Source organism: Macaca fascicularis, chromosome 17, assembly GCF_037993035.2.
Source record: "Macaca fascicularis isolate 582-1 chromosome 17, T2T-MFA8v1.1".
NCBI lineage: Eukaryota > Metazoa > Chordata > Mammalia > Primates > Cercopithecidae > Macaca > Macaca fascicularis.
Genome location: NC_088391.1, coordinates 104,095,949 through 104,217,844, shown reverse-complemented (window position 1 = coordinate 104,217,844; position 121,896 = coordinate 104,095,949). Strand labels below are relative to the sequence as shown.

The 121,896-nt window shown below is 54.8% G+C and overlaps 2 protein-coding genes and 2 long non-coding RNA genes across 11 annotated transcripts; 2 read left to right on the top strand and 2 right to left on the bottom strand.

The window, feature by feature from the left end:
• Nucleotides 1-4,481: 4,481 nt before the first annotated feature.
• LOC135968047 (uncharacterized) lies at nucleotides 4,482-10,406 on the top strand. Its single transcript, XR_010582476.1, has 3 exons — nucleotides 4,482-4,551; nucleotides 6,996-7,140; nucleotides 9,151-10,406. It is a non-coding gene; the product is annotated as an uncharacterized lncRNA (long non-coding RNA).
• Nucleotides 10,407-23,024: 12,618 nt separating this feature from the next.
• GAS6 (growth arrest specific 6) lies at nucleotides 23,025-66,362 on the top strand. 3 transcript variants are annotated; one of them, XR_012426638.1, is made up of 15 exons: nucleotides 23,025-23,283; nucleotides 23,375-23,541; nucleotides 39,732-39,756; nucleotides 41,526-41,588; nucleotides 49,119-49,241; nucleotides 50,153-50,275; nucleotides 52,244-52,366; nucleotides 53,206-53,327; nucleotides 54,491-54,609; nucleotides 54,731-56,261; nucleotides 57,037-57,201; nucleotides 58,380-58,548; nucleotides 63,382-63,557; nucleotides 64,744-64,972; nucleotides 65,896-66,362. XR_012426638.1 is itself a non-coding variant. In XM_005586325.4 (15 exons), the coding sequence occupies exons 1-15, from the start codon at nucleotides 23,181-23,183 to the stop codon at nucleotides 66,048-66,050; spliced, it is 2,052 nt and encodes a 683-aa protein (XP_005586382.3). In that variant the 5' UTR covers nucleotides 23,025-23,180; the 3' UTR covers nucleotides 66,051-66,362. The 3 variants fall into 3 exon arrangements, 2 of the variants coding, with proteins under 2 accessions (XP_005586382.3, XP_073877654.1); XM_005586325.4 differs by having other exon boundaries at nucleotides 54,731-54,920; XM_074021553.1 differs by lacking the exons at nucleotides 39,732-39,756; nucleotides 41,526-41,588 and having other exon boundaries at nucleotides 54,731-54,920.
• LOC123569872 (uncharacterized) lies at nucleotides 54,109-65,855 on the bottom strand. The gene is made up of 3 exons (XR_006693752.3): nucleotides 65,599-65,855; nucleotides 56,675-57,403; nucleotides 54,109-56,336 (listed from the first exon to the last, which is right to left on the bottom strand). It is a non-coding gene; the product is annotated as an uncharacterized lncRNA (long non-coding RNA).
• A 9,923-nt stretch (nucleotides 66,363-76,285) lies between the features above and the next one.
• Nucleotides 76,286-118,531, bottom strand: TMEM255B (transmembrane protein 255B). 6 transcript variants are annotated; one of them, XR_012426636.1, is made up of 9 exons: nucleotides 118,462-118,531; nucleotides 113,626-113,768; nucleotides 110,414-110,476; nucleotides 95,035-95,128; nucleotides 88,235-88,315; nucleotides 85,536-85,621; nucleotides 84,343-84,502; nucleotides 81,310-81,453; nucleotides 76,286-76,761 (listed from the first exon to the last, which is right to left on the bottom strand). XR_012426636.1 is itself a non-coding variant. In XM_005586323.4 (9 exons), the coding sequence occupies exons 1-9, from the start codon at nucleotides 118,505-118,507 to the stop codon at nucleotides 76,594-76,596; spliced, it is 981 nt and encodes a 326-aa protein (XP_005586380.3). In that variant the 5' UTR covers nucleotides 118,508-118,531; the 3' UTR covers nucleotides 76,286-76,593. The 6 variants fall into 6 exon arrangements, 3 of the variants coding, with proteins under 3 accessions (XP_005586380.3, XP_065389599.1, XP_073877653.1); XM_005586323.4 differs by having other exon boundaries at nucleotides 95,039-95,128; XR_010582698.1 differs by lacking the exon at nucleotides 76,286-76,761 and adding an exon at nucleotides 81,595-81,826 and having other exon boundaries at nucleotides 81,315-81,453; nucleotides 95,039-95,128.
• Between the last annotated feature and the right edge of the window lie 3,365 nt (nucleotides 118,532-121,896).

Genomic DNA, 121,896 nt, shown 5'->3' with positions numbered 1-121,896 from the left:
AGCGGCTGCGATGCTAGAATGGCGGACACAGCCATTACATATCCATCCAACACACAGAGTAGGTGTAGTGCAGACCATGGAGTTTGGGTGACAGTAATGTCTCAGTGTAGCTTCACCTATTATAACAAGTGGGTCACACTCATGGAAGCTGTCATTTGTTTATTATTATTGTTTTAGAGACAGGGTCTCACTCTGTCACCCAGGCTGGAGTGCAGTGGTGTGATCTCAGCTCACTGCAGCCTCGACCTCCCGGGCTCAAGCAATCGGCCTCCCAAGTAGCTGGGAGTACAGGCACGCACCACGCCAGCTAATTTGTGGGGGTTTTTTGTTGTTTGTTTGTTTGTTTGTTTTTATAGAGATAGGGTCTTACTTTGTTGCCCAGGCTGGTCTCAAACTCCTGGCCTCCAGTCATCCTCCCACCTCGGCCTCCCAGTGTTGGGATTATAGGTGTAAGCCACCAAGCCCAGCCTGCAAGCTCTTAGGGAAAACTGTGGGGGTGAGGAGAGAACACATGGGGACTCTGTGCTTTCTACTCAATTTTTCTGTTACCAACCTAAAGGAAGAAACTGAGGCAAAACTAATGTAATTTATTTGTGCTGAGCTGAGGATGGCTTTCCCTGACATATGCCCAGCTTGCCTTGGGGAGTGCCCCCTGGGCCCTTCGTTGCAAGCAGGTTTTCAAAGGCAAAAAGGGGGTTCAGGGACTGGCCTGACACCAAGTTGTTCATCAGGAATTCTTTTTTTTTTTTTGAGACGGAGTCTTGCTCTGTCGCCCAAGCTGGAGTGCAGTGGCGCGATCCTGGCTCACTGCAAGCTCCGCCTCCTGGGTTCACGCCATTCTCCTGCCCCAGCCTCCCGAGTAGCTGGGACTACAGGCACCCGCCACTGCGCCCGGCTCATTTTTTGTATTTTTAGTAGAGACGGGGTTTCACCGTGGTCTCGATCTCCTGACCTTGTGATCCGCCCGCCTCGGCCTCCCAAAGTGCTGGGATTACAGGCGTGAGCCACCGCGCCCGGCCAGGAATTCTTACCAGGAGCAAGTGTGTTAGTGACAGGATGGTTGCCAGGCCTGCCTCTCCCCTCATGATGGTCATCGTCCTCGAAATACAAGGAGGCAGCAGGACCACCCAGGGTCCAGGTTCAGTCTTTGGAGATGCAGTCCAAGGGTCTATCTGCAGAGCCTCCATTCATGCAGACCAACATGGAACAGGACTCACGGGGGCACACATATCCGCCTTCCCATCAACCAGATTCATGTGTATTCCCGTCCGGCTCTGAGTCACACCCAGTCTAGCGCTTTCCCTGGAGGAACACCTACCATCCTCACAGCAGGGACCTCCAAGGATGGCCCAAGCATTGGTTTCCTAGTGATACTGCTTGTTCCTGCTCGGAAACTCCTTTTCCATGGTGGTGAGATATTGAACTTGACTCATGGAATAGAAGCTCCCCGGGATGCCACCACTGTTTGAAATAGCAGATCCTCGAATTACCTTTGTTATGCTTCTAATGCCAGGGTCCAAAGAAGCCCTCTGTTGCCACCAGATGCATTTTGAACCCAGTTCATTCAGAAACCATGGTTGGTGGTCATCATCTACTTGTGTTCTGAGAAACCACAAAGTTAAACTGCAGCTCTTCAGTTATGGTCTTTTCATATTATTTGAGAATGTGAAACTTATGCTGTGTGTCCCTGCTTTTATGTCATGAACACAGCCTGCTCTGTATGGTGCCTAACTCTCCTGTGACCCCTGGGCTTTCCTCATGTTTAACGTTCTGGTTTTCTCCTTCCTTGAGGTCCCTGTGGCCTCTTCAAGGTCCTGTCTTCCTCCCATCTATTCTTTGTGTTTCTGTACAGACTGATGCATTTATTTTGCCTTTCCTAACTAAGTATTCCTCACTCTGTCTTTGATGGAGGGGAGAAGGGAGGGCAAAGAAGTTAAATTTACTTCAGGGCATCAAAATGAATGTCTACTTAATAACTTTGTAAAATGTAAAGTGATATATATATAATTATAAAGTAGTGTTAATTTTACCTAATAATTACAGTTAAAAAATATATCATTGGTTTACAGAAGTAACACTGCCTAGTGATGAGCTGTATATTGTTGAGCTGTGGGCATGGGTTATGGGGTCCAGCATACAGCATTGTGGGGTTCATTTGCATCTGTTCCAAGAGATGAACCCACAGCTCAAGGGGGAGTGGGAAGTGGCTGCGGTCTCTCTCTTTTTTTTTTTTTTTTTTGAGATGGAGTCTTGCTCTGTTGCCCAGTCTGGAGTACAGTGGCATGATCTCGGCTCACTGCAACCTCCGCCTCCTGGGTTCAAGCAGTTCTCCTCCCTCAGCCTCCCGAGTAGCTGGGACTACAGGCACCTGCCACCATGCCCGGCTAATTTTTGTATTTTTAGTAGAGACGGGGTTTCACCATATTGGTCAGGCTGGTCTTGAACTCCTGACCTTGTGATCTGCCCACCTTGGCCTCCCAAAGTGCTGGGATTACAGGCATGAGCCACTGCATGTAGCCAGCGGTCTCGTTTTAATGTCTCCCAGGGCCTGATATTTTTAAAGGGCTCAAATTCCTCTGATAAGAAAAACTTATATTGAAGCAAAGACTGCTTCTGAGTAAGAACAACAGAAGCAACCGCAGTGCCTGGAATATTGGGGTTCTAAAAAGTGACTTCTTACATGAACTTTTAGGTTTTATTATTTTATTATCTATGGTTGGTAGCATTTAGTGACTGATCTGAACGTGCTTTGAAACATACACTATGGCACAAAAACAGAATTCCAATTACAATAAATGATGGGAAGAGAATGTGTGGCCTGGGAAGACTTGCACCTTGTCTGCCTTGGGGTTATGTCCTCAACTCTAACCCCTGTGGCATATATTTGTGTAACTCGCACGCTTGGGAGAGCACACCTGCCTAATGTCCACACCCCACCTTCCTGGAACCTGTGGATTGCTTGCTTACACCGTACCAGGGACTCTGCATAGGGAACTCGGTGATGAATCTTGAGATGGGAGATGCTCCTGATGACCTGGTGGTGCCCAGGTAACCTGCAGGGTCCTCCTAAGGATGGAAGGGCTTGAGGCAGAGACTGAACACTGCTGTGCTGGGCTGTGAGGATGGGGTAAGGGGCAGGAACCAAGGGAGGCAGAGATGGACCTCCCAGTGCCTCCCGACGGAGCCTAGCGGCAACGCTGTCATTTCAGAACCGTAAAACAACAGATTTGTGTTGTTTTAAGTCAATAATAACAACAACAACAAAGTCAGGCTAATTCTTTCTTTCATTCAATAAATATTGAATGTGGACCATGTGCCCACGATGCTGGGAGTGAGGAAATGGCTGTGGAGGACATGGCCGGACACCTGCACTTGGGCAATGCAGCTCACAGCTGCACCGAGACTCACAGAGCCTCCTGCAGAAGCAGCAGAGGCCTTCACCCTCAGGGGCCAGGGGCCAGGGGGTGGTGGGTGGAGAGAGCAGCAGGCGCTGGCCGGGCCCTGGGATGGCCAGGTAGCAGGGAGCATGCAGACCCTCCCTAAGAAACCCAGCACCCCGCTGTCCTCCTGGCTGCTGGCACCCCCAGGTGCTGCCCCCACTGCCCACCATCGGGCACCCTACTGGTCACTAGGCCTCCTCAGCGCATGAAGGTTCTGTGAAGAGGGGTCGCGTGCCCCTCAGCCAGCATTCCCCGGGTTTGGGACCCCGGACCTTCCAGAGGAATCACCCTCCTATGCCAGAGCCCGGCCTCCAGGGAGACGCTGGCGTGAATCTACCCCTGGCCTGCCTGGGAGGGGATAGGGCTCTGAGCCTGGTCTGGGCTGTCCGCCTGGGCATAAGCATCACAGCCACTGCCAGGGGAGGGCGAACCTGGCCAGAGGCCCCACCATGTGCTGTGGAGCCAGCCCCTCCACAGCCCGGTCCATGTGGGACAGGCCTGGTGTTCCCTGGCCACTTTCGGTCGCTCACACCGCCGGGTGCTGGAGCCTGGCCAGGAGGGGGTCAGGGGACAACCGCATGCGTCCCAGTTCTCCCGAGGGCAAGGCGGGGCGCTGTCCAGGAAGAAACCCTGTGGAGGGAGGGGAGCGCACCTCAACGTTTCTTCCTTCCACTCTTGCAGGAAAATTTGGGGAAAATGTTAAGGCAGAAAGAGTGACCCTGTTCCTTTTTTTGGTAACTCCATTCACTCCACTTCAACCATAAGAATCCCAACCAGGAAACTTACCAAGCATCACAAACCACCTGGAAAAGCAACACCACACAGCCTACATGCGGGGCCGCTGAGGAGACATATACCCGGCCACTGAGGGGACGCACGCGGGGGCGCTAAGGGATGTGAGGTTGCTGAGGGATGCACGCGGGGCCGCTGAGGGGTGTGGGGGCTCTGAGGGGGTGCACACGGGGGCGCTGAGGGGACGCATGCGGGGATGCTGAGGGACGTGGGGGGCGCTGAGGGACGTGGGGGCGCTGAGGGACGTGGGGGGCGCTGAGGGACGTGGGGGGCGCTGAGGGGACGCACGGGGGGCGCTGAGAGACGTGGGAGTGCTGAGGTAAGGCAGGCGGGGGACGCTGAGGGGACTCATGCGGGGGACGCTGAGGGGACTCATGCGGGGGGCGCTGAGGGACGTGGGGGCGCTGAGGGACGTGGGGGCGCTGAGGGACGTGGGGGGCGCTGAGGGACGTGGGGGCGCTGAGGGACGTGGGGGGCGCTGAGGGACGTGGGGGGCGCTGAGGGGACCCACGGGGGGGCGCTGAGAGACGGAGTGCTGAGGTAACGCAGGCGGGGGGCGCTGAGGGGACGCACGGGGGGGCGCTGAGAGACGTGGGAGTGCTGAGGTGACGCTGAGGGGACGCACGGGGGGGGCGCTGAGAGACGGAGTGCTGAGGTAACGCAGGCGGGGGGCGCTGAGGGGACGCACGGGGGGGCGCTGAGAGACGTGAGAGTGCTGAGGTAAGGCAGGCGGGGGACGCTGAGGGGACTCATGCGGGGGGCACTGAGGGACGTGGGGGCGCTGAGGGACGTGGGGACGCTGAGGTAGCGCACGCGGGCCACAATCGGCCAAGGATGAGACCATTAGAACATCTGCAGTGGGTTGAAACGCCTCAAATACAGTAAGATCCAGGAGTTATAACGATACAAAAAATAGCAACAATGACCTAAGTCACCTTTGGACATGCTAAAAACCAACTGTACCTCAGGATGACCAAATAGTTGATGAGGAAAAATCCCTCTTCAGAAAACTATTACAGCTCACAGGTGAAGAAAGGAGACACAAAATCGAAGCATCTTCCCTCCGAAGCCCCACAATGGAATCACGGGTGCCAGGAGATGGCCAGGCACATGGCTGAGCTGGCACCTTAGGGGGAGGGTACCAGGGCCATGGGGTCCCTGGTTGCTTGCCTCAGATGCGGCCAGCAAGGGAGGCACGACATGGGGCTGTTGAGTGAATGTGTGAGAGGCTGCGGGTCCCCATGGTCCAGCCACTAGCGGCCTCGCAGCATCATAGGAGTCTGAGGTCTGTGCGGGCAGAGAGCGAGCTCCGGTGTTGTGTTCCCGCCAAAACTGGCCGCGAATCGCAGATAATGACGCCGGGACCGGCGCCTGTGCAGGAGAGACAGGGGTGTGGGGAGGATGCCGGCAGCCCAGAGCAGAGTCCAGACCTGGGGACACCGCGGGACAAAAGACAAGTCACAAGAGGAAGAAGTGGAGCGAGCCAAGAAATTTTTCCTGGTTGGGAAAAAAACAGAGTCTTAAAAATTCTGTGAGATGCCAGGGAGTCCTGGGCACTGATATCTGGCAGCATTAAGGAGTCACCATGGATTATTTTAGGCATAAATATGGAACTGGGGTTGGGTAGGGTGTTTGGTTCTTATCTTTGAGAATACTTTCTGAAGTGTTTATGGATAAAATAATATGATGTCTGGAACTGGTTTAAAATAGCCCAATGAGGAAGCGGGTGGGGTGCTCGCCTTGGCAGGAACATGGGGCCATTGTGCTGGTCTCTCCCCGCGTTGTGTTGGAACTCTTTATAAACAGCACTAGCGAGAGACGGCAGCCTGCCCTGTGCCTGCCCTGAGGTCACCCTCACTGAATTTGGCTCCCTCCAGCTCAGCTCTCACAGGGTCCCAAGTGGCTTCAGCCAGTGTCCTGTGCAGACTTCTTCCTAAAGGAACACTGAGTCCTCACGGTGGGATTTCCTGCGGTGATTCTTTGGTCTCAGAGGCCCGAGGGACACACATGTTTGAAAATCTTCTCCATTTCCATCTGTATGATTTTTGCCTTCATTCTCTTCTCCTATTAAATGGAGGCCATCAGCATGCTTAGACACGCCTGCCAGCTTTAAGAGTTTAGGGCTAAACAAATGAAGCACACAGTGCACTTCAAAGACTTTGAGAGGAAGGCCCAGTGTACACAGAGGTCCCAGGAACCCTGAGCTTCCCCAGGATGCCCATCCTGAGCCTTCGGGGGGCATCTAACCCACTCAAACCCCAAACACTCGTCCCTCCCCCATCACAAGGAAAGACAGGCATGGTACCCCACCCATCAGCGGTGTTGCTGAATCTGGCAGCCACTGTGTTTGTCAGACCTGCCTGCCTTGTTCAGCAGGGAAACCACTTGCTATGATGAATGGAGCTGCATGCGAAACTTAGATAAGCAGGCGGGTCGAAAACACCTCCCTTGCCAGCATTCCAGTTTTCTTGCTTGGCCCAAGAACCTGGTTTCACTTTGGAAAGGTGGAAGGAGTGTGGGGCGACCTTGTTGCCATTTTCAGGCATGGCTGGGCTCTCACACAGTCACTCTTAGAACAGGCATGTCCCTGCCTGGAGGCCAGTTCCTCTTGGGTTGTGGGAACCAAGCCCAAAAATGTCAAACAAGTGGCAAAACCTTTTGGGTAATTTTCCTCTACCTCAAAAAACACCCGGCTGCTTCTTCTCCCCAGATGTTAAAGGTCCTTTTATTAGCATTGTCCTATTGTGTTTTTTCATCTCTCAGACACAGACACAGGAAGCATCAACTCTGAGGCTTTGGCCAGGATGTGAGCCCGACTTTCGCAGCCCCAACTGGCAGGCTGACCTCATGTGAACTCCCTGGCGGTGGCATCCTGGAGACACCCACATGGCTGAGCTGGCACCATAGGGTAAGGGTACCAGGGCCATGGGGACCCTGGTTGCTTGCCTCAGATGCGGCCAGCAAGGGAGGCATAACATGGGGCTGCTGAGTGAATGTGTGAGAGGCTGCGGGTCCCCACGGTCCAGCCACCAGCAGCCTCGCAGCATCATAGGAGTCTGAGGTCCAAGACACCGGACTCACATCTCAATCCTGCCCTGTGCTGCTCAGGGCCAAGTCTAAGCTGCTGTGAAAAAGAGGCCCCCACATGCAGCGGCTGCCACAGAACACGGTCATCTGCTTTTCATGCACACTGTAGACCTGGTCATTCCGGCCAGAGCCCCAGGTTTTGTTGCTCTTCCAGGGCACATTCTGGGCCGTGTGCTGGAGGCTGGGCTGTGGGCTCCTCTGAGGAGGTAGAGGGATGCGCACCAGGGCCCGTGTATTGAGGCTCGGCCCCCGTCCCATCACCTCTACTCTGGTGAGGCCACTTCCTGCAAAGGCAGCTGTCTGCTCCTGCCTGGAGCTGCCCCCGGACCACACAGCATCCAGGAGATGAATGCACTTCCAGCCTCGCCACCCTGGGGAGATGTACAGCTGAGGTGGCAACTTCGGAGCAAGCAGGGTGGAGATGCTTCCCTCGAGGTCTCTCCCAGCCCTGCTGCCCTGTCACTCAAGGTATGGGTTGGTTGTGTTCCCCAAAAATACATGTTAAAGTCTGAGTCCCCCACACCTCAGAATATGACATCATTTGGAAATAAGGTCATTGCAGATCTAATTACCATAGTGCCCCCTTATCCTGGGGAAAATGTTTCAAGACCCTGGTGGATGTCTGAAACCTCAGATAGTACCTAACCTTACATACACTGTGTTTTTTTCCCATGTGTACAAACTTATGATAAAGTTTAATTTATAAATGAGGCACAATAAGAGATTAATAACAATGATAAAATAGAACAATTATAACAATATACTGTAATACAAGTTATGTGAATGTGGTCTCTCACTCTCAACATATCTTATTATACTGTACTTTCCCTTCTTGTGATGATGTAAAGTGCTGTAAAATGCCACATGGTGAGATAAAGGGAGGGGAGAGATGCAGGCATTGTGATGTAGATGGAAAATTCCAGAAATAGACAATTGTTTGGTGTTCAGTTGTATGCTGTTCCAAGCCATCCCATCCAAGCCTGGGTTGCCATTGGCCACTTGGCAGCCAACCCAGTGACCAAATGGGCTGTGGTGTCACAGTGCTTGTGTTCAGGTCACCTTTCTTTTACTTAATAATGCCCCCAAAGCACAGGTGTAGCCATGTAATATTTGTGAAGCGTGGTTGACTATGAGTGACTAAAACCCAGAAAAGTGAGACTGAAGACAACAAGGACCACTGTAGTTAGGATTAAGTCATGACTGTGTCCTTATAAGAAGAGGGGTGACACAGGAGCCCATGTGGTGGTGGAGACAGAGATGGAAGCTGTGAATCCACAAACCCGGGAGTACCCGGAGCTTTGGAGGCTGGGGAGGCAGGAAGGACCCTCCCAGCTGTTGGGGGAGCACAGCCCTGCTGGCACCTTGATTTTGGACTTCAGGCCTCCAGAGCTTAGAGAAGATACATTTCCGTGGTTTTGAGCTCCCTGGTTTGTGGTACTTTTCCAACTGCCCCAGGACACTGCTGCGCCAATGCCTTTGACCTTCAAGGTCGCATTCTGGCTGATGGAGCTGACAGGCGTCCCGGCTCCACTGCCCTTGGGCTCCCGCTCTGACTGGCCTGTGCTGAAAAGTTAAAAATAGCTCTGCATATATTGAAATAGTTATGTCAATTCTAAAGGCTCACACAGCTGCTATAAGTGTCTTGGATACTCTTCAAAATAATATTTATAGGCCTCTCCAAGCTCTGTCGAACTAGCTTTTTATCATTAATTAAAGCCAAGCTCATCTGTTTGTTTACAAGTTGGACTTGGCACACTTCAGCACTTAACAGGAGATGAAAACTGCAGTTTGTTCAATTTCCTTTTAATAATTTTGTTTACATTTTTGCCAGCACTCATAATCTGGGTTCAGTTTCTGCCAGCACTGATTTGGTTTATTCCACATGGCTTGGGCCACTGCGGGACTCCATTTGTTCCAGGGCCACCTTCCTGTTACCTTTTACTGTTTCCTGAGTCAGCAAGAAAGACAGATCCGCCTGAAGACTCCAGCACTCTCCTCAGCTGCAGCCCCCACAGAGCTCCGCGAAGTCCTTTCCCCCACAGGATGGATCTGAGGCACCCACCATTAGAAAAAAGGAGTGGAGAAATGATATGCAGGAAGAAGGTCCATCCTGATTCACCAATCGCATGGATGCACTTTCCTACCAGGCTAGGAGGGAGGAAAGTGGAGCCCCACCCTGACTGCTAAGCTGTTTGCTTTGGTGTCACGAAAAACAGTTCAGCTTCCCAAATTAGAGAGGAAAAGGTTTTCAGGGGGTCCCTTATTTCTATTATGTAAGCTTTAAATAACAAAGTAGACCTCTGGGGCCAATGTGGGTGTGTGATGACGGTTTTGTGGGATTCTCCCCATAGGCCCATCAGACGGCCTCACTTTCTGGGTCTCAGTGGGCCCAGGTGTGACACAGCTCCTCCAGAAATGATGACAGCCCTGGCGACCAAGGACTCTCTGTGCCACTGGGTTTGTGCTCAGAAGTATATTCAATGATTTCCCCAGAAAATTCCAAGTCACCTCCTAATACTGTTTGTGAAAACTAAATGAACTGTCGTGGTCTTCTTCAGGGACAGTTTGCTAGGAAGGCTGGTTATTGGCATAATTTTCCAAATCAATGAACTAAGTTATAAAACTTTCTCCAAGGCCCTGATGGCTGTTACAGAGACAGAAAAGTGAATGGTCAGAAAGAAGTGTGAAAATTCACCCAGTATTGGCAGGCCAAGGCAGGTGCATCACAAGGTCAGGAGATCGAGACCATCCTGGCTAACACAGTGAAACCCCGTCTCTACTAAAAAAATACAAAAAATTAGCCGGGCGTGTTGGCAGGCGCCTGTAGTTCCAGCTACTCAGGAGGCTGAGGCAGGAGAATGGCGTGAAACCTGGGAGGCAGAGCTTGCAGTGAGCCGAGATTGCGCCACTGCACTCCAGCCTGGGCGACGGAGCAAGACTCCATCTCAAAAAAAAAAAAAATCCACCCAGTAGACACAGCAGCCCTAACCGCCTCTGCAATTAGGCCTTTCTCAGTCCAAGACAAACAACCAAACGGCACACAGGCCTTCATCCTTGGCTGTGACGGATACTCGTCCGTGTGGAGGGCCAGGCCTGTTTCTCCCATCACTAATGGAAGCCTCTCTGAGTTTCTATAAAAGTCTCCCCCTCAGAAGGGGCTCTCTGGAGATTTTAAATTATGTTGGTTAGGATAGTAATACATGCTTTTGCTTAAAAATCAATAGGTGCAGAAATAAAAGCATAAAGTACAAAGTGGGTTTCCCCTCCTTGGCCAGAGGGAATGCTGTCAGCAGGTCAGCCCTGACACCACCGCTCACTGCTTGAGGAGCCTGTGTCTTTCCTTATGTACGGGGATCATGCAACGGCCACCCCTCCACACGAGAGTGGGGGCACCGACTAAGGCCAGAGCCAGGCACCGGAAAGGCGCAGTGGCCCCTCTACCTTACAATGGTGTCACTAGGACCCACGTGCATTTGGGGCCCCACATCAAAGCTCCCCAGGCACTCCCCTTGAAACGACTTTGCTTATAGCTCACCTCCAGGAAGGGCCCTTCCCTAGAGAACAGTAGGACACGCTGTCCCTCAGGCTCTGGGAAAGCAGCCATTATCCTGGAAACCAGGACTCCTAGGACATTCTGTGCCTCCCCCATGTGGGCCATCTTGATCCCCACATAGACTCCAGACTCAGGTGCTCTTCCAGGCTGGGCATCCCTCCACCAGGTGGTCCTGGTTCAGTCCCTCTGTTCTCTGCTCTTGGTCTTGTCTGATGAGCTCATGCCAGTTCACCACTGCCTCCTGGGAGGAGGACGGTGAGGTGGGCAGCCCTCCTGAGCCCCTTCCTCCTTGCAGAGCACTTCCCTGGGCCTGATGCAGCGGGAGGAGCTGAGCAGTCCCCTATCCAGCCCAAAACAGGACACCTCAGGGCTCGTAATCCTCAGAGTCCCCACCCACATGCTACCCACACAAGGCCAATGCCTGAGTGTGAAACACAGAATACCTCCTCTGTCGCCACCTGACTTCACCGACACCACAGCGACACCTACACCACAGCGATGCCCACGCCGCAGTGACGCCCACGCCACAGCAACACCCATGCCTCAGTGACACCCACGCCACAGCAACACCCACACCTCTTTTCTTCTGCAGCCCTGGAGTCACTCCCAGGCCAGGGCACCAGGCTGAGGACTGGCCTCAGAGCATCATCAGAAGCTGCAGAGGCAGGACAGTGCTGTTTCCTCAATAGCTTCATGGAAAGATCCAGCCAAGCCATCTGGGGCTGAGCTTTGCTGCGTCTTCCTGATCCTGGCCAGTGTATGGGCTTCCTGTCCTTGAAAGCAACACCTCACTTCCTGACGTCCCAAGAGTCGAACTTCTAGGTGTCGGGAACCCGGCGCCTCAGGCTCTGGGCACTCTGGGTTTCAGGTGGAGCTGGCTGGTTTCCCACCCCAAGAAGAGGGCACAGGGTTGCTTGGGTGTTGCTGTGGCCCCAGCTCCCAGTGTCCTGCTGGAGGAGCCTCGGCCGGGTTCCCCTGATGTGGTCCTGGCAGCGGCAGCAGTGCCAGCCACATGGCCACCTCCCATCTCTATGAAAGGGAGGCTTCACTGGACCAGAATTTTGCCAGACCTTCCAGCTGCTTCCGACCAACCGGCAGGTCCCCCAGCATGATGCACATTTGCTGTTCTGGGTGACAACGCCCAATCCCACGACCGGGTCAGACAGGAGGGGCCATGCTCCTCTGGAGAGTGAGCTAAGACCATGTTATGGACACAGAGAAGTAGAAAATGTGATGCAACAACTAATTATGTTGCTCAAATAGATGTGGAAATCCCGCGTTGTGGTGCCTCTTGGGGCAGGCGGCTCTGTTACCCTCACTCAGCCACCCACAGGTGATGCTGGCATGGGCCCAGTGTGGCCCTCGCCTCCCCCTGAGCCTGGCAACCCCAGGCTGCCTCCTGGAACGGGGCTGGAGCTACGTCTCCCTTGGGGATCAGGCGGCTGTTGGCCTCAGACGACAACTGCTTGGGCCCAGCCCCACTGTGAGGGTGGCAAGTGGAGCTGGAATTCCGACCCAGGTGACTGACGCCACAGTCCAGAGCCCATGCCTCATCTCCGTGGCCTGTGCTACTCCATTCTCATCTAAAGTGGGGAGTGAGAAAAATGCCCCACTCACCTACTGCCCCCCAGAAAACCCCCTCTACCAGGAACCACTCACCTACCCCCTCCCAGAAAACCCCCTCTGCAAGGCTTCCTGGGTAAAGCAGTACCTCAGGTTCCCACATGATCTGGTGCTGGTGCTGCCCCAGGAAAGAACTTCTTTACCAAAAACTACCAGACAGAACCTTACCCCCACCCCCTCCCACCCATCACCATCAACACACACACTCTCGACCTCCTTGCTCTCAACAGGCAAGGCTGTGAGTGGGAAGGGGCTGTGTGATGGGAAAGGGGAAACCTCCAGGCCAATGCACTCAGTCCACCTAGAGGGCCCATCACACACCTGCAAGGCCCGTCACATATCTGGAGGGCCCATCACACACCTGGAGGGCCCCTCACACACCTGGAGGGCCCCTCACACCTGCAGGGCCTGTCACACACCTGGAGGGCCTGTCACACACCTGGAGGGCCCATCACATACCTGGAGGGCCCGTTATACACCTGGAGGGCCCCTCATACCTGCAGGGCCTGTCACACAACTGGAGGGCCCGTCACACCTGGAGGGTCCGTCATAAAACTGGAGGGCCCGTCACACACCTGCAAGGTCTGTCACACCTGGAGGAGCCATCAGATGCCTGGAGATGAGCCAATGACTGCCTGCTCATGGCCTGGAGAGAGCTCTGACGTCACTCAGAGGAGAAGCCGGGCAGAGCCCAATGACCCCTCAAGTTGGGGAAGAGCCAGGTGACCAGGAGGCTGTGGCAGCAGAGCACAGGGAGGGGCATGAGAGAAGAGAGAGCCTCACGGAAAAAGGACTTTGGAGATTTGCAGAAGATCCTCTCCAGTTTCCAGCTAAATCACCACACCCTTGAGAAGAAATGACCCAAGGCCAGAGAAAGAACCACCTGGGCCGGGCGTGGTGGCTCATGCCTGTAATCCGAGCATTTTGGGAGGCTGAGGTGGGTGGATTGCCTGAGCTTAGGAGTTCGAGACCAGCCTGGGCAACATAGTGAGACCCCATCTCTACTAAAATACAAAAAGCCGGGCATGGCGGCGTGTGCCTGTAATCCCAGCTACTCGGGAGGCTGAGGCAGAAGAATTGCTAGAACCGGGAGGTGGAGGTTGCAGTCAGTCAAGATCGGGCCACTGCACTCCAGCCTGGGCTACAGAGCAAAACTCTGTCTCTAAAAAAAAAAAAAAAAGGACCACCTGAAAGGAGTAGAGGGACCAATCCCACAGCTCTCACAGGTCCGAATAGTTCTCGTTTCCATCCATCAGCGTGGAAAATCTCATTATCCACAGGACATTAGGGTGAGTGCTCACAAAGGCTTTGCCTGGAGTAGGAGCTTTTGCCTTGACTACCTGCGGCTCTGGTTTTGCCCTAACAATGCCTAAAAGGAAGCCTTTAGAGATAAAAAAAATATATTGTCTGAGATGAAGGATATACTGGATAGAATTAACAGCAGATATGATATTGACTAGATTAGGGAACTTGAAGGCATAGTAATAGAAGCTAACTAAAATCAAACCCACACAGAGGGGAAAAAGACTAAACAATGAAAACGGAATAGCCTTAGTGAGCTCTGGGAAAACTGGAAAACTCCAAGCAGCCATCTGTATGTGTACCTGGAGTCCCCTAAATCAGGAGAGCATCTTGGGGACAGAAAACAATATTTGAGGAAACAATACCCCCCAAATTTTCCAAATATAAAAATTAGAAACCCACAAATCTGAGAATCTCAATGAACCCCAAGCACAAGAAACATGAGAGAAACTACAGGGCACAATGTAATAAAGTTTCTTGAAATTAGTGATAAAGAGAAAATCTTAAAAGCAGCCGGAGGAAAAAGACATTATGTACAGATGAACAAAGAAGAGAATGATTGCAGATTTCCTGTTGGAGACAATATACACTAAAATACAGGAGGGCAATGTCTTTAAAATTAAAAGGCACAGGGGAAACTGTCAGTCTAGAATTCTATTTCCAGTAAAAAAGATCCTTCAAGAAAAATAATAACTTTTAAAGACATACAAAAACTGAAAGAATGTGTCACCAACACATATATGCTCAAGAACATTTTAAAGTTTTTTGTTGAGGCAGACAAAAAAAAAAAAAATGATACCAGACTGAGTCTGTATCTACTCAAAGAAATAGCAGTGCTGGAAATGATAAAGATATGAGTAAATATATTTTTTCTCATTATTTAAATATTTTTAAAAGCATTGTTTAAGGCAAAAAATAGCACTCTGTATTGTAAGGTTTATAACACATATAGAAGTAAAATGCAAGAAAACAACAACATAAAGAGAGGAGAGAAAGAGAAACAGACTGCGGCAAGTGAACAGATGACTCTAATAAGTTAAAGCTATATAATAAACATCACAAAGTAACACCAAAATAACACAACAAGCAGTTACAGTGAATAAGCCAACAAGGGAGAAAATTCTATCATAAAAAATTTGGTTAATCCAAAAGAAGGCAAAAAATAAAATAAAATAAAGTAAAGGAAAGGACACAACAAATGGGAGTAATAGAAAACAAATAACAAGGTAGTAGGTTGAGATCAAATCATTTTAATAATTATATTGAATGAAAATGATCTAATACCCTGATTAAAAAGCAAATATCAGATTGGATTATAAAAAGGAAGACTCAGTTACATGCTACCTACAAGAAACCTACCTTAAACATGAAGACAAAAATAGGATAAAGGAAAAATAATTAAAAAAATTATATATATATACACACATATATATATAATGCAAACAGTAATCAAAAGAAAGCTGGCATGGTTATTTTAACAATCAGACAAATAGATTTTACAGCAAAGAATATTATATCTCATTATGATAAAGGGATCAATTACTTGGGAGTACATAATTTTAAATATTTATGCACCAAATAAAAAAGTTTCAAAATACATGAAGCAAAACTTGAATAGTAAGGAGAAATAGACAAATTCAAATTCTAGTTGGAGATTTCAGCACTCCATTCTTAATAACTGATAGAATAAGAAGGCAGAAAATGAGCAAGGATATAGTGGACTTGAACAAGACTATCATCCAACTTGACCTGGTTGACATTTATAGAGCATTCCATCCAATAGGAGCTGAATAAATATTCTTTTTTAAAGCACACAGAACGTTTACCAAGATGTACCATCTTCTGACCACAAAACAAGTTTCAGTAAATTAAAAAGAATTCAAGTCATATACAATATGTTCTCTTTCCACAATAAAGCCAAATTATACATTGATAACCACAAAGATATCTAGAAACTTCCCAAATTGTTGGAAACTAAATAACATAGTTCTAAATAACCCATGGGTGAATGAAGATATCAAAAGGAAAATTATAAAGTATTCTGAACTGAATGGAAATGACTCACGTAAGTGTGGGATTTAAAATGTGTAGGATACAGCTAAAGCACGGCTGTAAGGAAAATTTCTAGCATAAACATCTGTATTAGAAAAGAAGTAAGATCTCAAATAAATGACCTCAGCTTTCTACTTAAGAAACTGAATAAAGAAGAGCAAATGAAACACACTTTATTTCATTTTTCTTCTGTGGGCAGAAGAAAGAACATTATAAAAATTGATTATATAATGAGAAAATAGAAAATGACAAATAATAGAGAAAATAGAGAAAAATCAACAAACCCAAAAGCTAGTTACTTGAGATCAATAAACTTGTTGAATCTCCAGCCAGAATGACCATGACAAAAAAAAAAAAAAGACAAATTGTCACTATCAAGAGAGGTGTCATTAATACAGATCTACAGAGATTCAAAGAGTATTGAGGGGCCAGCCACGGTGGCTCACGTCTGTAATCCCAACACTTTGGGAGGCCAAGACGGGTGAATCACTTGAAGTCAGGAGTTTGACACCAGCCTGGTTAACATGGTGAAATCTTGTCTCTACTAAAAATATAAAAATTAGCCAGCTGTAGTGGCACACACCTGTAGATCCAGCTACTTGGGAGGCTGAGGTGGGAGAATTGCTTGAAGCTGGGAGGCAGAGATTGCAGTGAGCCAAGATCACTCCACTGAACTCCAGCCTGGGTGACAGAGCGAGACTCTGTCTCAAACAACAACAACAGCAAAGAGTGTAGAGAAACTATTCGGAGCAGCTTTATGTCAGCACAGTAAACAACTTAGATACAATGGGAAAACTTTCCGAAAAAAAACAAACTACTAAAGCCAGTAAAAAAGAAACGGACTATTAAAGTACATATAGAAACGGAGTCTTACTCTGTCGCCCAGGCTGGAGTGCAGTGGCACAATCTCGGCTCACTGCAACCTCCACCTCTGGGCTTCAAGTAATTCTCCTGCCTCAACCTCCCAAGCAGCTGGGATTACAGGTGCCTGCCACCATGCCTGGCTAATTTTTTTGTATTTTTAGTAGAGACGGGGTTTCACCATGTTGATCAGGCTGGTTTCAAACTCCTGGCCTCAAGTGATTCACCCACCTTGGCCTCCCAAAGTGCTAGGATTACAGGCGTGAGCCACCATACCTAGCCTTAAAGAATATATATTAAAGAAATAAAATTTAGGCCGGACGCAGTGGCTCAAGCCTGTAATCCCAGCACTTTGGGAGGCCGAGGCGGGTGGATCACGAGGTCAGGAGATCGAGACTATCCTGGCTAACATGGTGAAACCCCGTCTCTACTAAAAATACAAAAAACTAGCCGGGCGTGGTGGCGGGCGCCTGTAGTCTCAGCTCCTTGGGAGGCTGAGGCGGGAGAATGGCGTGAACCCGGGAGGCGGAGCTTGCAGTGAGCCGAGATCACGCCACTGCACTCCAGCCTGGGAGACACAGCGAGACTCCGTCTCAAAAAAAAAAAAAAAAAAAAAAAAGAAATAAAATTTATAGGTAAAAACCTCCCCACAAAGAAAACTATAGGTCCTGATGGCATCATTGTGATTTTTGCCAATCATCTAAGGAAGAAATAAGACCAATTCTACACAAACACTTCTATAAAATTAAAGAGGAAGAAACACTTAACAATTCTATGAGGCCAACATTTCTTAGATATCAAACCAGACCAAGAAAGAAAACAACAGATCAGTACTCTCATAAACATCGATGCAAATATTCTTAACACATTTTTGCAAGTTGAATTCATCAATAATTTAAAGGTATGATATATCATGACCAAGTGGGGTTAGGGTTATTTCAGGGACACAAGATTGATTTAGCATTCAAAAATCAATCAAGATAATTCACATATTAATGAATGAAAAAAAAAACCCATATGATCATCTCAATAGAATAGATGCAGAAGAAAATTTTGATAATATTTAATACACATTCCTAATTTTTAAAACATAATTTACAGGAAGCTAGACATAGAAGAGAACTTCCTCAACCTGATAAAGAGAATCTATGAAAAGCCTACAGCTAACATTATATTTAATGGTGAAAGACTGGATTATTTTCACATAAGATCCCGAACAATACAAGGGTATACACCGTCTCCATTTCTAGTCAACATTGCATGGGAGGTTATTAGGCAGTACAATCAGACAGAAAAGAAATTAAATAGCACCCAGATTTGAAAGGAGGAAGTAAAAGTTAGGTGATACAAGATAAATGCACAAAAATCAAATGTTTAAACAATTAGAGATTGAAATGAAAAACAATACCAAAGGCCAGGTGTAGTGGCTCACACTTGCAATCTCAGCAGTTTGGGAAGCCGACGGGGGTGGACTGCTTGAGGTCAGGAATTCAAGACCAGCCTGAGCAACATGGCGAAAGCCCATCTCTACAAAAAATACAAAAAATTAGCCAGGCATGGTGGTGCATGTCTGTAGTCTCAGCTACGTGGCAGGATCACTTGAGTCTGGGAGGCAAATCCCAGCTACGTGGCAGGATCACTTGAGTCTGAGAGGCAGAGGTTGCAGTGGACTGAGATTGTGTCACTGCACTGCAGCCTCAGAGACAGAGTGAGATCTTGTCTCAATAAATAAATAAATAATGCCATTTACAATAGGACAAAGAAAGTGAAATATTTAGAAACAAATCTGATAACATATATATCAGGCCTGTACATTGAATACTATGAAACACTGCGGAGAGAATTTAAGAAGACTTAAATAAATGAAAGATACACTGTGTTCACAGATCGGAAGTCTCAATATTGCCAAACTGTTCTTTCTCTAAAAATTGACCTATAGATTTAATGCAATCTCAATTAAAATCTTAGCAGGCTTTTTGTAGAGAATGACCAGCTGCTTCTAATATTCATTTGTAGATGCAAAGAGAACAGAACAAACAAACAACTGCAAACTTTGAGAAAGAAGAACGTTTGAATCTTTACACTACCTGAGTATTTACATTACCTGACTTCAATTCTTGTTATGAATCTACTGTAGTCAAGACAGTGTGGTATTAACTTTAAAAAGAGACAAATAAATAAATGGGACAGAACAGAGAGTCTATAAATAGATTCACACACATATTATCAGTTGGTTATTGGCAAAGATGCAAAGGCAAGTCAGTGGGGAAAGAATAGTCTTTTTAATAAATAGTGCTGGGATGATTGCATTTCGCTAGGCACATACATACAGATACACACTTTGATTCATACCTCAGCATTTATAAAAGCTCATTCAAAATGGATCACCATCCTAAATGTAAAACTGAAATCTACAGAACTTCGGTAATAAAATCTTTGTGACCTTGAGTTAGGCAAATGTGACACCAAAAGCAGAATCCATTAAAGAAAATAAGCTGCACTTCAAAATTAAGAATTCTGATCTTTGAAAGACACTTTAATTTCTTTTTATCTTGGAGACAGGGTGTCACTCTATTGCACAGGCCAGCCTTAAACTCCTGGGCTCAAGAAATCCTCCTGCCTCAGCCTCTCAAGTAGCCGAAGCTACAGGCACCCACTACCATGCCTGGCTAAAGACACATTTAATAGAATGAAAAGACAAGCCACAGACTGGAAATAAATATTTGCAAACCACACATCTGATAATGGACTTGCTTCTAAAATAGCTATAGAACTCTTAAAACTCAACAAACAGCTCAACAATTGGAAAACCAAACATTCCAAGTGTATGAGTCAATTTCATGCTGCTGATAAAGACACACCTGAGACTGGGCAGTTTACAAAGGAAAGAGGTTTAATTGGGACGTACAGTTCCATGTGGCTGGGGAAGCCTCACAATCACGGCAGAAGGTAAGGAGGAGCAAGTCACATCTTAAATGGATGGCAGAAAGCAAAGACAGAGAGCTTGTGCAGGGGAAGTCCTCTTTTTAAAACCATCAGATCTTGTAAGACTTATTCACTATCATGACAACAGCATGGGAAAGACTTACCCCCATGATTCAATTACCTCCCACCAGGTCCCTCCCATAACACATGGGAATTCAAGATGAGATTTGGGTGGGGACACAGTCAAACCATATCACCAAGTAAAGGAAAAGTAATAAAGTAAAACTGAAACAGACGTTTCACCAGAGAAGATACCTGGACGGCAATAAGCACAATAAAATTTGTTCGACATCACTAGTTATTTGAAAAATGCAAATTTAAACTACAATGAGATACCATTATATACATATTAGAGTGAATAAAAATTTTTAAAGTGACCACAGAAGGCATGGGTGGGGATGTGGAGCAACTGGGACCCTCATGCATTGATGGTGAAAATGTAAAACGGTATAACCACTTTGAAAAACAGTTTAAAAAGTTAAACAGATACCTACCGTGTGATCCAGACACTCTGTTCCTAGATATTTCCCCAAGAGAAATGGAAGCACGTGAGCACACAATGTCCACACAGTGGACACACACACGAATGCCTACGGCAGTTTTATTTGTAATAGTAAAAATTTAGAAGCAAGTAAAATGTCCCTCAACGGGTGAATGATAAACAAATAGTGTTATATCCATACAGTGGAATACTACTGAGCAATAAAAAGAATGCACCTGCAACAAGATAGATGATTCTGAAAATAAATATGTTAAGTGAAAAAAAAAGACAAAAAGTGTGTATATAGTATAATTCTTTTTATATAAAAGTCTAGAAAATGCAAACAAATCTATCGTGATAGAAAGCTGGTCAGTGGTTTTGCACAGGGACTGGGATGTGGGGTAGGGTGGGGACGTTTAGGAGGGAGGAATTACCAAAGGGCATGAGAACACTTTTTTGGGTGATGGATATGTTCCCTAACTTGATTGTGATGATGGCTTCACAGGTGTACACAGCTTTCCACCTCATGGCCACAGACTGGTTAATCATTCATACAAAACATCCATTGCCCTGGGTCCAACCTCCTCCTGCCCCCTGTGGAGATGAACTGTCTACTTCACCGATGCTATTTCAGGTTGTATAATATAGTGCCTGACAACTCTCTCCGTTTTTGGAACACATCCAAATTGTTTCTTACTCATTTTCCATTTCTGCCTTAGAACGAATTTCCTGCCCTGGTAACTAGGTGAAGGATTTTGGAGTTATCTGGGGTAATGGAGACATCCTTCATTGCACCCCACATGTGCTTTCTGTATTCCCCAGTTATAGAAACCAAAATGAGCAGTTGTATGTGAATGCATTTTATCAAACCAAGTCTCTACATGATAGGAGGCAGTGTCATTACTAAGGTAGTAACTCAGTAGAAAGAATTGAGAATATGAGGAATGAGAGTAGGGTCCAGACTAAAAGGAGGCCAGGGGTCCTGAACTGCCCCATCCAACTGAGGTCATTCTGATACCTACTGACCTGAAGCAGCCGGCCCACACCGAGGGGCAGAGTGTTCCAGATGAACAGGCAGAGGCTAGAGATGCTCATTCCCAAAGGGATCAAATAATTCTGAGAATTGCAAGAACTCCATAAACTCTCTTCCCCAAAACTACAAAAATGTGCAGAAAATAATTACGAACAATTTTTAGGAGCTTACACTCTTTGAAGTGTATCCATGGGCTGCTGGAACCCTTGGGAAATAATGGCTAGAAGTGCCTCAGACACTGCCTGGCACCCAGCCGGTGCTCAATGAATATCTGTCTGATGAAGTGATTAGGAGCCTTGTAAATACTGATTCAAGCATGTATCACCCCATCCAATTTTTGAAACCAGCGCTTCTCAAGAACAAGCAGGAAAATTAAATATTGTTTTGAAGTAGCCGTGGTGGTTTCGGGGCAGAAGCCCAGGGGCACTCCTTACTCCACCTGCTCCAGTAACTAGACATGGGAGTGCCTGGCCGCTCTGGTTCAGACACAGGTGCAGATAGATGATTTCTCTATCCCATTTTAATTCTCTTTGAAGATCATTCCCACGGACATTCGTTTGCCATTTGCCTAAATTAACATATTCATGCTCGGCCGGGCGCGGTGGCTCACGCCTGTAATCCCGGCACTTTGGGAGGCTGAGGCGGGAGGATCATGAGGTCAGGAGATTGAGACCATCCTGGCTAACACGGTGAAACCCCGTCTCTACTAAAAATACAAAAAATTAGCCAGGCGTGGTGGCGGGCGCCTGTGGTCCCAGCTACTCAGGAGGCTGAGGCAGGAGAATGGCGTGAACCCGGGAGGCGGAGCTTGCAGTGAGCCGAGATAGCGCCACTGCACTCCAGCGTGGGCGACAGAGCAAGACTCCGTCTCAAAACAAAACAAAACAAAACAAAACTAAAAACATATTCATGCTCATAACCCCACTTTCAAACCAGTGACCTCAAAGATTTCTACCAGCAATCCCATTCCATTCTTCCAAGTACAGAAAGCAAAGAGAAACTGTGACCTGGGAATCTCAGCCTTGAGCCTGCTGAGCAGAATGGCCATCCATTTGGGGTGGAGTGCTGACTCATTGCCCCTTTTCATTGCATTTTGGGGTGTGGGGATTTCCAGAGCAAGATTCTCCAGAGAGGAGTATCCAAGCTCCCTCCTCCCCGCAGCAGGGGGATGCTGGGCTAACTGCCTGCTTCGGGTCCCCCGTGAGTGGTCTGCTGTGTTTTGATTCTGTTCGTTTGTGTGTGTTTTGCCTATGACTTTGCGAAATATTCCAAGACAAGAGCCAGAAAGTCTTGGTCTCTGAAGACAAGCACAATGTTGCTTTCAGCTTAAATATCTACTGGGAAACCTCAAGATTTTGAATGTCATCATTACAAAAAACAGAGATTACAAAAGGAAACCGTCGCATTTCACTCGCTGGCCCCCAGTGGGATTGGATCTGACCTCAGTGCATCTTTAAAATCTTTGGTAGGTTTTAAGTCTTGACAAAATGTGCTTAAGCATGAAGATTCCAAAAAGGATGCAGTAGATTCGGGGGGAATGGGGGTTGGAAAGAGGCTTAAATCTTCACATGACACCTGGAATATGGTCAAAATGTACCTGCTCAAGTTGAACCAGGTATTGCCTCCTCCTTTTACCCCATCGCTAGTGAAGACAAGCACTACCTGGGGAGACGCTCCTTTTCCGAGACACTAGAGTCCCGCCGCGTCCCGGATGCTGCGCTTTCCCCGCGCCCGGATCCTCCCGGGAACCCGCGCCCCGCCCGCGCCTGGTCCCGCCCCCGCCGCCTCCCCGCGCGCAGCCGCCCGAACCCGCCCAGACCGAGCGCCCGAGGTGCCGCAGCCGCAGCCGCTGCCGCCGCCGCGATGTGACCTTCAGGGCCGCCAGGACGGGATGACCGGAGCCTCCGCCCCGCGGCGCCCGCGGCTCGCCTCGGCCTCCCGGGCGCTCTGACCGCGCGTCCCCGGCCCGCCATGGCCCCTTCGCCCTCGCCCGGGCCCGCCGCCCCGCGCGCCGCGCCGCTGCCCCTGCCGCTGCGGCTGCTGCTGCTGCTGCTGGCCTCGGAGTGCGCGCTCGGTGAGTCCCGCGGGCCCGAGACCCCGTCCCCGGGCGGCGGGAGGAGGCTCCGGGCGCGGCTTGACGCGTCCTCCTCTCTCCCTCCGGGCAGCCGCGTTGTTGCCGGCGCGCGAGGCCACGCAGTTCCTGCGGCCCAGGCAGCGCCGCGCCTTCCAGGTCTTCGAGGAGGCCAAGCAGGGCCACCTGGAGAGGGAGTGCGTGGAGGAGCTGTGCAGCCGCGAGGAGGCGCGGGAGGTGTTCGAGAACGACCCCGAGACGGTGAGCGGCCGGCGGGCGGGATGCGGGGGAACCCCGGGCCCCCGCGCGCCTGCGACCCCTCCCGAGGGGCAGCGCTGCCGCCGCCCCCCAGCTCCGCCCGGCGAGGCCTGGCCTCAGGGTCCCAGGAGCCCCGGCCCGCCCCGCGTCCCCCGCGCCCATCCCCCGGCGACCCCAGAATCCCCGCGCAGGCTGGTGGGACGCCGCGGGGCTGTCCGGGAAACGCTCGCTGTCAGACGCCTCCCCGCGGGGAAGCCGGGAGTCCGTTTCCAAAGTGCGAAAGAAACACAATGGTTAAAACCCCGACCGCTTCCCCGCGGCCCTCCCTCTGCTGGGCTGGAGGTGAGGGACCCCCGGGCCGCGCCTCGCCCTCCTGAGAGGGGTGGAGAGCGGTCCCCTCCCGAAAGAGGAATTGAAAGGGCCGAGGGCGGGAACTGCTTGCGGCAGCAGGTCCAAAAATATGATTCCAGGAATCGAGCGGGGCCGCTTGCGGGAGGGGAGGGCGGCTCCGCGGCCCCTTTCTGCCAGGTGCTCTCCCAAAGGCAGCGGGTGCGTTCAGGAGCCCGGCGGTGCTGGCCCCGGCACCTCGGTTAGGAATGTCTTTGGAGGAGGCGGGGAACCTGGGGCCGCCCCCGCAGGAGCCGCCGTGTGAGTATGGCCTGGCCACTCTATCCTGCGGGCTCGGGGAGCAGGTGACTTTAGAAAGTCCGAGAAGGTGTGGATTCCCATTGACGTCCCTCCCGCCCTGAAGTCTGGGTGATTTCACAGTCAGTTCTACTGGAATGTTCCTTTTAAGGAATTCTCCTGGGGTGGAATGAATGTCACCTGAGATGAAAGAGTGGTTCTGGATAACCCATGGAGGCCTGTTTCCGCTTACATTTCTAGTGGTTGACTTGAGCCCTCTTAGATCTATCTGGTTTTCTGAAAGCTCTGAGGCTGTCAGATGGCCACTGTGCACCTGTGGGCATAGCTCATCCCTGCAGAGATGAGGCACCTGGGGCTGTTCTCAGGCGGCTACTCTCAGCACTCACAGCCCCACAGGCCCGTGCCCTCATTCAGTGCAGCCTAGCTGGTCGCTCTCCCAGGCCTCTCTGTTTTCCGGTTTCTTTAATGATGAATCCTGGCCTGTGCCGCTGGCCGAAGCAGCGTGGGCCTGTGTGCCCTGGTGGCTCGGATTCGCCGCCCAGCCGTGGGCTTGGTCGTGTGGCTGGTGCAGTGCCCTCCAACAGCGTCCTCACCCTCAACATTCTGCGTGCACAGGGACTGCGGCATGGGGCGTGCTGGTGATGGGAGTTGAGGGCAGCAGGATTCACCCCCAACCCACGGTGCCCGCTCTGCGCAGCACTGCAAGGCCCCGCTGCAGCCCCTCCTGGCTGTCCTCCTGGACAGGCAGGGCCCATGTCAATCAGACTGAAGGAGGCCTGGAGGTACTGTGTTGTTCTTCCCAAGTCAGTCCCCTACCTGGTTTTCCAATTTTAATTTAATAACTTCATTTACAAAGGTGTGAAATGAAGACAAGAAAATGAAAACAGCACTCAGGATCCCAACACTTTAATACAACTGCGGTTGGGTCAGATGGTTTCTGTGCTCTCATGTCCGTCCCCCTCACCCTTCTGCATATGGCTGAGTGGCTTTGATGCTGGGGAGGCCTCCTTCCCGTCCTTTCACAGCCTGGCCCCAGCAGCCTCTGCCGGCTTCCTTTCAGCGTCATCTCGTTTCCAGAGTTCTGCCCTCCTTCCCAGCCCCCATGCCAAATGATAACAACCCGCTTTCCCTCTGGTTTTTGGAGCTGGCCATTAGCTTGCTGTCTGTTTCTGTTTCGGGTTCCTGCAGGCAGGCGGATGCTGGGGAGAGCCTGGTTGGGGCAGGGGCAGGGTCCAGAGGCTGGCTGAGTCCCAGCCGGCTCTAGCACACCAGGCCCACCCCTCCTGGAACCCTAGTCTCCACTGCATCCTCTGCCACACCCTTGGGAGACCCCAGGCCCGAGGGAACCGTCCAAGCACAACTTCCTGCGAATGCATGAAAATCATCCATGAACTTCTCCCTGTCAAAGGCCAGGGGCTCCTTGTCTGAAATGTCGCTTGCTTTACATTTTGTGTGGTGAGGCTGATTGAGGACAAGGGCTGTGGCCTGAGCTCACGTGTTGACCAGGATCTGGCCGTGGTGACTGTCAGAGCATCCTCGGGCCCCTGGCCTCCCCAGGCCCGGGTCCTGATGTGTGGTCCTCCACGAGTGGTTGTGGGGAAGGTGGTCCCAGCCCCCTGCCATTTTAGGATGTGGGAAGTGCCTGGCCGCGGTTAGTTAACATGCACCTACCCAGCCCTGCCTGTTTTCCCTGGGCAGCCTCCTATGAGGGAGGGAAGGGACAGCTGGAGCCAGCTCCCCAGTGTGCTCACCTTCATGTCCACCCACTAAACTGCTAACCTGCTCAGGCTTCTTCCTGGTTGCGCCTTCTTCCCGGGAGCGCCTGCTCTGCAACCCTTCCAGCAGGCAGATACTAAGCACAGCACCCCTCCCAGGCTCCAAGGTCACTTGTGTGCTAACCCCTGTGCCCACCTGCCCACCTGCTAACCTGCCTGCAGCGTGTCCCACTGCCTCAAGCTGGGGCTGCTTCCTGGTTGCGTACTTCTTCCCGGAAGCGCCCGCTCTACAGACCCCCACCTTTCAGCAGCCGGATCCTTAGCCCAGCACCCCTCCCATGCTCTGGCCCTCACCACACACCTGTGGTTTAAAGCCCTGTTCTGCTGGAAGGGACACTCCTCCCACCTCCCTAGCCCTCTCTGCTGGAGCCGTGCTCCTCCCTCGACATTCCTCCAGGCTGGGCTGCCCCCACGGGCCTCCACCGCCCAGACCTTCTCCTTATCTTGTTTTCCTTTTTATATTGTTATTCTCCCTCCCTGGCCTTGCCTCTCCCTGCTGGGTTCCTTGCCCGAGTTTCTAATTCAGAGAGGACTGGGTAACTCCCCACTGTGTCTCTGCTAAAGCTTCCCAGGCCCAGTGCCTTTTTACTAAATCCTTGAAGGCCATCAGGTTCCAGGGCCTGCTAAGATCTCTGTAATCACCCCTCGATTCCAGAAAGGATCCAAGACTAGAGACTTATCCCAGTCCAGCCCTAACGCCCAGGTCCTCCGGTGCCTGCTTGGGAGCCTGTTTGTGCACTTTGATCCCCGGCTTGTGTGCAGGAACATCATCCAGGCTGTGGTTCCTGATCCCATCACCTGGCTTTATTTGAGATACAAAGCACGATATTCACCGAGGGCTGGTGGCCTTCCCTGAGGGTCGGCCTGGGTTAGCCCACCTGCACCTGCACCTGCACCTGCACGACATGTGGCCAGGCCTGTGCTCCGAGGCCAGGTTTCCCTTCCCCCTTGTCTTTCTTTGTCTCCCTCTGTGTTTCTCTCTCTTCTCCCCACTGCTGGTGGTGAGGAATTCTCTGCAAGGGATGTCGGTGTATCCGTTTTGAAACTTGCTGGCTCATCCTCAATTGCATGTGCCCTCCAAGCACCTTTTCCCTGACCTTGTGGATTCTTTGGGAACAGCTAGGGAAGGAGGACCCTGTATGGAAATGAAAACCCGTCGGAGTCCCCACCTGGGGACAGCCACTTGGCTGGGACACAGGCCCAGATGTTGGGATGGCCTAACGGGAGGTTCCAGTTGGAGGGGAGGGCTGTACAATGTGGGGGCGCCTGGTGGGGAAGATGATGGCCAGACTGAGACCTCCCCTGCCCTGCTTTGACAGAGGCTGCAGCACACTGCCACACACATCCCACAGATACATGTGCACATGCACACATTCACACATGGACACCTGCACAGATAGGTGCTGACTCATGGATATAGGTGTGAACGGACACACACACCCCTACCCAGACACATGTACACACGTACGTATGTTCCCATAGACATATATGCACTTACACATAGGCACACACATACTAATAGACATACGCATACATGCACACATTCACATAGACATACGCACACACAGTCACACACACTGATAGGCACACACATACTACCAGACGTGCACATACATGCACACATTCACACAGACATACGTACAGTCATACAAACTGACAGACATGCAAACACACATAGGCACATATACTAACAGACATGTACCCATGCATGCACACATTCACATATACATATACACAGTGACACAGACATGCACACACACGGGCACACACATACTGACATGTACACACATGCACATATTCACATAGACATATGTATACACAGTCACACTGATAGAAATGCACACATACACAGGCACACACATACTAACAGACATGTACACATACATGCACACATTCACGTAGACATACAGTCAGACATGCACACATATACACAGGCACACACACACTAACAGACATGTACACATACATGCACACATTCACATAGACATACGTACACACAGTCACACACAGACATGCACACACATACACAGGCACACACATACTAACAGACATGTACACATACATGCACACATTCACATAGGCATACATACACACAGTCACACAGACATGCACACACATACACAGGCACACACACACTAACAGACATGTACACATACATGCACACATTCACATAGACATGTACACACAGTCACACACACAGACATGCACACACATACACAGGCACACACACACTAACAGACATGTACACATACATGCACACATTCACATAGACATGTACACACAGTCACACACAGACATGCACACAGACACAGGCACACACATACTAACAGACATGTACACATACGTGCACACATTCACATAGGCATACATACAGTCACACACTGACAGACATGTACACACATGCATAATGACATGCACACACGTACACACAGTCACATACACACAGGCACACATGGATGCCCAGCCACATGCATGCAGACACACACAGACACATGTGCACCCTCTCACACACTTTTCCCTTTCCACAACTTCGGGGTCAGAAGACCACTGACAGCTGCATCAGGATCCCTAAAAACTGAGACAAGGTTCCGGGGCTCTGTGGCCCCAGCTTTCTCGGACCCCCGGGGTCTCTCCACTTCCAGAGCCCCCTGCCCGAGGGGCCGGAGCCCTGTGGCCAAGGCCTTTCCTCCTGGGCCCATCCTGAGGCCTGCAGGCTGGCAGGGGGACCAGGGCCTGGCCTCCTCTGAGGGCCGTCCTCCATGCTGGCTCTGCAGCCCTTTCCTGTGCCTGCACCTGTGCAGGTGCTTGTTTCTACCCGGTGTCTGCAGGCACTTGGTGCCAGGCTCCCCCAGGGCTTTCTCAGAGGCAGCCGAGTGCCAGGCCCTGCACACGACACCCTCACCCGAGCCGGAGAGCTTCACATCTGTGGAAAACTCTAATTAAAGACGTTTTGAGAAACGCTGAACGTCTCCCTTTGTTATTTAGGAACAAAACACCCTTTTAGGAAGCAAGTGCTTATGGCTTCGTTCTTGAGACTCTGAGTAAAGGGGCATTAAGCTTGCTAGCTGGGGCATGCTGAGCGCTTCCCAGGTTATGGTTTTACCCCAGAGCCATTGACAGGCATCCAGGTTTCCTCATGCTTCATTTTCCCTGTTTTCTAAGGTTAAAATTGAGAGCTGTGTCTTCAGTGCAAAGCTCATTGTTGAAGGGTTTCGTATTTGATGTTGGAAATGCTCTGGACTCTTCCGTGGTTTTTATATTCCAGTGATTTCATTGCAATCCTGGTGTGTAAATTTTCACCCTGACCAAGTGAAAGGTTCATTTTAAAAGTTTTAAAATACATTTTAAAGGGGAACTGGAAGTGGAGTAAATTAAGAACAGTATCCGTTTTGCATTTCACTCTGACAGAGGCACTGTCTGCTCTGACTGACTGGTGTTGATTAAAAGTATAATACTCAAAAGAAATAGTAAAGTATATTGAGCCTCGTTAATGTTCTACTAATTTTCTTGGGCTCTGTTTTCAAATTATAGGTAAAATATTTTTCCTTCCAGTGTTAGTGCCTATGATAAGAAAATACATTTTCTCCACATCTGTCCACAAACCTGCTAGACCCAGTTTTGTGATGACCTCCCCTTGGAACTTGGGGCTCCATGGAGAATACACAGCTTGACCCAGCCAGCACTCAGAGAGCCTGGGCCGGTCACTGCAGTGGCCGGATTCTCAGCATACAAAGGCCCAACGTTTGGCCAGGCTGGGACCGGCTCCCATCTAGGACCGACTGTCCACGGTATAGTAAAGCCACTCTCTGAGTCAACATTGATTCTTTTCAGAATTGCTAAGTTGACTATCCCTGCAGAATCAGTGAGGGCTGCAGTTTGGCATTCCTGCCCACTCCAGATGAGGGCAGCCCGGACACGGGAGCTCTCAGGGAGGCGCAGTGGGCTTTGGGTGTGCCTGGACCGTCCCCACCACACCTGGAAGATACTGTTCACTTCCTTTTTACACTTGTGGGAAATGCATGACAGTGTTTACAGGCAGGCCGGCTTTCCGTTTATTTCAACCCGGACAGTTGAATAGCAGCAGATGATGAAACTGTCCTGTGAAGACCATGGTCACTCCCATTCTCAGATCCGTTGCTCAGCTCGTCCATCGCTCAGCTCGTCTGTTAGTCTGAAAGATGAATTGTACACGGGTCTTCCCGAGAGCGCTGTTCTCAGGGTCTCCATGTGTGAAGTTGTTACGTCCTCATAACAACGTGTAGCAGCTGTCACTGAGCCATTTTACAGATGTGGAAACTGAGGCCCTGAGAGGCTGAGAAGCCTGTGGAGGGCTACAGCGTGTCCTGGGCGTTTGAGCCCCACACTCTGTCATTAACTCCTGCGCTCACCAGGACTGGGGGAGAGCAGGATGTGGCAGCACCCCTGACCCAGCTGTGTGCTCCTCTGTGTGCAGGCGACTGTGAGTGTGCTGGCACCCACGTGAGGGCTCAGTGGTGCTGGTGTGGGTGTGTAAAGCACAGGGCAGCTGCGGGGAGCTGGGTGAGTGTCAGTGGCTCGGAGTGTGAGTCCCACGAACACGGCCTGCCGGTGCGTCACGCTGGGCTACAGAGCCCGTGGCTCCACCGTAAATGGTGGTTTTGTGTTTGAACTTGAGTGTTGCTGCTCAGTGAGGCCAGAGGAAGGCACCCACCTGCAGGCCTGGCCGGTCCCTCACAACGCGGAAGGTAACCCGTCCACTGGAGACGTGTGTCCTGGCCACTGGAGGAGTCCAAGTGACCTTTAAGTCTAACCCATCCTCAGAGCACCCCAGGTGGCTTTGGGGCCTGGGCCCGGTCATCTGGCCAAAGACCAGCTCAACTTGGATAAAGCTGGAGGAGAAGCCTGTCCCTCAGGCAGCTGCCGGGGCGTCTGTGATTTGTGCTTGTGTGCGCGCTTGGCGACTGTTAGTGGTGGTCGCAGTCAGGGCATCTGGTTGGCTTTACTGTCCTTACACCAGCTGGGCAGAGCTCAGGCCAGGAGCCCAGTGGGAGAGGCTGGGGCGTGACTCCCGGTGCAGAAGCGGCAGTGGCCCGCCGGCGTCCAGGGCACAGCTGTCCCTGCCAGGACCCTGCGGGTTGGATCTTTGGGCTGAGTCAGGCTTGATGGTGCAGCCGCCCTTTCGAGGGAACTGAGCTGTCCAGCGTCCCATGGAGCAGCTGCCCTTGTATCTGGGAGAGGCCGTGAATAAACCTCCCCTTTGTAAGCCGGGAACAAACACGAACTTTGCAGTCGTATTTGTCCTGGGATCATAGAACGTGGTGGCTGGCAAGACCCAGGCGTCCTCCCCTCGTGTGCTTCCGAGAACAGAGGCTGGTAGTTTATTGAAGGACTGGTCCCAGTTCGTTTTTTTGTGGGGAAGACTCAGAGGGAAGCCCAGGCCCCAGACTCCAAGGTTAGCACATTTTCTTGGAGCGATCGACACCTCTTCAGGCGAACTTGGGTCCAAGACACGTGTGTGCGACCTGAAGCGTGGATACCGTGTGCAGGAGACGCCCTCACCGGAGGTGGGGACGAAGCCCACACGGTTCTAACTGCAGAATCACTGGCCCTGTGCTCACGACTGTTTTATTTTGCTGTTTTATATGATCAGAAAGTACACCATCTTGTTTTTCCCGAAGCATTTGCAGTGAGACATCCCACTTCCTCCCCGCGGCAGCTGTTGTGGGCACGAGGCTGCTCCCGGGACAGCGATGCCACTGGGGTCGGAGTGGGCACAGAGGAGCTCTCTTCCTTCCTCTTCCCCGCCCTCTGCTCCCCCGCAGACTGGCCTCTCTTTAGTCAGCGCTTCCCCAGGCTCCCTTCTCCCCACCACGTGCAGACAGTGGCTGTCCCGGGCCGCTCTCCTTGTAGTGTGTCTTGTGGCCAGCATCCCTCCAATCCGACAGCTGTGTGGCTTCCTGACTGGCTTCTCTCGGGGCCCCCAAGGATGCTGCCAAATGGCCAGAGACAGTCACTGCTCTGCACTTAAGAGCAGGCAGCCCTTGGTGGGGCTTGCTCTGAAAGACAGCAGGCCTTCCTCGCTGAGACCCGCGCTGGCCCAGGGCCTGTGGGGGCTGCCGCTCTGTTCCTTCACTGCGTTCACGCTCACATGCTGAATGTTGTGCACCATGGGGCACCCTGCTGGGGGCTGTCGGGAGTGTGCTGTGTGTCTGGGGCAGAGACGGGCAGAGTGAGTCTCAGCATTACTGCCATGCAGCTGCTGGAAGCCACTGGAGCTCCTCTGTCTCGTCTGCTACGAAGCCTGTGAGATACGCTGATGTGTGTCTTGGGGCTTCTGTGAGAAGAGCTTAGTTACCCACCGGTTCAGGCACCACGTCCGCGCATTGGGGCAAGGAGGGGTGCGCACAGCTGTGCAGTCAGCTACAGAGGCTGTTCCCTGCATCCACAGCTGGCCTGGCAGTCACACCCAGGATGGGCTTCCAGGAAGAGGGCTCCCAGCAAGGGAGGGTGCACCTGGGCGTGAGCTTGGAGGAGGGCAGAGGCGCCTGTCACTGCTGACCGTGGGTGCGGATGGGCGTGCCGGCTGTACTGACTGTGCTTTCCTGGGGCTCGTCTCCCTCCAGGTCAGCCTGGGGTCCTCTGGGCCGGGGGCCGTGGGCCGTGGGCGCTGCCTCCTGTGGGCAGTGGGGTCAGCACTTTCACTCTGCTTGGGGCAACAGGCTGCTGCGGGTGTGAAGACTTAGGAAACGAATTCGGAAGGAAGGCAAGGATTTTACACTTCCCAAGCTAGAAGAACATGAATAGAGCCGGGCTGCCAGGCCAAGGGTCTGTAAGACGGCGGCTCTTCAGAGGCTCTGCAAATGCTGAGAAAGGAAGGCTCCCCAAGGGCAGTTCCTGTGGGTGTTACTCTGCGTTTTCTCATAGAAGTCGAGTTCTTGGAAGACAAAATTATGGTCAAAGGGTTAGTGAATTCTTGTGACCGTTTCCCATGGAAAATATCAGAGAAAGTTATGGTGTTGATAAACAGTCCCTGCGCTCAGCAGTCTCAGCCCACTTGTCAAGTAAGATAAAGGTTTTTGGAAACAAAATTTATGGATGTTATTTGCTAAAGAGAGTAATGCATTCTTAGCACACTCTGAAAAATAACCACTATTTGCTGTGTGAATGCAGATGACGCTCACACGAAAAGATTTATGCAGGACTGACACTGGGTGTTTGCAGAGGGTTGTCCACGTTCACTGACCTCTGATCCTCACTGCGGCTCTGTGGGGACTGTGGCCCAAGGATGAGTGAGCATCAGGTCGGGCTGTGCCCTTAGTCCCCTGGCCGCCCCTCCCCACCAGGCAGAGACCTTGCTGGGCCCCAAGGAGTTAAAGTGTATTCAGAGATGAAGGCATTTAGGAAGTATTCTGGAACCTTCCAAACTGATTTTACCTGCGTGAGGTGCTTCCAGTTCATTGCACTTTGCGTTCAAAAGTGTTTCCTGTCTTCTTAACACGCTGCGTTGGGTGCCATCACCGTGTGTAGGTTTTGGCCATTTTTAAAAAGTGAATGGGCCCTCCCGGGGTCTGGTTTGATCGAGAGACCCCTGGACACCCTCACCAAGCTGCAGGCGGGTAGGCAGGGGCCCCAGAGCAGGCCCAGGGGAAGAACCCCCCAGCGCCTTGGAGGGTCTGTTCACGTGCTGGGTCCTGCTTGATTCCTGTGGCGGTGTGGGGAGGTCACCCCACCTTGTTCGGAACCACAGCTGTGGGTGAGGAAGCCTGTCCCCAGGTCAAAGGTCATTTGGGGGTTGGGACTTGAGAACCACAGTGCCCTGCTGGTAGGGTTGCCGCACGGGCGGCCAGGCTACAGCCTGGTCCCCGAGGCCCACCCATCCTGGGGACTCCGTGTGCAGCTCTCTGCCATGCTTGACCTTTGCCCTGTGGGTGGTTTTGAGCTGGGGAGACCTGGGTCTGGTGGTCGGCAGGGCAGGGGCGGTGGTGGACTTGGGTCTTTGTGACACTGCACCAATTCCCATGGGTTCTGCCAGCACCCACTGCTCTCCTGAGCAGATCAAAGGCAGCAGAGGCGACGCCAGGGTCTGGAGGCGGCATCCACTCATCAGACGCTTTCCATAGTTTTATAGCAAATTTTGGGCCTCATGTTAGACCCCAGCCAGACCAAGCTCCTGTCCTGGGGCTCAGCTCCCTCCAAGCTGCTTCAGGTTGTTTCTCCATACTTACGAAACCGAAAGGCAACAGGCGCCGTCAGGGAGGCGTCAGAGGAGGCACCGGCTCCACTGTTTACACCGGGATGTTCTGCAGACGGGGCTCCCAGCCTCGGCGGCCCCAGAACCCCCTAGCACAGGGACATCCAGTCTCTTGGCTTCCGTGGGCCACATTGGAAGAAGAAGAATTGTCTTGGGCCACACATAAAATTAACACTAACAGCTGATGAGCTAAAAAGAAGGTCTGTGCCTAAATCTCTTCTTTTAAGAAAGTTTATGAATTTATGTTGGGCCGCATTCATGGCCATCCTGGGCCGCTCGCAGTTGCTCCAGAGCCTCGGGAACGCGGGCCGAGCACCTGCCCTGCTTCACCCGGGGACAGGGCCCTGTGCTAACCAGGAGGCTGCTGCCCTCTGAGTTGTCCCTGCCAGGAACAGCAAAGTGCACAAACCTCCGAGAGACCTAATGGCTGCGTCCTCCATGCAGTGGGCACCACATTTGCCACCTGGAAGTGCGGGTCTGGCAGATGTCAGGTAATAACAAGGATGTAAATTTTAAAATCACGTGGAGTTTGTAAACTTGAGGAATTATAGCACAAACACTCCCCTATTATTAAATTAAACAGACTGGGAGCATTGATTTCGACTTTTCTTCCAAGTACTTATCTATGATTTAAGTGAAACTAGCATTCGGTGCTTTGTTGGAGTGAAAACTGCAGGACCTTGCACCTGCTCACTCATTCATTCATTCACCCACCCACCCACTCATTCATTCATCCACCCACTCATTCACCCATCCACCCACTCATTCATTCACCCACCCACCCATTCATTCATTCACCCATCCACCCACTCATTCACTCACCCATCCACCCACTCATTCATTTATTCACCCACCCACCCATTCATTCACCCATCCATCCACTCTTTCACTCACCCATCTACCCACTCATTCACTCACCCATCCACCCACTCATTCATTCACCTACCCATCCACTCATTCATTCACCCATCCACCCACTCATTCACCCACCCACCCATTCATTCACCCACCCACCCATTCATTCACCCACCCACCCATTCATTCACCCACCCACCCATTCATTCACCCACCCACCCATTCATTCACCCACCCACTCACCCATTTGTTCATTCACCCGCCCACCCACTCATTCACCCATCTACCTACTCATTCACCCATCCACCCACTCATTCATTCACCCATCCACCCACTCATTCATTCACCCATCCACCCACTCATTCATTTACCCATCCACCCACTCATTCACCCATCCACCCACTCATTCATTCACCCATCTACCCACTCATTCATTCACCCATCTACCCACTCATTCATTCATTCACCCATCTACCTACTCATTCACTCACCCATCCACCCACTCATTCATTTATTCACCCACCCACCCATTCATTCATTCATTCACCCATCCATCCACTCTTTCACTCACCCATCTACCCACTCATTCACTCACCCATCCACCCATTCATTCATTCACCTACCCACCCACTCATTCATTCACCCATCCACCCACTCATTCATTCACCCACCCACCCACTCATTCATTCATTTACCCATCCACCCACTCATTCACTCGCCCATCTACCCACTCATTTATTCATTCACCCACCCATTCATTCACCCACCCACCCACTCATTCATTCACCCATCCACGCATTCATTCACCCATCCACGCATTCATTCATTCACCCATCCACCCATTCATTCACTCATCCACCCATCCACCCACTCATTCATTCACTCATCTATCCACCCACTCATTCACTCACCCATCCACGCACTCATTCACTCACTCATCTATCCACTCATCCACCCATCCACCCACTCATTCATTCATTCATTCACCCATCCACCCACTCATTCATTCATTCACCCATCCACCCACTCATTCATTTATTCACCCATCCACCCACTCATTCATTCACTCATCTATCCACTCACTCGTCCAGTCATCCACTCCTTCCTTCATTTATTCATCCATCTCCATCCATCCAGTCACCCATCCACCCACCCGTTCATTCAGCTATCCATCCACTCGCTCGCTCATCCATCCATCCATCCACCCACCCATTCATTCAACTATCCGGCCACTCGCTCATCCATCCATTCACTCCTTCCTTCATTTATTCATCCATCTCCATCCAGTCACCCATCCACCCACTCATTCATTCACTCATCTATCCACACACACATCCACCCATTCACTCATCTATTCGCCCACCCACTCATTCACCCACCTATTCTTTCATTCATTTATTCATCTACCCACTCTGTCATCCACCCATTCATTCATTCATTCATCTATCCATCCACTCATCCACCCACTCACTCATCCATTCATCTACCCACTCATTCATTCCTTCATCCATTCACTCACTCATCCACCCACTCACTCATTCATCCACCCACTCATCCATCTATTCACTCATTGTTTTATTCATTCATCCATCCATCCATCCACTCTCCCATCTATCTACTCATTTATTCATTCACCCACTCAGTCATCTATCATCTCATTCATTTATCCATCCATCTCCATTCATTTACTCAGCCATCCCCTCATTCACTCTTTCATCCACGCACTCATCCATCCACTCATTCATTTGTTCATTCATCAATCTCTATCCACTCATTCATCCATTCATTCATTCCCATTCACTCATTCATCCACTGACTCATTCATTCATTCATTCATCCACTCACTCATCCATCCATGCATCTGTCTGCTCACTCATCCATCCTACTCACTAATCTATCCACCCATTCCCTCATCCATCCATTCACTCATCCATCCATTCATTCATCCATCTGTGCATTTGTCCATACATGCATCTATCCATCTATCCTTCCATCTGTTCACTCATTCATCCATTCACTCATCCATCCATCCACCTACTCATTCATGCATCCCTCCGCCCATCCACTCATTTATTCACCCATCCATTCTTTCATGCACTCGTCCACTGTTCATCTGTCATCCATCCACGTGTTTGGTGATGGCTCCTGAGGCCTCTGGGGGACAGTCAGTACCAGGCTCGATGCTAGGCAGGTAGATGTTGTCTTTTTCCTCTTGAAGCTTCAGCTGACAGTGCAGTGGTTTGCTCGCTTATTTTTATCTGTAGCTATTCGAATAAAACAGAATCAGATCCCCAGGGAGAGGATTTCCAGGGGCCAAATGGCGCCATTTCCAGCCTGGGAATCCCAGCTTCTTCCCACTGTTGCCCTCACCTAACCCCAGCACACCAACCCATTATTACCACAGGTCTCGCTCTTCCTAGGTCGAGAAGAAAGAGAGTCAGTGTCTATGTAAGGAGCTCCTGGTTCTAAATCTCGGCCTCCTGAGTGGTGGCCTCTGCTCCATGGGGACTCCTGGGGGTGCTGCCCTGGAGAGTTGGCGAATGCAGAGCTTCAGGCCAAGGTTTATGCACCTGAACAACTTGTAGTGCAGACAGGGGCGGGAGGGTTGTGAGAACAAAGTGCTCTGTGTTTGGTTCTGCAGGTCAGGGAGCTTATCTGGGTGCCTTTACTCAAAGTCATTTCTGGGTCTTACTTCTTTGGCCAGAATGTTCTAAGGGCGACGTGAAGTGTCTCTTTCTCTTGGGAGTGTGTAGCGTTTTTAGGTTTATTTGTTGAAGCTTTACTCTTGCTCAGGATTTAACGGTCTTTCCCCTAGATCACAGGTGGAATTGACACATGCTTTCTGCCTCCATTACCACCTCAAATAATCAAGCATGCAAATTAGGATACACTGCCCAGAGTTGTAACCCTGTGGTTTCAGAAACCCCATTCCCATAGGTATGGCTGACTGAGAGGAGATTGGCATAATTTTTCCATGAATAATGCCTTTTTGCAACAATAAAACTTGGTATTAATACAGATTACACATTAAGTAGTATGACTAGTCTTGATTTTGAAATATAGGACATGCTGTAAAGCTGTGGTAATGCAAGCATTTGTGTATAGTTAGGCCGTTTGCTCACTAGTTCTTAGTTGTTTTCAATCCCTGGCTTCCTAAACCTGAAAGGACACCTTTTGCATCTCTCCTAAGTCTTTTGTTTCAGAGCTAGAGCCTCCCGCTTTGAGACAAAGCCCCATCACTTCCCTTCTCCTTCCAAGCTGGGGAAGCTGTTGCTGCCCCGTGCTGCCCCAGACCTCCACCAGGGCTCACTCGTGTTGCTGGTCACCCCTTTTCTGGAGTTTGCCATGACTAAAATTGGAAGTGAGAGAAATGAGGGCAGGCATATGAGGGTGTGTGTTCCAGGTCTGAAGCCCTCCTGACCTCCAGGGCGGCCGCCCTCCAACAGACACATGAGCTGAACACCAGCTCACCCTGACCCTTCCTTTCTCTTAACGGAGTAAGATTTTAAGAGCATCCCATCTCTCCTGGAACACAACTTTGTGAAAACACATCCAAGCAGGCCTCAGGAAGGTGTTGGCAGGGCTGGGGTGGGGCCCTCCAGGCTCTTCCCACAAAAGGTGTGGCGAGGCCAGCAAGTGTGGGAAAGAGGTGGGAAGGAGGCAGAAAAGCCGTGCAGAGCCAGCACATGAAGCCAGAGGCGCGTTGCACATGGTGCTGGGTACTGCCTCTGCCCGCCACTCTGCAAAATGCTACCAGTGCCTGCTAATCCTGAGCCTCGCGCCTCCAGGCGAATCCCACACCATCCTGAAGCCAGGTTTCCTCGTTCCTGATAATGGGATTAAAAAGACCTTCCTGGGTGTTGTTTGTGAGGGTTTCATAAAATAGTGTGAAAATGCTGACTCATACGCAGCATGGAGAGGCCGCTGGGACTATTCTGCCATGACTGTGGTCTCTTGGTTTAGAGCATTCAGGGCCAAACTGCTGGCATGGTTGACCCTAAGCTGGAGATTGGAGGCTGCTTTAACCAGGCTGTGGCCCTAGAATCTGGGCCATGGCAGAAGGATCCTGAAGAAGTTTCCGGCTGGCCTCTGCTGGCCAAGTGACGGGCAGGTGGTTCCAGGACTCAGCAGCTCACTTGTGTCGAATGTGGACCTCGTCGGCGTGCTTTCATGGATGAGAAGACCCTTCGTTACAGCCTCCATGCCTCATCCAATACCAGTTTTGTTTCACCAATACAATGAGTGCAAATCAATGCCCGTGTGCCAAAAGGAAGGTCTTTGGGGTTTTGAGAGACCTTTGTGTCAACAGGGAACTGAGGTCTTTGGGTTCTAGAGACACTGATGTCAACAGGGAACTAAGATTGGAGTTTTACTTGGAGGCGTTCTCGTTCTCCTGGACAGGCCTCTCCGCTGGACACACGGGGTGGTGCTTCCTACGCAGCTGGAAATGGCCCTGCCTTTGCTTGTTGGTCTCACAGCAGTCGTGCTAATGGCTTCGTAAGCGCCCGTCTGCAGGAGCCAAGTCGGCAGCACGGCAGCTTCCCGGGTCACTTCCCCTCGGTTCCCTGGGTGGGGTGGCCTCTGGCCACCGTGGAGCAGCCTCTGATTAACCGGCGGATGCTTATGTTGCTTAGAGACCTTCGTAGCGTGCCAGTCAATGCTTGCCTTTTCTCTTTCTTTTTCCACAGGACTATTTTTACCCGAGATACTTAGGTAAGTCTCAATCACTTCTCTACCCTGGTTGTCATAGAGGCATAGTTGGGGGGTACGTGTTTCATGCTGGAGGCATCTCCTCACCACGTAACTCTTGGAAGGAAGATTCTTAATCACACGGTGCACGTGGAACTGTCCAGAACATGCAGGTCAGAAACACAAGATTCTCTGTTTATTTTATACCACAGCTTTATTCCGTGTTAGTGAACCTCAGGCGAATGCCGTTATCTGCAAACCCCTTCTCTGAGTTGACGCCAGGCTCGGCTCCATGTCAGGACATGTAATGGACTTTGTCTTCCAGTTTTCTGATCTCAGCACTAAACACTTCTGAAGTCACTGAGGACCCCAAAGGGGTCCATGTTCATGTGGGCTGTACGGACTGATATTTACCGTATTCTTAATTAAAACCAAGAACACTGAATAGTGTTTCTGTTTAATTTGAAGAACAGGAATGCACAGACGTTATCTCAGCCATCAGAGCAGCTGGTGCATGCGGGGCGGCCTCCGGAGACCCCCAGTGTACACTTGAGAAGGGAGGACAGCAGGAAAGGGAAGCCCAGAGACCCCGGGTCAGCCTGTTTGACTGACACCGTCTCAGAGCTCCTTGAGTGCATTTCACGTAGAAGGAGAGAAATGTATTCCAGGGTCTTCCTTTTTAATGTTGCAAAGTGCATTTTAGTAAATGTCCTTGTAAAGGGTCCTTCCCCGGGTCCATATCTGGAACACACACAGTGGGTCTGGAACTGGCCCGGAAAGTCCAGGCGCCAGCCTGGGTGTGCTGGGACTGAGTTCTGAAGTAGGGGATGGCCAGCTGTCCACGGCACCCCCGCAGGAGGCCTTCCGCTGTGTGTCCATGCCTTTCTGCACCTGCATAAGCAACAGTAACCCACCGAAGGGCCAGGTCGAGAGGCCCCGCACCGTTCCGCACAGTCTTCGTCTCGGGCCATCCCTGGATGTGCGAATGCCGGGCCTCACCTCCCCCGGCCGCCCTAGCGGGATGTCCACTGTCAAGCCGTGTCCAGCCAGCCAGAGAGCACGCAGGGGCTTTCTCTAAAGCAGAGTGGCTTTCCAGTTAAGGACAGCGTTTCCCAACAGGGGTCAACTTGAAAATGAAGTTTAGGCCAGGCGCGGTGGCTCAAGCCTGTAATCCCAGCACTTTGGGAGGCCGAGACGGGCGGATCACGAGGTCAGGAGATCGAGACCATCCTGGCTAACACGGTGAAACCCCGTCTCTACAAAAAATACAAAAAACTAGTCGGGCGAGGTGGCGGGCGCCTGTAGTCCCAGCTACTTGGGAGGCTGAGGCAGGAGAATAGCGTAAACCCGGGAGGCGGAGCTTGCAGTGAGCTGAGATCCAGCCACTGCACTCCAGCCTGGGCGACAGAGCCAGACTCCGTCTCAAAAAAAAAAAAAAAGAAAAAAAGAAAATGAAGTTTAGCTTTCTGAGTACTATCAGGAAACTTAGTGAACACTCCCGGTGATTCTCCCGTATGGCGGGAGGAACCCCCTCGAAACTGCGGGCAGTGCTTTAAGCACTTGACAGGTGTGGGTGCCCAGCTCCGCTGAGTTGCTGGAGGCGGTTTCCTATTTGTCGGGGTTGGGGCTAAAATGTTTTGTATGAACACAAGCTAAGCGGCATTGTTTCTGGAGGATGATAGCACCCCAGGTAAGGAGAGTAACTGCCTCTCCAGAGCTTCTCAGAAGCAGAGGATTTGCAGTCCGTCCGGTCTCGTAAGGATGACTGACATCCATTCCCTTTCTTCCTGCAGGCTGCATCGAAAAGTATGGGTCTCCCTACGCCAAAGACCCAGGCTTCGCCACCTGCGTGCAGAGTAAGTCAGCCTCCTTTCCTGGGAGCACTGTGGCTTTGGATGACTTTAGGCTTGGCTTTGGTTTGTGGAGGGCCCTGAATAGTTCTGGGTTTTTTTTGTTTTTTTTTTTTTAGGTTTGATTATCAGATTCCTTTCTCTTTTTTTTCTTGTTTTATTTTTTTATTTTTTAAAAATTTTTCATTATACTTTAAGTTCTAGGGTACATGTGCACAATGTGCAGGTTTGTTACATATGTGTACAGGTGCCATATTGGTGTGCTGCACCCATTAACTCGTCATTTACATTAGGTATATCTCCTAATGCAGTTCCCTCCCCCCTCCCCCCACTCCACGACACGCCCCGGTGTGTGATGTTCCCCTTCCTGTGTCCAAGTTCTGTTTTTCAAGGAGCTGTGGTCTCTTCCTGAGGCCTGCTCCCTTTTCACCAAACTTTCTTTTTTAAACAAGTAAATTTTGACGTTTTTAGCAATAGGCAATAAATGCACATGGAACAAAATGTAAATACTTCACAGGGTGTGATGTGGAAGCCCGTGCCCGCCTCTGAGTCAGACACCATTGTAGTTACAGTTCCAAGAATCTTGTGCTTAGACATGTAAATATGCGTGAGCGGCCTTCCACTCTTCACGTGCATGGCAGCTTAGCACACGCGGTCTGTCCCGTGCCTCTGCGACTCTGTCGGCGCAGGAGACCCTCTCTTCGCGTCTGTCTCCCCTTCACGCTGGCATTTCCAGCCGGTGCCATCACGCGGGCTTAGCCCATGCATGTTGGCTGACGTCCAGTTTATTTCCAATTTCCATCGTTATAAACAAAACTGGCGAGACATCCTCGTGCACCTGTCGCCTCCCACACGTCTGAGTGTGTCTGCGGGATGCGTTCCCAAGGATGGAATTGCAGAGGCAGTCCTCCTGTTTCCTTTGGATACAGATACTGCCAAATTATCCCAGAGCCGGCCTCAGCCGCCGCCCCTGCAGGGGAGAATGAACGGCTTTTTTAAACTTTTGATCTCTTCCAATATAACAGGTGAGAAATGACATCAGTCATTTCAGGTTTTTGTTTTGTTTTGTTTTTTAACTAATGAGTAAAGCTATACTTCCTAGGTTTAAAAACTGTGTATTTCTTTTCCCGTAAACTGTTGTTTATATTTTTTGCCCATTTTTCTCAATGTGTAGGTGTTTGCAAATTAGCCATTGGTAGTAAAGTTACCAAGCATTTTTTCAGCTTGCCACAAGTCTTTTTTATTATTTTAAAATTATCATAGAATAAGATTGATTATTTTGGGTGTCCTGTATGAATTTTAACATACCTGCGGCACAACCCACACAGCTCCCCTCACACTGGGTCTGTGGTCCCCTGGCGACACCTGTGTCTGGTTTTAGATGAAAGGCCACCTTGGTGCGTCCCTGTGGGCGCTGAGAATGGAGGCGTGGCAGTACAGAGTCGTCCTGGGAGAGGCAGGAGTCTCTTCTCAGGCGTGGCTTTGGAACCAGATCCCAGTCGGCAGAAGGAGTCAGGTGGCTCAGTCCCACTCCCCAAACCCCATGAGCTGTCCGTGGGCGTCTCTAGGCCTCCCAGACTTGGATCACAGACCCCAGCCCAGGAGCCACAGACAGACGAAATGCTCAGTGTAAACATGGGATTGGGAGGGTGGCCCTGCCGTGTGGCCCAGCCCGCCCTGACCTGCAGCCACACACAGTAGCCCGGTGCCACGTAGGGCCCAAAGTCTGCATATGAGGCGGAGGCTCCTGTGCGCTCGGAGGAGACAAGCAGATCCTGCCACACATGGTTTATCTTAGTGATTGCTAAACCAGTCTCTTCTTTTAAATTCTGTTTTCACACTTGTTATATTCTCTTAGTTCCTGGGCTTTAGGCTTCTCCCCAAGATGACAAAACAGTTATCTGCTGTTAGGTGTTTTCATCTGTGATCCGCCTGTAATTTCTTTTGGCGTGATAGACGAGGGGATGTAGACTGCAGGCACAGTTCCTGCCCCAGCACCACACGTTTGAAGTATGTCTCGTCCCCGTTGCCTCGCCTGCCTCCATCCTCACGTCCCCGTTGCCTCGCCGGCCTCCGTCCTCACGTCCCCGTTGCCTCGCCGGCCTCCGTCCTCACGTCCCCGGTGCCTCACTTGCCTCCATCCTCAGATCCCCGGTGCCTCGCCGGCCTCCATCCTCACGTCCCCGGTGCCTCGCCTGCCTCCGTCCTCACGTCCCCGGTGCCTCGCCTGCCTCCGTCCTCGCGTCCCCGGTGCCTCGCCTGCCTCCGTCCTCGCGTCCCCGGTGCCTCGCCTGCCTCCGTCCTCGCGTCCCCGGTGCCTCGCCTGCCTCCGTCCTCGCGTCCCCGGTGCCTCGCCTGCCTCCGTCCTCGCGTCCCCGGTGCCTCGCTGGCCTCCATCCTCACGTGCTGGGTATTTGGGAGATTTCTGCCGGGTTTTCCACAGGCCATGGCCGCAGCTTTAGACTTGGCCTCATGCACGCGGGTGGGTCTCCTATGCCCTCCTCAGTCTTTTTTCTGGTTATCTTGCTTATTTTTTAATACAACTAGACTTTAAAAAATAGTCTTAAAAACCTAAAAAAGCCCTTTTGATATTTTTAACTGGGCTTGCAATTTATATATTGGAGACTGTCTGAACAGCGTTGTGCTTTCCTCACCCCGGCACCGTCCTGTCCGTCCCTTGGAGCACTTTTCTTCCCGTGCGCCCCGCGCTTCCTTTGCCAAGTTCACTTCTGGCTATTTGTAGCAAAGAAGGCCGTCCTTTCCACGGCGTCGCCGCGCTTGCTTGCGGGATGAAGATGACTGATTGCTACATGTTCATTTCTGCTCCCGCCGCCCAGTACAGTTATCTTGTTTCGGTTTATTATTTCCTTTGTGGCATCAGCATCCCCGAGTGCAGCCAGCTGGGGAGAGGAGGGCAGGGTCAAGATCCTTGAGTTTGTTCCCTGTGTGATAGGAAGAGAATCTCTTGCTGTGGCTGCTGCCAGAGGCAACACATGCAGTTTATAACAGGTCCACCTGCCCCAGGCCAGAAGCTCCGGCCACTCTCCCTGAGCCGGCCCTCAGAGGCTGCCCTGCCTGTGGCCTGGGGCTCTCAGCTTCCCCTCCAGAGCACATGGCTGGGGCCTCTGATGTTTGAGTGCCTCAAAAGACACCTGGCGGTGAGGAAGGTGCTTTGGGGGCCACAGCAGGCAGCCTCACACTCCCCTGGGAAGGCACCTCTGGAGGACACGGCTGGGGCAGCCTCGCACCCTGTTCCTGTTCATCAGTCCCTCGTGAAAATTCTCTGACTTGGTGCTCACGGTGCTGTCCTGGCTTCAGTTCACTGGTTATCGGTTATTGTGAAATTAAAGCCATAGCCCCACAGAGTCCCAATTCAGCCCCAGACAAGCCGGCCCCCAGCGGGCCTTGCATGGGAGCCTGTGGCCCTCGGGCTGTCCCAGGACCCAGGCGGCACGGTGGACGGAGGGAGGAGGCCTGGGAAGAGTGTAGGCTGCGTTCCCGGGTGCCCCTGAAGAGCCTCTGCTTCCATTTCTTTCCTTTCCCATGGACACATCCGGCCTCTACACGGCTGAACACTCCCGTCCTGCCCTAGCGGCCGTTTGGTGCTTGGATTTCTCGGCTGCTTTGGCCCATGGGTTTCCCCAGGAAGGTCAGGTCCCCACAGGCTGTGGCCCAGGCAGCGGTCACTGAGCCCCGGCTACCAGGATCCCCACCCCCGCCACAGGGAGCGTCCCCTCGCCCTTCCCTCAGACGGATAGGGCCCTGGTCCTTGCCTGTCACCACCCAGGGAAAGGCCCTAGCTGCCGGCACTGGCTTCAAATTCCAGCCACAGCCATGGCTGCTCCCTCCTGTCCTTCAATGCAGTCATGGGCGGGGCTGAGATAAACTTCACCTCCTGAACTCTCTGCAGGCGCCAGTGCCCAGGGCATGACCAGCCAGACCACCGACTCCCTAGGCCCAGCTTGCGGGATGAGGGTCAGAGAAGTGGGTGCCCGTGAGGGAGCTGGGCGGGGTCAGGGAGGTGGGTGCCCTCTGGGGCCTGCAGAGGTTTCTGTCTCTGTTGGTTTCCCTGCTGTGTGGAGGAAATTCCACAGACATCTGCTGGGCACCAGCTGAGTGTCCACCCCTCAGATGTGGTTCCGTCCTCACATCGTAGAGGTATCAGTACATGCCCAACAGGGAAATAAATGAGTTGGGGGAGGCCCCGGGGTAGGCGGCCATGAGACTGGGGACCACTTAAGAGCTGGGCACCCGGCAGGAGCAGGCACTGTCCTCAGCCTCGCCGTCCCCCGGCCTCGCCCTCCCCCGGCCTCGCCCTCCCCCGGCCTCGCCGTCCCCCGGCCTCGCCGTCCCCCGGCCTCGCCCTCCCCCGGCCTCGCCCTCCCCCGGCCTCGCTCTCCCCCGGCCTCGCTCTCCCTCGGCCTCGCCGTCCCCCGGCCTCGCCGTCCCCAGCCTTGCTCTCCCCCAGCCTCGCCGTCCCCAGCCTCGCCGTCCCCAGCCTCGCTCTCCCCCAGCCTCACTCTCCCCCAGCCTTGCTCTCCCCCAGCCTCACTCTCCCTCAGCCTCGCTGGCCCCAGCCTCGCTCTCCCTCAGCCTCTCTCCCTCAGCCTCGCTGTCGCTCAGCCTTGCTGTCCTCAGCCTCAGGGACACAGGTCTTTCCAAAGGGCGTTCCAGGCAAAGTCAGGACTAGGTTCCCAGTCCTTCACATCACATGGGCAGGTGTCCACTTCTGAAATGACTTTAGTCTCTAACCAAACATTGTAAGTGGCAGCGCACAGCATCCCTCCACAGTGGGGGCCTCTTGAGGGTCAGGTTCTGGTGCCGGAAGGTTGGGCCCTGCACAGGCCGCCTGCCCTGCATGTGTCTGACTCCCTCCTGCCCCCAGAGCCTCTTCATCTGAGGCCAGAGTGGCGAAGTGGACGCGCCCCTCATTTCTCTAGTTCAGGCCGGACCTCCCCCTTCCAGGCCCTGCTGTGATCACATTGACGTCTCCAGACGTCCTGCGGACACAGCACCCAGGTACAGCCGGGCCATGGCAGGGTCAGGGATGGGGCCCCGGCCGGCTCCTGGTGGCTGTGCTGATGCAGAATCCCTGGTCCTGGTCCTTGTTTCCTCAGCCCCAGCCCCTGTGTGCTTCAGAGTAGAAGGCATTTATAGCGACCTGCTGAAAATAGCGTCTTAGAAATACTTCGAGACGCGAGCTCTGTCCACACCTGCAAGTGTTCTGTTGGCAGTCATTTGTGCAAAACAAGCAAACTGGAGGCGTATGGAGGAAACTGAGGCAGATGGAGGAAACTGTGAGGTGTACAGAGGAAACTGAGGCGTATGGAGGAAACTGAGGCGTATGGAGGAAACTGAGGCATGTGGAGGAAACTGAGGTGTACGGAGGAAACTGAGGCGTATAGAGGAAACTGAGGCGTATGGAGGAAACTGAGGCATGTGGAGGAAACTGAGGTATATGGAGGAAACTGAGGTGTACGGAGGAAACTGTGAGGCGTATAGAGGAAACTGAGGCGTATGGAGGAAACTGAGGCATATGGAGGAAACTGAGGCATATGGAGGAAACTGAGGTGTACGGAGGAAACTGTGAGGCGTATGGAGGAAACTGAGGCGTATGGAGGAAACTGAGGCGTATGGAGGAAACTGAGGCATATGGAGGAAACAGGTGTATGGAGGAAACCGAGGCGTATGGAGGAAACTGAGGCGTATGGAGGAAACGCTATGAGGCATACGGAGGAAACTGGGGTGTACGGAGGAAACTGAGGCGTATGGAGGAAACTGAGACGTATGGAGGAAACTGAGGCGTATGGAGGAAACAGGTGTATGGAGGAAACTGAGGCGTATGGAGGAAACAGGTGTATGGAGGAAACTGAGGCGTATGGAGGAAACGCTATGAGGCATACGGAGGAAACTGTGGGGTGTACGGAGGAAACTGAGGCATGAGGAAGAAACTGTGGGGTGTACGGAGGAAACTGAGGCATGAGGAGGAAACTGGGGCATACGGAGGAAACACTGTGAGGTGTGCGGAGGAAACACTGAGGCATGCGGCGAAGCATCGCAGGAAGAAGCCAGTGTGGTTGGGCAGCTTTCCCAAGAAGTCTGGGACTTGTGTCCGGGCTTCTGGTGAGCTCGGTGCCTGGACCCGACTGGGAGGACAGGGGCTGTGTCTGTGCTGGCCACACGCAGTGACTGGATGAGCTGGAGGAACACAGCTTCGTGAACCACAGACCCGCCTGCCGCTCACCCTGGCACCAGGCACCAACCAGTGCAGGTGGGAGGGAAGCAGCTCCTGCACTGACAGCCGAGCCCGGACCCTCTGTTGGAAACGCCACGTTCCACGGACCTGGTGGGAAGCATCACCTTGGGAGCCTCAGGAATGGAAGCGACACGCTGGCAGTGAGATCCCATCCGTTGAAGACTCGATGTGCCCCCACCAGAGCTGACCCCCTCAGGATGGCGCTGGCCGAGTGCTCTGGGGCCCTGCTGGCCCGGCCTGCGCTTTTCCCAGGGACTGGTCCTTATTGAACTTGTGTGGAATCAATGGACAGGAGCCTCTCTCAGCCAGCGGGGGCCCTACCCAGGGTTCCCCACGGAGCCGTGTGTGGCTAAGCTGAGCGTGGCTGAGTCCTCGCGTGGGGCGGAGCCGAGCGTGGACCGCGCCCCTGAGCACTGCCACGCCCAGCCCTGAGCTGCTGCTGCTCGGCCCGCGGCCGTGAAAGGGTTCTTTGAGCTCCCGGCGTAATTGTAGTTCTTCCTGCCAACTTCCTGGGGCTCAGGCTTGCGTAACCGCGCTCTCGGGGGCTTCCCTGCCTGCCTCTGGGACGTGGGTTCGGTCCGTGTCCTGGAAGCGTTTGTGAGCAGCTCCCGGTACGGGGGACTCTTTGGGAAGCAGCTGCACTGGGACGGGTTCCCGCCCTCAGGCCCCCACCCACCCCCCTGCCCTCTCGCCCTGCAGGAGCTCAGCCCAGGTGATCGCCCTGAGAGAGGGCAGCACACATCTGGCCTAAAGCCGTCAAGACACGTGGAGGGGGGCGGCTAAGAAGAAAGAGGGGGCTTCCTGGAGGACCCCTCCGGCAGTGCAGCCTGGGCTCGGGGTCCTGTCCGCCATGCCCGGCCGGGAGAGTTCACCAGAAATGGGCTGGGGCTGGCCACGGAAGGCAGAGTGTTTTGAGTCCACCTGGAAGGGCCCCAGGTCAGCTGGGGGTTCTGTTTGCCTGCTCCCCGGGAGGTCCGAGCTCCCGGGCCTCGCGCCAGGCGGTTCCTGCTCCTTTGCCCTCGGCCCTTCCCACCTCGCCCGTCGGGCCTGCCGGCACTCCCTGCCAGCTGATCTGAGTTTTCCTGGAGCCGGCCCCAGCCCGCTAGCCTGTTCTGTCAGCCCTGGGCCAGCACAGGGGGCTCGGGTGCCCGGGACCCGCCTCAGCCTCCGCGTCTCAGCTGCTCCGGGCTGGACCCGAGGCACCATGGCTGCCCCACTCCCAGCTGCGTCGGGGACGGGGGGCAGCTGAGCATGATTTTCCACTTTGTGTCCCCAATCAGACCTGCCTGACCAGTGCACGCCCAACCCCTGTGATAAGAAGGGGACCCAAGCCTGCCAAGACCTCATGGGCAACTTCTTCTGCCTGTGTAAAGCTGGCTGGGGGGGCCGGCTCTGTGACAGAGGTAAGACCCCCACAGCCACGTGAGGCTGAAGACAAAGGCAGGGTCTCCCTCCCTCTCCAACCCTGTCCTGATCCCCACTCCTCACTCCCACTCCAGGCACAGCCGTCCTCAGGCTACTCTCTGACAGCCCCAAGGCGGCTGCAGCCCTGAGGTATCCTGGAGCCCCAGAACTGGGAGGAGCTGCGGTCTCCTCTCTGGGAGCAGGGCTGGAATGAAAGGAAACGCCAGGTGGTGCCTCAGCGCCCACGACTGAAAGGCGGGGGAGAAATTTCACCTCTGACCGTCCTTGAGTGCAGACCTGTGGTATCAGTGAAGACCCTGGAGGAAGAATAGCTCCAGGGCCTGGTGGAGACCCATAGTGGAGAGTCCAGCAGGCCAGCCTGTCCCCTTTGGCAGGTCCCACCCCAGAGGTGACCTGGGAGAGCTTCACTCAGGAGTGGCCAGCTCTGGCCTGGCCTTGTCTGTCCTCAGGCACCCAGAGGTCACTCCTGGCCTACAGCCTCTTCCTGCAAGCACGTGGGCATCCAGGGAGCTGAGCCCTGTGGCTGTGACTGCCAGCAGCTCCCCGGGCTGAGACCACAGCAGGGGATCCCCCGGTGACTGCCAGCAGCTCCCCGGGCTGAGACCACAGCCCTCCCATCATCACCTCCACACGCAAGGCCAGGACCAGGGCCCTGAAACGCTGGGGCTGCTGAGGGGGGTGTGAGGTCCGAGCCCTGGGGACCCTCCCTGCTCTAGATGGGGGCTGTGCACCCCTGGGCTCCCTCCCTGCTCCAGGGCTGGGCTGTGCCTCCCAGCCCCGGGGTCCCTCCCTGCTCCAGAGCTGGGATGTGCACCTCTGGGATCTCTCCCTGCCCTAGACGGGGACTCTGCACCCTTGGGCTCCCCTTCAGGCCTGTGCTTGTTCCCAGATGTCAATGAATGCAGCCAGGAGAATGGGGGCTGCCTCCAGATCTGCCACAACAAGCCGGGCAGCTTCCACTGTGCCTGCCACAGCGGCTTCCAGCTCTCCTCTGATGGCAGGACCTGCCAAGGTAAGGCCCTGGGGTGAGGCCTCTCTCCTCTCCCCACCTTCTATTTTTGGTCACATCTGCGCTTCTGCAAGAGGCTGCTGCTGGCTGGGTTCCTGTGGTTCGGACGGGATGGGGCATCCTGCAGAGACTGCACAAGCCCAGGCGAGCCGCAGCACAGGGAGCTACTCGGCACCACGTCAGGATGACTCACCCGGCATCTGAGGGCCAGAACTCAGAGGCCACACTGCTGGCTGCAGGGCCTCGTCCCGTCCCCAGAGCCTCGCAGAGCCTGGGAGTGCTCCAGGCTGTTGTGCAGTGAGCTTGTGGGTCAGAGTTCCAGGCTAGGGTCCCCGCTGCCGTCCACTCTCCCCAGCGTCCCCAGAAGCACCCTGTTGTTGGTCTCCCTCTGTCTGTTCCCTAAATACAGCCCTGCCCTCCCCATTTCCCTTCGTGTTTCAGTCTGGGGTTCCCTCGGCCCAGGGCCAGAGCTGGGGAGCCCCGGGACACCCCAGAAAGTCACTGTGAATGTGCGCACCCCCGATGCTGTCCTGGGCGCTGCTCCTGCCACTGGGGCTTCGCAGGGGGAGCACCTTCCTCCTCCCTCCCGCCTTGGATCTGGACATGCCCAGGCGTGTCCCTGAGAATTTCTGGCATCGTTCTTACTGCTGCTGCTGGCTGTCCAGGACGCCGGACTGCGTGGATGGGACAGACAGTTGCTCAGGGAGAAACAGGCCCAGGAGCTGGAGAGTGAATCTGACCAGACAGGAGGGGCCACACGCTGTCCCCCGATTTCAAAAGGCAGCTGCTATTTGTGTCCACTTTGATGGTTCCCTTCCCTGACCACCCAGGAGTTAGTCCTCTGTGCAGATGATGTGATTCCCATCTTAACACATAAACCCATTTCCCCGTTCAGCTCCTCCTCTTGCCTGGAGGACAGAGCCCCTCCCATCACTGCTCTATCCCTGACCTGGAAGACAGCAGCACCCCAGGTTTAAAGAGAGGTGAAGACACGGTCAATCCTGAGAGATGACGTCTAAAGCACCTCACATGGGTCCCTGCACCAGTCGGGCACTCCGGGCAAAGTCTGGGCTCACAGTTACTGCCCACACTGACAGGCGTCCTGTCCTCTCCTCCTCCCCATCTTCCTCCTCCTCTTTCTTCTCCTCCTCCCCCTGGTCCCCCTTTTTCTCCCCCTCTTCCTCCTTCTCCTTCCCTCTTCCTCCTCATTCCCCCTCTTTTTCCCCTGCCTCCTCCCCCTCCTCCCATCCTCCCCTCCTCCCCCATCCTTATTCCCCCTCTTCCTCCCCCACCACTCTCAACCCCTCCCCTACCTCCTCCCCTCCTCCCCCTCCCCCTCCCTCACCTTCTCCTCTTCCTCTCTGCTTCTCCCCCTCCTCCTCCCCCTCCTCTTCCCCCCTCCTCTTTCTCCCCTCCTCTTTCTCCATGCCCCTGTCCTTGCTCTCCTCTGGTGACTAAAGGTCTTCATTTCAGGGTTGCCCCTTGTACCCCAGGGTGCTTGGCCATAAACAGTGTCTGTCCCACATAGATGTTCAAGTCTTAGGATTGTGGTTTAACCCGGTAGTGAAAATTGATTGAAACCTATAAATGCTTCTCTTTGGGGGTTTTGGTTTCAAATGCCCCTGGTGGAGTTGCTTTTTACTGCCCCGTATCCTGTGGCACCATCATTTAAATGGAACAGCACAGCGTGCACCACCGCCCCCCACCCCTGGACCAAGCAAGGCCCTTCCCAGCTCTCCATCTGCTGGGCTGAAATCAGCCTTCCCAGCCGGGCCTTGATCAGAAGCATGCCCCCAACACCCCAGGAGCTGCCCCGTCAGGGGAGGAGGGGAGGGAATTGGGGCCAGGGCGCGTTGGCCCCACAGAGCCTGGGTGTGATGTCCGGGTGGTGCCCTGGCCAGCCCCTACAGCCACCTGCCCTGGCCCCGTCTGAGATGCTGCCATGCTGAGGTTGGCCGGTCTTGCTTGCAGACATAGACGAGTGTGCAGACTCGGAGGCCTGCGGGGAGGCACGCTGCAAGAACCTGCCCGGCTCCTACTCCTGCCTCTGTGACAAGGGCTTTGCATACAGCTCCCAGGAGAAGGCCTGCCGAGGTACCCACGCCACGCGGTCACCCTCGGGTTCTCTCCTCCTCCTCTGACGCCCAAGCCCAGACACGGGTGCCGGTCACTGCCTGAGCCAGGGCAGTTGCTAACAACTGGGCGCTTCTGGTGAAAGAAAGTCTCTTTCCCTGTTTCTGTGAGCCTGGTAATGGCCTCTTCTACCACCATGCCCCCACACACGTGAGCACACACCCATGCCCCTTGTGCACACGAACGTACCGTGCACATGCATATACACCGCATGTACACACGTGCGTACCCTTCTCCACCTGCGTAGATGGGGCCTCTCCCCAAAGGTATGGGGAGCAGCAAGCCTCCCTCTACTGTTCTCTCTTTTCAGCCGCCATGGGGGGACCCTGTTGGCCGCAGAGCCTCCAAGAGGGGCCATGCCCCCAGTGATGGGAACAGGGGCTGAGTAGGCAGACAGAGAGGGTGGGGAGGCCCAGGCTGCCTGCACTGACCTCCATCTCCCACCACAGCTGTCAGCGCCTCTGTGCTCCCGGGGACACCTCACTGCACAGCCCGGGCCTTGTTCTTCCTAGACCTGCCGTCCACACCAGCCTGGCGGCGGGAGTGGGTCTGGCCCATTGGGAGCGTCCCCCTGGAACACCTGTAGCACTTTCACTCCCTTCAAGAAAGAGCCTGGCAGGAGCAGGCCGAGGGTGCAATCCTAGCTTTCCAATGGGGGCCTACAAACCCCAGGCTGCACCCATTAGAATCTGCACGTAATTCCCCGAGTGCACCTTGTGGTTTGAGCAGTTGTGGTGTGATCCTGCCCCGTACAGTGTAGAGGCCTCCCCCGCTCACCGCCACTTCCCTCTGGCTGGCAGATGTGGATGAGTGTCTGCAGGGCCGCTGTGAGCAGGTCTGCGTGAACTCCCCGGGCAGCTACACCTGCCACTGTGATGGGCGCGGGGGCCTCAAGCTGTCCCAGGACATGGACACCTGTGAGGTAGGCAGCCCCTGGCCCCGCGGGCCTCTCACGGTGGTTCTGGGGGCCCTCGCCGGTGGGGGCTTTCGGGAGAAACGCTTCCATGAAGACCTGGCTTTGGCTGCAGTGTTGGGATCTCCAGGGCCACGTGGAGGTTGGGATGAGAAACGCTTCTGCTCCCTGGAGGACGTTTGGTTGTTATATTTATAAAGTCTCTATATTTATAAAGTCTCTATGGCAACTCCCAACTCACAGTGGACCAGCCTGGTGTGGACCCCAGTGTGACACCCACGGGGCACGGTCCCCACTGCCACGTGCCAGGGAGCCAGCCTGACCGACCTGTCACACCGGGGGGATGTGGTACCCACATGGGGACGCTTCCCGGCAGGGCGGCTCTCGTGTTTCCTGTTCACCCTGGGCCTGTGCCTGGGGAGTTGGCGAAAGTGAGCATTTATTTAAAAAGCAAAACCACGGGATTCCACAGGTGAAACAGCCACCAGGACAGCTTCTCAGAGTCACAGACCTGGGACGCGGCTGTGGGGCTCTTGGGTCTGGGCTGTGATGTTCGGGGCTCCCAGCCAGCCCTTGCCTTGAGGTTCTCTGCCTCACTGTCTCGTGTACTCGTGCAGAGGGCGTTGGGCCCCTGCCAGGCGTCCAGCTCACCCTGGCTGCCCACGGTGGGCGGAGCAGGCCGGCTCAGCCCCAGCCCCAGCCCCTCTGTTTTCCAGGGACACCAGCTCGCACCGGCCTTGGTTCTGTCCCCCATAGGGCAGCATGGAGGAACCACAGCCCAGAGCAGGGAACTTTCCAGGACAGCCATCTTCAAGGCGTCCATATTTATTTCATAATAGTGTATACTTTTTTATGATTCTCTGTACTTTTTGTATGCTTGACATATTTCATAATTTAAAAATAAAGAGTCAAGGGAAATGGGCAGGGAAGGAGGTGACGGGACCCCCGAGAAGCCCTGTGGGAAGCAGCTGGTGCGAGCCCGTCCTTCACCTGGGAGCCCCGGTGGTGGGGCCGGTGTGACAGCCTCTGGGGCCTCGGCAGCTGGAGGTGGGGCGGCCACACTCCTGAGGCATGGGAGGGACAGTGGACCTGCTGCACGGCGGGGGCCCGGGGCTCAGGGGAGCTGGAGTGGAGGTTGCGTCCCCGACCGGCGTGGTCCCTATCTGTGGCAGGACATCTTGCCGTGCGTGCCCTTCAGCATGGCCAAGAGCGTGAAGTCCTTGTACCTGGGCCGGATGTTCAGTGGGACCCCCGTGATCCGACTGCGCTTCAAGAGGCTGCAGCCCACCAGGTGAGGAGGTGTCCACAGAAGGCAGCACAGCTTAGCACGGCCAAGGTGCTGGCTGCACGGGGCCCGGGCCCGGGCTTGGCCGTACACCCGGCGCTGACTCATTTCTCCTGTGGGTGCCCAGGCTCGTAGCTGAGTTTGACTTCCGGACCTTTGACCCTGAGGGCATCCTCCTCTTCGCTGGAGGCCACCAGGACAGCACCTGGATCGTGCTGGCCCTGCGAGCCGGCCGGCTGGAGCTGCAGCTGCGCTACAATGGCGTCGGTCGCGTCACCAGCAGCGGCCCGGTCATCAACCACGGCATGTGGCAGACGGTGAGTGTGCGGCAGCCGCCCCTTCCGGGCCGCACGGGGTTGTCCCTGAGCCTGACCCGGCTGTTACTCGCTTGTGCAACCGTGGAGATGAGCTCTGGGGCCTATACCTGCTGCATGCAGGCAGGATAGGGACCCCTGCCCTGTTCAGTTCATGCTCTGGGGGACAAGGACCCCTGCCCCATTCAGTTCATGCTCTGGGGCACAGGGACCCCTGCCCTGTTCAGTTCATGCTCTGGGGGACAGGGACCCCTGCCCTGTTGAGTTCATGCTCTGGGGGACAGGGACCCCTGCCCCGTTCAGTTCATGCTCTGGGGGACAGGGACCCCTGCCCCGTTTAGTTCATGCTCGGGGGGACAAGGACCCCTGCCCTGTTCAGTTCATGCTCGGGGGGACAAGGACCCCTGCCCTGTTTAGTTCATGCTCGGGGGCACAGGGACCCCTGTCCTGTTCAGTTCATGCTGTGGGGGCTCACTGCAGTGCTCTAAGCCTCTCTGCTATTTCATCACGTATCAGCCTGGCTCCCTCAGAAGGGGGCCTCAAGTGAGTTTGGTCTCCCGGAGTTCAGGTCGCTCTTGGCTCAGGTGAGAACCCGTGGTTCTCAGCCCCAGGGACCCTGGGCTGTGTCTGGAGGCCATACTGTGTATCCTGAGCGGGGCGGGGAACAGAGGCCAGGGCTGTGTCTGGAGGCCGTACTGTTAATCCTGAGCGGGGTGGGGAAGAGAGGCCAGGGCTGTGTCTGGAGGCCGTACTGTTTATCCTGAGCGGGGCGGGGAACAGAGGCCTGGGCTGCTTGATGCTGCACGCAGGGTGCCCCACCAGGGGAGGAAGCCACCACTGAACCTGCACCACAGGTACCGCTCCTGCCATACGTGTCTCCCTGGCTGTGGACAGGCCAGGCGCCACCCACCCACCTTTCCCTGTAGGACGGTGTGGACGCTGCCGTCCCTGAACTCTGGCTCCCAGGGCCTGCTGGTCAGTGCAGTCATGCATGCCAAGGGTCCAGGTGACCTCACCGGGGCTGCCTCTTGCCAGAAACGTCCTGACCACCTGGACTCCAGCGCCATGGGCCACCTGAGGGGTCCTGGTCAGACCTGCACTTGGGCAGCTGTGGGCAGCGGTAAAACGCGCCCACCCCACATCCCCATCCATGGAGTGAGAGGGTCTGTAACCAACCAGGCTCCCGCCCACAGCGCTGGGCCTCCCTCACCACACGGGGCTTTCAGAAGTAAAAGCTGGGAAGAAAGCACGTCATGTCCTTCAGAAGTGAAGATGAAGTGGAAAATTCACCTTGGCCCCGCAGATGAAACATTGTAGACTTTGCTCCTATTTCCATTCTGCAGAGTAAGGCCTCGCTCCATTTTCCCAGCCTCTTAAAGGAACAGCATCTCCAAGAGCAGAAGGCTGTTCTCAGCAAAGCTACAGAAAGCAAATGGAGGGGAAGCAGTTTCAGGGATGAAGCCACGGGGTGAGGGGCCAGGGCAGGTGGCCAGAGGCGAGGTCGCCGTGGGGAGCGGTATTGCATAGACCTGCCCAGTGACTCACAGTGGCCGCCGCGGCCCAGCAAGACGGGCCCTTCCCCGGCAGGGGTACCTCGTGAGGACCCTCTCTAGCTGCTCCCCAAACCCAGCTGACCCGAACTGGTACCGTGTTTTTGTGACTCAGTTCAAACCCAAATACCTGAAAGGTGTTTTCACACAGGAACAAGGATATTTTTCTGAAGCTTAGGAATATAGTGTATCTAGTGTTAGACTTACAGGTTTCCTGTGAGGAAAGTTTCTGGTGACCACACTGATGCATCGAGGGCCCTCCTGGCCCAGGTGATGAGCACGGACTTTCTGAGGTCGGGTCCCTCTTGGCCCAGGTGAGGATCAGGTGGTCTCCCCGAGGTCAGGTCCTTGTCGGCCCAGGTGAGGATCAGGTGGTCTCCTTGAGATTGAGATCCTCTTGGCTCAGATGAGGATGAGGTGGTCCCCCTGTTGGCCCAGGTGAGGATCAGGTGGTCTCCCCGAGGTCAGGTCCCTCTTGGCTCAGGAGAGGATGAGTGTGGTTTTTCTGCAGTTGGGAGCCCTTCAGAACGTGCACTCCCACCTCTTCTCATGGCGCTGCCTCTCTTCAGATCTCTGTTGAGGAGCTGGCACGGAATCTGGTCATCAAGGTCAACAGGGACGCTGTCATGAAAATCGCGGTGGCCGGGGACTTGTTCCAACCGGAGCGAGGACTGTATCATCTGAACCTCACCGTAGGAGGCATTCCCTTCCATGAGAAGGACCTCGTGCAGCCTGTGAGTACCGTACCTGTGCCTGTGTGGACACGCCGTGTGCTGGGATCCCGGGAACGGTGTCAGGAAGGCTCAGTCACGCCCTGCCCTGTGTTTACCACTGTACCTGCGTAGATGCGCCGTGTGCTGGGATCCCGGGAACGGTGTCAGGAAGGCTCAGTCACGCCCTGCCCTGTGTTTACGATTAACCAGGTGTGGGGAGGACCTAGAGGAAGGAAAGGTTTCCTAGAATTTGACAAAGTCATGGTACAGCTGTGTCATTAATTTTACCATCTCTTTTTATGAGACCCGTCTAAGTTTTCATCTGAATTGATAATAATGTTGTCTATTTTTCAATGGAGACAAGACACAATGAAATTATTCCCTAACAGAACAACAAACTTTTTTGGACAATTTCCAATAACATTTTGGGTTTTGTAACTCTGCCATGAGTCTCATAAGGGAAGAACAGCCATGGTGGGGAGGCCAGTGTGGGCCCTTTCTCCAGGTCCCACCTTCTCTCCTCTTCAGCACAGCCCACACCTGTGCCCCCGACCTGTCTCCAGCCCCCACGCACTGACATCTAAGCCTTCATCCTGGGTGTTTTCACTTCCACACCAGACAGGAGAAGGGCACACATGTCTTCGCGTCTGTGGGTGCTGAGTGTCGGCAGTGCCTGTGCTGAAGCCAGCCCTTCAGTGTTATGAGGGGCACCTGCTTCCCAGGCCCACAGACTGCCTGGTGCTGGGACTTTCGGTGTTGTGAGGGGCACCTGCTTCCCAGGCCCACGGACTGCCTGGTGCTGGGACTTTGCCTGGCTCGCCCCTCCCTGTTTCACACATAAGGGGGTTGCCCTGATTTGCCCACAGCCATATTGAATATTGAATAATTCACGTGAGTGCTGGATGGTTAAACAATCCTTATTGTTTGACCTTGGACCCATGTGGCCTTTTCAGTCCTTTCCTAGCTTTAAAATTAACCTATATTTCCTGAGCATACACCAGTGCAAACAGGTATTCTGCAGTGGGTCATTTTGTAAAGTGAGGAAACCGTCTGTGAAAATCACCACCACCAGTGGGATTGGCCCATTTTTGCAGTAGGTCTGCACTTGCTGCAGCTGCGAAGGCACCACCCACTGCCTGGGGTGTCCGGCATGGGCCTCTCGCTCCCAGGAAGCCACGGAGATTTCTCTGCCTTTCCAGATAAACCCTCGTCTGGATGGCTGTATGAGGAGCTGGAACTGGCTGAACGGAGAAGACACCACCATCCAAGAAACAGTGAAAGCGAACACGAAAATGCAGTGCTTCTCGGTGACAGAGAGAGGCTCGTTTTACCCAGGGAGTGGCTTTGCCTTCTACAGCCTGGACTACAGTAAGTCTTGGCTCTTCCCGTTGGGGCGGCTGTGGCTGCACCTTCAGGCATACGCTGAGAGCAAGCAGACGGCCTCAGATGGCAGTGTCAGGACAAGCTGAGGCTCCTCCGGTTCCAGGGCAGGGTGGGGTGGGCAGAGGTGTGCGCAGAGGCCCACCTCTCAGGATGGCTGTGCAGGTCACTCAGTTCAGAGTCAGCCAGTGAAGAAGAAATGACAGAGATGTGCCGAGAAGATGCTTGCCAGGCCGGTGCTGGGAGGCCGGGGAGGCTGGGAGGCCCTAGAGGGTCCTTTGCAGAAAGTCCTGAGACAGCACCAGCCTTAGGACTTGTCCAGAGGCACATGGAAGCTCTCAGTAATGTGGTGAACACTGCGGTCACCGATAACCCGGTGAGACATCTACAACAGGAGGTGTCTAAAAACAGCAATGAAGCTGCCTGGGGGACAGTGAACTCAGGCCTGAAAAAGGAGGACAGGGTAGGTGTGAGCTGCTGGCCCAGTCCTGCGGTGCCCTGGGGAAGGTGCTGCCGCCCTCCATGGTGAAGGCCCTGGAGCTGCTGTGCTGATAGAGTTACTGCTCAGCCCGCCCTACCTCACATTCCCACCCCACATGGGTCCCACTGGGGCACCGCAGCCCCACCTTGTTCCTGAACACCGAGCCGTTTATGGCGAAGCCCCCACATGCACAGAGGGCAGACAGCGCCCCCTCCATCAGATCTCAGGGCTGCCAGCCCTCAAGCACCCAGCAGGAACCCCAGGTTCAAGGGGGTCCACGCGGAGCAAAGGGGAGGGTCCTGCCCCGTCTCCTGAGCCAGATCCAGTGTCCGCGTCTCTCCCTGGGTGTCAAAAGCGTGACCATGTCAGGAAAGGCATCTGTGAGAAAAGCCCGTCTGCCACCGTGCACGCATTCTCCCTCAGTCTCGATTTTTCACTTACAAATCTAGAGCATCATTATAATGTTTGACAGGAAATCATGTCATATGAAATGCTTAAATCCTTTTTCCACTTAATATCATACACATTTCTCAGGGGTAACCTTACGCAGGCATCACAGGGGCCGTTTCCAGTGACTGCCGGCCGCGTCTGCTGGCCCGTTTTGGTCTATCCAGACTGAAGCAGTTAGAGCTCCATGCGTTCCCAGCGAATCTCAAACTACACCAGTAACGTCTCTTAAAGACAGAAGAAACTTGCTGGGAACGGTAGCACTGGCCTGGCTCACTCTGCAGTGACTCAGCCTGGGCTCAGGCTCACAGATCTCCAGGTCTGTGCAGCCTCCACGTGAGGGGCCACGTGGAGCCGGGAAACCTTCCCGGGGAGAGCAGAGGCCAGTGCCCTCGTGAAGCCCATGATGGCCAGCACGTGCCCGGTTCCTGAAGGGAGCTTCCTTTTTTTTTTTGAGATGGAGTTTCGCTCTTGTTGCCCAGGCTGGAGTGCAATGGCACCATCTTGGCTGCACCTCCCAGATTCGCACCACAACCTCTGCCTCCTGGGTTCAAGCGATTCTCCTGCCTCAGCCTCCCGAGTAGCTGGGATTACAGGGATGTGCCACCACACCCAGCTAATTTTGCATTTTTGGTAGAGATGGGATTTCTCCATGGTTGGTCAGGCTGGTCTTGAACTCCCGACCTTAGGTGATCCACCGACCTCAGCCTCCCAAAGTGCTTGGATTACAGGCGTGAGCCACCACACCCAGCCAGGAGCTTCCATTTTAAAGGACACCATCATCTTTCCTTTCACAGGTGATGGGAAGACCAGCCAACAGGAGAATTTTTGTTACTTTTTGTTTCTGTTGCTGTATTTTTGTTACTTTTTCTGATTTTGTGTTTCAATGCCATAAACGGTTGTTGAGAACTGACATGGCGGGTACCAGCTAGGGACAGGCGATGTGGGTTTGAGGTGCACACAGCCCCGTGGGAAAGAGACAGGGAAGCCAGCACAATTCACTATGACCCCACTCGGCCCGCAGTGTGAGGCCCCCGATCACAAATCCATACACACATTGATTTGGGGTCCTTTTTCCTAAAACAGCTTCTTTGTTAGGACTTTGGAATTCTGGGTGAGATAGAAACACTGAAAACAGGGTGGAGGTTTTATCTTCTGGCTTCTAAGTCCGCGGAGGGCTCAGCGTGGAGAGGACATGCGGTGGTATTCTCCCTGGGAGAACAGGAATTCAGCCCTTTCTAGTAACATACGTTTTGGGGCACTTTTGTATGAGCTACGGATGCCACGTGATTTCATTCAGATGCATTACATATGACACACGTGGGTTCATGCGCACACGCAGCGCGTGAGTGGAAAACCCCACTGAGGCAGGAGCAGAGCAAAGACTGACAGCGCAGACCCCACACCGTGCGTGCTCCTGACAGCGCAGACCCAAGACCGCCCGTGCTGCTGAGAGCTCAGACCCCAGACCGCGCCTGCTCCTGACAGCTCAGACTCCAGACCGCGCGTGCTGCTGACAGCTCAGACCCCAGACCGCGCACGCTCCTGACAGCTCAGACCCCAGACCGCCCTTGCTGCTGACAGCTCAGACCCCAGACCGCCTGTGATCCTGACAGCTCAGACCCAAGACCGCGCATGCTCCTGACAGCGCAGACCCCAGACCGCGCCCACTGCTGACAGCTCAGACCCCAGACCGCGCGTGCTCCTAACAGCTCAGACCCCAGACCGCCTGTGATCCTGACAGCTCAGACCCCAGACCGCGTGCGCTCCTGACAGCTCAGACCCCAGACCGCGAGTGTTCCTGACAGCTCAGACCCCAGACCGCGAGTGTTCCTGACAGCTCAGACCCCAGACCGCGAGTGTTCCTGACAGCTCAGACCCCAGACCGCGAGTGTTCCTGACAGCTCAGACCCCAGACCGCGCCTGCTCCTGACAGCTCAGACCCCAGACCCCGCGTGCTCCTGACAGCTCAGACCCCAGACCGCCCGTGCTCCTACAGCTCAGACCCCAGACCGCGAGTGTTCCTGACAGCTCAGACCCCAGACCGCGCCTGCTCCTGACAGCTCAGACCCCAGACCGCCCTTGCTGCTGACAGCTCAGACCCCAGACCGCCTGTGATCCTGACAGCTCAGACCCCAGACCGCGCCTGCTCCTGACAGCTCAGACCCCAGACCGCGTGCGCTCCTGACAGCTCAGACCCCAGACCGCCCGTGCTCCTACAGCTCAGACCCCAGACCGCGCACGCTCCTGACAGCTCAGACCCCAGACCGCGCCCGCTCCTGACAGCGCAGACCCCAGACCGCGCGCGCTCCTGACAGCTCAGACCCCAGACCGCGCCTGCTCCTGACAGCTCAGACCCCAGACCGCCCTTGCTGCTGACAGCTCAGACCCCAGACCGCCTGTGATCCTGACAGCTCAGACCCCAGACCGCGCCTGCTCCTGACAGCTCAGACCCCAGACCGCGCGCGCTCCTGACAGCTCAGACCCCAGACCGCGCGCGCTCCTGACAGCTCAGACCCCAGACCGCGCGCGCTCCTGACAGCTCAGACCCCAGACCGCGCGCGCTCCTGACAGCTCAGACCCCAGACACCGCCTGCTCCTGACAGCGCAGACCCCAGACCGCGCGCGCTCCTGACAGCGCAGACCCCAGACCGCGCCTGCTCCTGACAGCTCAGACCCCAGACCGCGCGCTCCTGACAGCTCAGATCCCAGACCGCCCTTGCTGCTGACAGCTCAGACCCCAGTCCGCCTGTGATCCTGACAGCTCAGACCCCAGACCGCGCGCGCTCCTTGACAGCGAAGACCCCAGACCGCGAGTGTTCCTGACAGCTCAGACCCCAGACCGCTGTGCTCCTGACAGGTCAGAACCAGACCTCACATGCTCCTGACAGCTCAGACCCCAGACCGCGCCTGCTGCTGACAGCTCAGACCCCAGACCCTGCGTGCTCCTGACAGCTCAGACCCCAGAACGCTCGTGCTCCTGACAGCTCAGACCCCAGACCGCGCGTGCTCCTGACAGCTCAGACCCCAGACCGCGCGTGCTCCTGACAGCGTAGACCTCAGACCGCGCGTGCTCCTGACAGCTCAGACCCCAGACCGCGCGTGCTCCTGACAGCTCAGACCCCAGACCCTGCGTGCTCCTGACAGCTCAGACCCCAGAACGCTCGTGCTCCTGACAGCGAAGACCCCAGACCGCGCGTGCTGCTGACAGCTCAGACCCCAGACCGCCTGTGATCCTGACAGCTCAGACCCCAGACCGCGCCTGCTCCTGACAGCTCAGACCCCAGACCCCGCGTGCTCCTGACAGCGTAGACCTCAGAACGCTTGTGCTCCTGACAGCTCAGACCCCAGACCGCCTGTGATCCTGACAGCTCAGACCCCAGACCGCTGTGCTCCTGACAGCTCACAACCAGACCGCCATGCTCCCAACAGCTCTTGTCTGCACTCTTGACTCACGCTGAGCCTGTGCTGCTGCTCAGAAGCTGCAGGTGAGACTCGAGGCACGAGGCCATGCACCTGTACGTGCTCTGAGGAAGGAGCTGCCAGGCGCTCCTGAAACAAGAGGACATCAGACAAGGCAGGGACAGGCCTGCATCCCATGGTGCACAGCCCGTGTCCCCTCAGGCAGGTCTGCGTGGCCTGGTGGTCGCCTAGAGCGGATTTGCAAGTGGGGTACTGGTGTGGCCAGGGAGAGACAGCCTGGGGGTCCCTGGTGCCTCTGGGCTCTGGGCCAAGATCTGAACCAGACTCTCGAGTTTTCCATCACATCCCAGATCAGGGCCGTCCGCGCAGCTTCCCACCGCGGCCGGGACTGCCTCTCTCAGGGCCCCGCTCCGACCTCACTGTGGCCTCTCCACTGCATCCCACCCTATAACGCACCGCTTTCATCGCAGTGCGGACCCCTCTGGACATCGGGACAGAATCGACCTGGGAAATAGAAGTCGTGGCTCACATCCGCCCGGCCGCAGACACAGGGGTGCTGTTCGCACTCTGGGTCCCCGACCTCCGTGCCGTGCCTCTCTCTGTGGCCCTGGTAGACTATCACTCCACAAAGAAGCTCAAGAAGCAGGTAGGGCCTCCGCCACCCGGGGTGTCCTGACCGGCTCGCCCCACAGGCACATGGGCCGCACTCCCTGGCAGGGGATGGAGGGGGCCTGGGGTGGGATCCCCAGGGAGCCCCAAAAGCCTCTGACCAGAGGTCCGATGAGCCAAGGCTGGCGCGGGCCACCCTTCCAACTGTGGGGGTTGTTTGGACACGGCTGACTGGGGGGGCCGGTGCCTGCGAGCCACACTCGGCCCACAGCGTGGGAGCTTTTCCCGTTCGGCTGGGCAGACGGTGGCTCACAGCAAACTGAATTAGTCTCTCATGTTTAAGTCAGATGATTCAGCAACAAACTCAGTTTTCCTATTTCCCTGGAAAAGTCAGATCTGTGACCTCGGTTGGTGCCCCCCACAGGTCTTTCCCTGAGGGACAGTGGGTGGAGCTGAGTGCAGCTGCCCCTTGGACGAGGTCCCCCACCCCCGGTCCTCACAATAAGTCAGCTGTCTTGGGCCGGGGGAGTCATGCTGTTTTCCCCACAGAACAATCAGGAGGTGACAGAAACAGGTTGTATTCTCTCGCTCCTGTGCTAAGGAAGACGACATGAGTCAAACCAGAGAGGCCCTTGTTCTCCAAGTCTGCCCACCCCAGGGCCACAGGGCCCTCCTGGTTGCTTGGATGCAACAGTGACAGGCTTGGTTCACACAAATGCTCATCACCAGGGCCAGACGCAATCCTGGCATCTGGAATAAACAGCCGCCCTTATGTAGCAACAGCTGACCCCTGGGCTGGGGAGCGGGCAGCTGGGCTGCGGTGCCAGCGTGAGAGCCCACCGGGCTGGGAGTCCACCACCACAGGGCTGGGCCCTGGGTCCCCGTCAGGGGACACACCAGTTCCTGGTCAAGTGCAGCCTCGGTCCTGTGTGTGCCTGGTGCCTGGGGCTGGGGTTGACCCTCTCACACTCAACCTGGGGGCCACACCTGCTCCCCCACAGCTTCCCAGGCTGGCCCCTGGCTTTACGCGCAGAGAAGCTGAGCCCCAGGTGGGGTGGGGGCGTCATCCAGTCAGCGAGCATCCGGACCCAGGGCTGCAGGGAACCCTGGACAGAGACAGGCCTGCGGCGTGGGGGTGGCCGGCAGCTGTGAGGACCAGCTTGGACCTAACGGCTTACATGGGGGCGGCCGGCAGGCCCTGACCACATCTCGGTCTCCTGCAGCTGGTGGTCCTGGCCGTGGAGCACGTGGCCTTGGCCCTGATGGAGATCAAGGTCTGCGATGGTCAAGAGCACATGGTCACCATCTCGCTGAGGGAGGGTGAGGCCACCCTGGAGGTGGACGGCACCAGGGGCCAGAGCGAGGTGAGCGCCGCGCAGCTGCAGGAGAGGCTGGCCGTGCTCGAGAAGCACCTGCGGAGCCCCGTGCTCACCTTTGCCGGTGGCCTGCCAGGTAGGTGCTCCCTGCCCTGCTCATCCCGAGTGAGGGGCTCCAGGGATGCCCAGCTTGGTCACCCCAGATCGAACCTGGACAGGCTGGCATTCCAGGTTGTGTGTTTTAAGAGGAAGGGGAAGTCCAGGTGGGTCTTTAGTGGCCATTATGGTGCCTCGGTGCTGGTCAGGTCATCAGCTGAGGCTGAGAAACACGTACAGGGGCCGGCATTGGCCTGAGTCAGACCCCGTGAACCTACATCTTCAGGGAGCGTTTGTCCACACCCATCAGACCGGCCCCTGGGGAGAGGGCTGGGCAGACCTCGGGCCACGCTGCAGTTGGGACCCACGGCTGTCACCATAGCTGTTAGCAGCCAGCCCCTCCCACGTCCAGCAGGGCGCCCCGCCGTGTCCCATGGGCTACACAGCACAGAGGCTGGGACCAGGGATGTCCTTGCCATTAGCTGGGAGGGTGAACAGGAAGGCACGTGGGAGCCCGCTAGTCCTTGGCTGCCCGCAGGTTTTCACTTGCAGCAAATGGCAGGATTTCTGTCCTGGCTGCCAGACACAGACCCCACTTAGTTTGAATAAACAGAGCTTTGAAGAGGATGAGAGCAAGCCAGGAGGCCTGCAGCCTGAATGACTCACCGGGCAAAGAAGAAGATCACGTTTAATCGATGGGACTGTCTGTGCTCCCGGCGGGGAAGGGAGGGCCGGCGTCTGCAGAGCCCAGGCTGGCGGATACCTCCTACTTGTCTGCAGCCGAACAAACAGGGACAGAAGTTAGAGAAGAAAGGGAAATCAGGGAAATCCCTTTCAGAGGAAACCCAGGGCTGGCCACAAGTGCTGCCGGGGGTGGGGGACCAGGCAGGGCCAGCCACGCGGCGATCCCTGGGACCCAGGCTGGGTCTGCTAAGATGTGTTTGTTCTCTCCCCGCGGCCCAGATGTGCCGGTGACTTCAGCGCCAGTCACCGCATTCTACCGTGGCTGCATGACACTGGAGGTCAACCGGAGGCTGCTGGACCTGGACGAGGCGGCATACAAGCACAGTGACATCACCGCCCACTCCTGCCCACCCGTGGAGCCCGCCGCAGCCTAGGCCCCCATGGGACGCAGCAGGCTCCTCAGCCTCTGTCCGAAACAGCGGAGGAGCATGGGGGCTCCTCACCACGTGGGGCCACCTGAGAGCTGGGCTTTCCTCTGTGACCGTCCTGGCCTGTAACATATCTGTAAATAGTGAGATGGACGTGGGGCCTCTGATGCCGCGCACTCAGCCGCAGGCCCGGGCACGGGGAGGCCGGCGCAGGGCAGAGCGGGTTTGAAGAAAATAATTCTCTATTATTTTTATTACCAAGCGCTTCTTTCTGACTCTAAAATATGGAAAATAAAATATTTACAGAAAGCTTTGTAACACTGCGTTGGCCGCCATCTGCTCCCCGTGGGGTTCTCGGCACCTGGCAGCGTTTGGGATGAGCGGGGCTGCCAGGGCTCCAGGCTGTACGCTCAGCCGCTCCAAAGATCTCGCTTTTCTGCTCCCAGCCTGGTTGGGTGGCCACGGTCTGCTCCCCGGGAGCCTCTGACGCTGGTAGTGAGGGCAGGGGCTGGAGCCTCAGTTTACTTATTCTGCAAATGGGGAGAAAGCCCCGCTCGGCCCCCACCACGGGCAGCCAGTCAGTGCCGAGTGAGGAGGGCACGGTGAGGACTTGGCACACAAACGCAGGCTGCTCGGACAGCGGCCTCTGAGCCAGCCTGGAAGAGACCCCGAGCTGGGACCGAGGGCGGGAAGACGCCAAGGCGGCACCTGCACCCATGTGCCATCCCGCCTCCACCCTCCTGCACAAACCCACTTGCTTCCGGGGCTCAAGCGTGTTCTGTTGAGAAAGGGAGACGCTGCTTTCTGTGTGTCTCAGTCTGTGGTAGAGCTTGCCGGGAGCAGAGCCAGCCCCGCTTCCCGCGTCCCCTCTGGCAGGGTCCCCATGTCCCTCAGCCTCAGCTTCCTTGTCTGCAAGGGGTGGAGCGGTCACTGCTGCTCTCTGACCCCAGCAGGCCACGAGTCCGCAGGGAAGGTTGGGGCAGCCGGAACGCCGCGAGGCAGGTGCCTGAGATGCACTCGGGACCCTGCCTGCCTCCTGGAAGGACGCTGGAGCCGCAGCTGGTGGGGGCCATGGAGTGGGGGCCACGGAATGGCTGCTTCTCCTTGGTCCCAAGGGGACGACCAAGACTCGTGGCTTGATGCTCCCGTGGGACGTGGCCACCTGTGCTACAGCCTCTGTCTGGGCCAAACGTGGGTCCCCAGGGCGGGTGCTGCCACTGCAGGGGCCACACGGGGGACCAGGGCTGGTTTCAGCATCTGAGACCCAGACTGGGATTTTACTTTAAGACCAAACCCCGACCTGTGCTTGGAACTCCCTGGGCGGGAGACACAGGGCAGCTGGGAGCAGCCACACCTCCCACCAGTCAGTCCCGGAGCTGCGCCCACCGGGCAGGACAGGCTGTGTGTCGGGGCGTCTTCGCCTCTGCCTGGCTGGGGTCAGCGCTTGACCCAGAGAAAAGCCGGGTGGAGGAGGACAGAATCCTGAGAACCCGTCCAGGGATAAATCACCACAAATGAACTGCAAAGAGGTTTCTAGAAAGAGGCCTGTGGCTTTGAAGGCCACACGGGAGACCCCGCTGGCTGGACTGACAAGGTGGCATCGGCCGACTGGGCTCCTGAGGGAGTGGCCCCTGGCCTGACAGCTGTGGAATGGGCAGAGCTTCTCCAAGGCTCCGGGAGCCAGCAACACTCACGCCCACCTGGAGGGACCCTGCCCGCCTGGGCCGAGCTCACCCCACGGATGGACGGCCAGCCAGGCACCTTGCCAGGGGCCATGCACAGGGCCCTGGCCCTGGGGTCCCATCCCCTGCTGGCCAGAGCTGCCCAGCTCATCCACACTGGAGCCTCCAGGCCCTGGTGGTCCCTGAGGGTCCTTGGCAGATCCACCCTGTGTCTCTGGGGCTCTTGTTGACCAATGCCAGTTTTGAGCTCCTCGGGCCACATCCCACGACCCTGTGCCATCGTGGGCATGACGCCACTTGCTCTGGACACGCCGGGGAAGGGCCTCTTGTTCTTCCCAAAATCTTGGCAGCATCTGGGTAAAAGTTCCATTGACTCAGGGCTGCAGCCTGAATTCAGGACTTAAACCTAGTCTAAGAGGTACTGCAGGGAACTTTCGCATTGGTACTGTGAGAAAATAGTGACGGGGGAAGCGTTGACCTCAGAGGGCAGACGCCAGGCTCCCACTGGCTCCTTTCAGAAATGTCCATCTGCAGCCAGCGGCCCCGCGTGTGTGTGACGGCCCTCACCAGCCTCGCCCGGCAGCGTGTGACGGCCCTCACCAGCCTCGCCCGGCAGCGTGTGCACTTTCCGCAGGCAGACGTGCTTTCTCCCCTCGGGCCAGGACAGGTGGCCACTGGCTGCTCACATGGTCGGGGACCCGAGGCCCTCACACTGGCTCCGGGGTGCCCAGGTGCTGGTTGGCTGAGGATGGTAGAGTCCAGGGCTTGGATCTGCCCATCTGGAGCACAGGAGCCCAGTTCCAGGAGGGCTCAGGCGTGGATGCTGACGGCTCACTGAGCAGGCCCACTCGTCTGACCCCGATGGTCCAGAGCCAGCTGACCAGAGCTCCAAGAAGCCCGTGAAACAGCCCCTGCACTGCCCACCACACGGCCTCGCACGGCCACAGGGGCCACAGCCTGCACTGCCCACCACACGGCCTCGCACGGCCACAGGGGCCACAGCCACACGCTAGGATCCAGCCCCCAGCCTGGTACCGCATTGTCCATCAGATCACATTGGTGGCCCCCCCAGTGCTCTCCCCAAATTCTCCCCGGCTGGCTGGGAGCCTGCTCCTGCCCAGCCTCCATCCTCCCCAGGTCAAGACAGCCAGGAGCAAAAACAGGCAACAGCCAGCCTCGGGGACGGGGACGTGGTGAGGTCCCCACAGACACAGGCCACAGTCACCAGTGTTCTCAGGACAAAACCCTCCGCCTGGGTTTCTGCTCTGGCCCCAGAGGAATCAGGAACTTGTTTCCTGGTATTGTTTTCTTAGAGTTCCAGGGGTGCCAGAAGTTATAATAACCACTGTCCCAAAGAAGCAAAACCAATGGTGCTAGGAATTGCCACACAGAGGCCCAGCCAGGCCTGTCACGTTGGCGACCTGGCACCCTCCACGACCAGGCATGTCTGGGGTGTGCAAGAGGACGGGAAGACAGAGCACGTGGTTCTAGTGTGGGCGTCCTGGGGAGGGAGGAGGGAAGTGTCCCATGCAGGGAGGAGGGATGGCTCTGACTGCATCCGATGGAGGGAGGAGAGAGTTCCCCATACAGGGAGGAGAGATGTGTCCCCTGGAGGGAGGAGGGATGTGTCCCAGGAGGGAGGAGGGATGTGTCCCGTGGAGGGAGGAGGGATGTGTCCCAGGAGGGAGGGGGGATGTGTCCCAGGAGGGAGGAGAGATGTGTCCCCTGGAGGGAGGAGGGATGTGTCCCAGGAGGGAGGGGGGATGTGTCCCAGGAGGGAGGAGGGATGTGTCCCATGGAGGGAGGAGGGATGTGTCCCAGGAGGGAGGAGGGATGTGTCCCCTGGAGGGAGGAGGGATGTGTCCCCTGGAGGGAGGAGGGATGTGTCCCCTGGAGGGAGGAGGGATGTGTCCCAGGAGGGAGAAGGGATGTGTCCCGTGGAGGGAGGAGGGATGTGTCCCAGGAGGGGGGGGGGATGTGTCATCTGGAGGGGGGAGATGTGTCCCAGGAGGGGGAGGGAGGAGGGACGTGTCCCAGGAGGGAGGAGGGATGTGTCCCAGGAGGGAGGGGGATGTGTCCCAGGAGGGAGGGGGGATGTGTCCCTGGAGGGAGGGGGGACGTGTCTCCTGGAGGGAGGAGGGACGTGTCCCAGGAGGGAGGAGGGACGTGTCCCAGGAGGGAGGGGGGACGTGTCCCCAGGAGGGAGGGGGGATGTGTCCCCAGGAGGGAGGGGGCATGTGTCCCAGGAGGGAGGGGGGATGTGTCTCCTGGAGGGAGGGGGGATGTGTCCCAGGAGGGAGGGGGGATGTGTCTCCTGGAGGGAGGGGGGATGTGTCTCCTGGAGGGAGGGGGGATGTGTCCCAGGAGGGAGGAGGGATGTGTCCCAGAAGGGAGGGGGGATGTGTCCCAGGAGGGAGGGGGGATGTGTCCCAGGAGGGAGGGGGATGTGTCCCAGGAGGGAGGAGGGATGTGTCCCAGGAGGGAGGGGGGATGTGTCCCAAGAGGGAGGGGGGATGTGTCCCGTGGGGGGAGGAGGGATGTGTCCCAGGAGGGAGGGGGGATGTGTCTCCTGGAGGGAGGGGGGATGTGTCTCCTGGAGGGAGGGGGGATGTGTCCCCAGAAGGGAGGGGGGATGTGTCCCAGGAGGGAGGAGGGATGTGTCCCAGGAGGGAGGTGGGATGTGTCCCAGGAGGGAGGGAGGATGTGTCCCAGGAGGGAGGAGGGATGTGTCTCCTGGAGGGAGGGGGTATGTGTCCCAGGAGGGAGGGGGGATGTGTCCCAGGAGGGAGGAGGGCTGTGTCTCCTGGAGGGAGGGGGGATGTGTCCCATGCAGGGAGGAGGGATGTGTCCTGTGCAGGGAGGAGGGATGTGTCCCAGGAGGGAGGGGGGATGTGTCCCGTGGGGGGAGGAGGGATGTGTCCCAGGAGGGAGGGGGGATGTGTCTCCTGGAGGGAGGGGGGATGTGTCTCCTGGAGGAGGGGGGATGTGTCCCAGGAGGAAGGGGGGATGTGTCCCGTGGGGGGAGGAGGGATGTGTCCCAGGAGGGAGGGGGGATGTGTCTCCTGGAGGGAGGAGGGATGTGTCCCAGGAGGGAGGAGGCATGTGTCCCAGGAGGGAGGGGGGATGTGTCCCAGGAGGGAGGGGGGATGTGTCCCAGGAGGGAGGGGGGATGTGTCCCAGGAGGGAGGAGGGATGTGTCCCGTGCAGGGAGGAGGCATGTGTCCCAGGAGGGAGGGGGGATGTGTCCCAGGAGGGAGGGGGGATGTATCCCAGGAGGGAGGGGGGATGTGTCCCAGGAGGGAGGAGGGATGTGTCCCAGGAGGGAGGGGGGATGTGTCCCCTGGAGGGAGGAGGCATGTGTCCCAGGAGGGAGGAGGCATGTGTCCCAGGAGGGAGGGGGGATGTGTCCCAGGAGGGAGGAGGCATGTGTCCCAGGAGGGAGGAGGCATGTGTCCCAGGAGGGAGGGGGGATGTGTCCCAGGAGGGAGGAGGCATGTGTCCCAGGAGGGAGGAGGCATGTGTCCCAGGAGGGAGGGGGATGTGTCCCAGGAGGGAGGGGGGATGTGTCCCGTGGGGGGAGGAGGGATGTGTCCCAGGAGGGAGGGGGGATGTGTCTCCTGGAGGGAGGGGGGATGTGTCCCAGGAGGGAGGGGGGATGTGTCCCCAGGAGGGAGGGGGGATGTGTCCCAGGAGGGAGGGGGGATGTATCCCAGGAGGGAGGGGGGATGTGTCCCAGGAGGGAGGAGGGATGTGTCCCGTGCAGGGAGGAGGGATGTGTCCCAGGAGGGAGGGGGGATGTGTCCCGTGGGGGGAAGAGGGATGTGTCCCGTGGGGGGAAGAGGGATGTGTCCCAGGAGGGAGGGGGATGTGTCCCAGGAGGGAGGGGGGATGTGTCTCCTGGAGGGAGGGGGGATGTGTCCCGTGCAGGGAGGAGGGATGTGTCCCGTGCAGGGAGGAGGGATGGCCCTTACTGCATCCCATGGAGTGAAGAGAGAGATTTCCCCATATGGGAAGGAGGGATGTCCCCTATGAAGGGAGGAGGGACGGCCCTGCCCATGTCCTGTGGAAGGAGGAGGGATGTGTCGCAGGAGGGAGGAGGGACAACTCTGACTCTGGGCTGGAGAGGAGGAGGGAGGCTTGGGATGTGTTTTGCAGGTGGGGTCCTTTGATCTGGCCGTGTCCTGTGCCCAGCGGATGCAGCTGCGCCCCCTCCTGGACACTCCGCCTCATGACAACACGAAATGTCTGCAGAGGTTGGCTGCTGTGCCCTGGGCCCGGCACCTCTGTGGAAACACTGCTCTAAGCACAAAGGAACGTTTCCTCCTACTTCACATAATACAGAAAATATGAACATCGGGTATCTAAATGCCAACAGAAGCGTAAAGCGAATGTACAGCCGGGCTAATCCCAGCCTGGCCTGTTTGTGGAAGCTCTAGCTCCAGCCCCTGCCTGCAAAGCGAGAAGGGTCACCGGCCCCAGGGTCGAGCCCTCCACGAGGGAGAGGGGAAGGTCCGCTCCATGGTGCCCTTGTTTCAAGCATGTTTTCCGCTTACTGAATTCCATCAGTTAAAGGTCTAGGAAACAGAAAGGGAAGTGGTGTGTGTTGCTGTCTGAGGATCTGCTGACGGGCCCCGGCCTCATGGAATCCTCCTCTGCCTCTGGGTCTCCGGAGTTTCAGAGGTAACTCTGCTCCCACCGTGGAGCCTGGTGGCCACAGGGTCCCCAAGTCTGCAGAAGGAGCTGCTCTGCGTGGCAAGGGTGATGACCGTGGCTCTTGTTCACCGAGCACGGCCGGCGGTCAGCACTGCCCGAGGCGCCAATGCAGCCCCATAAGGCCATCTTCACAACAGCCTTGGGGCCTGGTTCTCCCACCCCCGTTTCCATGGAGATGTGATTCACACGGCAATAGCGACGCCTCATGAGTGCAGGGCACTGGTCGGCAGTCAGTCCATCCACCGGGCCGTCCACCCGTCACCTCCATCTGGCTCCCGGACACTCCTCTCCCCACAAGAACCCATGTCTGACAGCAGTGACTGCACCTCCCTCCCCATCCAAAACACGCTCAGAACACGCTTGCCTCCCCCAAAAGAACCCGTGTCCGTGACCAGTGACTGCACCTCTCCCCATCCAGAACACGCTTAGAACACGCTTGCCTCCCCGAAAACAACCCGTGTCCGTGACCAGTGACTGCTCCTCCCTCCCTATCCAGAACACGCTCAGAACACGCTTGTCTCCCCTAAAAGAACCCGTGTCTGTGACCAGTGACTGCTCCTCCCTCCCTATTCAGAACACGCTCAGAACACGCTTGTCTCCCCAGAAAGAACCCGTGTCCGTGAGCAGTGAGTGCCTGCGCCTCCTTTCCCAGTCGGCTTCTGTCTGTGGACACACCTACTCTGGACACGCCTGCTCTGGACATGCCTGCTCTGGACACGCCTGCTCTGGACACTGCATATAAACAGAACAGAGTCTTGGTGTCTGGTGTCCTTCCCTGAGCACCATGTGTTACAGCCTCACCCCATAGCACCCGTTAGAGTTTCCTTCCTCTCTGTGGCCAGGTGACCCGTGTATGGATGGGCCACTGTAGTTCTGTTCTCATGCTGCTAATAAAAACTTCCCCAAGACTGGGAAGAAAAAGAGGTTTAATTGGACTTACAGTTGCACATGGTTGGGGAGGCCTCAGAATCACGGTGGGAGGCCAAAGGCACCCCTTACACGGCAGCAGCAAGAGAAAACGAGGAAGCGGAAGCGGAAATCCTGATCATCCCATCAAATCTCGTGAGACTTATTCACTCTCATGAGAATAGCACGGGAAAGACCAGCCCCCATGATTCAATTACCTCCCGCTGGGTCCCTCCCACAACGCACAGGAATTCTGGGAGATGCAATTTGAGATTTGGGTGGGGACACAGCCAAACCCTATCACCCACGTCCCTTCCCCTCTCTGTGGCCGGTGGCCTATGTGGACGGACCACATCCCTCCCCCACTCAGTAGTTGCATTTGGGCTGCTTCTGACTGGGGGCTCTTGTGAGCAGTGCTGCTGTGTGAAATGTAGAAACTGAGGCAGGAGGAGGCTCCCTGTAACCGAAGGTCCCAAGCTAATAAGGGTGGGGCCAGTTTCAGCTGAGCCCTGCCCAGGGCAATGTTCTGACCCCGCCCTCCCCAGGCCTGACCTGCAGCTGCATCAGGCCCCACCTCTGAGCTGCAGGAGAAGCCTGTCTCTTGTGTGACCCAGTGAGGCAGGGCGTGCAGGTGGGACCACAGCACCCCCAAACCACCCAGCACCCCCTGCCCCACCATCCCCTCCACCCCATCTCTCGAGGCCTTCAGGGTCTCCCTGGCTTCGGCTGTGCGTGGGAACTGAGCGAGGGCAGAGTTGGGGGCCCATCCCTCCAGGGGAGGCTGGGAGGAGGCTGGGATTAAGAGGCCCCAGCGGAGCCCAGGGAGGGGTTCATCAGACCGTAACTTAGGCCGGCAGAGCTTGGTGGCCCCAGACAGGCTCCGTCCACCAGACGGGGGCACCTTGAGAGCAGCCGCCGCCCACACTGCAGGCCAGGCATTAGCCGGAGCCCTGTGCCTGGTGGGAGCTGCCCTGGGGCCTGGAGGACCCTCCGGCCACCACCAGCCTTAAGTCAAATTGTTCACATTCTTTGTGGCTGGGGTAAAGGATAAGGACATTTTTGTGGCAAGAACAAAATCGTTGACCTTGGAGTTGAATATTTTTGAACAGCTTTTGACTGTAGACAAGATTAAAAGTCAGGGAAGATGGACGTTGTGTTTGGGGGATGCTGGTGCGTGCGGCCTCGGGGAAGCACTCTGATGCCCCCACACTGCACCCTGCAACCGAGGGCTGACATGAGGGAACGATGGTTATCCCTGTGACTTTGCTGGCCAGGGCTCCAGGGGGCAGAGGCTGCCTGCCCAGACCTGCAGTTCAGCTTCTCTGCTCTTCGTACCCCTAGAACAAGAGGCCCTGGGGCCTGCACCAGGCAGCTTCGGGGGCACAGGCCGAGCTCCAGAGTGCCCAGGCCACAGAGAACCGCCCACACAAGACCACGGCACCGTCAGTACCCATAGAGCCTCCCGAGGTAAAACGAGAGCCTCGGGGACTCGGGAAATCCATGGCACACTTTTCATCCCCCCAGGCGCAGCTGAGTGCCTCTCCCGGCGCTCCAGAAACCCCTTGGTCTCTGCTGCTTGTTCAGCTTCTCAGTCGGAGCCAGGCACCTGCAGCCCTGGAGGAACCCGGCGGTGAGTTTCCAGACAGGATGCAGCGCCTCCGGCTCATGCCTGACCTCCTGGACTGGTCCAAGGCCAGTCAGCCCTGAGGAGAGGCCAAGACCACATTCTCCTGGAAAGCAAGTGGGTGAGGCTGGATTTATAAAATAAAAATGACAGGCAGTGGCGGGTTCACAGACCAGAGCTGGCTGCAGGCCTTTCAGAGGCCCTTTGGCGCCCCTGGGCCTGGCTGGGCACCGTCCGTGCGTGGATGTGCGCTGCGGGCCTTCTGCCCAGGAGCACTGAACACAGGTTGAGACCCACCGTCGGGCAGAGGGGGACAGAGGGAGGCTCCCGGGCAGCGGAGGGGGCAGGAGCCTGTGTCTGCATGAGTGTGGCTCCCGTATCTTTTTTCTCCCACACCCAGGACTGGGCAGGGACGAAAGTCCCCGCTCCAGCTCCCAGGCGGGTGCTGTTCCATGAAATAAGCTGGAGACCTCAGACTCACTCAGGAGAAGAGTGGTACTTGTTTACTGCAGACACCGTGGGGCTTTGAAGGGAGGGACGTGAGGCCCTGGGGCGCCAGCTTCCGAGGGGAGAGGGAGTGACTGGGGAAGTGTGAGCAGCCCACAGAGCACAGGCGGCGACTCGGTGTCTTATGGTGCGTCTGAGAAGCAGTGGGATCGCCTCTCGCCTCCCCCGTGCCCCGGCGAGTCCGTGGTTCCTTGAGGATCTGACTTTAGGAATTGAGAGCCTCTCCCCACGTCCACTGCTTTTCAAGAGACTCTGGCTACTTTGGGGTGGCGCATCCTGAACTCGAGTCACTGGGGCGCCTGGGACCCACCGGGGACCTGCCTCTTCCCAGGCGCGCTCACCTGTCTCCCCAGGTGTGCCTGGCAGGGCGCATGCTGGGCCCGCGGGGAGCCAGGCTGGTTTCCACAGGGAGCGCTGCGGCCCCAGACCCTGAGCCGAGGGACCGTGAAACACCCTCCTCCACTATCCCCTCCTGAGACACTGCGGTGAGGGAGCCGCCGCGGAAGGACAGCAGAAGTCCAGGTGCCGTAGCTGGGAGACAGCTCAGGGAGAGACCCTCGCGCCAGTGGCCCGGGCAGATTTGCACCCGGGGCTGGGAAGGATAACTGGGCCCCCAGACTCTGGCAACTCGCAGGCGGTTAGACACAGCGCCGGGCGTGGGAGCCAAAGCGTCGTTCCCTTCCTGGCATATGTCAGGGGCACAGCACGCGGGGCGGTGGGTCCTGCCCTGCCCTTCTCCAGGACACAGACGCACGCGTGAATGTGTAACGCACAACACACATCCACAAACAGGAACACACACGCAGGGAGGCACGGAGCTGCACCTTCTTTGCAGAATCATAATAGCAGCTAATTAATTAAGGGATGTGAAAACACCAGAACAATCGCTGTCAAAGGAGGAGGCCGGGTGGTGTGAGCAGAGCCTGAGCCGAGGTGTCACCAGCCTGGGTCTGCAGGGCCCCCCTCCCTGCCTGGTCCCAGCCTCCCTCACCAGTGTGCCCAGGGAGGGAAGCAGGGGACAGACTTCCGGAACACTCTCCTGGGTTCTCTAGGAGGTTGGCCACAGAAGCGGGATTTCCAGAGGCTGCCTTTTTTTTTCTTTTACTCCACACCTCTCTCAGGGTGCATACGGGGGTGGCTTCTCCCCTGGGGGAAAGTAGGTGGGTACATAGCACGGTGGGGCCTGGCCAGGAAGCCCAGAGCCAGAGCTGCTTGGAGAGGGGGACTGCAGGTCCTCAGACAAAGCCAGGACGGAGGCGGGCGCGACTGGGAAGCGGCTGCAGGGCTGCAATAAACAGAGGGCCCTGGGTTAGCAGGTGAGACCATCCCGTGCTGGACCGCAGGGAAGCCTGACATAGACCAGGGCCACTCACACGTGCACCCCACCCCCACCAGCCCAGGGCCATTCACACGGGCCCCCCCGCCACACACACACAGACCCACGGCCATTCACACACCCTCCCCCCACAGACCCAGGGCCATTCACAAGCCCCCCCCCCCACACACACACAGACCCAGGGCCACTCTCAGGCCCCCCTCCCCCACCACAGACCCAAGACCCCTCTCACCGGCCCCCCCCCCCCCAGATCCAGGACCGCTGGATGGAGCAGCTCCAGCCCTGGTCACAACAGGAGAGGGTGGCCAGGGCCTCACTGGCACAACCTTGGCTTCCACAGCTGGACGGGGAGGGGGTAGATGCCCCAGGAAGGGTGTGCCCAGACCACATCCCGCTGCCTCGAAGACAGCGAGCCTCTGACCTGACTCCAAAACCGACAGTCAGGGGCCACCAGGCCCAGGGCCCAGGGCTCACCCAACACTTCATATTCAGGAAAGGCCCCATGTATGAACCCCACGCGTCCACACGTCCAGCAGTGTGTGGCCGGTTCAGTGTCACCGTGGCTGACTCAGCGGCTCACACACACATCTGGGTGTTGCTGTGGAGGCGTCTTCTGGTGTGATTGACACCCTTGCATATAGCGCCTCAGCCCCCTGACACGGACGGCCCCTCCTCTCCCCTGAAGGCCTTAAGAGGCTGCGGTCCCCAGAAGTGGACTGTGCCCCAGCGGCCTGAGCACTCCCGAGGCAGCGTCAGCCTCCCTGGTCCAGCCCGTCCCCTTCCTGTGGTTGTGCACCTGCAGCCCCACGGTGGCCAGCCAGTCATTCAGAATCGATGGATTGATCTCTCTTCACATGTAGGTACCTGTATTCCCCATAGGCTCTGCTTCCCTAGAGAGCCCCGACTAACACACATAGACCCACTCAAGTAATTCTGAGACCGGAAAAGCGAGGAACAGATTTTAAATCGATACATTCTAGCTTTTCTCCAACTGCCAACACACATCTTAGTTCTTCCCCCCGCCCTAAATTCTAGGGGCTAAAAAACTCTATCTTGAAATCAAATTTTAAATAAAGCAAACAAACTCCTAAGAAATAACACAGGAAGAGTTTTTTAAACTCCAAGCTACCAGATGTGCTCTATGCTCCTCTTGCCCTGGCCTGCAGGGTCCCATGAGAAGCCAGCTGCCTGTCTGAGCCTTTCCCTGGAGAGCTCTGCAATGCAGACGCCCTGGGAGCTAGCAGGACCTCTGGATCCTGACAGCAGAATTTCTGCACAGGTGTAGGTAAGGCTGAGAATGGGGCCCTTGCTCAGAGGGACTGCGATGTTGAGGCTGACAGCCCAGGCTCATGGGATCCAGTGGCTCAGGGACACCTGCCAACCTCATTTCTTTCTTCCCCCCAAAACTCACAGGTTTCTGGCCACAGGCGACAGAGTGAGACACTAGGGAATATTCTCTCAAGTCTGCTGGGAACTCCCAACTTCTAACTCCATAGCACCCACCCTTCTTCACAGCAGATGAGCAGTCAAGGAAACTGAGGGGTAAACCCCAGGACCATGGAGCAAAACTCTCAGAACGACAGAGTAACCCCTCCCCCCACCAGGAACACGGAGTAAACCCCCAGGACCATGGAACAAACCCTCAGGAACACGGAGTAAACCCCCGGGAACCACAGAACAAACCCCAGGACCACATGGTTAACCACTGAACGGACAAGGACAAGCCCCGCCCACAAACAATCTCACAGGGGGAGGGAGGGCACGTTTCTCAGTAATGGGGCAGGAACTCATCCTCTGCTGTGATGCCACATCCTCCCCTGCACTTCATGCCTGGCAAAGCTGCTGGGTGCAAGGTAGGTGGTCTCTTTAAATTGCCCTTTTTATTAACTGCTCAAAACAACCCCCAAGTCACTGTTCCCACCCCCCTCTCCAGTCTCAAGTGGGAGTATTTTCTGCTGCTAACGACTTCCATGGAACACACTGAACATTTTCTCTCCATCTCTGCAGAAGCAGAGCCCCTCCTCTGTTGTTCTTCTGAGGAGCACATGAGCCTCATCTGATTTGCCACCTCTGAAATCCGATGATCAGCGTGTGTATATTAAGCTCTCACACACGCTGGCACAGAGGCTGGCTGGGCCATCCGAGGGCCCCAGGCCTCCCCAGAAGAAGAGGGGAATATCCACCCTTTGTGCAAAGCCAGAGCTCCAGGGTGGATAAGGATGGAGCACCATGGGGATGAAGTGGATCCGCCCTGGCATCCCCCACATCCCGTAAGCCCGCGTGTGATGGGGAGGACCACCCCCACATCTGACACCTCCGTGGGGCTCACAGGCAGGGAGGATGCACCTGCCTGAGGGAGTCACCACCCCTTCCCCCCACAAAGCCTCGCTGTCTCCAAGGTCCCAAGTCAGAATGCAAACTTGAAGCCTGGCCCCTCACAGCCAGAGCTTCAGACAGCCAGGCCCCAGCACCAGGGCAGCCCAAACCAGCCCTGGAGCCAGACAAGAGGAAGCGGCTGATGGAACCACGAATTCTCTCTCCTCTGGGGCCCCAAGGGGTGGCGGCTGAGGTTGAGGATGGAAGACAGGCCGGGCCACCCAGGCTGTGCTCTGGGCTGCGAGTTCTTGGCACCTATGCGATTCCAAGTCCAGGTCTGTGCAGAGCCGCCTGGGGAGCACCTGCCAGCCCAGCGTCCCCCGAGATACCCCTGCCCCTGCGGGCCTCCAGGTCTGGGCTTGGCAAACTTCCCACGGGAGACCAGGCGGCCAGAGAGAAGCCCCCAGGACAAGGCTGTGGCCCCGGGGGACATGGTCCCTGCCGTGATGGGGACGTCCCTGGGGCAGGGGCAGGCGGCTTGGGGGGGGATGAAGCTGCCTGCAGCACCGTGCAGACGCGCCTGCCCACAGGAGACACCACCGCAGGGTCACCGGCAAAAGCTCCCGCCATCTTCTGACCCTGGGGACCACATCTTCCCCGTCACAGAAATGGAAAACATGCTTCCAGGCCAGACCTCCGGCAAGGGCCTTGTGTTCCCAGGGAGCAGGGCCCCAGCTTCATATTCAAAGTGAGAGAGGAGACTGAGGCACAGGGTGCAGGGATCCCTCCACGAGGAGATGGTGTCAGGCTGGGGCCCTAGTAGTCCCCACTGAGCCCAACAGCTGCCGTGTCCTGGGCAGGACTGAAGGCGGCTGCCCCAAGCAGGCCCTGGACGCCAGGGACCCCCAGCAGCCCCCTCTCCATGAGTGCCGGTTCCCGCTCCCTCCACGGGGTCCCTGGCGCAGGTCCCCGGGGTGAGCTGAGGAGGTCGTGGCTCTCGGGCCAAACCTGAGCCCTGTCTTGGACGTGAGGGTGGGGTGTGTACACGCCTCCCCCGGACGTCACTCTGAGGAATGTCTCTTCCTGCCAACGTCATGGGTTGGGAGCAGGTCTCCTTGCGGAACATCCGAAGACCTGTGTCATGCGTGACTTCAAAACTAACGACCCTCCACGTTCCCCCTGCCCTTCCCCGCACAGAAACACATCACGGTGGTGCTTCGATCTGCAGCTTCGTCGGGCTGGGCCTGACACAGCTTTCTCTGCAGAGGCTGCTGTTAACACACGCAAAATGACCTGCCAGTCAGCCGGGCGTGTGGGCCGTGCCTCCCACCCAGAAAGGAAGCCCAGGTTTATCAGGACCAGGGGTTCTCAACTGTGTCCCCAGGGGGCATGTGGCACATCCAGGCAGGAGGCACAGGGCACGTCTGGAGACAGTTTGGGTTGTGACACTAGCGGCTCCTACATGCTGCAGGCAGAGGCCAGGGCCTGCCAGCACCCACAGCACCCAGGGTGCCCCAGCACGGCGGGTGGCCAACCCCGAATGCCTGCAGTGCCGAGGTAAGAAACACGGCCCGGTCGTTGTAGTGATGCTGGATTATCGGGGTCTGCTTCACCCGTGGCCACAGGACAGAGCTTCGTGGCACAGAAGGCGGTCATGCCCAGGAGTGGAAATGGGACAGGCAGGTAGAGGCCACTGTTCTGCTCGCCTGCCACCGTGGCCTCTCCCTCTGTTGTCTCCAAGGTCAACAGCATCATGTCAGGATGAACCCTATGAGGTCTCCACGTCTACAGGTAAAATGGGGTTGGATTCCGGCAGATCCATATGGCTCCACCTAAATAACCTGGCTGTGCCCCCAGGACGTCCACCAGCAGACACACAGGAGCCTCCACACTGCAGCGGGAGCTGCCCAGGCCTGTGCAGGGCCAGTCCCGGGGTCAGAAGAGCCAGCTGCCGGCAGAGCATGGTGGCGGGTCACCAGGGCCACCTGGCGCAGTCCCCGGCCATACTTGCAGGGACGTTGTGCCCCAACGGCCGGGTTGTTACTGCCCCCCCACCTCCCATCCCTAATTCAGAAGGTGAGGCGGCCGTAAGACCTCATCCCCTCCGACTCCAGCCCCGTCCTGTCCACCCCACTGCCTGCAACCAGCACGTCCAACTCCAGCAGGTGACGCTGGCCCTACCTGAAGGGGCAGAGGGTAGGACGAGCAGGTCGGGACAGGCTCGGGCGTTGGGCGGAAGCCTGCACAGGCCAGGATCTGCTGGGCAGGGTTGTAGAGGGTCTGCGGTGGGACGGCTGGGCCGTAAGCCAGCTGGGACAGAGGCACCTGCCACGGAGAGGAGACGGGCGGTCAACGTGCACCCCCCAGTGGAAGGAGAGGCCATCCAGCCTTCCTAGAAAGCCCAGCACCCCTGACCCCACCTCTCAGGCTGGAGCTAACCCCGGCCCGGCGTGTCTTTACACTCACGTTCTCTACATCTTGGTCCCAGGGCCCTGCCACCTGCCAGTCACACCGGGTGATTGCTTGGCTCAGGCTTTTTTATTTAATATTTTTTGGGGGAAAATAGCACTGGTTTCCTTCTCTCCGGGCCCCAGAGTCTGATTTTTCGGCACAGAAGGGTGCAGGTGAGGAAGATCCTCTCAGCATCGGGCTGACAGCTCTCGCTTCCCCAAGCCTGCACCCGACCAGCGCGGGGTTTCTGGGGAATGCAAACAAAACCAAAGCCTTCTAAGCTCCCATCCACACTTCCACTGACCCACTCAGGCAGTCAAAATTCTCCAAAGAAGGTGCCAGCTCCAACTCAGGCCCCGGCCGGCCTCATCCCCCACAGAGGGAGGGGCCCACGGCTCACACAAGCTCCAGGGCTTCCAGGGCCAGAAACACGGGGACTGCGCCAAGGGCACCCGGGCCTCGCCTCCCTCCCCACCTTCACACAGGTGCCCCTCCACCTTCCCCAGCCCCCAGCCCTCAACCCCGGGTTCAGCAGCCCCCTGGAGGGAAGCCAGGGGAAGATGGCACAGGCAGGGAAGCCAGGCCGGAACTGCTGCAAGGGTCTGGCCACAGTGACGGCCCCGGGCCACGGTGATGACCCCAGGCCGGAGGTGTCCTCAGATAGAAAACAGCGCTGCCTGCACCCCCGGGGCTGGGAGGGAGCCCCCTGCCCAGTGGGCGCTGGAGGGTGGGAAGGGGCAGGGGCTTCTGGGCAGCTGGTCCTTGGTCTACATGTGCAGGAGGCCGTGGTTCTGCCTCAGACCCTGCAGAGAGCAGGGGGGCAGCTGAGGTGGGCCTGGGAGGTGGATGGGCATGGAGGGTCCGTGCTCCATGAGGGAGGAGCAGCAGATTTGAGGTTCTGACAGGTAGAGGGGTGGGGAGGCCTCTGAGCTGGGGGTGGCCTGAGGATGGGGCCAGGGCAAGTGCACAGAAACCAGAGAACAGGGGGGCCACGGAGTCACACGTGGAGGAGGCCACGGAGTCACACGTGGAGGAGGCCACGGAGTCACACGTGGAGGAGGCCCGAGAGGCTGGCTCAGCCGCCTGCCCTTGCCGGTAGGTTAAGCACCTCCCATGCACCCGTCACAAGGAATTTGCCCTCGTCTACGGAGAAGGGCCGTCCAGCTTGGTGACGGGTAAGGAAGCATCTTCATTCCTTAGCAAAATGTTTAAACGGCAGAATCAATTAAACTCACAAGAGTGCCTGCTTGGTGGGTGTGAAGGTTAGCAAGCCCCCTCCTTGCTCTGCACACCCCTGAGCTTTGGGTTTGAGAAAGATTTCCCGGAGCCGGGGGTGGCTCTGTGTTGTGGGCTGGCCCTTGGGGCATCTCCTGTTCCTGATCCCGCACTCCAGCATTTTATCACCGGCTTTAATGAACACACGAGCCACTTCCGGAAAACCCTGGAAACCCCGGGCCTGTGCGGCGAGCATGGCGCCTGCACCACACGCGCGTTTCTGTGTCCTGTCTACAATCCAGCTGCAGTTCTTCCTAGGGCAGCCACTGAGGGGAGACACTGAGCCGCCGAGGCAGAGAAGCCTGAACCGAGGAGACACCAAAGGCACCCAGAGCCTGCACGATCCCCGGCAGAGACCCTTCCCAACCCCAGACTCCCGCTCCCACCCGGCCCCAGCCCACAGGGGCTGGCCAGCTGTCACTGCAGAGCAAGGACCCTGGGAGGTGCCTGTCTTGTGTTGGTGTGCAGGCGTCGGGGGGCCCAGGGTGGGGTTTGGGGGGCCACTGGGTGGGGAGCCAGAGGGCTGGACCTTGGGATGCCAAGGTCACTCTCAGCTTCACCAGTTTTGTCTGGAAGCACGAAAGTGCTGAGAAAAGGAGAAGCTGAGAAGCAGATGGCAGGAGGGTTCCAAGCTGAGTTACTTTTTAGTTACGGGCAGTCTCTGGGATGAATGGGGCATGAAGAAGCCACTCAGGAGTGCTGTCACTGCCACACTGGGCCGGGTGTGGCCTGCAGGATGTGCATCTGCCTGGTGCTGCCCGGTCACCTCGCGTGGGTGCAAGAGGGGATGCCCTTCGTCCCTGGGTTGCTGTTTGGATGTTCTCAGGGTGGGGCTCCCTCACTCCTGGCTGCCCCTCCCTTGCAGCTTCTCTGCGAGTTCAGGGGCGGGTTTGCTGGCCACACCCCACCAGAACATCTGGTTCGAAACAGGTGCCAGGAGAGGGCAGAGGAGGGAGAAGGGAGAGGACAACCAGCCCAGGCCAGTGATATCCCTGTGGTTTCCTGGGTGGGCGAGGGTCGGCCTTCCCAGGACAGGTCCAGTCCAACGCCTGCGAGGGGCCCCGTCCCTCCCTCCTCCTGCCCAGGCCGTATGGGTCTCGCCTCTGGGGTCTGTGAAGGCACTGGCCCCGGCCCCAGCCCAGACCTGCCAGTCTGAAGCCCCAGGCAGTTGCTAACGAGGGGAGCTTAGTGCACAAGGGCTGGGCCTCCCTCTTGGGAGCTGAACTTTGTTTCTTGGGGGTGGGTTGTGCCCACCTCAGCAGGGAGGCAAGGATTAAATCAGGTGATTCTTGGGACAGGCTTGGGACAGGATGGCCCCAAGGTGAGTCGGTGCACACCAGCTATCACCCTGACACACCGCTGGCAGACACATGGGCCTCAGTGCCCCATCTGTAAAGTGAGGGCCAGGGATCCCCCAGCCCACCCTGGGGAAACGGACCCGGAGCCTGGCTCCCGGTGAGCAGTGGGGGTCCCGCCGAGGGGCCTCACCATGTCCTTGAAGGCCCCCAGGACGGCAGCGGTGATGATGCCCAGGAACAGGCCCAGGACGTTCAGAACGGCAGAGGCCCAGAGCAGGCGGTACAGGTGCAGCACGTCCTGGCAGCCGCGGACGCCGATGAACTCGTAGTAGGCGGGCGAGGACTCTGGGCTGCACAGAGAAGGCATTGTGGCATCACCACACGAGGCAAGTGACCACCCGCAAGTTAAACTCGTGGTCAGGTGTCCTCTGGACCTGAGCCCTGCAAGGCTGGGGGAGGAAGTCAGGGCTGGAGCCCAGTCAGCACCGGTCCCTGCACTGCTCTGGGGGATCAAACCTACGTTTGATGGGATTGGCCTGTGAGGCTCCCAACCTGGGGCCCACAGTGGCAAAGAGCGACAACTGGGCCTGGCAGGCCAGCCCTCCACCTCAGTGGCCCAGCAGGACGGGTGTCTGAGCCACCTCTGTCTTCACGCCAGGATGGGAAGGCTGTCGGGGTCACGGGCCCCTGTCCCAAGAGGAGGCCGGGCCGGGTTTAAACTCTCGCCCGACACACGGGCTGTGTCCTCTTGGGCAGATCAACCTTTCAGAGCCTCCATCTTTTCATCTGTGAAATGGACTCAATGTCCTTTCCTCATGTAAACATCTAATGAGTAAAGGAGACGATGTAGGTGCAGGGGCATGGGGGGTGATGTCGGGAGCAGAAGGATGGGGGCCTTGCCCCTGCAGGCACATACAGGGGTCCCCGGCACCCCTCACCTCCTGCAGGCATAGCTACAGGGGTCCCTGATGCCCCTCACCTCCCTCAGGCCTGGATACGGGGGTCCCCAGCACCCCTCACCTCCCGCAGGCGTGGATACGGGGGTTCCCGGCGCCCTTACTTCCCGCAGGCGTGGATACGGGGGTTCCCGGCGCCCCTCACCTCCCGCAGGCGTGGATACGGGGGTTCCCGGCGCCCTTACTTCCCGCAGGCGTGGATACGGGGGTTCCCGGCGCCCCTCACCTCCCGCAGGCGTGGATACGGGGGTTCCCAGCGCCCTTACCTCCCGCAGGCGTGGATACGGGGGTCCCTGGCGCCCTTACCTCCCGCAGGCGTGGATACAGGCTCCCCAGCGCCCCTCAACTCCCGCAGGCCTGGATACGGGGGTTCCCGGCGCCCCTTACCTCCCGCAGGCGTGGATACGGGGGTTCCCGGCGCCCTCACCTCCCACAGGCGTAGAGGTCACAGCAGTAGCAGGTGTTGCTCCTCACCTTCAGCTGGCACTGGCCGTCCAGGGAGTGACAGGTGACCTGGGGCAGAGAGGCCTTGTCAGGTCACACGCCAGCGTCCACCACCTCACTCACCCCAAGGCAGGGCTGCCTTGTGGGAGGTGACAGCGGCCACTCGGGCCCAGCCAAGCAGCTGCCCCTCCTGACTTTGCCCTGACTCCAGACGCAGGGGCTTGGGGGCTCAGGGGCCAGCACCCTTCCTGCAGGAGTCGGGGCGCAGGCTGGTCCCAGGGGCCGGATAACCGGGGCTCGGAGGACAGGCCTCGTTTCTTTGTGATCCCAGGAGTAGAGGGAAACATCAGGGTGTGTGGGAGGAAGGACAGAGCCCAGGAGGCCCTCGGCATGGGGTGCACAGAAGCCTGAGAGCCCAGAGGGCAGCAGAAGAGGTCCCGTCCCAGGGCGCCCTCCCCCCAGGTCTGAGCACGGGCAGCCTCGGAAGAGATACCTGCCACCTCCACGTGACAGCCTGGAAAGCCCTGGCCATGGGACACCCCCCCAAACACACACACAGAGGACACCTCCCCCCCTACACACACACAGGACACCTCCACACACACACACACACAGAGGACACCTCCCCCCCTACACACACACAGGACGCCTCCACACACACACACACACACACACATACACAGGACGCCTCCCCACCTACACACACACAGGACGCCTCCACACACACACACACACAGAGGACACCTCCCCCCCTACACACACACAGGACGCCTCCACACACACACACACACACACATACACAGGACGCCTCCCCACCTACACACACACAGGACTCCTACACATACACACACACAGAGGACACCTCCCCCCCTACACACACACAGGACGCCTCCACACACACACACACACACACACATACACAGGACGCCTACACACACACACACACACACGACGCCTACACACACACACATACACAGGACGCCTCCACACACACACACAGAGGACACCTCCCCCCTACACACACACACACACACACACACACACAGAGGACGCCTCCATTCACACACACACACACAGGATGCCTCCCCACCATATACACACACAGGACGCCTCCCACCTACCCCCCACACACACAGGATGCCTCCCCCCAACACAAACACACACACAGGATGCCTCCACACACACACACACACACACACACACACACACACACACACACGCACACACAGGATGCTTCCACACACACACATATACACACAGAGGACGCTTACCCCCCTCACACACTCACAGGATGCCTCCCTCCCAACAAACATACACACAGGACACAGACACAGACACAGGATGCCTCCACACACACACACACACACACACAGAGGACGCTTAACCTCCCCCCCCACACACAGGATGCCTCCCCCCAACACAAACACACACACAGGACGCCTCCACACACACACACAGGACACCTACACACACACACACACACACAGAGGACGCTTACCCCCCCCCCACACACACAGGATGCCTCCCCCCAACACACACACACAGGACGCCTCCACACACACACACACACACACACACACAGGACGCCTCCACACACACACACACACACAGAGGACGCTTACCCCCCCCCACACACACAGGACGCCTACACACACACACACACACACACGACACCTACACACACACGACACCTACACACACACACACACACAGAGGACGCTTACCCCCCCCCCCACACACAGGATGCCTCCCCCCAACACAAACACACACACAGGACGCCTCCCACCTATCCCCCCCGACACACACACACACAGGACGCCTACACACACACACACACACACACACAGAGGACGCTTACCCCCCACACACACACACAGGATGCCTCCCCCCAACACAAACACACACACAGGACGCCTCCCACCTATCCCCCCCGACACACACACACACAGGACGCCTCCCACCTATCCCCCCCCCGACACGCACACACACACAGGACGCCTCCCACCTATCCCCCCCCGACACACACACACACAGGACGCCTCCCAGCAGCTACTGGAGAGTCCCAGACAAGCTGGCAGGTGCTGGCCACAGAGAGGCCTCCAGCTCCGCCTGCTCCTCTGACACGTGCTAAGGATGAGAGGCTTCATTTAGTTGAAGCCAGGAATCCACACAGGGCAAGCTGGAGACACACAGACAGCGCCGTCGCCGAGCTGTGCCCTCGGATGGTCCTGGCGAAGGCGGCAGCCGCCCGCGGGTCATTACTGCCTGCATCTCACTCACCTGGAAAGAGAAATGAGGTCACACTGCCTGCCGCTGTCGGTGGCTCAGGGAAATCCAGAAGTTTCTCGGACACTGTAAACGTATTATCCTTGCTTCTTATTGCAATAATTAAATTAGAAAAGTGCTAATTGGAAGAACCACACAGAACTGGACACATGAACTCTGAGACTGCTGTGATTTAACAAAGTAAGTCTGGAGCTCTGACTCCAGAGTGAAATACAGCACATAGAAGCATCAAGGCCCAAAACACAGGGGGCACTGACGGCTCACCAGCCGCACGGGAGACCCCCAGGAACTATTAGAATCGAAATACTCAGACCATGCCTATGCACAGGGAGAACCACATGGGGTCAGTGGGGTTAGCGGAGCAAAACCCACGTGAATGTCAGTGCTCCTGCTCACCTCTGTCTGGTAGACGTCGTACAAGTACCCCACCCCACTGGAGTAAAACTGGCACCTTCCCGTGGTGAGGGGCCTCGGTTCCTAGAGAAACAGATAAACACAGATGGAATAAAACAGGTGCCTCCAGGCGGGAGAGGCCAGAGGCAATTTCAGGCCTGTGGGTCTCAGGCTCAGGGCCTCAAGGACCAAGGCCAACACCAACTCGAGCCTCCCAGACAAAACTGAAGACGGGACACTCCACGCTCCCTGCAGAGCGGCTGGGCTGCTGCATCCAGGAGGCCAGACAGCAGAAAGTCCCATGGGAGGGTATCTCGGCTATGCAGGCTTGGCCGACACATATTCTCCATCAGTCAAGGGCAGCAGAAGGGAGACAGGTGCTTGGCCTTTTGAAGGGCATCCCAGCACCCCACACCACAGGTGTTAGGCTCCTGCACCGTTTCATAAAAAAATATTGTCTCTTCTACTAGGAAGGTAGCAGGAAGGATTTCAGACTAATAAACTCATCCCTCCAACCACCCAACCATCCACCCACCCACCCAACCATCCATCCAATCATCCAGTCAATCATCTATGCACCTACCCATTCTTCCTTCCATCCTCCACATCTATCTATTCATTCATCTATCATGTGCCCATCCTTCCATTCATCCACATCCATGCATCCACCCATCTGTCATCCATCCTTCCATCCTTCCATCTATCCATCCGTCATCCATTATCCATCCTTCTATCCATCATCCATCCTTTTATCCATCCACATCCATCATCCATCCTTCCATTCATCTACATCTATCCAACCACTCATCTGTCATCCATCCATTATCCATCCTTCCATTCATCCACATCCATCTATCCATCTGTCATCCATCCTTCCATCCATCCATCATTCATTATCCATCCTTTTATGTATCCATCCATCCTTCCATCCACCCACTCATCCATCCATCATCCATCCTTCCATTCATCCACATCCATCCATTCACCCATCTGTCATCCATCCTTCCATCTATCCATCCATCATCCATTATCCATCCTTCTATCTATTCATCATCCATCCTTTTATCCATCTACATCCATCATCCATCTTTCCATTCATCTACATCTATCCAACCACTCATCTGTCATCCATGCTTCTATCCATCCATCCATCATCCGTCCATTATCCATCCTTCCATTCATCCACATCCATCTATCCACCCATCTGTCATCCATCCTTCCATCCATCCACCATTCATTATCCATCCTTTTATGTATCCATCTATCCTTCCATCCATCCACTCATACATCCACTCATACATCCATTATCCACCTTCCATTCATCCACATCCATCCATTCACCCATCTGTCATCCATCCTTCCATCTATGCATCCATCATCCATTATCCATCCTTCTATCTATCCATCATCCATCCACATCTATCATCCATTCTTCCATTCATCTACATCTATCCAACCACTCATCTGTCATCCATCCTTCTATCCATCCATCCATCATCCATCCATCATCCATCCTTCCATTCATCCACATCCATCCTTCCATCATCCATCCTTCTATGTATCCATCCATCCTTCCATCCATCCACCCATCCATCCATCATCCATTCATTATCCATCCTTCCATTCATCCTCATCCATCCATCCACCCATCTGTCATCAATCCTTCCATCCATTCGTCCAACATCCATTACCCATCCTTCTATGTATCCATCCATCATCTATCCTTCTATCCATCCATATCCATCATCCATCCTTCCATTCATCCACATACATACATCCAACCATCATCCAACCATCCATCCATCATCCATCCATTATCCATCCTTCCATTCATCTGCATCCACCCATCCCTCTATTCCTCTGTCATTCACCCATTATCCATCCTTCTATCCATCCATCCATCCATCATCCATCCATCCAACCATTCAGCTATACACCCATTTATGGCCCCATCCAACTATCAATCCATCCCACCATCTGCAACATTCATGGAGCAGACACAGTGCCAAATGGTAAGGATAACAAGACACAGTTCTTGCCCTTAAGGGATTTATAGGCTAGTGAAGCAGACAGACCCATAAACTGACCATTGCAAAGTGCTTATAATTGCTACGGTAGAGGACAGCAGGAAGTACCAAAACTAAAATGCCACAAAACTGCATCACCTGTAAATAAGCTAGGGTCGCACTGCCCACACTTAGTTTTTTTTTTTTTTGGTTTTTGTTTTTTTTTTTTTTTGAGGCGGAGTCTCGCTCTGTCGCCCAGGCTGGAGTGCAGTGGCGCGATCTCGGCTCACTGCAAGCTCCGCCTCCCGGGTTCCCGCCATTCTCCTGCCTCAGCCTCCCGAGTAGCTGGGACTACAGGCGCCGCCACCACGCCCGGCTAATTTTTTTGTATTTTTAGTAGAGACGGGGTTTCACCGTGTTCGCCAGGATGGTCTCGATCTCCTGACCTCGTGATCCGCCCGCCTCGGCCTCCCAAAGTGCTGGGATTACAGGCTTGAGCCACCGCGCCCGGCCCACACTTAGTTTTATTAGTATTTCTTAAAGTGCTCCTAGTTCTGATCCAAGAAAAGTATTAGAAATCACTAGTAACACTGCAACAGATGAGAAGGAGAATCACTCCTCTGTCCCTTGGGCCACCACTGGTGAAGAACTACTATGTCTGGACACGTTCTGGGTGACACAGCAATGGAGGAAGCAGACACAAGTCTCTGTCTCTGGGTGTTTATCTTCCCCTGAGGGAACAGACATGAGACCACAGGTAACGATGAGTAGCCCAAGGGGACAGAGGCTCCTGCCGGGAGGGAGGGAGGGCGGCGTGCTGCAACCCCATGGACAGAGGCTCCAGCCGGGAGGGAGGGAGGGCAGGGTGCCACAACCCCACGGACAGAGGCTCCAGCCGGGAGGGAGGGAGGGCGGGGTGCCACAACCCCACGGACAGAGGCTCCTGCCGGGAGGGAGGGAGGGCAGGGTGCCACAACCCCACGGACAGAGGCTCCTGCCGGGAGGGAGGGCGGGGTGCCACAACCCCACGGACAGAGGCTCCTGCCGGGAAGGAGGGCAGCGTGCCACAACCCCATGGGACAGAGGCCTAGTAGCATGGCGTCCTCGGCCTCTCTCAGCAGCTGGAAGGTGCGCACGTCCCCACATGACACCCTTGGAGCTGTCATTCACCATCTGTCTTCTTCCTCAGCAGCACGCAAGGCAGTGCCACGTTTCCCTCGACAGCATCTGAGCTCTGGTGAGTGCCGTCTGTACATCCATCCTCAAGTCAGCCCTGGGAGGCCCCGGCCAGGGGCCCTTTGTTTCTGACCAAGAGGCTCCCACGCCTGCCTGAACCCGTGTGGCCCTCCAGAGTGGAGAGGCGCCCGAGGTCTGGAGCCTGGGGACACCCCCAACTGCAGTCAGAGACTGGACCCTGCCCCTCAGCGGGGCCATAGCCATGGGCACCGGGAGCACAGTGGAAACCGCCACCTGGAAACCGTGGAATAGCAAGTAACCCAGCCGCCCACTGAGAAAGCTCCCACAACGCGCCTCCGCGGGAGTGTGTGCGCGTGTGTGAGAGCCGTGGTGTGTGCGTGTGCGCACGTATGAGCCGTGGTATGTGCATGCATGTGCACACGTGTGTTTTGTGAGTGTGCTACCACTTCATATAATGAAGGTGAGTGTGGGGCAGACAAAGGCCTAACACAACCTTCAGTGCCTTTCAGTGTGATTTATGGAAAAAGAGGGAGAAACAATCACAGGTTTGGTTTGAGAGTTCATGACAAGCAATTTGGCAGCTCCCGGGGACCAGCCGCCACCCAGATGGCGAAGCCCACCAGGAGCCCAGCTGGGGAGGGGGTGGGGATGGCACCGCCCACCTGAGGCCGAGGACCCACCTCAGGAGGACACAGAAACGATTCCTCAGCCTGAGATTTTAGAGAAAACCTGTTCATTTAGAGGTGAAAAGTGTGTGCTCTGGAGTGTGGTGTGTGGTGTGTGGTGTGTGTGCTGTGTGCTCTGTGTGTTTTGTGTGTGTGTGTGCTGTGTGCTCTGTTGTGTGTTGTGTACTCTGTGTTGTGTGGTGTGTGTGCTGTGTGCTCTGTGTGTTGTGTGGTGTGTGTTGCGTGCTCTGTGTGTTGTGTGGTGTGCTGTGTGCTCTGTGTGCTGTGTGCTCTGTGTGGTGTGTGGTGTGTGTGCTGTGTGCTCTGTGGTGTGCGTGTTGTGTGCTCTGTGTGTTGTGTGGTGTGTGTGCTGTGTGCTCTGTGTGTTGTGTGGTGTGTGTGCTGTGTGCTCTGTGTGCTGTGTGTGTTGTGTGGTGTGTGTGCTGTGTGCTCTGTGCTCTGTGTGTTGTGTGGTGTGTGTGTTTTGGGCTCTATGTGTTGTGTGGTGTGTGTGCTGTGTGCTCTGTGTGCTGTGTGTTTTGTGTGTGTGCTGTGTGCTCTGTGTGTTGTGTTGTGTGTGCTGTGTGCTCTGTGTGTTGTGTGGTGTGTGTGCTGTGTGCTCTGTGTGTTGTGTGGTGTGTGTGCTGTGTGCTGTGTGGTGTGTGTGCTGTGTGCTCTGTGTGTTGTGTGTGCTGTGTGCTGTGTGGTGTGTGTGTTGTGTGCTCTGTTGTGTGAGTGCTATGTGCTCTGTGTGTTGTGTGGTGTGTGTGCTGTGTGCTCTGTGTGCTGTGTGTGTTGTGTGGTGTGTGTGCTGTGTGCTCTGTGTGCTGTGTGTGTTGTGTGGTGTGTGTGCTGTGTGCTCTGTGTGCTGTGTGTTTTGTGTGTGTGCTGTGTGCTCTGTGTGTTGTGTTGTGTGTGCTGTGTGCTCTGTGTGTTGTGTGGTGTGTGTGCTGTGTGCTGTGTGCTGTGTGCTCTGTGTGTTGTGTTGTGTGTGCTGTGTGCTCTGTGTGTTGTGTGGTGTGTGTGCTGTGTGCTGTGTGGTGTGTGTGCTGTGTGCTCTGTGTGTTGTGTGTGCTGTGTGCTGTGTGGTGTGTGTGTTGTGTGCTCTGTTGTGTGAGTGCTATGTGCTCTGTGTGTTGTGTGGTGTGTGTGCTGTGTGCTCTGTGTGCTGTGTGTATTGTGTGGTGTGTGTGCTGTGTGCTCTGTGTGTTGTGTGGTGTGTTTTGTGCTCTATGTGTTGTGTGGTGTGTGTGCTGTGTGCTCTGTGTGTTGTGTGGTGTGTGTGCTGTGTGCTCTGTGTGTTGTGTGGTGTGTGTGCTGTGTGCTCTGTTGTGTGCGTGTTGTGTGCTCTGTGTGTTGTGTGTTGTGTGCTCTGTGTTGTGTGGTGTGTGTGCTGTGTGCTCTGTGTGCTGTGTGCTCTGTGTGCTGTGTGGTGTGTGTGTTTTGTGCTCTATGTGTTGTGTGGTGTGTGTGCTGTGTGCTCTATGTGTTGTGTGGTGTGTGTTCTGTTTGCTCTGTGTGTTGTGTGGTGTGTGTGCTGTGTGCTCTGTGTTGTGTGGTGTGTGTGCTGTGTGCTGTGTGGTGTGTGTGCTGTGTGCTCTGTGTGTTGTGTGTGCTGTGTGCTGTGTGGTGTGTGTGTTGTGTGCTCTGTTGTGTGAGTGCTATGTGCTCTGTGTGTTGTGTGGTGTGTGTGCTGTGTGCTCTGTGTGCTGTGTGTGTTGTGTGGTGTGTGTGCTGTGTGCTCTGTGTGCTGTGTGTTTTGTGTGTGTGCTGTGTGCTCTGTGTGTTGTGTTGTGTGTGCTGTGTGCTCTGTGTGTTGTGTGGTGTGTGTGCTGTGTGCTGTGTGCTGTGTGCTCTGTGTGTTGTGTTGTGTGTGCTGTGTGCTCTGTGTGTTGTGTGGTGTGTGTGCTGTGTGCTGTGTGTTGTGTGTGCTGTGTGCTCTGTGTGTTGTGTGTGCTGTGTGCTGTGTGGTGTGTGTGTTGTGTGCTCTGTTGTGTGAGTGCTATGTGCTCTGTGTGTTGTGTGGTGTGTGTGCTGTGTGCTCTGTGTGTTGTGTGGTGTGTGTGCTGTGTGCTCTGTGTGTTGTGTGGTGTGTGTGCTGTGTGCTCTGTGTGTTGTGTGGTGTGTGTGCTGTGTGCTCTGTGTGTTGTGTGGTGTGTGTGCTGTGTGCTCTGTTGTGTGCGTGTTGTGTGCTCTGTGTGTTGTGTGTTGTGTGCTCTGTGTTGTGTGGTGTGTGTGCTGTGTGCTCTGTGTGCTGTGTGCTCTGTGTGCTGTGTGGTGTGTGTGTTTTGTGCTCTATGTGTTGTGTGGTGTGTGTGCTGTGTGCTCTATGTGTTGTGTGGTGTGTGTTCTGTTTGCTCGGTGTGTTGTGTGGTGTGTGTGCTGTGTGCTCTGTGTGTTGTGTGTTGTGTGTGCTGTGTGCTCTGTTGTGTGTTGTGTGCTCTGTGTGTTGTGTGCTCTGTTGTGTGTGTGTTGTGTGCTCTGTGTGTTGTGTGGTGTGTGTGTTGTGTGCTCTGTGTGCTCTGTGTGTTGTGTGTGTGTTGTGTGCTCTGTGTGTTGTGTGTTGTGTGTGCTGTGTGCTCTGTGTGTTGTGTGGTGTGTGTGGCGTGTGCTCTGTGTGTTGTGTTGTGCGGTGTGTGTGTTGTGTGGTATGTGTGCTGTGTGCTCTGTGTGCTGTGTGCTCTATGTGTTGTGTGGTGTGTGTGCTGTGTGCTCTATGTGTTGTGTGGTGTGTGTGCTGTGTGTGGAGAGGGAAGCTCATTGTGTAGGAAATGAGACTTGCTGAGAGGAGAGGCAGCCACTGGCAACCCCCCAGTGAGGAGACCGACTATGAAGCCATCTGAGCTGAGTTCTGCAAAATGAAATTTTACTTTTTCCATGTCGAGTCTTTCAGCCCCAGAAAGCGACCGAGACTGTGCACACAATGACAACGTACTCACAATGTGCTGTGCTGCAAATACACCGTCCACGATGGCGCAGCAGAAGGCGGCCACCACACCAAAACTGATGAACACAATCGCTGCCACCAGCTGCAACGGAAGAAGAGTGTGGGTGCCCAGCTTTTACCAACCCCGGCTTTCAAGTGCAAACCAGTTCAAAGTCCCAGCTCGAGGTCGAGGCTGTTTCGCAGAATTGCCTCTTCTCACCTCTGCCTTTCGTCCTGGGACCTCCAGCCTGGCCAGGCCAGACTCCACCCTGTGGGTGGTCCTCATGCGTCTGTCCCACAAGACCCACCCAGGCGCCTTCTGCACGGAAGGGCATTGCCATCCCCGGGCCCTCGGCATGTGCCTCTGAGAAGCAACCTCTGATGGCAGGTCGTATGCACAACCCTAATGTGTGTGCTCGTGACACACACACACGCATGTGCACGCTTGCCACAGGCCTTAAAGTCATCGGATCAGCTTCACACACTGCTTTTGCACAATCTGCTTTTCTTACCTAATGGTCTTGGAGCTTGGAGCTAGCAATGGTTTATAGTGCATTAGTGAACCGGTGCACACTGATGGAGATTTAAACAGTTGGCAATTTCTTGCCACTACAAACTCTGCTATAAAGCGGGGTGTCCTGCCCTAACCCTAAAAACTGGCAGGGAGTCTCCATCCCCGTGGATGCCCGACGGGGTGGGGGGGGCACGTGCTGTCATTCTCTTCTCGGTGCCTGGCTCGGTACCATGCTGGGCAGAGCAGACCCTCCTGAATGGCCACTGAAAACTGTGGCCCCGAGGTGGCACCTCGCTTGGTTCCATCCCGATGCGATGCTGAGTTGCCGGCTTGGGAAAGAGGTCCCAGTGACAAGCAGAACCCATCGGTGACAGCAGAGGGAGGGCCTGCAGCTCGGGGGCTGTGGTGCTGCACGGGGACGTGGGAAGCCTAAGTCTGTTTGGACCCGTCCTGCACACCAGGCACGAGCAGGAGTGCTTGTCCGGACCACCGAGCTCTTGTCAGAGCAGAGCTGACTGAGCAGGGTGGTCTCCTCCTCCACAGACTCATGAAGACACCCAGCAGAGGCGTCCCTATCTTCCTTCTCCCCAGGGAGCCAAGTGTGGAGAGAGGAGTTTCATCCACCGTGACCCTCACGTGGAACTGCCGTGGCCTCTTCCCCCTGATGTCAGCGTGGCCCTGTGTGTCCATCTCTGCCCCAGGCTGCACACCTATTGTCGCCCGCAACCCAAACAGCAGCCAAATCCAGCCCATCTGCCACGGCTCTAACGCTACCCACTGGATTCACAGGTGGGACGCGTTCCCAGCAGGCCCCACAGCAGCAGAAGGTGGCAGGTAGGGGCTGGCAGGTCCAAACCTTTCAAGCCATGGGCCAGTGGTGGCCACCTGCCCCCCCACTTCTGACCCTCCACACCACAGGCCTGCTGGGGGTCCTCCCAGGAAGCCCCATCAGAGCCGGTCCAGGGCGCCCCATGCTGCTGGCCAAGCCCTTTTGCGGAGGAAAGTGCAGCTTTTTTTTTAAACAGTGGGCACCCTCACTGCGAATCTGGGTGTGTTTATCCTTCAGCAGAGGAAGAGCTGTCAATCGGTGGCTTCCTGGTGAGCCCACGCTAGACAGTCACAAAAGGCGCCTTGCATTAAACGTGAGTGATGAGGCAGCAGGGCTGGGGCAGCGGGCCAGAGAGCGAGTCCACGAAAGTCAGTACATCCTCGGGCGGGTCCCAGGCCGGCATGGTCCCCGCGTGAGTTAGAGAGAGACGGTTCTTGCACCTTCTGGCACCTTTCTTCTAAGGAAACCTGCCACAGCAGATCAGACGAGACGTTCTAAGAGCTCAGACATCAAGCACGTGCACTTCCAAAATACATATTTTAGGTTTACGAGAAGAGGCAGGTCTGAACAAAGCCTGGGCAGTTAGTATGAAGCTGGCTGACTCCCCTGAGCTCTGGCCCCCAGTGGCTGTGTGAGGGGGCGGAAGGGGATGTGGCCACCAGACCCAAGGGCAGCACATGGGTTCTCGGAGTGGCCTTGAATGGAGCCCTAGCTCTCGTACGCCCCCTGCCACCTCCCCAGGCAGAGCAGAGCAGAACAGAGCTGGCATGCTGAGTTCTTCCGGAGGATTCTCTGAACTGCTGGGCTGGACTTGCCCCTAGTGGTCCCTCATTCCCCCTCTGGAAAGGGAAGTGCTGGGCTCACTGACTTATTCACGAGCGTCACGGATGCTCCAGCGTCCCCACGGGATACGCAGCCCGGTGCTGCAGGCGCAGACGTGACAAAACAGGCGCATACCCTCCCTTCCCGCGTCCCGCGTTTCTGGCATTTTATCGCCGATTGCCTAAAAGAAAGTTGAGGTGCTCCCAGAAGGAAGCTGTGCAGAAAACCATGGCTGCATTAGCCTGAGTCTGAACCAACCGCTTGTTTCTATTTGGACACTCTACAGGCTGTGGCAATTTAAAAATCTCCTCTTCTGCCTAATTGCTCTGGTTCGATTGACTAAACATGACAGAGCCCATCGCACGGCGCGGCTGCCCGGTGTGCTGCAGGAACAGACAGGTAAGGCAGGTTCCCCCTTGAGCAGCTGACCCCGTCTGACGGCCACCGTAGCAAAGCGTAAACCAGGGCTCTGGGTGTGCACATGAGGAAGGCCTCACTGCACCCTGAGAAAGAAGGAAGGGCTGAACCAGTCCTGGAAGAATAAACAGAATTTCCTCAAGGCGAGGGGAGGAAGGTGCTGGGGGCTGCACATCGGTGGGACTGGGGCCCGCTGAGGTGGGGCAGGGGCCACGGTGTGTGGGCTGGGGGCGAGCTGCAGCCACCATGTGGCTGTCAGAAGCTCATCAATGTCAAATATGCAATGGTGTTTGGCTTTCTTTGGGCTATATTTGTATAAATATGTTATTGGTATGTGTTCCAAAGTTATGGGACACTCATAATTCTCATAAATTTTAGTGTACATTATCAGTAGTAATTATCATTGTTATGTTAAAATTATTGTGTGCCATGAGGTAACAGATTTCCTTGTCAATTGTGTCCTTATGGCTACCCTAAAACATTTTGTCATCCATGAACAATTGTTGTCTCGTCTTGGTCCTCTTTAGAAGATGGTTTTATAATCAGCTATGAAGCTCTAACAGGTGCTCCTGAATGCAGGTTTCTGATAACTTTGAAGAGTGTGACATCAGAATAGAGGAAAAACGTTCAGGACTCTTGAAGAGCTAATATGTTCATTAATACCAAGCAGGACAGGAATTAACTGCATGAACTGAACCAATAGGAGACTGCAGTGATCTTTTAGACGCTTTGCTTAAAATGTTGCTAATCCTTTGTCTTGCTTTTCAGAATCAAGGAAACTTCTTCTGAGCTATTGACAGCTTTTAACAATTTAGTATACTCCCATGAACAAAATTTGGAGCTTGTTTCTCTCTACCTGATTTTCTCTAGAATTTGGAAACTATTTGTGACTATTCTTAAGTTATGGCAATACAGTTATTTGCATAAGTGCAATAAGAATCTGTTTCGTAACAGGACACAACTGGAGAAACTGGTTATTTTACCAAGACTTTGACTGGAATGGTCAAAGTCTTGGTAAAGTAAGACTTTTTGTGTGCTTTCCTTTAAGGAACCAAACTTGACTTATGAAGCCAATAAAGCTCTTGGAAACTGGCCTCCTGTTCTGCGTACACAGTCCCTGCACAGGCGTTCTGATCTGTAGTAAGTAAAAAATGTCAGTTTCTGACAGGCCAGGAACCTCAACAGGAGAGGAATTCACCCAACTCATAGGTATTTAATGGTACAATTCCATGGCTGGGCTCAGCTTTAAAAAGTCTTATCCCAGGCTCCTTCTACAAAACAAAGTTCCATCAAAGACAATTTAAAAGGCCTAGTGAAAAAATAATTATTCTTGCTGCACTGTATACAAATAATCAAGCCACGTATAATAAAGTAAACCAGTCCCATCATGTGTCTTTTAAAAAAATGGAAAACTGGAGAGAGAAAACTATGTTTCAAAAACTATAGCACACCTGTTGTTAAATTCCAGTCTTGTCTGATGTTTTTCAATTGTTATGATTTTCTACAATTTAAAGTCTAATTTTTCTGGCTACAAGTCTCCAAAATAATGTTTTCAATTTTTCCTTTTTCCCCACTTTTCTAACTGGAAATCACTGAAACCTAAGCTGTGCTTTCAGCCCTGTAAGCTGAAGACAGATGCATCCGCAGACGCTGCCTCTAAGCCCCTAAAACAGAGAGTGTTTCCAGGAACAAATCCACCTCTTCCACTCCTAGATGTATCCACAGACGCTGCGTTCAGTGGCCTGTAAGGACGACTCTCTCTCAGCAGGAAGTAGCCAGAAAGAACATGCCACACCTCACCCTTTTCAACTATAGAGTCTGGATTGACAGAGCAGGAACGTCGCCGTCTTGGACACACACCACCATTTGAAGTTCTCCTTGATTAAAAGCCCCCAAAAATCCAGCCCCCAAAACATCAACCTAATGTCTAATATCAGTGTGACCATAAACCACAAATGACACCTTTGGCCAGAAACATGCCAACCCCAAGACAGACTCCCCTCTGACCCGAAACCTTCCAACCCAGCCATAAAAATCCCCCCACCCCAAAACACTCCGAACCTGCGACAAGCTCTCCCTCCCTGAACCCTCAAATACCCTTAGTCTGTAAGAGAGGACACTCTGGACCTAAATAGGCCAGAAGGCCCTCTCGGGTTTATTCTCCAAAATAAACCTGTCTTTGTTGAGCTGCTTTTCGTGTTTCTTTCTTCTTTCTTCAACTCCAGTGGCCAGGAGTGAGCATTTGTGGGTATTTCTCTATGGGTCAGCAGAGGCCCTGCCCCAGCTAGAAAAAGATCAACAAAAACCTAATGTCAGGTTCTTGAGGCAGCTGAGTGAAATCGGGACTCAGCCCCAAAGAGAAGATGCCACGGCACCACAGGTGATCATCGTCATATCGTTACAGCAGGTGAAATCGGGACTCACCCCCAGAGAAGATACCAGAGTGCCACAGGTGATCATCGTTACATTGTTGTAGCAGGTGAAATCGGGACTCACCCCCAGAGAAGATACCAGAGTGCCACAGGTGATCATCGTTACATTGTTGTAGCAGGTGAAATCGGGACTCACCCCCAGAGAAGATACCAGAGCGCCACAGGTGATCATCGTTACATTGTTGTAGCAGGTGAAATCGGGACTCACCCCCAGAGAAGATACCAGAGTGCCACAGGTGATCATCGTTACAGCAGGTAATACCATTGCTTGTCGCAGACCCAGCTACACACACAGGTTCAGACTCTCATCTTGATGGGAGATGACAGATTGAAGCTAAAGATCCCCTTTCCATCCCTCACATCTCCATCCCTGCCCAAAATCACTTGATTCCTGTTCAGCCGGCTTTTTATACCGCGAGGTTCTGCCAGACGGGAACACGCCTGCCCTGCACTGATCCCGCCAGAGGGCAGCTTGTTCCGAGCCTTCCTCTACAGCAATGCATCCCATCCACATCTCCTGACAAGCCCAGGATTAGCCTTGCGCTGTCCACCCCCTCAGGCCCTCCACCCTGGCACAGGCAGCTGTGGGTTCCTGTCTGTGGCCCTGGCCAGCCCTGACAATTCCACAGTCATCCAGGAAACCCCCAGAGACCACGCAGTCCTGCCCGGTACCACCCAGATTGGTTATTGTTGGCAATGGCTTCAGATTGTGAATGACAGGGTCAGCCAAGGAGGAGGCACTCAGGGAGAGGCAGAGCCACAGCACCCACCCGGGAAGGCTCCGTCTGAGGCCACCCAGGCTGCACAGGGCAAAGGCAGTGGCAGGAAGCGCCACGCTCACTCCCCCCATGACCTGGGGAAACGGCTCATCCCCCTCCTTAGGACAAGGGACCTGGTGCAGTGACCCCAGGGACTCCCTTCCCAAGACCATCCTCCTCTCAGCAAAGCCTGGTGGATCCAGGCGGGAGCTGTTCTAGGTGCTGAAGACGACGTGCACCCCCTGCCTTCTGGGCTGAGTCCAGAGTCAGCCCAGCGCTGGGGGAGCTGCCCCCAGAGACACAGCTGGGGCCACCGCGCCTCCCCTCGGCCCCACAGCAGTCTGGGGGGTGCACAGGCAGTGGGTAGAGCTGGCAGCCTCTGCCATTGTCCAGCCCTGCACTGGGAACCCAGCAGGCACTGACAGGCTTGACAGGCACTGTTGGCCCCACCCAGGTCTCACAGCTGGCAAGAGGCTGGGTCTGGGTTCGAATCCAGGTGTGCTGGGTGTAAAGAGAGATAGAGAGGGAGACAAAGACAGGAAGACAGAGACAGAGAGATAGAGAGGGGGACAGAGAGATAGAGAGGGAGACAGAGAGGGAGACAGAGAAAGAGAGAGAGGGAGATAGAGAGATAGAGAGGGAGACAGAGACAGAGAGGGAGACAGAGAAAGAGAGATAGAGAGGGGGACAGAGATAGAGAGGGAGACAGAGAAAGAGAGATAGAGAGGGGGACAGAGATAGAGAGGGAGACAGAGACAGAGAGGGAGACAGAGAAAGAGAGGGAGACAGAGAAAGAGAGAGAGGGAGATAGAGAGATAGAGAGGGAGACAGAGACAGAGAGGGAGACAGAGAAAGAGAGGGAGACAGCAACAGAGATAGAGAGGGAGACAGAGCTAGAGGGAGACAGAGGTCCCCAAAGTGCACCACATCTTCTAGCAGACGCCGAGGCTCTGGTGACATGTAACTCCCTGTGGAGTGGCCACAGAAACAGATCTGGCTGTGGCTTTCCATTAGAAATTCCAGGGCCCTGTCCAAACACACACAGATATTTAGATCCAGCTGGAAAATGAGTTGGATTTTCCAAACAAGCCGCTGTGGATGCAGCTTCTGTGGCAGCAAAAATAGAAATTCCAGGTCTTGGTTTCAGACAGAGCACTTCACAAGCAGACAGCCCAAGCACCTGTGGCCCTAGGCAAACCCCTACCTCTGTAACCAATGCATCCGCAGGCGCTGGCTCCTGGGACCGGCGGGTGGGCGTCAGGGATGCTCAGCATGGGGTGTGGCTCTGCTGCAGAATGAGGAGGAGCTTTTCCTGCTCACCGGGGCGTCAGCACCACCAGCTCACGCATCAGGAAAGGAGACAACCAGGGGAAAACCAAGGTGGGAACAGGTCGCCTGTGCCCACTGTGTCGGGAAGCGACCCCTCTGAGTGTCACCCTCGGCCCCACGTGTCCAGGGGGCTGCACCCCAGCCCCTGCTAACCAGGCATGCCCAGGGAGGCAAGGCTGCTCAGACAGCAGAAAAAACAGGCATCCTGAGGCGAGGGCCTGGTAGGGCCCCACTGTGGCCGTGGGACGGAGCCAGCAGCTCTGAGGTGGGGTCGTGTGTGCAGCTCACAGCTCGGCCAGCAGCAGGGCGAGGGTCTGGCTTCAGCCTGTCTGGGCTCGACGTGGCTGTCGGGAGGATGACAGCAGGCAGGTACCGCCCGCAGAAGAGAGGCGTGTTTAAGAAACCAGCGCCGCCACGTTGGCCCCTGAGTGGCAGGTGCACAATCCCACAGTCCTCCAAGTTCAGGGGCCTAAAACCTGGGACTTGGTTGGTTTTCCTGTAACTAGACCTAGTTCCTGTGGCAGATGCCCAGGCAGCCAGAAAAGAAGGCCGGGCTGGTGGCCCCCAAGTCTCTCCACTCACCCACCCTTGTGCCAGTCCCCACCCTTCTCCCAAAATTAACCCAAGTCTGGAGGGTTCGGGTGAGCAGAGTGGGGGGATGGGACAGGGTCCTCTGAACTTCACCCCATCCCCTGCAGGTGTGGCCTGAGACATTTGCATGGAGGAGGTGTGGACTGGTGTCCTGGGCAGGTCCCACCGCGGTCCAGGAGGGGCGGCCCGGAAGACAGCCTCAGCTCACAGGCTGCACGTGGCTGCACAGAGACCTTCTGAAGCCACGGGCCACGTCGGACTCGAGGCACCTGTGGGGCCGCAGGGGTCCCACGGTCTCTGGGCAGGGACGTGGGGCCACTGGCCTCAGAGAAACACCCCCCAGTGCCTGACAGGCCCAGAGAGCTGGGGCCCCGTCAGGGCCACACGAGCTTCAGGGAACGAGGTCTCAGTGGTGAGGCTGTGGGCCCGGCAGGGCCAACCTCGAGCTGGGTGCCCAGCGAGTGTGGCTGCCTGTGCCCGTGCTCTGCCTGTGCTCCACTCCCTTAGTTACTCCCCCACCGTGGGTGAGGTCGTGGGATCCAGGGTTGGATGGCAAGTGGATGGGGCCCGCCTGATGCCCGTCCTCCAGAACACCTGGCCCTTGTGGGACCTACTCAGGGCCGTGGGGCCTTGGCACGGGCTCTTGCCCTGAGCAGCTCACAGTGTCCTCCCCAGTGACTCGCAGAGCCGCCCAACACTGCCATCCAGGGATCCTGGAAACCACTCTCACCAGCCCCACCCAAAGGGGCAGAAACCCTCACAGCTTCCACAGGAGAAGGTGCAGGGCCCGATGCCCCAGGAAGGCTGATGGGGCTCCCACGACAGCGAGGCCCTAAGCAGATGTCAAGGGGGTTGCACGGAAGGCGGCCGAGACCTCACCCTCCAGCACTTAGAGGAATGGAGAAAACGGACTCCGTCCAGACCAGACTTCTGTGTGTGGTGTGTGTGGTGTGTGTGCTGTGTGTGTGGTGTGTGTGGTGTGTGTGTGGTATGTGTGGTGTGTGTGGTGTGTGTGCTGTGTGTGCTGTGTGTGGTGTGTATGGTGTGTGTGGTGTGTGTGCTGTGTGTGCTGTGTGTGCTGTGTGTGGTATGTGTGCTGTGTGTGGTGTGTGTGGTATGTATGCTGTGTGTGGTGTGTGTGGTGTGTGTGGTATGTGTGGTGTGTGTGGTGTGTGTGCTGTGTGTGGTGTGTGTGCTGTGTGTGGTGTGTGTGGTATGTGTGCTGTGTGAGGTATGTGTGGTGTGTGTGGTGTGTGTGCTGTGTGTGGTATGTGTGCTGTGTGTGGTGTGTGTGGTATGTGTGCTGTGTGTGGTGTGTGTGGTGTGTGTGGTATGTGTGGTGTGTGTGGTGTGTGTGCTGTGTGTGGTGTGTGTGCTGTGTGTGGTGTGTGTGGTATGTGTGCTGTGTGTGGTATGTGTGGTGTGTGTGGTGTGTGTGGTATGTGTGCTGTGTGTGGTATGTGGTTTGTGTAGTGTATGTGGTGTGCATTGTGTAGTGTGTGTGTCATATGTGTGGTGTGTGTAGTGTATTGTGTGGAGTGTGTATTGCATGCTGTGTGCAGTGTATGTGGTGTGCATTGTGTGGTGTGTGTGTCGTGTGTTGTGTGTAGTGTGTGTGGTGTGTGTGGTATATGTGGTATGCGTGGAGTGTGTGGTGTGTGTCATGTGTGCGGTGTGTGTCATGTGTGGTGTGTGTTGTGTATTGTGTGGAGTGTGTGGTGTGTGTGGTGTGGTGTATGTACTGCATTGTGTAGAGTGTGTGTTGTATATTGTGTCTTGTGTGTGGTGTGTGTTGTGTGCAGTGTATGTGGTGTGCATTGTGTGTTGTGTTGTGTGTGTTGTATGTGGTGTGTGGAGTATATTGTGTGGAGTGTGTGTTGTGTATTGTGTGTGGTGTGTGGTGTGTGGTGTATGTGGTGTGTATTGTGTGGTGTGTGTGTCATCTGTGATGTGTGTTGTGGTGTGTCTAGTGTGTGTGGTGTATGTGGTGTGTATTGTGTTGTGTGTGTCGTTTGTGTGGTGTGTGGTGTGTGTGTCGTGTGTTGTGTGTGCTGTGTGGTGTGTGTGTCGTGTGTGGTTTGTGTGTTGTGTGTTGTGTATTGTGTGGAGTGTGTGGTGTGTGTAGTGTGGTGTATGTATTGTATTGTGTAGAGTGTGTGTTGTATATTGTGTCTTGTGTGTGGTGTGTGTTGTGTGCAGTGTATGTGGTGTGCATTGTGTGTTGTGTTGTGTGTGTTGTATGTGGTGTGTGGAGTGTATTGTGTGGAGTATGTGTTGTATATTGTGTGTTGTGTGTGGTGTATGTGGTGTGTATTGTGTGGTGTGTGTCATTTGTGTGGTGTGTGGTGTGTGTGTCGTGTGTTGTGTGTAGTGTATGGTGTGTGTGTGTGGTGTGTGGCATGCATATGTTTTGTACTGTGTGGAGTGTGTCGTGTGCGTCTGTGCATGTGCACGTACGTGGGGCACAGGAGAATCACCAGTTAACACTGTTTTATGCCCTTCCCTTTCCCATCCCTGTGGGACCTGTGGGATTGTATCAGGTTACAGAGCTCTTCCTGAAATCAATGATTCATATGTCTGTTTGGGTGAGGAGCAAACAGTAACTCATTCAGCAGTGGAAAAATATCTAAAGCTGATGTGATTTGGGGCATTCTTCAGATGTCACCGGAGACTAACATGATAATGGGTAGGAATAATGGTGAAGCCATTCCTAATGATCAGATTCCATCCCCTAAGTGAACAGAGTGAAATCTTTATAAATGAAATGATGCCATGTCTGGTATTTGCTTCTAAACAACACGGGAAGAGAAGCAGGCTGGGGGTGAACCAGACAAGTGATGGAGTTGGGTGGGGGGCACAGAGGATTCATTAGGCAATTCTCTTCACCCTTGTATGTGTGCAAAGCTTTCAATGGTAAAAATTTAAAATAATAAATCGAGAAAAAACGTGTTCATGTATATCTGGAAGCATTGGAAATACACTCGTTCTCTTTCTAGCTGACATTCACAGCCTGCCTTGCTGCCTTTTGAAATAACTTGAATGTTCTGACATCTATGCACTTAAAACCAGTGTAGAACAATGGCCACTGTTTTCTCGAAACCTGTCATGAACAAGACATTCTCATGTGCATTGGCTCAAATGTTCCCAGCCACCATGCAAAAGAAGAAACTGAGGCTGAAATACTTCAGTAAGTTTCCTAGGATCACACAGCAGTCACGGCATCCAGGTTCCAGCTACCACAAGTATTAAATTAATGTGAGATTGTGAAATATGGGTTCACTATACAACATTAACCCAGAAGAATTCCTCTCCTGAAAAGGCAGAAATGAGCTTGCACAGGCATCACAGACAACCCCTCAGAGGCTCTGGTCTGGGGCATCCAGGTGCCCTCCTCACCCAGGTGAGGGAAGCCCATGGACAGGTGAACACCACACGGCTCTGGCAGTGGTCGTCACTCCTGGGTCTTTATCCTGTCATTCCAGTACCCATGTGCTTTTACCGAAGCCATAGAAATGGTCCCCCTGCATCCAGATTGGAAAGGAAGAAGCAAAAGTGTTTCTATTTGACATACTCTAGTAGATAAAAAAAAATCCTAAGGAATCAATTTTTTAAAGAACTACTAGAACAAAGAAATGAGTTCCACAGGGCTGCAGATATTAGATCAACATAAAAAGTCAATTATATTTCTAAACACTTGCAATGGACAACCCAGAAGTTAAATTAAGAAAACAATTCCACTCAAAATAGCCTCAAAAAGAATAAAGTACTTAAGAATAAATTTAATTTGGTAAGTACTTCATTTGATAAATACTGAAGAATAAGTAAATTTGATACAAAACTTACACTCTAAAAACTACAAAACATTGTTTTTAAAAACTAAAGAAGGTCTAAATAACTGGGAAAGCATTCCATGTTCGTGGATTGGGATACTTAACATTAAAATGGTAACACTCCCTACACTGAGCTACAGAATCAACACATCCCTACCAGAATCCCAGCTGGCTTCCTTGTAGAAATTGACCAGTTGATTCTAAAAGTCATATGGAATGGCAAGGGATTCAGAATTGCCAAAATAATCCTGAAAAAGAATAAAGCTGGGAGACTCACAAGCCCTTATTTCAAACTAACTATAAAGCTACAGTAATCAAGACTGTGGTACCAGCACAAGCAAAGACATATAGATTAAAAGAATATAATTAAAAGTCCACAAATAAACCCATATATCTATGGCCAATTAATTTTCAACGAGGGTGTGAAGACCATTCAATGAGAAAAGAACAGTCTTTTCAGCAAATGGTGCTTGGACAACTGGATGTCCACAAATGCATGAACATGGGTCCCTACCTCACACCATGAAGAAAGTTAACTCCAGGTGGATCACAGAACCAGATGGAAGAGTTAAAACTATAATAACCCCTACCTCATACCATACACAAAAGTAAACTCAAAGTGGATCACAGACCCAGATGGAAGAGTTAAAACTACAAAACTCTTCTAGAAAACTCTAGGGGTAAATCTTCATGTCCTTAGATTTGCAAAAGATTCTTAGGTATGACACCAAAAGCATGGACAACAAAAGAAAAAACAAATTAGAGTTCATCAAAATTAAAAACTTTTGTGCCTCAAAGGACGCCATTAAGAAAGTGAAAAGGCAATGTACAGAATTTGAAGAAATATTTGCAAATCACATATCTGAGAAGGGACTTGTTTCTAAAATACATAAATGACTCTGACGACTCAACAGGAAAAGGCAGCTCAATATAAAAATGAGCAAAGGAAATGAACAGACATTTTTCCAAGAACATATGCAAATGGTCATAGGCACATGAAGAGATGCTCAACTTCACTAATCATCAGGGAAATGCAATCAAAACCACGATGAGATACCACTTAACACACATTAGATGGCTAGAATCAATAACAGTCAGAGAGTGACAAGTGCTGGTGAGGGAGTGGAGGAACTGGAGCCCTCATGCCTGTCTGTGGGAACATAGGGCAGCCACTTTGGAAAACAGTGTGGCAATTCCTCAAACGATTAAACAGCATTACTGTATGACCCAGCAGTTCCACTCCTAGGTACATGCCCAAAAGAAATGAAAGTGCATTTTCACACAGAAACTTATGTACAAATGTTCACAGCAGCATTATTCACAAGCGCTAAAGGGTGGAAACAGCTGTAATGTCCATCAACTGGTGAATGGATAAGTGTGGCACATCTGTACAGTGGATTATTATTATTATTATCGTTATTATTATTATTTGAGACAGAGTCTTGCTCTGTCACCCAGGCTGGAGTGCAATGGCGCAATCTCGGCTCACCGCAACCCCTGCCCCCCAAGTTCAAGTGATTCTCCTGCCTCAGCCTCTTAAGTAGCTGGGATTACAGGTGCGCACCACTGCGCCCGGCTAATTTTGTATTTTTAGTAGAGATGAGGTTTCACCATGTTGGTCAGGCTGGTCTTGAACTCCTGAACTCGTGATCCACCCACCTTGGCCTCCCAAAGTGCTGGGATTACAGGCATGAGCCACTGTGTCTGGCCCATATAGTGGATTATTATTCAGCCATAGAAAGCAAGGAAATTCGGAGGAAGCTTAAAGACACAATGCGCAGTGCCAGACACCAGACACAGAGACCACATATTACTCATTACTCCCTTCACACGCAAGCCCAGAGTAGGAATCTACAGAGATAGGAGTTGATTCCTGGCTGCTCAGGCTGGGTAGGTAGGTGCTAACAGAAGGGTGTGGGTTTCTTGCTGAGGTGATTCATGTTTTAACACTGGCTGTGCTGATGGTTCACGTATCGGCGAATACCTAAAAACCACTGAATTGTGTGTTTTCAATGGGTGAGTTACATGGAATGTGGACTATATCTCATTAAAGCCATTTTTTTAAAAGGAAAGAAAAACAGACCCACACTGCCCACCCACCCTTGTATCGCCAAAGCCCAACTTCATACCCAGCTTCTGCCTCTCTGGGGAAATCTTACGGAAAAACCTTCAGGAGGCCTTCCACCCCCAGGTCCACTCAACTCCCTGCAGGCACCAAGCAGCCCCAGACTCTGAAGAGATGCTGTCTAGAGACCATCATGGGGGCATACTGGCTCCCAAAGGTGGCCTCTGTTTCCAACGCCGTTCTGCAGACTGGTGTGTGTGAGGCCTTTGCCCACCCTGGTCAGCTGTGACACCCACAGTCGGGAGCCAACAACAGGGGGTGGGTGGGAGAGGAAATGCCGGGGCTATCTCTCCATCTCTTTGCAACTGCTAGCGAAGAACGGCAGCTCACCCTGCAGTGCACACTGTCTCCAACATACAGAACAGAACGCTTTGCTCTACCAGAATCCCAGTGTCTTTGCAGCCACCCCCCAACCCTCCAGGGACCTCCCACCCTCACACGATAAGGCTCCATCTGCCCAAGGGTCAGTTTCCTGGGCAGCAGTGGGAGTTTGCTGGGTCCCATACGGGGTGATATGGCGTGGCTGTGTCCTCACCCAAATCTCACCTTGAATCCTCGTGTGTTGTGGGAGGGACCTGGTGGGAGGCAATTGAATCATGGGGGCAGGTCTTTCCCATGCTGTTCTCATGATAGTAAGTCTCACAAGATCTGATGGTTATTATAAGGGGGAGTTTCCCTGCACAAGCTCTCTCTTTGCCTGCTGCCATCCACGTAAGACATGACTTGCTCCTTGTTGCCTTCTGCCGTGATTGTGAGGCTTCCCCAGCCACGTGGAACTGTAAGTCCAATTAAACCTCTTCCTTTGTAAATTACTCAGTCTTGGGCATGTCTTTATCAGCAGCATGAAAACAGACTAATACACAGGGTTCCGAGGGCACACACCACGGCCCAGCCATCGCACCCTCCCTCTCGGCCTGGGAACTGGGTTACAGGCAGGGGTTGGGGACCCAACACAGGTCATTTGCACACTGGATGATACAATAAGATGACAGCCAGCACAGGGAAGAGATGAGAACTCCAGCCTGGTCTGAGGCAACAACTGGGAGATGAGGCAGAAGTGGCCCAAACACCTCCCCTCTAAACAATGCTCTTAACATTAACCAGTTTCTGTTTATAAAGTTACAGTCCCCAAAGCAGTGCGTCAACAAAACGGACTCCAGCTGAACCTGATCGCTATTGCCACGCATGCAGCCACTAACATCACGGACTGGCAGCGTCTAGATTTCACTCTGCATTGCTGCCGTGTGAACCAGGGGCTCCCTCCTGGTTTTATGTCTTTACCGCTCCTCTTAGTCTGGGCAAGATAAACATTAGCCCAACTCAGATGAAAAACAGGACTCTAGAGCCATTGGTTCAAAAGGAAGAGAGGCTTGTGCACATGTTTTTGCCTGAACTTTACACACCAGGACTTAACTTAATTTGCCGCCCCCGTCCCAAACTTCATGCACTCCCTGAGCTTCCCAGCCCTTGCCGTTGGTGGCTGCACACCACGTGAGACTGATGCACCAGCAACCCAGGGCCATGCTCGTTTAGACTAAGGTGTGAATGGTACCCGCTGAACCCTGCACCCAGGACTGTGCAGGCCACAGTCCGGGAACCTCAGAGCTGGTCCTGTAGACACCAATGTGTTGGGGAGGCGGGGCTAACTCTTCTCAGAGCCCCAGCGCAGCTGTACCGTCCCCGATGAAGGGCTCATGATCCCCACCTCCCCATGTTAGAAAGAAGCAATGTACTTTCTCACCATTTGCCTTCTATTCTCCACCAAGTTGATGCCAATAATTCCTAAGAAAGATCCGAAGCCGAGCTAAAACCAAAGGAAGAACGAGAGAGAAACACTCATTAGCATTCCTGGAAGCTTAACACTGACATTTAACAGCAAAAAATCCCACCCTCAAAGGCATTTTATCCAGGGACGAAGGCCAGACATCCCCACCTCAAGAACCTCAACCACTGAGCATCAGGTGTGTCTGCTGGCGTTGGGCGGGCATCTCTGCAACATCACCCATCCTGTCTTCTCTACTCAAGGGTTTTTAATGATGTGTCCGTTTGGCTTGTGACTGTGCGGTAAAAGAGGATCCCACTCGTCCCCCAGAGACAACATCTTCTCGGAGACCCAAGGCCACCAAGCACCAACATCTGCCCCGTCTTCTCTGGGCCTGAGATGCCCCTGAGCATGGCTCCTGGGTAAGGCATTAGGGAACTACAGCTGTGTTTCAAAAGAAGGGTTGCCAGGCACCAGGGCCACCTGGGACACCTGCTCAGATGGCCTACCTGTGGCTGCTGCTTCGGGAGAGTGAGCAGGGCAGGCCGTCAGCGGGGAGGTGCCTGGTGTGGGGAAAGGGCTCCGGAGCGGCCCCGGGCTGCAGCACAGGCCACCAGGGGTCCGGCGGAGCCCCCTTGCTCCACAGGAAGCCCCAGCTCTGGGCAGAAAATGAGGCCGGGATGTCGGGAAATAGACATGGGACTGTGCTGTCTTAGAATAGAGGCCAGCGGCTGGGCACCCGCACCCTCCACCCAGGGCCCGTCCTGGCAGGTGACGCACACCTGGCAGAGGAATTTTTAAAACAGTGCGAAGAATATGCGTTTCAGCAACACCCACCAAAAATCCGGTTCAGAGCCGCCGGCTAAGGTGCCTCCCGCAGACAACTCGGAGCTGCCAACGATCCTGCCGAGGCTAAGACGGCCCCTACTTGCGTGCAGGTGAGCCGGGCCGGTTACGCTTCCCAGTGAGCATCTGTTGGAAGGGGCGGCCTGCCCGGCACAGCCTTGGAGTTCCTGGGGCCGTGGTGTGAAGTTTAATGCACTGGAAACCGGACTCCTTTATGTAAGTAGTTTTGCCTTTTCTGTAATTGTGTCTGTGCGTCTGTGGTGACAGACGTGTACACATGTGGCTTTCACCAATGGTTTGAGAATTCTCCAGGGATAACAGGAACATGTCTTCATGTGCTGAGCTTCAAAACACCACAGTTCAACGCCACAGTTCAAAAACATCAAAATTTCACTTCAATGTACGTGTATTAATGTTTCACTACATTTTATTTTGGGGGGATTTGAAAAAAAAAACACACCTTTCTTCAAAATGTTGAGATGTTTTCATGTTCCGGCCGCTTCTTCTGAGATCACCTTTTTCTTTGAAGCCTCTACATTGGCACGAGTCTCCACAGAAGTGACTCTTAGCCACGTTTCCTTGAGGCTGATTTGATTTGTCGTCTCCCTAGTTGGCTCTCAGAACTGTCTGGGCTAAAGTCATTTCAAGCTGGTCAGCACAGCGTTAATTCACTGCCCAGCAAGCAGATTTTATATAGAGCACAGCTCGAGCATTAGTCATTGATGTTTTTGATTACGGTATTTTGAGGGAGCCCTTAAATAAGCTTGAGAACGAACAATAAAAACAGCTACTCAAGGTTGATCTTGATATTCTGCAAATCACTTGGGAGGTCCCTCCTCACAGCCACTTGCCCTCTGGGCTCCCCTCTCTGCCCAGGAAGCAGAAAAGCCCCTCGCATGAGGCCAGGGTCCCCACACCATTGGCCTCTTGTAATTTTACTGATAAAGCTTTTTCTGCACAGATACTATTTGTATATGTTTATTTATAAACTATACACAGGTAGATAGTGTAGACGTATAAAGTACACCTTAAGATTAAACAAAGGGGCCGGGCGCGGTGGCTCAAGCCTGTAATCCCAGCACTTTGGGAGGCCGAGACGGGCGGATCACGAGGTCGGGAGATCGAGACCATCCTGGCTAACACAGTGAAACCCCGTCTCTACTAAAAAAATACAAAAAACTAGCCGGGCGAGGTGGTGGGCGCCTGTAGTCCCAGCTACTCAGGAGGCTGAGGCAGGAGAATGGCGTGAACCCGGGAGGCGGAGCTTGCAGTGAGCTGAGATCCGGCCACTGCACTCCAGCCTGGGTGACAGAGCGAGACTCCGTCTCAAAAAAAAAAAAAAAAAAAAAAAGATTAAACAAAGGAAAATATAAAGGTGAAATAAATGATATTTGTAAAATATTTCTAAATATTGAGTGCCAAAAATCTTTCATCTTTGCTGACTGTCATCAATATTATTACCAATCTTGGTAGTACTTCAGGTGAGAGTGATGAGATTGAAGAAGCCGCATTTTAAAATCTTGCTTTAGCACTTCATGACATAGCAACCGGGCTCTGGGGCACGTGAAGGGCATTGCAGCAGATCCAAGCCACTCTGACAGAGGTTCACTGTGCAGAACGCAGGCACTTAGGACAAATTTTTTTGCTAACGACAGAGGATGTAATTTCATAGTTCAAAGAACCTTGATACTTTTGAATCCAGGTGACCAATTCTTGCCAATTAGGTTACCATCAATTTACCTCGCCGCCTTACTGTCCAAAATCTGGCCTGCGGGGTGGATGAGGTCAGCACCATCACCTTCTAGCCATTCCCACGTGATGGCGTCACTAATACAATCTGTGATCCATCGCTTCTTGGCAGGAATCGTTTAAAGTTACTTTTCCCTTCCACGGTTCCATGGGCTATGGTGGTCGACCTGGTCCCTCAGGGTAAAATTCTTCCGGGACGCTGGGGGAGGCTCTGACTGGCCTTTTCGGACATCCTGGGCTCCCAGCCCCTCCTCCACCTTGGACATTTCCCGTCGCCGGGCTCTGGCCCCCCTCCCACGCCCTGGTCACCCTGTGACTGCATCAGGCCAACCCGGACAATGGAGGACACCTGGCCCTATTTTACGGTCAGCTTGGACCTCAACCCGAATCCCCCTCTGCCTTGGACCCGCCACCATCCCAGGTCCTGGGGATCGGGATGTGCACGTCTGTGGGGGCCGTAACCCTGCCGACCACAAGCCCCGATCGAAGCCTCCCCACCTTCAGCCCCAGCCCTGTGAGCTGGCATGGGCCCACCCTGAGCCAGCCACACACCACCCTGCCCTCCCCGGCCCAGGCCGCCCGCTCAGCGCACTCACGATGACCCCTGGGTAGTAGCCGCCCACGGCCACGTTCTCTGTCCTGGTGGTGGCAGCCAGCCCGACGGTCACTATGAGGACAGACACCAGCAGCAGAGACCCCACAAACCACAGCGACGTCTTCTTCCTCCTCGAAAGCCCTTCTGTGGGGAGGAAGGCGAGGACCTGTCAGTGAGGGCTCAGGCTCGGGCGGGTGTCAGCCCGGCAGGCTCTGGGCCGTGCTCTGTTGCCCGGGGGGTCCTGGGATGCACTATCCCCACCTGCCTCCCAGCCCACCTCGGGGACCACCCCCAACTTCCATTAGATAACAGAATAAAATCTCTGGATCTTAAGCCACTATACTGGAATTTGCGGCCAGAACTCAAGAAAGCAAACTCGAAAGGACTCCTTCCCACTGGCTGCCTCTTCCTCCATCTGACTTTCTCCCCTTGGTGTCCCCAGGAGGACGGGAGCATCTTTTGTTTACTGTTTTATCATCACCACTGGCTTGCGGACACACCCTCTCTACCCGCCTATCACAGCCGCACTCAGAGGGGGAGGGGGCTGCCGCCAGGGGAGGGGCAGGGAGAGAGGAACAGCACCCAGCAGCCGTCCAGCTGGGCCATCTGTTTTGCTTTGTTTTATTTTCTGAAAACTAAACCATCTTGATCCCTGTGTGACTCCAAACAAAACAGGGGATTTTTAAAAACCATGGTAAAGTCTTCCTACTCCAAGATTTTGAAAATCAACATTTGTGTGTGTGCACATGTGTGAGTGCATGTGTGCAGGGAAAGCAGACAGCACACTGGAGAGCCGCCGGCAGCGAGGACGGCCACGCAGACATTGTCCACACCCTAGAAGGTCCACGTCCGAAGATTTACACTTCTGCAATCCCATCAGCAGAGCTCAATGGCAAGGCAAGGTTATCGCGCCCAAGGAAGGGACTGTTACGTCCTCAGAAATAAGTTTCGCAAAACTGTAAATCAATGTGCAGATGCAGAATCGCTCTGCTGATCTGAGAGAGCCGTTTTTATCCAGCTGACCCAGCAAGGGCGAGGCCTGGGGCACGGCCTTCCTTCCAGGCCCTCTCGGACTCAGCACAGCCCCTGGCACAGTCACCCTGCCTGCCCCTTGACTCTTGCAAAGTTACACCTGTCCCAAGAATCTCATCCCAAATCGCTTTTTACCTTACACCTTGGAGGGGACCAGATCACTCCATTCGCTAACGTAATAAACCATTGGCTCCCACCAGCCAGCCAGGCTGCCCCCATCTCGGACCCACTGCACCGAGGTGGCCAGTGGCACTGTCCTTGGTGTTACCCTCCAGGCCGCAGGCCAACATTCTCAGGCTCTCCCTGGTCGCCCCATCTCCTGCCTCCTTAGAGAGAGGCTTGTTCCAGCATCCACGGGGCCTGTGCACCTGCTGTCTCCCAGCCAGACACTCCCAGCACTCTTAAATGTTGCTGCACAGACACACTGAGCACAGTAGCTCCACTCACCCCTGTGCTCTCCACAGTCACCCCCTCTCCCCTGCCCCTGCAGAGTGTCCCCGAGTGTGAGAAGCAGAGGGGACGTCAGACAGAGGCACACGCTGCAGGCATTGGAAAAGGCCAAGTTCCGTGGAGAAGACTTAGGCAGGGCTGGGGACAGGGCGCTCTGGATGCATCGCCCACAGGCAGTGGGTGGAGGGCAGAGCCTTCCCTGGGGGGCCTGGTGGTGGCACAGTGCACCCCTCAGCCCAGCACCACCGGTGTGGAGTGAGGCCCTCCTTCTGAAAGCCACTCTACTGAGACACTAGAGGCTGCAGCCAGGTGCAGTCCAGGGAGCAATTCCCACACCCAGCCTCAGGAACACATGCGGTGTGGGGTCCCTGCAGCCAGGGCCATGCCTGCGCCCCCCAGGTCCCCAAGGCGGCTTCTGCAGGGGTCATGCTGAATAAGCCTACGGGGTGACAAGCAGGTGAGCATAGGGGTGGGCACAGCTCCAGGAGCCCCAAGGCCACGCTGGTGGCCCAGGACCTGGCGCCTACACTTCCGTCATCCAGTGTCTGTTACAGTGATGCTCCCCTGGTCCCACCCCATGCCCCTGTGAGCAATGGTTCTGAATCATCTCATTCAATTACACAATGGTAATATTTTGACTCCGGATATAATAGAAATAACAAAAAGACTCCCAACCTTAAATACATTTTATAAATACATGACACAGCATAAAAATGAGACAAAAAATAAACTCAAGAAAAGAAGGTGGATATCTTTATAATTACCATGAGAGAGAAGCATTTTAAGGTCAGATTTCATCAGAAAGGGGCTTTCACTTAGGATAAAGATAACTAAAATCACCTGAATAATTTCCTTGCCGTTCCCGTCGCGTTAGCGGAAATACTATTACGTGCACTGTGAAAATTAAAGTGTTCCTAAGTGCCCCAACTATTAACTAAAGTATCTGCCCACAGTTTTCTATTGCGGAGGCAGCTTACAGGGACCGGACCCAAACCATTCTGGGTCTGTCCAGGCCCACTGTGTGGTCTTGGGTGGCCGTTTAATCTCTCTGAGCTTGGGAGAAGAGAGCCCTGTGAGAGCCGAGAGCTCTGTCTCTCGTTTGTCGCCAGTCCCCGGGGCTCAGATGAGGACATAGACACATCTCCTGGTACGGAATAAATGAAGGCCCTTCAGTCTCCTGATTTGTAGGATGGAGGAAATCATGAGAAGCACCTGCTTACCCACCTCTTGAGATTGTGATAAGCGTCCAGAGAGACATGACACATGGGCTCTCATGTATAGGTTTTCATAAATGCAATGCACATGCTAATCATCCGGGTAGTGTTAACTTTAAGATGGCATAGCAGTTATTCTTAACCAGCATTTCTCCCACTGGAGTTGCAAGGAGGAGTTCTGAGATGTGAAGCTAAATGAGCCAACAGCTACCTCTCCGCTATTGTGTGCGCTGATTTTTCTAACTCTAGTCTTCCCCAGGTGCAGCCCATCTAGGATATCCCAGAATATCACCTTGTCACTCCCCACCAGCCCCCAGTTCTCCCACCCAACCTGCTCTCCCCTTCCTGGCTCCCACCCCAGCCTTAGCTGGAGGAGCTGAACCACAGGAGCCTGTGCCCACGCCTGGTTCTGCCTGGAAGACACGCGAGGCTGGAGGTCAGGCTCTCCCTTCCCCTCAGACCCACTTCCTCCACTCCACAGAGCCAGGAAGGGGAATGTCACAAAGCATGGGAGGTGGCACTGCTCGGAAGGGTTCCAAGATCTGGCCTTCCTGCCAGCAGGGCCTGGAACGCCCAAAAAGAAGAGTGAGTTCCATTTAATCATGTGGGGACACCAGTCATGGTGTCCAAGTAATAATCCCAGGTAAAACTGTAATCACCCAGCCATCAATTTCTTTTTTGTCCTGATTTTACACATGCCCAGGGTAGTGAACAAAGAAGGGCAAAGCGGAAAAAACCATAATCCACCCCCAGATACCTCAAAGCAGAAAGGCCATAACCCACCCCCAGATACCCCAAAGCAGAAAGGCCATAACCCACCCCCAGATACCCCAAAGCAGAAAGGCCATAACCCACCCCCAGATACCCCAAAGCAGAAAGGCCATAACCCACCCCCAGATACCCCAAAGCAGAAAAACCAGAATCCACCCCCAGACACACCAATACTTCATACATTTTAGCAAAAGACCAGCTCCAAACAAAAAGACCCACAACCCTACCCCAGATACACCAATGTTTCATATACTAAAAAGACCGGCTCCAAGTATTACGTTTTCAGGTTTCAAGTTCTTTGTCAGAAGAAAATCTAAGTCAAATGCTATTTTTAAACCTTCAAGGCATTCTAATATAATAACGATAAAACTAGTTAATAAATAATAATAAAGAGTTATCATTAGGATACACTAATAGTCGAATCCACATTAACACGTTTGACCACAGAGCATTTTGCTTCAGAGAGTGGGAGGAACATAGTGGTTTCTTTCAGAAAGAAGCCAAATTCTTTGATTATTTTAAACAACAGTAACTCGTCCGGTTTTTAGAAACTTCCCAAAGATGCCCCAGTAAAAGGGTTGTGAGGTTAATCCCCAGCGGTTTGTATAGGATTATTTCTGAGGCAGCGGCAGAGCCCCCGAGACTCCACGCCATCCCTCCCTGCAGCCGTCAGAGCTTCCCTTTCTAGGGAACTCTGTGTCTCTCGTTTTGAAATCCGCGCAGCCCTCTGCCCGTCAGGAAAACGCCCGCATCGTTCCAGTGCCGGCCACTTCCCAGCGCAGCCCCCGAGCCCGGCCTGCGAACTTGCGGACACGCAACAGGTTTCCTGTTTTCCCAGCCCGCGCCGGGCTCCACAGCTGCAGCGGGCGTGATCTGGGAAGTGGAAGGACCGGAGGTTCCGTGAACACACACTGGGGAGAAGCACGAGAGGGGGCGCCTGAAACCAGGCAACACGGTCCGGTTCCGCGAGCGCCTCTGCACGTTCCCAGGCTCTTCGAAAGGAAGCGTCCCCGGAAAACGGTGTAGGTTGGAACGCACGGGAGGGGTGGGGAAGGAGCGCACTTTGGGGCGCCTGTTCTTCATCATGAAACAGAACAGGAGAGAGGCGAAGAGGAACGGACAGAGTCAGAGAAAGGCAAAGGCGGAGGAGGCAGAGGGAGAGAGAACGAGGGACTGAGGAATGCACGACGCCCTACCCCGTGCGAAGTGCAAAGTGTTGCAAAGACAGAGCTCGAAGGAGGCGGAGGGCCCAGGCCCCGGGCGCGTCTCTGCACAGGTTCCGCCCGGGCCGGCCGGGGACCTGCGCTCCCAGCCCCGGGGTCCCCACGCTCCCCCGCAGGAGCCGAGAGACGCCCCAGCCCCGCGCTCACCTGCGGCGTCCAGCAGGCCCGGGGGCCCGGGCACCGGCGGCTGCATCCCGAGGCCCCACCCGGCTCTCCCGGGGCCACAGCCCGGTCCTGCCGCCAGGAGCCGCCCTCGCGGCGCCGCCCCTTCCCGCCCCCTGCGCCTCCCCGCGCTCCGCCCGCCTTGCGCCCTTCCTCGCCCTCCTCTCCCTCTCGCCCGTTTCTTCTCCTCCCTCCCCCGCTGCCTCCGCTCCCCCTTCTCCGCTCCACCGCCTCCAGCCGCCGCCTGGTTTGTGGACATCAGGACGCCGCGGCCGGGAGTGGAAGCCAGACCCCAGATGGAAGGTGCCTGGAGAGGACCCTGCGGACGCGGGTGGGAGCCCGGCCTGGGACGGTGACCCCGGGCCTCCCGCCGCTGGCGCCACGCTCAGCCCTTGGCAGTGCCTCTGGGTGGGTCACCACGGGTTCGCCTCCCCACTGGCCGGTGACGGAGCTCCTCGGGGCCGCAGGGCCAACCAGCCCTGGATCTCTGTGTTCAGAGGGTGGCACAGAGTGCTACAACCCAGTCTGCGAGGAACCAGTAAACGAGGAACACACGCATCCGGCACCTCATCAGCAGCCCCGAGGCAGGGCTGACCGGCCTCTCCAAGGCCTGCGTTTTTGTGTCCACAGCACTGAAGTTGTTCTGAGTAAAATCTGCGGCTGGAAAGAAGGGCAAGGAAACACGGGGCCGGAAAGGGTTCCTCGTACGGCAGCAGGAAAAAAATAAAGATCCTTCTAAATGTATTTTTAACATCTTTATGTCAAGGACATCAGCGGTCCCTTCACAAAAGAAGATGCTTTAACGACCAATAAACTCAGTCCCTGGAATTAGGGGAACGCTGTGGGAACAAGAGGATGCGTTCCACCCTCATCCTATCGGAAAACCCCGAGGATCAAACAACTTAAAGAGTGTTAATGAAAACGTGGGAATCTGCATTCGCCGCTGGGATCACGCGTGGTGCCGCCACTTTGAAAACAACCTTTAGGAGAACTGGAGCCGTAGAGGACAAGCCAGCAATGTTTTCTTTCTAGATATGCCCAGGAACACAAACACAGATCTGCTCCTTAGAGCCGGGAGCCGTGGTTCTCAACCCTAGCTGTCGTTAAAGTCATTAGGAATGTCTTTAAAAGAAAACAAATTACTGCGGCCCTGAACCCAGACCAGATCAACTGAACCAGAATTTCGGGAAACAAACTAATAGCTCAGAACTCCCTAGTCATTCTAATAGGCCATCCACTGTGAGAGAGAAACTGCCGCAGGAAGTATGCGTGTACAAGAAGACGCGTAGGGAATATTCCTCACAACGCTGTGTGTCCAAAGCACCTGACACACCCTGAATATCCAACACGGGGAGAAGCGATAAAGAAATGGGCACATACAGCGAAATACCACATGGCAGTTAAAATAAATGAGAACTACATGGATTAATGAGAATAAATGCCAAAAACAGAACGAGGAGCAAAAATGCAAGTGCACAGTACAACACAGCGAGTACGGCAGCCAGTATGGTACCATTTATATAAAGCTTTAAACCATGAAAATTAACACTATTCACCCATTGAGCCTCTCAAGATGTACTAAACATCCACAATATACCAGACACTGTTCCAGGTACTTGGGATGTATCAATGAGCAAGACAGACAAGGATCCTGGTGGGGAAGAGAGGCCATTAATAATAATACAATAAACAAGAAAAATGCACAGCATGTCAGAGGGCAACACATGCTATGGAATACACACACACATACACATACACACATGCATACATACACACATGCATACATACACACATGCATACACGTGTGCACAGATACATATGCATACATGCATGTATACACATGCATGCATGCATGCACATACACACACTTATACATACACACATGCATATGTACACACATGTATATATACACACATATGCATACACACATGTATACATACATGTGCATATGCACACGCATACACATGCACACTTATACATGCACACATACACATACACACATGCACACTTATACATGCACACATACACACTTACACACATACATACATACACAGCCAGGTAATGCAGGCCACAGAAAAAGGAAAGAGGGGTAAAGAAACAAAATAGAAAGTATAGTGTGGGAGTGGGAGTGAGCTGTGGTTTTTAAGTAGTGAAAAGAGAGCTTGTTGAGAGGTGCTGTTGAAGATCAAGCTTGAGGGCATGGAGGTGGTTGCTCAAACAGACATCTGGGGCAGAGGGTCTGGGAAAAAGGAACCTCTGTGCAAAGGCCCTGGGTTGGAGCTGTCCAGGCCTAGAGGGAGCAGCAAGGAGACGAGGGTGCCAGAGGTTTGTGGGGACCAGGTGGAGGACATTGGGGTGAGCTGCAGGGCCTCTGGCTTTTGCTCCAAGTGATGTGGGGGTTCTTGGAGGGTCCTACACATAGGATTACTGGAGAGTAGTTGTAGGGTAGCAGAATGGAAGCTGAGAAACTGGTTATAGGATATTATGAAGCAGTAGGAGGTGATTACACGGACACCATGAGTCTCGTGTGTGCAGATACACGGACACCATGAGTCTTGTGTGCAGACACACGGACACCTTTAGAACTATGTCTCGGGGCTTAAACTCTATTTGTGAAAACTTCTTTCTTTAAAAAAGTCAAAAGACTTGGAAAAAAGGGGAAATGTTGAGATATCATTAAGGCTAGACGGTGTGGACAGGGTTGTTATATTATTCTCTATACTTTTCTGGATGTTTAAAGTAGATGATTACTTTTTTGTAACTTTTTACTTTTGTGTATTTTCAAACCTAAAGGTGGGTTGCAGGGATAGTGCAAGGAGCTCCTGTGCAGCCTCTACTCGGGTGCACCTTTGTTGCAGCCTCTGCCCAGGTGTGCCTTTGTTGCAGTCTGTCACTTTTTTGTTTTTTGAGGCATGCTCTGGCTCTGTGGCCCAGGCTGGAGTGCAGTGGCGTGATCATAGCTCACTGCGGACTCCACCTCCCAGGCTCAAGCGATCCTCTCACCTCAGCCTCCCAAGTAGCTGGGACCACAGGCGTGTGCCGCAACACCCAGCTAAGGTTTATACTTTTTGCAGAGATGGGGTTTCCTCATGTTGCCCAGGTTGCCCTGGGCTCAAGTGATCCGCCTGTCTTGGCCTCCCGAAGTGCTAGCATTACAGGCGAAAGCCACCATGCTCGGCCACAGTCTGCTACATTTTAAAAATTAAATGAACCAAAGGAAAAGAAAAGGAGGAAAGAGGGCGTCTGCTCGGCTCTGCAGGCCAAGTCCCACCCTGAGCCGCCGGGATGCCCAGCCTCTTCCATCCCTGAGAGCAGCCCAGGGATTTCCATGCTTGTCTCATTCCACCAGGCCCAGGGAGTGCCTTTTTAAAGAGGAGAAAAAGCGCCTGCCAGGCGTGGGGAATGTGCAGGGGCAGATTG

Coding starts and splice junctions, on each gene's coding strand:
- GAS6 (XM_005586325.4), top strand. CDS start 23,181: ATGGCCCCTTCGCCCTCGCCCGGGCCCGCCGCCCCGCGCGCCGCGCCG. Junction 50,276..52,243: donor TGATGGCAGGACCTGCCAAG/GTAAGGCCCTGG, acceptor TCTTGCTTGCAG/ACATAGACGAGTGTGCAGAC. Junction 58,549..63,381: donor CTTCTACAGCCTGGACTACA/GTAAGTCTTGGC, acceptor CTTTCATCGCAG/TGCGGACCCCTCTGGACATC.
- TMEM255B (XM_005586323.4), bottom strand. CDS start 118,507: ATGCAGCCGCCGGTGCCCGGGCCCCCGGGCCTGCTGGACGCCGCAG. Junction 113,769..118,461: donor GGGCCTGCTGGACGCCGCAG/GTGAGCGCGGGG, acceptor TCCTCCCCACAG/AAGGGCTTTCGAGGAGGAAG. Junction 85,622..88,234: donor ACGACGTCTACCAGACAGAG/GTGAGCAGGAGC, acceptor TCTCTGCCCCAG/GTCACCTGTCACTCCCTGGA.